This window comes from Ascaphus truei, chromosome 1 (genome assembly GCF_040206685.1).
Source record: "Ascaphus truei isolate aAscTru1 chromosome 1, aAscTru1.hap1, whole genome shotgun sequence".
NCBI classification, from domain to species: Eukaryota; Metazoa; Chordata; class Amphibia; order Anura; family Ascaphidae; genus Ascaphus; species Ascaphus truei.
This window is the reverse complement of record NC_134483.1, coordinates 463,408,897-463,553,075: the sequence shown is the minus strand read 5'-3', so window position 1 is coordinate 463,553,075 and position 144,179 is coordinate 463,408,897. Positions and strand designations below refer to the sequence as shown.

Below are 144,179 nucleotides of genomic sequence, written 5' to 3'. Positions count from 1 at the left end.
ATTTAGGCACTGTACCGTGTATAAGTTTCACTGGATGTGCACTGAGCTCTGTCTGTGTTTCATGTTCTGTCTCTGGTTTTAAATATATATTGCCATGCTCAGTATCACTCCTCTGTGACACTTATATGCTTATATATATGTTGTGGTTATTTTGGGGGTTCAATATAGAGCTTGTATGTGTCCTGTATGTTTTACAATTCTTGTTCAGCTGGTCTTAGCTGATTGGAGGGTGGCTCCGCCTACCTGATTGAAGCTCACCCCCTCCCACATTTAAATGTTAAAAGCTCACTCCATTGCATCTCCCACTCTCAAGGGAACTTGCTTGCTTGCAGTTTGATTGTGACAAATCTAATATAGAGTGCTTTTCCTGGTAATGTACAAGTTAATAAGAGCTTCAATGAGACTTAGAACTATGCAAATAATTTTGACAGATTTACTATAAATCATTCTTCCTGGTAATGCACAGGCTATTAAGAATTTATATTAGTGTTAGGTACCTGTAGGAGGACATGTGCAGAGGTACGCAAGGGAGACTGTTTTAAGGTGAAATTAAAATAAGGCTTTATTGTGCCTGTCGCTTTAAACACAGCAAAAAAACAACATATGAGAAATAGTGAGCCAAACAAAACCTGCTCCACTTTGGCATATATGTATCCTTATATTCCAGCCCTTTTTAACTGGGTGGCTACCCAAGCTGTTCATCAACCCAAGTCATATAGATATAGATATATAGACAACAGTCATTGGAAAATAAAGTCTTATCTGTTTGCTGGGTTGCTGCCTTTTCTCTGGATAAATCAGCATCCAGGTTTAGAAGTCTTATTTGTCAGCTCCAGAGATCTGTGTTCTCTTGGTCAGTCTCATCTGGGAGACTCAGGAACCTCTGCTCTGTCTCATAGTTCAGCTCACATGTGAGCTAAGGAGTCTCACTTCCTGTCTCAGAGGCAGGCTTTTTCTAACACCTCCAATCAACCAGGTGCTGGTCAATTAACCAGCACACTGCTGGATTAGAGGCAAGTTTTCTGAACAGGGTAAGTCCCCTGTTACATACCTCCCTGGTTTGTGGGAAGCTCGGGCTTGCCATGGCCAAAGCCCATCCTTCCACTCTCATTCGAGATATCTCTGTGACTTGAATGAGTGTGGATGGAGGAGAACCCTCAGTCCTGCTGGGATTGGAGCCCTTCCTCCAATTAAGTAGTGTCTTCTCCAGAAGGTGCTTGAGATCAGCAGTCCTCAGTCGCTCGAGGAGAACTTTTTCCAAGTACAGTCTTTCTACTGACTACATGGTCTTGAGCTTTCCCCTGTATCAGGCACTCCTCTTTTTGTAGGCAGACTGTATGGTGACAGTCGCAGAGCGCCTATGCAAATCGCTCTCTCTCGCCATCCTTCCCATGTGCTCCACTTTAGCACCAAATGTCAATTTCCTGGTATCACAAGAGCGCCCAAGGACAGCCACTTGAGCCCTCAGTTCTTGAAGCTGTTTCCCTGCACTTTTCCCATTCAATGTAGTCGCCAGTTCAGCTTCTTTGGGATTGAGTTGCGATTCCAGCTCCATTTCCAGAGAATGTCCTATTTTTTCAGCTTCATCAGCTAAGGATTCTTCTGGCTTTGATTCTGCACTCCTACCCCTGTTTGTTGCCTGTTGGGCGGCTGCAGGTTTGGCTAGTGCTTTCTTAGGTGGCTCAAACTTCGTAATCTTGTTTTGAAGGTGAGTGGTATCCCCAGCTCTCACTGTACCCTTGTCCTCACGGCCCTAGTTACTGTGGGATACCGATGCTTGGGCAGAGCCAATACCTTTTCCCGTATTGGAGGCCATTCTCCTTTCAGGGTCTTTATTTCTTCCCTGTGCTTTCTCTGAGCTTGCTTCCACCTATCATTCATTATTTTGTGGAGCACTGTGAACTTCTTCGCTTGGGCCGGAGATACTCGTCTCAGTTTCTGGACCTTTTTGCGCTCCCTCTTGTACCGAGTCACCTGGCCTCTAAGCTTAGCCTCTAGCGATGCTTTGGTGATGGTCAGGGCAGCCTTTAGTTTATCCTGCTGCTTTGCGAGGACGCACTGGGTAACCAGACGTTCCTTCAGCAGTTGTATTTCCTTAGCTGCCTGCAGATTTTCTTCCTGCAGAGTTCGCTGCTTCTCCTCGACATTCTGGAGGTGTGTACGCAGACCTTGCAGTTGGTTCTGCAGTCGGTGCGCTGCTTCAAATTTTTCACCTTCCAAAAGTCTATTTATTTCTTTAAGCTCGTGCAGCTTTTCATTCTTTTCCTTGACGTAGTCTGTCAATGAGAATTTTCTTCTTCCAGTTTTAAGTTTTCTCTTTTTAATCTTACATTTTCTCCTTTTTCAGTCTCTGTACTATTCAGGGCCTCCTTGCAGTCCTCCTTCCATTTATGCACATCTGCTTTGAGAATGACAGTCTCCTGGCGTGAGACTTCCTTCTCTAGGTTGAGGGTCTGAAGCTCCTTCTGAGAGACTTTGAGATCTAAGTTAAGATGGAGGATAGTTTTCTTTGACATGTCTAGCTCCTCAGTGAGACTGTGAAGTTCCTTTCTGGAGACTTCCAGTTCTGTGCGGCAGCTGTTGATCTCATGATGTGAGGCATCCAGTGCTCTGCGGAGTGTATGAACCTCTTTCTGAGATACGTCCACCTCTTTCCGGACACTGTTGACCTCCTGTTTTGAGGCATTCAGCTCTACGCGAAGAATGTGAACCTCTTGCTGAAAGACTGTCATCTGCTTCAGTGCCTCCTCATACTTCCTCTTCAGCTTAGCCATCATTTTATCAGATTGGTTGTGCTTTTCATCCATGGCGGAAATAGTAGCGTTTGCAGTATCTAGCACAGTCTTGAGATCGTCTAATTCTGTCCTGGCCAAAGAGTAAATTGTGAGCACATCTTTCTGTAGCTTCACGTTATTTTTCTGTAGCTCTGTGTAACTATCTTTCTTTTGTTTCAATTGTTCACTGAGCATATCACAGTCAGCCTGGCATTTTTCAGGGCATCTTCAGGGCTTGTCAAGGGATCGACACTCACTGGTTCTGGCTCTGCTTCCCTGGGATGGTTGGTTGAGGGTTCCTCGCTGTTGGCACCGGACAGACACTTCTTTGGGGCACACGACTTCTGCCTTGGGCCCTCTGGATATTCGGTTAACCGCGGGACGAATTCTCCATTTTTTCTAGGCTGCAGGGCAACTCGGTCCCCCTTTTCCTCCACAGGATCTGTGGACGTGTCTGTTCCTTCCACGGTAAGTGAAGAACCGCTTTTCTTTTTATTTTTCCGCCTTTTTGTTTTGGATGACTCCGTCCCATCAGGAATACTGGGGTCTCCTTCTTTATTTGATACTTCAGCAGCTTCATTATATATGCCAGGCTTTTCTTGTAGTTGCTTTAGCTGACAGACATATTGGGTGATCTTCTGCTCCCGCTCTTTCTCTTGTCGACCATATTCGTCATCATAGAGAGCGGTCTTTTCTGTTTGTGCTGAGTTCAGGCACCCCCACCATTCTTGGGGTGTTTTGTGGGTGTGACTCGGTTCGGGTTCCCCGTAAGAGATGTCTTCCTCTTTATTGGACTGGAAGGGCCACTCTTCTGTGGGGTAGGGTTCATTACAGGAACGCTGCATCTTGTCCTCCATTTTGGGGCTCTCAGGTGTAGTTTTCTTCCTGACCTCAGGAGGCGCTATTGCAGCTGTTGCCACTGTATTTGCTAGAAACCCCAATTGTGGTAGTCCTAAAGCTGGGCATATTTTGCTTGTAGAGGTCGTGGCTCTCACATGCATCTCTGTAGACTTTTCTTTTTCTTGGGTAAGTTTTACAATATCAGCAGTGCTGTGCACGCATTCTCTCTCTTTAGGTATACTGGATGTGCAGCTGCTAGGTAAAAACTTCTATTTGCTTTACACCATTTACTTGCTAGGTTTAATCTCTCATTAGGTATACTGAATGTGCAGTTGCTAGGTAAAAACTTCTGTTTGCTTTACACCATTTACTTGCTAGGTACAATACCCTCCGCTTCAGCCAAATAATGTGGTTTTCTGCTTTAATTCAGTCTCAAATTTGGGTATTATGGCATTCACTCTTCACACTTTGGGATACCTTTTACACAGCTCAGCAATTCCTTTTTCCCAAGTAGGGCAATTTTACCCTCAGCACTTGTTTACTGAAAATTCCCCTGCTTCAGCACAGTCTTGCATCAATTTTCACACTTTTCTGCATATACTCCATTCACAACTGGTAGTCCTATGCGGTGTGGCAGTCTTTACTTGCAGAATCAGTACCGCTCGCGTGTCACCATCCGTATTCACTGCTTCAGCGAAACATTTGAAAACAACAAACGCCTATCCCTTTTAAGGGCTAACTTACTTCTTGAACCCTGACTACAGCTGGAAGGAAAAACCCCTATTTCAATGACCATATTACACTTTATTTGTGATAGGCAAATAAGGTTTACCTGCTTCAGCACGGTCTCTCTCTCTCCTCTTGGAATCGGGGAAAAGAGTCCATCTGTGGTTTTGTAAGTTTTAGTGCAGTGTAGATTTCCTGCCTGGGTGTGTCCCTTTACTCTGGTCTCTGCTGCATGAATTTTTGTTTATGTTGCTCAGGCTGTTTGTAGGCAAAAAGCACAAAAAAAATTTCACAGGCAAACTCCGGGCCCCTTTTAACTTCAAGCACCACCTCTCATTCCACGTCTGACACCATATGTAGGAGGACATGTGCAGAGGTACGCAAGGGAGACTGTTTTAAAGTGAAATTAAAATAAGGCTTTATTGTGCCTGTCGCTTTAAACACAGCAAAAAAAAAACAACATATGAGAAATAGTGAGCCAAACAAAACCTGCTCCACTTTGGCATATATGTATCCTTATATTCCAGCCCTTTTTAACTGGGTGGCTACCCAAGCTGTTCATCAACCCAAGTCATATAGATACATATATATATAGACAACAGTCTTTGGAAAATAAAGTCTTATCTGTTTGCTGGGTTGCTGCCTTTTCTCCAGATAAATCAGCATCCAGGTTTAGAAGTCTTATTTGTCAGCTCCAGAGATCTGTGTTCTTTTGGTCAGTCTCACCTGGGAGACTCAGGAACCTCTGCTCTGTCTCCTAGTTCAGCTCACATGTGAGCTAAGGAGTATCACTTCCTGTCTCAGAGGCAGGCTTTTTCTAACACCTCCAATCAACCAGGTGCTGGTCAATTAACCAGCACACTGCTGGATTAGAGGCAAGTTTTCTGAACAGGGTAAGTCCCCTGTTACAGTACCCTTGAGATGTGGTCTGTCGTGTAGTGGCTCAAGGGCTTACAACACTTTGGCCAAAATGTTAAACTAAAAGACCATTTTATTTAATAGATATCTATACATATATATTTAGGCACTGTACCGTGTATAAGTTTCACTGGATGTGCACTGAGCTCTGTCTGTGTTTCATGTTCTGTCTCTGGTTTTAAATATATATTGCCATGCTCAGTATCACTCCTCTGTGACACTTATATGCTTATATATATGTTGTGGTTATTTTGGGGGTTCAATATAGAGCTTGTATGTGTCCTGTATGTTTTACAATTCTTGTTCAGCTGGTCTTAGCTGATTGGAGGGTGGCTCCGCCTACCTGATTGAAGCTCACCCCCTCCCACATTTAAATGTTAAAAGCTCACTCCATTGCATCTCCCACTCTCAAGGGAACTTGCTTGCTTGCAGTTTGATTGTGACAAATCTAATATAGAGTGCTTTTCCTGGTAATGTACAAGTTAATAAGAGCTTCAATGAGACTTAGAACTATGCAAATAATTTTGACAGATTTACTATAAATCATTCTTCCTGGTAATGCACAGGCTATTAAGAATTTATATTAGTGTTAGGTACCTGTAGGAGGACATGTGCAGAGGTACGCAAGGGAGACTGTTTTAAGGTGAAATTAAAATAAGGCTTTATTGTGCCTGTCGCTTTAAACACAGCAAAAAAACAACATATGAGAAATAGTGAGCCAAACAAAACCTGCTCCACTTTGGCATATATGTATCCTTATATTCCAGCCCTTTTTAACTGGGTGGCTACCCAAGCTGTTCATCAACCCAAGTCATATAGATATAGATATATAGACAACAGTCATTGGAAAATAAAGTCTTATCTGTTTGCTGGGTTGCTGCCTTTTCTCTGGATAAATCAGCATCCAGGTTTAGAAGTCTTATTTGTCAGCTCCAGAGATCTGTGTTCTCTTGGTCAGTCTCATCTGGGAGACTCAGGAACCTCTGCTCTGTCTCATAGTTCAGCTCACATGTGAGCTAAGGAGTCTCACTTCCTGTCTCAGAGGCAGGCTTTTTCTAACACCTCCAATCAACCAGGTGCTGGTCAATTAACCAGCACACTGCTGGATTAGAGGCAAGTTTTCTGAACAGGGTAAGTCCCCTGTTACATACCTCCCTGGTTTGTGGGAAGCTCGGGCTTGCCATGGCCAAAGCCCATCCTTCCACTCTCATTCGAGATATCTCTGTGACTTGAATGAGTGTGGATGGAGGAGAACCCTCAGTCCTGCTGGGATTGGAGCCCTTCCTCCAATTAAGTAGTGTCTTCTCCAGAAGGTGCTTGAGATCAGCAGTCCTCAGTCGCTCGAGGAGAACTTTTTCCAAGTACAGTCTTTCTACTGACTACATGGTCTTGAGCTTTCCCCTGTATCAGGCACTCCTCTTTTTGTAGGCAGACTGTATGGTGACAGTCGCAGAGCGCCTATGCAAATCGCTCTCTCTCGCCATCCTTCCCATGTGCTCCACTTTAGCACCAAATGTCAATTTCCTGGTATCACAAGAGCGCCCAAGGACAGCCACTTGAGCCCTCAGTTCTTGAAGCTGTTTCCCTGCACTTTTCCCATTCAATGTAGTCGCCAGTTCAGCTTCTTTGGGATTGAGTTGCGATTCCAGCTCCATTTCCAGAGAATGTCCTATTTTTTCAGCTTCATCAGCTAAGGATTCTTCTGGCTTTGATTCTGCACTCCTACCCCTGTTTGTTGCCTGTTGGGCGGCTGCAGGTTTGGCTAGTGCTTTCTTAGGTGGCTCAAACTTCGTAATCTTGTTTTGAAGGTGAGTGGTATCCCCAGCTCTCACTGTACCCTTGTCCTCACGGCCCTAGTTACTGTGGGATACCGATGCTTGGGCAGAGCCAATACCTTTTCCCGTATTGGAGGCCATTCTCCTTTCAGGGTCTTTATTTCTTCCCTGTGCTTTCTCTGAGCTTGCTTCCACCTATCATTCATTATTTTGTGGAGCACTGTGAACTTCTTCGCTTGGGCCGGAGATACTCGTCTCAGTTTCTGGACCTTTTTGCGCTCCCTCTTGTACCGAGTCACCTGGCCTCTAAGCTTAGCCTCTAGCGATGCTTTGGTGATGGTCAGGGCAGCCTTTAGTTTATCCTGCTGCTTTGCGAGGACGCACTGGGTAACCAGACGTTCCTTCAGCAGTTGTATTTCCTTAGCTGCCTGCAGATTTTCTTCCTGCAGAGTTCGCTGCTTCTCCTCGACATTCTGGAGGTGTGTACGCAGACCTTGCAGTTGGTTCTGCAGTCGGTGCGCTGCTTCAAATTTTTCACCTTCCAAAAGTCTATTTATTTCTTTAAGCTCGTGCAGCTTTTCATTCTTTTCCTTGACGTAGTCTGTCAATGAGAATTTTCTTCTTCCAGTTTTAAGTTTTCTCTTTTTAATCTTACATTTTCTCCTTTTTCAGTCTCTGTACTATTCAGGGCCTCCTTGCAGTCCTCCTTCCATTTATGCACATCTGCTTTGAGAATGACAGTCTCCTGGCGTGAGACTTCCTTCTCTAGGTTGAGGGTCTGAAGCTCCTTCTGAGAGACTTTGAGATCTAAGTTAAGATGGAGGATAGTTTTCTTTGACATGTCTAGCTCCTCAGTGAGACTGTGAAGTTCCTTTCTGGAGACTTCCAGTTCTGTGCGGCAGCTGTTGATCTCATGATGTGAGGCATCCAGTGCTCTGCGGAGTGTATGAACCTCTTTCTGAGATACGTCCACCTCTTTCCGGACACTGTTGACCTCCTGTTTTGAGGCATTCAGCTCTACGCGAAGAATGTGAACCTCTTGCTGAAAGACTGTCATCTGCTTCAGTGCCTCCTCATACTTCCTCTTCAGCTTAGCCATCATTTTATCAGATTGGTTGTGCTTTTCATCCATGGCGGAAATAGTAGCGTTTGCAGTATCTAGCACAGTCTTGAGATCGTCTAATTCTGTCCTGGCCAAAGAGTAAATTGTGAGCACATCTTTCTGTAGCTTCACGTTATTTTTCTGTAGCTCTGTGTAACTATCTTTCTTTTGTTTCAATTGTTCACTGAGCATATCACAGTCAGCCTGGCATTTTTCAGGGCATCTTCAGGGCTTGTCAAGGGATCGACACTCACTGGTTCTGGCTCTGCTTCCCTGGGATGGTTGGTTGAGGGTTCCTCTCTGTTGGCACCGGACAGACACTTCTTTGGGGCACACGACTTCTGCCTTGGGCCCTCTGGATATTCGGTTAACCGCGGGACGAATTCTCCATTTTTTCTAGGCTGCAGGGCAACTCGGTCCCCCTTTTCCTCCACAGGATCTGTGGACGTGTCTGTTCCTTCCACGGTAAGTGAAGAACCGCTTTTCTTTTTATTTTTCCGCCTTTTTGTTTTGGATGACTCCGTCCCATCAGGAATACTGGGGTCTCCTTCTTTATTTGATACTTCAGCAGCTTCATTATATATGCCAGGCTTTTCTTGTAGTTGCTTTAGCTGACAGACATATTGGGTGATCTTCTGCTCCCGCTCTTTCTCTTGTCGACCATATTCGTCATCATAGAGAGCGGTCTTTTCTGTTTGTGCTGAGTTCAGGCACCCCCACCATTCTTGGGGTGTTTTGTGGGTGTGACTCGGTTCGGGTTCCCCGTAAGAGATGTCTTCCTCTTTATTGGACTGGAAGGGCCACTCTTCTGTGGGGTAGGGTTCATTACAGGAACGCTGCATCTTGTCCTCCATTTTGGGGCTCTCAGGTGTAGTTTTCTTCCTGACCTCAGGAGGCGCTATTGCAGCTGTTGCCACTGTATTTGCTAGAAACCCCAATTGTGGTAGTCCTAAAGCTGGGCATATTTTGCTTGTAGAGGTCGTGGCTCTCACAGGCATCTCTGTAGACTTTTCTTTTTCTTGGGTAAGTTTTACAATATCAGCAGTGCTGTGCACGCATTCTCTCTCTTTAGGTATACTGGATGTGCAGCTGCTAGGTAAAAACTTCTATTTGCTTTACACCATTTACTTGCTAGGTTTAATCTCTCATTAGGTATACTGAATGTGCAGTTGCTAGGTAAAAACTTCTGTTTGCTTTACACCATTTACTTGCTAGGTACAATACCCTCCGCTTCAGCCAAATAATGTGGTTTTCTGCTTTAATTCAGTCTCAAATTTGGGTATTATGGCATTCACTCTTCACACTTTGGGATACCTTTTACACAGCTCAGCAATTCCTTTTTCCCAAGTAGGGCAATTTTACCCTCAGCACTTGTTTACTGAAAATTCCCCTGCTTCAGCACAGTCTTGCATCAATTTTCACACTTTTCTGCATATACTCCATTCACAACTGGTAGTCCTATGCGGTGTGGCAGTCTTTACTTGCAGAATCAGTACCGCTCGCGTGTCACCATCTGTATTCACTGCTTCAGCGAAACATTTGAAAACAACAAACGCCTATCCCTTTTAAGGGCTAACTTACTTCTTGAACCCTGACTACAGCTGGAAGGAAAAACCCCTATTTCAATGACCATATTACACTTTATTTGTGATAGGCAAATAAGGTTTACCTGCTTCAGCACGGTCTCTCTCTCTCCTCTTGGAATCGGGGAAAAGAGTCCATCTGTGGTTTTGTAAGTTTTAGTGCAGTGTAGATTTCCTGCCTGGGTGTGTCCCTTTACTCTGGTCTCTGCTGCATGAATTTTTGTTTATGTTGCTCAGGCTGTTTGTAGGCAAAAAGCACAAAAAAAATTTCACAGGCAAACTCCGGGCCCCTTTTAACTTCAAGCACCACCTCTCATCCCACTTCTGACACCATATGTAGGAGGACATGTGCAGAGGTACGCAAGGGAGACTGTTTTAAAGTGAAATTAAAATAAGGCTTTATTGTGCCTGTCGCTTTAAACACAGCAAAAAAAAAACAACATATGAGAAATAGTGAGCCAAACAAAACCTGCTCCACTTTGGCATATATGTATCCTTATATTCCAGCCCTTTTTAACTGGGTGGCTACCCAAGCTGTTCATCAACCCAAGTCATATAGATACATATATATATAGACAACAGTCTTTGGAAAATAAAGTCTTATCTGTTTGCTGGGTTGCTGCCTTTTCTCCAGATAAATCAGCATCCAGGTTTAGAAGTCTTATTTGTCAGCTCCAGAGATCTGTGTTCTTTTGGTCAGTCTCACCTGGGAGACTCAGGAACCTCTGCTCTGTCTCCTAGTTCAGCTCACATGTGAGCTAAGGAGTATCACTTCCTGTCTCAGAGGCAGGCTTTTTCTAACACCTCCAATCAACCAGGTGCTGGTCAATTAACCAGCACACTGCTGGATTAGAGGCAAGTTTTCTGAACAGGGTAAGTCCCCTGTTACAGTACCCTTGAGATGTGGTCTGTCGTGTAGTGGCTCAAGGGCTTACAACACTTTGGCCAAAATGTTAAACTAAAAGACCATTTATTTAAGAGATATCTATACATATATATTTAGGCACTGTACCGTGTATAAGTTTCACTGGATGTGCACTGAGCTCTGTCTGTGTTTCATGTTCTGGAGGGGGAGAGGGAGAGAGAGTGGGAGAGGGAGAGGGAGTGGGAGAGGGAGAGGGAGAGGGAGAAAGAGAGAGAGAGCGGAGAGAGAGATGTCTGTGTTTCATGTTCTGTCTCTGGTTATATATATATATTTAAGAGAGAGAGAGAGAGACACACAGAAACACAGACAGCCCCTATACAGCCAATGACACACCCCCTCCCATAATAGCCACCCCCCCCCCCCACACTCCTGCTCTAAAAATGTTGCAGGACAGCGATCGCTCATGCTTAGAGAGCTGGTGACATCACCGCTCTCCAAGCATGAGCGAGCTCAGCGGCAGCGGGGCCGCAGCCTTAGGAAGGATTTGTTCCTATATAGTACACCTGGTTTGGTATAGGTTTTGGATATCAGGGTATCAATGTGCAACCCAAATGTTAAATGGGAGTCAAACTATAGTCCCAAATATTTGAAACTAGTAACCGAGGCTAGGATATTATTACAGTTGGTTCTGATCTGGAGCTCATTCATAGGAACCTTTAGAAATGTAGCTTTGGTCCCAAATACCATTGTTACAGTCTTGTCAGTGTTTAAAAACAGTTTGTTTTGGGAAATCCAATTCTCAAATCTCAAAAAGTCAGATTGAAGTATGTGTCCAAGGTCAGAGAGGTTAGGGCAGTGTGCATATAGGATTGTTTCATCCTCATCCATATGTATTGAATCTCCCTTACAAGCTGTAGGATGATCATTAATGAACACTGAGAAGAGTAGGGGCCCCAGAACAGAGCCTTGTGGGACACCGCAGGTGATATCCAAGGGTTGGAGTTAGTGCCCCGAGATAGACACATGTTGGGATGAAACCAATTTAAAGCATGCTTCACTATTCCAGAGCACTGGAGTTTGTTTAGCAAGATAAAATGATCAACAGTATCAAAAGCCTCTGCAAAATCTAGGATTATTTCACCAGTAAGTTGTCCCAGTTCCATTCCACACTGGATCTCATTGCAAACTTTTAGCAGGGTAGTTACCGTGGAGTGTTTGGGACGAAAGCCAGATTGGAATTGGCTAGGGAAATTTCAGCCTGAGCTTTAAATCCCTTACCTCCTCTAATAGGAACTGGAAGAAAAGTTTATCAGGACTGGTCTTTCGATACCTATTCCATTATCATAGCTATTTCTCTAGTGGGGCAGTACCTACTATCTGAGAACTCACAGGTCTTTATAATATTGCTATTTTAATCAATCAATTATATGATTTATTTGAAGTTCACCCTCACAGACTTTACCTTAGTTGGTAGATTTGAATAACTTTAGGCTGTTTTTTTTTTTTGTATTACTGACATGATTTCGGATGTCCCTAATTGCTGTGATTACTAACATTTAATAGCCTTTGGCTACTGTACTATTTTGAGTACTATAATACATATCTACTATGATCATTCTGGACGTGCCTTGGACTAATTTTAAATCTATATTGTAAATACAGTACTATCATATGAGTCTACTGTTTTTCCCAATTGACTTACTTATATTTGATTGGAATTACCAATTAAAGATTTAAGTTTTAATCACTCCCTATTTCAGATTACAAGTGCCAAATTGCAGCGCTTGTTCTTCCCTGTTTTGATTGCGATTTTTCCTGCATGCACCGTAATCCTCCACTACCATCTCTATCATTAGCTGAGCAAGAGTTGTCCTTTGTATTTTTTAACTTGGTAAATCTCATCCAAATTCCTGCAAATGATAATCTATGTAAGCACAGATGTTTTCTAATAAAGAACTCATTGCTTTTTGTAACCGACACTGTTTCCACCCTTATCAGATGGTTTAATTTCTATAGTTTTCATATTTTTTAGTTCTTCTAATCCAAGTTTTTCTTCTATTGGTAAATTTTGTTAGGTACTATTGTTATTGATCCTTAAATTCCTTATATCTTTATTAGTCAATTTTAGACATTTCTACTGAAGGACTAATCGCAAATGATGAAAACAATGTGGATTTACATTCATATTTATCCAGCGTCTGTTCTCTACCCATACAGTATAAGTATTTTCCTTTGACGGAAGAGACATATCGTTTCCTCCTGAAAGACACCTGCGAAAAGGGTTTCCTGTATGAGGCATTCATCTCTGCCCATACTGTAGTTCTTCTAATTCTTTTATATGTCTAAAATCTTTTCAGTAGATTTTTTTTAAAGGAAATTCTCATCTCGTCTTGTTTGATCTGCAAATAATTTTGTTGAGTAGTAGTTTATGTGCAACAAATGGATGACTAATTCAAATGTAGCCACATTTTTTTCAAGGACAAAGGATACCTCAATACTTCCAAATGTCTTTTTTTTCATTTCATTTGAGATACATTTATAATGATTAATGATTGTGTATTTGCTATTGTCTCACATTTATTTTTCTTGGGTGCATTTGATGTGTCATGTATCCTTTGTGTTCTTACCTCTTCTTGTTTTTCTATATGACCTCTTTGGGTTGCCTGGGGATTTGATCAAAAATACGCTGTTTTTGACGGTGGAAAATATTCCCACGTTTTTGTCACAACCTGCTCCTCTTTTACTCTCATATTTATTTCCCAAATGTGCAGTACTTCTGTTAGCCTTAGGATACAGCAAGTAAAAAGATCACTTCTCTCAGACAGGTCGCAACCCTGCTTTTTACTATTATCTCCTAGCATACAATGCTTCTACTGCAGCTAGGAATTCTGAGAAATGACATGCAAATGAGCACACGGTGTCTTAGGATACTAATGTTGTATATTATATTGTCGTGGACCAGTGCCTGAACTATCTGATAGACTAGTGTCCTGTGTGTGTGTCTCTGATTTATTTCCTATACATTATAATTATTTTTTTTTTAAATTGGGGCACATACAGCTGCGGCCGCCTTTATCCTAATGCGGCCGTAGCGGCGCAGCTCTGATAACCGCGGGCAGATGCAGTATAATTTTTTTTTCCGGAATATGTTCCGGTATTTTAGCGCTCGTAATATTAGCATATTATTAGCGCTGTCTGCAATACTGCAATACCGTCTAAAAACTCAGGTGGGTGTTCGCGAGCTGTTGTCTTCAAAGTCTAATACTGTAGCAGTTCAACCTACGTCGGTACACAGTCTGTGTGTGCGCGTGCAGTAATTGTAAATTTGCATATTTATACATGCATGTACAGTGCTGTATGTCTCATTTGAACATTGTTGAAACGCATAGGCGTGTACTGTAACAGTATCACATTTCGGCATATACAGCGCTCTCCCCTCACTCGCCCCCGCACACACACAGGCTAATTTACTGCACTGCAGTATTTCAACTTCTTATCTTATCTATAGTACACCTCTCCCACACCATTCCTTTGAATGGGTGTCTTTCTGGTTTCAATCACATTCCTGTCATCACATTCCTGCGTGTGTAACATAGCAGTGCAGAGCCTGGTTTGATTTATTCTGTGTTGACTATTAATGCTCATTGGGGAAAAAAAAGTTCAAGAGTAAGTGACCAAAAAAAAAAATATTTTTTTTCTCGTCATTTTTTATTTTTATTTTCTCCACATGCCTGCCTAAACCATCTTGATATTACGATATTCAATCTGTGCTGTAGGTTTTGACTGCGACACTGTGCGTTTGACTGCACATGATTGATTTGTGTGATTTTTATGTATTTGGGGGTGTGGGGATTAAATTATTATGATGACCTGCCTGTTGAAAATATGTCATGTCTTTGAACTCCAGTACAGTGCTAATCCTTCATGCAGCTTTACCCCCCTCCCCACCCCCCACAGACACACACAAGGCTCGCTCAAGGATTTCAACCTCTTATCGACACCTCTCCAAAACCATTCATTTTCAAAAGCTTGTCTTTGTGCTTTTCAACCTCTCTCAGACCATTCGTTAATTTTCCTTTTTTTGGCTTTCCCTTATGTTAATCTGATTATGTAACCAATTATTAAAAAGTAACCAATTATTAAAACTGTATGTTTTCTTGAAGAATCCCCCCCACACACATTCACAGTGAATTTAAAGTTCAAAGAAATAAAATCTTAATGTAATTAAATATGTATTTTATTTTATCAGGAAAGAAAAATACAAATAATCATTGAGAGAGTGGGGGGGGGGGGGGTTTGAAAATTGAGGGCCGGTGGATAATCATGAATAATGCACATTGATAATAATAAAAACAGTAATACAAATTTTCCGTCTTTATCTTCTTCCTCATTCTGTATAGTTCATTGAGAGAGGGGAGGTTTTGTGTAAATCATGACTGCAGTTTAGATACACTTAACTCTACACACAGTTCACAAAATTTAGACATGATACCCCCCCTCCCGCTGTCCATCCTTTTTTCTGTGAAAAGACAAGAAAATAAAAAATTAGTGCAGTTATGTGCATACTGTATTACGGCATTGGGTATATATATAGCTATTCCATATTGGATTACAATATGCAGATAGTACTGTCAAACTAGTCTATACTGGAACAGTGTATACTGTAACTATTGTTAAATACTTTGTAACCAGATGGCTAGGTGCTGCTCTCTCAGGAAACAAAAAATGTGTGCAGTTAGGTGCATATTATGGCATGGTGTACTTTGTAGCTACTCCATATTGGACTACAGTATGCAGATACACTGTAGTACTGTCAAACTAGTCTATACTGGAACTACTGTATACTGTAACTACTGTTAAATACTTTGTAACCGGATGGCTAGCGCTGCTCTCTCAGGAAAGAACAAATCTGTGCCATACTTACCTGTATCATACTGTACTTACCATACTACAGTACTATACTATACTACCTTCCTGATGCTTGCCCATTACGCTCGATCACAATGGGCAACACAGTCGCAATATGGTCAATATATTTATTGCATCGTTCCACGGTGAGTACATCGTTCCAAAAACTCATTATGCTTTACACCAACTCATCCTTTTTGGAGGGTTTCACGACTTTTCGGATATGATCTTTCAGCTGATGCCAGACCATTCCGATAGGATTGAAGTCTGGCGAACTGTCATTGGAGGGGGAAAAAAGGACAATTAGTTACAGCGATACACAGTAAAAACAGTGGGAAAAAATGAGACACGGTTACCGTACTTACTCCGCTGGCGTCTTCATCCAGTTGATACCGCGCACAAGAATATGCGCTGTTGACGCGGTGTGCTTCGGATCGTTGTCCTGGTAGAAACGGTGACCATCTGGGAACTCACGTGTGATGTATTCCACAATCTGAGGCACAATTTGCTCTCGGAAAAAAGCTTTATTCATGATTCCTATAACAAGAAAAGAAAAGTGCTCAAAAAACTGCACACTAGTACAGTACAGTGCATAAGGCAAAAGTGTGTGACTTATTTTACCTTCAAAGATGACAATGCATCCTGATCCACACCTAGAGATGGCACCCCACACATGCATCTTCACTGGGTGTTTTGGACGCGGCTTCATAGATATGCGACCTTTTTTGTGGAATGCAAAGGTGGCAAATCTCTCCAGCTATACAGTAGACTCGTCAGTGAAGATGCAATCATGGAAAGTTTCTCCACTATCGATCCATGCCTGGGCCTGGACCACTCTCTTGATCTTGTTAACGTCCCTTATCATAGGGTATGCTCTGTAATGACAAGGAATAATTTTATAGGTACAGTACAGTTTCTTAAACAACACTTTAACCTCCTTTACTGTCCAGTACTAACCTCACACGTCCATATTTCCATCCAATTCTGCGTCTCATCTTCTTTATGCTGGTCTCGGATACAGTGAGATTGTGATTTTGCAGCAGAGTGTATTTGACCCTTAATGCACTCTTCTCATCATTCTCTTCACTTATTTTGTCGACCAGAAGAGTTGTCTCCCTACAGGGTAAAGAAAAACAACAATCCTGTAAGTTACTGTGCAGTAGGCTACAAGTACAGCACATCATTTACAGTAAACAATAATAGATAGATATACTGTATTATATAGTTATATAAATATACAGAAATAACTCTGTATAATTAGACTGTAAGTTCCTCGGGGCAGGGACTCCTCTTCCTTAATGTTACTTTTATGTCTAAAGCACTTATTCCCATGATCTGTTATTTATATTATCTGTTATTTATTTGATTACCATGTGTATTACTACTGTGAAGCGCTATGTACATTAATGGCGCTATATAAATAAAGACATACAATACAATAACTATAATATTAGATAGATCTATACTATATAGTTATATTAGTATGCAGCAATATAAACAATAATAGATAGATATACTGTATTATATAGTAATATAAATATACAGGAATAACTATAATATTAGATAGATCTATACTATATACTGTAGTTATATTAATATGCAGCAATATAAACAATAATAGATAGATATACTGTATTATATAGTTATATAAATATACTTACGCGTTAGTTACCGTTGGTGTCCTCGTGCGTTGTTTGGTTTTTCCGTGTGCATGATAGCACACGGTGGTTGATGGCACAACGAGGCCAGAAGCAGCTACCCAGCGTTGGATATCTGCAATTCGTTGTCCGCTCCTGTACATCTCCTTAATTCTAATGCTGAGATCCTTTGAAATCTTTTTAACAGGCATTGCTGCGAGTAGAAATACAAGCACAAGAATGTATATTCGATGTTTAGTCGATGTGTATTCAATGTGCAATGAATCCACAAAATGGATGGTGTATTTATACGTTAATGACTCACATTAGAGTACGCCCACTTTTAACACCTGTACCTCGTCGCCATGCATAAAAGGTTACACACTTTGCATAGCCCACCACTCGATGATCTGTATCTGAACTTTCCCTTGTCCAGATACTGCATTGTGCCATCTGCTTCCATGGATCAACCCCGATTCTACGGACGCAGGAACCCACTCGCCTCTGCCGTGCCTGTCATGCAGAAAAAGCGAAAGGCGGGAGCCATTTCCAAGCCAAGGCCAAAGTGAAAGGCTAAGGCTAATAAAAAAATCCTTCTGACGACCCCAAAGGTAAGGTTTTTAATAAGCCTTATTATATCAAGAAGAAATTTGGTGATGTACACTCAAAGCAAAACTACTGGCAGCCAACCCATCGAACCCGCAGGCCACTTCCTCGATTACGCTTCGACGACTCTGCCGCTGCTCTCCCTGAAATCCACAGCCCATCTTCTCCACTACTCGTCCACAACGCTGCTGCTGCTCTCCCGGAAACCCACAGCCCATCTTCTCCACTACTCTTCGACGATGCTGCCGCTGGTCTCCCGGAAATCCACGGGTCACTTACTCCATTACGCTTAGACGACTCTGCCGCTTCTCTCCTGGAAATCCACAGGTCACTTTCTCCATCCCTCTTCGACGACGCTGCCGCTTCTCTCCCTGAAATCCACAGGTCACCTCCTCCATTCTTCTTCAATGACGCTGCCATTTCTCTCCAGGGAACCCCCATCTCATCCTCCGTAGCACCCATCAACCCAGATGTCCACAGCACCCCATGCACAAGATCCAGCTCGTTAGACCGCATGCTGAATGTGTTAAGTGTCGATATCCCCGGGAACTTTACTATGCTGGTAAAGATAGATCTTCATTTAGAGACCATGCTAAATATGGATCAACGAATGGAGAAGATGGATCAACGGATGGAGAAGATGGATCAGCTCGTTAGACCGCTTGCTGAATGAGTTAAGTGTCGATATCCCCGGGAACTCTACTATGCTGGTAAAGATAGATCTTCTTTTAGAGACCATGCTAAATATGGATCAACGGATGGAGAAGATGGATCAACGGATGGAGAAGATGGATCAACGGATGGAGAAGATAGAGAATGACATAGTGGGGATACATAATTTGCTCGGAGTTCATGCCCCTGTATCTCCGACGCCGGAGCAGGAGGGTGGCATGGATGGGATGAATGGGACCTTCGACCGCCTTTCATCACCAAGTGCACCCCCTCCACCAGAAGAATATGTGTACATGTATGCCGTTGACGAGGATGACATGACAACCCCGTCAAGACCACGCCAGGAGACAACACGGCGACCAAGACAGGAGGAAAGCATCCTCTCAGACAACCTACCCTCGCCCGCCGCCACAAGCACACCCACTCCCAGAAGAACACCCGCTCCCAGAATCCAACCCACATATGCTCGCATCGATACGGTGCCCAACATCATCCTGCGCGAGCTGCCCAATCCAATCAGGGAGAAGTATAGGGTGATAAGTGCTGGTTTACCCCACAAGTATAGCATGTTAATTTTCAAGCACCACGTGTCCTACTTGGTGTACTGCGGGTGGGCCAAAAATGTAAACTACGAAGGAAATCGCGAAAAAAGATCGCTTCCTGGAAATTTAAGAAGGACTATTGTAGAGGAATTGCGGCACTATTTTTAATTACAGATCCTGTAATGAAAATCGTGAGAGACGCCATTAATGGCATTTTGCGTCATAAAAGGCATCTGCCCTGGAAGGCCAATCTGGTGGGGATCGAATTTGCGTGACTGTTCAAATGTCGTTTATTTTTTGACTTGTTGCTTGTTTTAACTTGTATTAATAAAGAAATGTTTTTACTTACACAAGACCTGCACAACTCCAGTCCTCGAGGGCTGCTTTCAGGATATCCTGAAAACCGGGCCTGTTTGCAGCCCTCGAGGACTGGAGTTGTGCAGGCCTGACTTGCTGTTCAGCACACCATCCTTGTTTTAAAATTTATTAATCAATAAATGTTTTTACTAACACCATACTGTGGTGCTGTAAATGTTTTGACTTTCTATATTTTAATAAAGGAGATGTTGCGTGTTTTAAATTTTATTAATAAAGAAATGTTTTTACTTACACTACACCTGCACAACTCCAGTCCTTGGGGGCCGCAAACAGGCCCGGTTTTCAATCCTGAAAACCGGGCCTGTTTGCGGCCCTCGAGGACTGGAGTTGTGCAGGCCTGACTTTCTGTACTGTACACCATCCTACTGTAAATGTTTTGACTTTCTGAACATAAATGTTTTTACTAGCAGTACACCATACCCCTGTAAATGTTTTGACTTTCTGTACATAAATGTTTTTACTAGCAGTACACCATACACCTGTAAATGTTTTGACTTTCTGTACATAAATGTTTTTACTAGCAGTACACCATACACCTGTAAATGTTTTGAATTGCTGTACACTTTAAATGTTTTTAAATTGTATTTGTAAATAAATGTTTTTGTACTTACTCCACCAATAAAAGAAAATGTTGATTTGTTTTAAATTGTTCCATTGTCTCCTTTTATACTGTAACAAAATACAGTGTTTCTAGAACATACAGTACAGTACTGTCCAGGCATACTGTACAGTACTGTACTGTATACTGTAGGCATGCTCAGTACATCACAAGAGTATTAAAACAATACATGCTATACGGGTATAGACTACACATATGTACTGGAATACATGTAGAATAAATGCATACTTTTTATTTTTCGGGCTTATTATACAGTATATATATATAAAAAAGTATTGTATACGGTCTTAAAACAACAGCATACTGTTTCAGATTTTCTATGAAGCTCTCAGTTACAGTATTCTATCCTAATCAATAACAACGGCCACTAAACTGTTGACTCTGGTACGTGGTTTTTTAAAATCCGATTCAGCAATGTGCAAGCATTGTTACACAAAGCGATATTATCCATCAAAATCCCTCCATTTGCCGTTTTCCGCATGAGATGAAAAAGTTTTCTTTTCTGAGGAAAAACAAAAGTACAAGTTTTACTGTAATGGTCAGTCAGTCCCCTAAAGAAGTTCCCACAGTCAGTCCCACCGATAATTTTCTCGGGGGGCATCTCCTGTTCACATGCGCATGCGCCTACTGTCTATGTGATGACACGCATATGCGTTTCAAGAAGGTTCCAATGTGCATGCGCCTAGCTTTCCACCAATTGTTCAGTATCTACTGTAGAAGCTGCTCAGCCAATGATATTGCTTACAGGAGAATCGCTTGACTGTGCATTGATATTGATATTTCAAAAACAGGATAAAATACGGCAAAATTACTTACCATAGACTTTGCCAATCAGCTGGCGCCGAGCCACTGCCAGTCCCGTATTCTTGATTATACACGTAGTTGACAGGTGACAGCGGGACTACTACACCTGTAATCAGCTGATGAGGCTGGAAATCGCTTTGGTACATGCAAGCTTGCTGGAATCTGTATGCGAAATCCGGCTCAGGCTGCAGGTATCCGGGCGGGGACAGACAGCATGGGTTGCCGGTCACCAGGTTTTCACTGACGGTTGGACCGTTATTGGAAGCTGGCGCTGGCGCATTGCTTGCCTGTGACTGATGTTTCTTAGTTGGTTTTAACATGACCTTTTGCCTTTTGAAGTCTCCATGATCAAAGATACGGGAAAAATCTGGTGCTACACACCAATACCCTCCTTTAAGACCGTGTGCGGGATCAATACGAAAAAAACACGGATCGATACATAACTTTTTCCTTATTGCACGCTTCCACACATGAGCATCTGGTGAAAATTTGTAAAAGTCATAGTATTCAATAAAATACTGATAAATTTGACCAACTGTTGCCATCTTATCATCTGTTGCATTAATCGCGGCCCATATTAAATAAGCATACGTTCTGTCGGATTTTTGGAACACGGACTGCAGTTGTGCACTCATGTCGGGACTCTCAGGGCAATAAAACAAGACCAGACACTGTGCATTTATTTTTTAATATGAAAAGCTTAAATTGATACATTATTGTAACTTCTTCAGTACCAAGGTCAATTTACAATGGACCACTGTGGTATTTTTTTAAACACCTGCAAGTCGATACATTACTGAAGCGCATGCGCATTACAATTCATGAATATCTGCCACCTGGCGGATACGCGAAGAATTGCAACCAATTAAATCCGAACCATTATCAATAAACACATCAATAAACACATCAACCGCGGGTGACGCGGTGAAGTGCGTGGTATTCGGAAAAAATCCCCGAAAAAATTCGGAGATGTTGGAGAATAAAATAGGCCACGGCTGTATATACTTTTTCCATCTGACAAACTCTGTTACATTTACTTTTTTTCTCTGCATAATGATGTTACTCAATTTATCCATCTGTTTTTTTTTTTTAAACTCTAGATCTTTTTGTGGGAAACATGATAATTTCTCAAACTTTTTTTATTTTCCAACATTGGATTTAATATATATATTTTAATGTTATTCAGTTTCATAGTATAATGACTAAATATGATGTCCATTAACTTCCAGGACCATCCTGTCAATATTTCCTCCCATTTTTATTTAAATTGGACATCTAGATCATTAAATGCCGGAAATAAATGTATGCTCAAGCCTTTTGGTATCATTCTATGGTGGATGTACTTCTCCATACTCATAATGTTTCACCATAGAGTGATTTTCTTATTTAAGTGTTCTTTCAATAATTAAAATTCCCTCTAAAAATCAGTTTTATCCTGTGGTGGCTACACATAAAGGGGGGGGTGGAGTGGGGGAATGCCCGCACAGCAAAAAAAGTATAGGAGTGAGGTGCTCTCTAGGTAGGGTACAATAGCGTAAACTAAAAGAAAAAAGAAACCTAGTGAAGGAGCACTCAGTCACAGGATGAGTATTGTGATTGTGTTAAAATCAATCTTTATTGTCATCAACGAATATAAAATAAAGGGGTTTAAAATAAAACAGCATTAAACGTAACTGTTATCAGAGTAACATTGCTGTAAAAGTTCTGTTGATAATACATATGGGAGATTAGTGACCATTGGTCAAAATCTCATGCTGTAAATACCAGCCTAATAGGAATTAGAGTAAAGGGGCTGATATTAATCACTGCTGTATCTTAACTGCCTATGTGGCCAGTGGTATATGTTGGAAAAAATACAACTAGCCTACTAATACCCAAAACTGATGGGTATTAGACACGTTCTCCTCCTCATCTTGAAGCTTACATACATACAGTAGCTAGAATCCATAATGAAAAATCACCTCCTCGTGGTGCAGACAGTGAAGCAGAAACAACAACAAACACAGATCCAACTGATTAAATTATAAAAACATAATGAATTATATATTTTGTGCTATCAAAGAGACGAGCTGGAAATGGAAGTGCTTATGCTGCCCTTGCTACAAAAATAATAATATTCTTAATTTTCCACTTTGCCTAGTACAAAATACATATTATATTATTGAATTGAAAAATCCCCACATCAAACTTCCTTAATACAATAACAATAAACATTCCTGTTGATGCATAGAGAGGTGCTAGCTTTACAACTTACCCCTAAATATGTTATTAGAGAAAGGAAACACAAACAAATGCAGGGTTTAAGCTGCACTCTAAGGGGCTTATTCTGTAAAGTGTGAGAGCGCAGATGACGCGTTATCACATGAAAAGACCCATTGCGTTAGCACGTCATCTGTGATTATCACACCTTACAGAATAAGGGCCTGTGTGTGATACATAGCCCCCATATAGTTGTAAATAAAAAAAATTGTGCTCAGTATTCTGTGTAGCCCTGGCTGGTTTGGGCTATAAGTCTGCCCTCCTCCTGGCAGTAATCCCTAATAAGGGTAGGTTTGTCAGGAGTAATCATGGGTTTTCCCCACACATTGCAGCTCAGTGAGTCAGAGAAGGTAGTGCAATCAGGCCTGCTGTCCAATCAGGGACAGGGGGCTTGTGCTTACTGGAACTGACTTAAGGAGCTGCACATCCTCAATTTAGTCAGTTGTGCCTCTACCGTGATAGAGGTGTGGTCTCTCCAACTCAGTAGTGCAGGGCTCTGCTTACTGAGGCCTTCCCTATGGGGACAGGTGGATAACCCCACAAGGGGGTAAGGGAAGAGCAAGGATTGCTCCTGGTGGCTGGTGGCCGGGAGTGAAGGTCCAGGGACATCATAAAGGTGAAGACCTGAGTTATACGAATTGATTCAGTGTAAGCTGTGCAATGCTGTGATTCAGAGAGAGAGACTGAATAAAGATCACCTGTTTCTATGTTTTCCTTGCCTGAGACTGAAATCTATCAGGGAGGAGAAGAGAGAGTTCTCCTGCAGAGATTTCCCCCACACATCTGGGTGCTGCAAGAGATGGAAGCGCTGTCACCGTGAGTATGATTCGGGCAAGACCCCAGAAGCCTGTCCTGACCTCCCCTATAACACCAGGCGGGAGACCCAGGGCCCCCTGTTACCAGCAGGTTTGCACCACACTACCATGAGTAACCAGAGCAGCTTTCCCCAAGATAGACCCTATATGAGATTGGGTGGGGGAAACAGGGTTACATATGTAATGTGCTGTGAAGCTTCTTTCCGATGCTCAAGGAAGAACAAGCTCCCTCCAGGTAAATGGGACTACAATCTCACAGGGAAGCAGCTTCACAGCCTAGTGAATGAGGTGGTCTTCCACTACAACAGAGACCCTTTAGTGTTCATGAAATGTAGATACAACCTGTACACCCATCAGTTCCAGTGAAGCCTGGAGCTCATTACACTGCATAGATGATGACACTTTGACACTGAAGTAGTTGCTCCAAATAATTCTTGAATGAGAATAAGGTGGCACCTATACATGTGTGATGCACCTCCCAAAGAGACTCTGCAGCGTTCATTATTTGAACGATATACATATATAGGCCTGCAATGCAAAGGGGTTTCGGCACTCCAATGCACTTAATACGTTGCCAGAGGGTCACTAAATGGTTAAAATAATCTACTATCCTATTGAGGGTGATTGTGCTGTAAATGCCCCATACAAAGCTCATTATCGGAACAAGAGACAGAAAAAGACAGGCAAGGTCACATGAGCAAGTCCCCCTCCCCCCTCCAGTCACTGGCAGCTCGTGCCTCACTCTATCTGACTGTTGATGCTTATGGGACTAGCAGCAGCACTCTGCTTCCTCCCACATCTGGACCAGCACCGCTTCCATTCCAGGGTGCAGCAGCAACAGCAGCCCTGCCCTGCATGCAATGAGCAGCAGTCACTATTGATTAGCCCATTGCTTTCCTCCACCTCTGGGGCTCACACGGAAGCAGCATGAAGAGATGCAGACATCCATGCAAAGGCTGCTGGTGATCAGCAGCAGCAGCAGCAGCAGGAGGAGGAAGAGGATATGGAGGGGGAACGTGCCCATCCGTGCAGTGTGAGCTTCAATGGGCAAAATGCTGTACCCTGACTATGACAGAGAAGAGCCAGGCTGGCATCGGCAGCAGGTAAATAGAGCCAAGCTACTCTTCACATTACTGCAGCTCCAGCCTTGTCAATGCGAGCAAAGGCTTTAAGGAGACCTCTTACATCTCTTGTATTCACCTCACTCTGCTCATGCCTTAAACCCACCCAGAGTCCCAGAGAGGAACCCTGCTGGACGAGCAGAGGGCAGGCTGTGAACTGTGACCTCTAATGCACAGCAAGTCATGGGGATGGGGATGGGGATGGGAATGGGGGGTGGGGATCTAATCAAGGTAAACAAAGGTTCCCTTGGTCACAGAAAAGAGGGATTCAAATAAGCAGAGCCAAGTAATGACTGCTTGTGTATAGCAGAGAAGCGTTCTACATCTGGCAACTTTTAATGAATTGTATAGACTTTTAACCAGCACACATGAGTGTTATCATGTATGAAACTATGAAATAGTTATCTTATCGCAGGGTAAGAAGGAGAAGATAATTTGATCATGTATATGTGTATGCTAAATATGAATAACAACATCATATCGGTGTCTATATATCTATAGATACACACACACACACACACACACACACACACACACACACACACACACACACACACACACACACACACACACACACACACACACACACACACACACACACACACACACACACACACACACACACACACACACACACACGTATCACTGTCCACCCTTGATTTTTGGAATCCTTTGACTTCACTGTAACATTATACTGTATAGTGTGAATTGGGACCATTTGGGTAATGTGACTTGTGATGTATCCTCCCACATGTCACCAAATATTCAGATTGATATGAGATTGAACATTAAGATTATAACTAAAATTGAAGTTCAACCGGTAACGGTTTACTATCTATCCATACTATGCATATGTCTGTTGATATAGACATGTATATAGGTTTACATGTATACATCAGACATATATGCATAGTACAGTAATCACTTTGTCAGGATACTCTGTTATAAATTCATAACACTTTGCCTGCTTCCTTTGCTTTGACCCATTAAATAAAAAAAATCATGAGGGGTCACTAACTGGCATAATTCTAATAGAGGTTTTTGCTCCATACTCTGTGAATCAATTTAGCATAAAAATATTCCTTGTTTCATGTAAAAGCGAAGTAATATCTTTGAGGAAAATAAAAGGACGAATCAGAGTACAAAAGAGCTCATACAGTAGTTCAAACAATAAGACATCCATAGAAATTGATATAGAGAAGGTAATTTAAAGACCACAGCACATTTGTTGTAACCTTTAACCTCTTTCGGTGATAGGAGCTGCAATTCATTGCTATTTATTAAAACCGCCACTGATAATTTAAGGAATTATTTTATTTCTTATATTTGCCATTATTAAATATAGATATATTGTTAGAGAAGTATATGTAAATATTTTTAGCAGTGTTGCCCCAATTCCTATCTAATTACTTTAATTATTTCAGTGTATTTTAAATTATTTGAACAAAATGTATTTCCTACTTTTAGTTCAAACACCTCCCAACCCTTCACACATACTCACATATACACACACACCTTTCTCTTTGGGGCAAATTAATGAAAGTGCAATAAATGTATCTGGCATGATAATATGTCGTTTAGTCCCCTTTGGTGCTTGAGGGGTTAATGAGCTACACTTGTTTTAACACAATACAAAATGCTGGGTTTCAAACCGATCAGGACTGTTTCCTTGGTCTGCTCTGAACTTCAAAGGGACTTACTTGGGGCGGGAGTCCATCCTGGATATCCCACTGAAGGTGTCAACTGTTTTAATAAAGTTCTATAGACATGGTCTTGGCATAGGCAGCTTCAAAGCATCCTCTAGGAGGGGTGGGCTTATGCCGGTGCCATGAGGAAAGAATGTATTTAAGTCTGGGAAAAGATTTTGAAAATCAGATGTTCACAGAGGTGAATTTGAGACTAGATACGGGATATTTCATTGTCTCTTACCAGTGACCTCTCTGGGGGAAAATCTATGGCATTTGGTAAAGTATAGGTTTTCTTTTATGTTTTCCCCTTTTATTTTAAGAAGCTGTTCTGCCTTTTATTGTAACTGTATGTTTTCTGTAATACCTTTTCTGTAATCTAAGCACTGTATGTATATATATATATATATATATATAAAAATTTTTTTAATAAGTAATGTTTGGGCTCTGAATGAACTGCTGCACACTCTGGAGAGAGTAATTTATGCATTCGTACACATGTTGCTACAACTGATTTTGGTGTGTTAAAGTGCATAGTTTTCCTATAATAAACAGGGACATGGGGCCCTGGCAAATATTAATCTAATATCTCTTATCATATTTGCATATCCCCAGGTGGTGGAAGTGGATAGTTCTGATTTGCAATTGAGTAGGGGTTAATATTCTCACTGGTTCCCTGCGGAGGAGAAAGGTGGGGTGGCTAAGTAGCCCTGTGTATAAACCCTGGTTGCATATCTAAATCACGTGCTCACTTGTGTGCTGTTCGAGGCGGTGGTATATGGGGACGGATTGAGGAGAGATACAACTCATTTGAGGGACCTTTGCAATGGTGGTGCAGTGTGTGAGCTGTGTATTGATTCTTGATCCTGTAGAGGAGATATTGTCCATTTGACGGACCTTTGCGGAGGAGAAAAGTGGAACGCTTGCGGGCATGAGTATTAACTCTTGTCCTGTATGTAGGTCGCATGCTAGCAGAGTGCCGTACGTGACAGTATCCATGCCAAAACATGCATTCAAATGAATGGGGATTTTCACACAATAACACATACAGTATTGTGTTTTCATGAATATACTCGTTTGTAGCTCTATTTTACAAGCCCTCTGTATCCACCATGCTATGTGGCCCCAGAGTAACTCTCTACATATGCCACATCCTTTGTGATTTTTCAATATGGATAAATGTTCCTCTATATCAGCTTGTGTTATTTGTTGGACGTAGTGACACCTTTTAAAGGATCTTTAAAGATACGCGTGGAGCTTGTGTACATCTCTATGTATGAAATAACCTTTTAATGATCCACTAAAAGCTATAACAACCTCCAAGACCATGACGTGTACTAGAACTACCACTATACTGGTACTTCTATTTATTTATAGGTTTAACACAAATGGAAATTGTTTGCACTGGGGGTTCTCAAACATTATTATTATTATTAATAATAATAACAATAATAATAATAACCCCCATGTTTACTTAACACCTTCACTGCAATATCTCCACAGCTCCTTGCCCCACACAAAGGCTAGCCCTCTCAATCATTGTATGCTGGAAACTTAGCCAATGTACTGGCTCAGGCATAGAAAAAGGCACACAGATACAGTTAATACATAGTAAAACACCCAGTCAGAGATACATCATCCCAGTTAAATAAGCATCTTAACCCTTTCAGTGCGTTGCCATCTAGGCTGGTAGAGACAGCAAGCAGGCTTAACCTTTATTTGGGCCTGCAATGCTGCCCTGCTGTCACAATGAGCCACATATTAAAGGAGAGAGCTGCATGAAGGGGTTTGTAGGGCTTGAGGGAGCAGCATTAACAAGCTCAGAAAATCAGAAGAGACAATAATAGAAACGTTAATGAGAAAATAATTGCTTGTGGGAAAATGTTGCAATTGGAATGCAGCCTGTAAGAGACATGTGCAGAGGAACAATCAGGGAGGCATATTTCGGGAAAATAAACCATGGCTTTTATTCAGCCCGTAGCTTTAAGCAATACAGTTTAAGGAAGCACACAAATGAACAAACATCCTATCCCTTTGTAAGGGCTAACTGACTTTCCCAGTGCTTATCTGCAGGGCTGGGAGGATAGGCCTCTCGCCAACCCATGACCCCAAAGTCCAAAGAGGTAACTGTAAGCAGGGGGCCCTTTCTGTCAACCTCTGGGTCAGGGTTGGTATCCATTGGAGGGGCCACCCTCTGGGAAGTTCCAGGGTCCACTGTGCCCTGGAATTGAGGTCTGGTTTTTGGGGATTTTCCTGGCAGCACAGTCCTGTGCTCAAGAGCACTTCCTGGGAATCTCTTCTGGCAACACAGTTACTCTGCTCAAGAGATCTCTCCTGCAGTTCAAGCAGGAGGCTTTTCTACCTGCCCAATGGAGACTAGTTAATTGTCTATAGCTGCAATTAACTAGCTCCCTGCTGGATTCCTAAGACCATTACAGGCTTTCTTTTGAAACCCTTTTAGACAGGGTTCTGCCCTTTCGCACGGTCTCTAAATATGCATTTTAGAGGTGACTAGCTGAGAAAACCTCCCGCTCCTTCCTCTCGCCACCCCCCCCATTCCCCTCGTCTCTCTCCGCCTCCCCCCACCCATGCGCAGCTGTGGTCCTTCCGCCCCCCCTGCGCAGGTCCGGTCCTCCCCCCCCCCCCTGCGCAGGTCTGGTCCCCCCCCCCCCTGCGCAGGTCCGGTCCTCCCCCCCCCCTGCGCAGGTCCGGTCCTCCCCCCCCCCCCTGCGCAGGTTCAGTCTTCCCCCCTCCCAGCGCTGCTCCGGTCCTCCCCCCCCCGCGCAGCACACAGTGCCACACACACCGTGAGAGACACAGTGCCACACACACTGTGAGAGACACGGTGCCACACACACCGTGAGAGACACAGTGCCACACACACAAACCCAGTGAGACACACACACAGTGTCAGACACATACACACACAGTGTCACACACACACACAATGCCACCCACACACAATGCCACACACACACACACACACACACACACACACACACACACACACACACACACACTCCAGAAGGCGCCTCTCCTGTGCGGGCGCTCTGACCGGTCGGTCCCGGGTGTGAGGGCGGAGCTGCCGAGTGCACGGCAACCCGGAAGGGGCGCGAGCCGGCGTCGGAAGGAGGCTGAAGTGCCTGATGAGCGGGAGCAGCCGCAGGCTGGAGCCGCAGCGTGCGCGCACCGCCAGGCCGCTGGAGCACACGTGCAACGTGCATGTGACAGGGGGGCACTGGGGAAAGGGGTGAGGGTAAGGGTCCGGGGTGGACCGACACAGGGGGCAGGGTGACACCCGGGGGGCATGGGGGTGCGCGGCAGGTGGAGGGGATACCCGGGGTAGGGGGTCTCAGCGGGGGACACAGAGTGGTGTGACCGGGGGGAGGTGGGGGAGAGGTGTGGCCGGCGCCGAGGAGCGGCGGGTGGTAGTGGTGTGACCGGGGGGAGGGGGTTTGGTGGTGGGGGAGAGGTGAGGCCGGCGCCGAGGAGCGGCGGGTGGTAGTGGTGTGACCGGGGGGAGGGGGGTTGGTGTTGGGGGAGAGGCGAGGCCGGCGCCGAGGAGCGGCGGGTGGTAGTGGTGTGACCGGGGAGAGGGGGCTTGGTAGTGGGGGAGAGGTGAGGCCGGCGCTGAGGAGTGGCGGGTGGTAGGGGTGTGACCGGGGAGGGGAGTTGGTGGTGGGAGAGAGGTGAGGCCGGCGCCGAGGAGCGGCGGGTGGTAGTGGTGTGACCGGGGGTGGGGGGTTGGTGGTGGGGGAGAGGTGAGGCCAGCGCCGAGGAGCGGCGGGTGGTAGTGGTGTGACTGGGGGGGAGGGGGGTTGGTGGTGGGGGAGAGGTGAGGCCGGTGCCGAGGAGCGGCGGGTAGTAGTGGTGTGACCGGGGGGGAGGGTTGTTGGTGGTGGGGGAGAGGTGAGGCCGGCGCAGAGGAAGTGGTGTGGATGGTCCTGCTAAGTGAGATTCCTAATCCAAGTGAGGGCAAGAGGTGCAATGTGAGGGGTGGGGTGAGGAGGGCGGGGGGTGCGTCCGTGGCCAATGACACAGGGGGAACACAGGGCCAATCACGCAGGGAGAAGACATACACACACAAACATTATTTCAGACTTATAGATATAGATTGCTGTTTTAACATATTCAATGAACAAAAACAAACATTTGAATGGGCAGTCCCACCAAGGACCAAAGTGCAGAAATGTCAGCAACATGTTTAATAAGTTAAATATATGAAATTAACAGATTTTTAAATCAATCAAGTATAAGTTTACATTTTATTTAACTTTTTTTGCTTTAATGTCTCACAGTAACCACATTATCTGATCTTTACCTAATCTCTTGTGATAAGATCTCAATCACTACAGATGCATGCGGAACATGTGCACAAGGCAAACAAGGCATGCAAAAGCACAATATTACTCTGACAATCTCCACCAAAATACAACAAACCCAGCTAACTTCTGGAAGGTTATCAACAATATATTCCAGCCTCCTAACCATCAACAACCAAGTAATATCACTAAGGGGGATATTACTCTGACAAACCCCACTGACATTGCAAATGCATTCAATGATTACTTTGTGGGGTGTGCCACTAACTTATTAGCAAAACGCAGCCAAAACCACAAACCTAAATCTCATCCTGGGAGTACCCCTATAGTCCCACCCCCTCCCAACACTGCCCACAATTTTCAATTTGGCCTAGTATCTGAAGAGGAGATTATACAAGCGCTCCTCAAACTAAAACTAAGCAGCCAATGTGGACCTGACTTACTACAATCTAGGTTCCTACGACTTGGTGCCCCAGCCATTGCCAAACCAATTGCGTCCATAGTCAACTCTATCCTGTCTGCAGGCCATATCCCTAAGACCTGGAAAACTGCCAGAGTTGTCCCAATCTTCAAAAGTGGGGACAAAAACACTGTCTCAAACTACAGGCCAATCTCACTTCTCCCAATTCTATCCAAAGTCATGGAAAAATGTGTCCACTCCCAATTAAGCGATTTCTATACCAAGACAAATTTCCCTAGCCAATTCCAATCTGGGTTTCGTCCCAAACACTCCACCGTAACTACCCTGCTAAAAGTTTGCAATGAAATCCAGTGTGGAATGGAACGGGGACAACTCACTGGTGCAGTATTCCTAGATTTTGTAAAGGCTTTTGACACAGTTGATCATGCTATCCTGCTTAACAAACTCCAGAGCTCTGGAATAGGGGAGCATGCTTTAAACTGGTTTCAGTCCTACCTATCAGGAAGATCGCAACATGTGTCCATCTCAGGCTCTAACTCCAACCCCCTGGATATCACCTGTGGTGTCCCGCAAGGCTCTGTTCTGGGGCTCCTACTCTTCTCAGTGTTCATTAATGATCTTCCCACAGCGTGTAAGGAAGCCTCAATAACATGTATGCAGACGACACAATCCTATATGCACACAGCCATAGCCTCTCTGACCTTCAACACATACTTCAGTCTGACTTTTTGAGATTCGTAAACTGGATTTCCCAAAACAAACTGTTTTTAAACACTGACAAGACTGTAACAATGGTATTTGGGACCAAGACTAAATTTTTAAAGCTTCCAGTGACTGAGCTCCTGATTAGAACCAACGCTAACACCACCCTAACACCTGTCACTAGTTTTAAATACCTGGGCTTATGGTTTGACTCCCACTTAACATTCGGGATGCACATTGATACCCTGACAACCAAGACCTATGCCAAACTAGGGGTACTTTACAGGAACAAATCCTCCCTAAGTCTCCTGGTCAGAAAGCGTATCGCACAGCAGATGCTAATGCCAATTATTGACTATGGAGACATAGTATATGGCTCAGCACCTCAAACCCACCTTGGCAAACTTGACACCCTCTACAATTCAATTTGTCATTTTGTTCTCCAATGCAACTACAACACACATCACTGCGATATGCTCAAAGAACTAGATTGGTCATCACTAGAGTCTAGGCGCAAAGTTCACCTTTCCTGTCGTACCTTTAAATTCTTCATGGGCAAGCTACCCAGCTATCTGAACAAGCTCCTCACCCCTATCACATGCAGCACTTATCATCTGAGATCAGACTCCAAAAGACTGTTCATGGTCCCAAGGTTCAACAAAGTATCTGGACGTTCCTCCTTCTCCTACCATGCACCCCAAAACTGAAACAACCTACCAGAGACTCTCACATCCACCACCAGTTTAAGTTCTTTCAAATCTAAGGCTGTCTCACACTTTAATCTGGTCTGTAACTGTTTCATACGCCCATAATATATATTTTCTTTAACTATGCACGCAATGTCTTGTATATAATGCATACCCTGTTCATTTATGTAACTGTATTTGTAACCATGTATTATTTGTTTTACTCTGTGCCCAGGACATACTTGAAAACGAGAGGTAACTCTCAATGTATTACTTCCTGGTAAAATATTTTATAAATAAATAAATAAGACTACTTGTAAACTGTTGCACATACTGTACATGCTGTTACTTGTCACCTTCTTCGAACATCCCTTTCTCACCTACCTTATCTAAGTCTCTTGTTTTTTCTGCTTTCCAAACCTTTGTTTTAGCCATAGATTCCTTTGTAAACCAGTACTGTTGACCTGGCGAAGAGAGGAGAACCCTCGAAAGCTTGTCCTATGACATAAATTGTTACTAAAAATGGTATCACCTAATACGGAAGAACTCATTTATGTTGTACATACCGATAGATTGTTCACCTATACTTTTTCCCTTTTGTTGTTTTTGTTTAAACAAGTTATGCAGCCATCATTAGGCACATAGATAAACAATAAGCACAATGATTGCCAAATAAGATTATAATTACACAGGGCTAACTAAAATAAAAACCTATTTATTTTTACAAAGTAAGCTTATTAGTTGAAATTATTACTTTAAAGGTAATTGAACCTACCAAAGGAAACCAATAACATTACCCAGTTGTTTATTTATTTTTTCCTGTTTTTTGGACCTCCCCTTTAAGATTATTTCTTTAAGATTAAGGCTATAAAACATCTTTCAGAATCAGAAGACACTTTCCAGCTCATTTAAATTGAGGGGCCATTAGGTGTTCTGAGGCACCGGAAGGTGTCGTGTTAACTTGGCAATACTAGTTTTCTTGGGCGCAGAAAAAGTTCAAATTAACTAATCATTTGAATTAAATGAGAAAGTTCTCGAAGTCATTTTACTAACAGAATTGGGAATTTGACTGACAAACTCAAATAAACAATGGCAACTTTATTCTGTTTTGTTCTAAGAAAGTGTTTCAGCGCACAGTTAGGATGAAGAATGTAGAATTGACTGTCATGTCATTTTCACAAAGTCAGAATAAATGTACGTCTCCGTTTGCTGGGTAACGTGTTTAGTCGTGAAATTTTTTTGTCACGTATTAAGTGTCTTAATCTCAGTTGGTTGTGTCGGAGATGCATAATTGCTTATTAATAATTATTAATAAATTGCTTCCTTGGAAGCCGACGCACCCAACCACTAGGGATTAACAGATATTGTCCAATGCAGTATGAGTAAAGGCTCAGTGATAAAGGACCAAAGCGATAAAACGATAAAAGCACAGAGATTCAAACAGGATGTCAACGCTGTTACTTCTCTTCTACGTTTAAAGTTGTATTTCTGTACTCAAAGCACAGGGTTCACAGCACGATGGAAACTGCTACTACATAGTTACATACTTACATAGTAGATGAGTTTGAAAAAAGACATACTGTATCTCCATAAAGTTCAACCTGTGTTAAATTTAGACGACAGATACTTTATCCTATATCCGTACTTACAGAATGTTGATACAGAGGAAGGCAAACAAAAACCCCAGTGAAATCATTCAAAGATATCTCATAAGGGGAAAAATAAATTCCTTCCTGACTCCAAGAATCGGCAATCAGATTACTCCCTGGATCAACATCCTTCCCATTCTGTATACCTTTCCTTTCTAAAAAGATGTTGTCACAGGAGACCAGACATTTGCACCTTTTTACCAGGATCATTCATTGCGCAAAACAGGTAAGTGAAATAAATTGTAAATTTATTGGCATAAATAGGCATACACACACAATGGAACACAAAATACTGTACAGACGAAAAGACACACTTACTTGGGAACTGGGGTAAAAAAAAGTAGACTTTCCTAGCTGCTGTGCAGTCTTAAACCGAGTTTTCCTTTGACCGGAACTTGGCTCCAAACGTCCTGGAACTAAAATCGTCTTGAAATCACAACCGTGACCGCTACGGTCCCTTCTGAGAACTTGGTCGTGAAAAGCTGGACTTAGAAAATATACCGGGCAGCCTTTTCTGAAGCCGGTGCTCTGCTATTCGCGCAAGTACACTTTAAAAAAGCCAGCCCGGGCTGGCGCTGAGAATCATTCCGGTGATAGCCTAAGGGGTTTCTTATAGTATTTTGGAGTTCATTCACAAAATACTACAGCCAATCTGCACGTGGGAACTATCTCCTCAGCCAATCAGAGCGATGAAGGTCTGGAAACCTGGGTAAGTGGGGAATCTGAATCTGCCAAGGGACATGTGCAAGTTTGCCACCTCAGTTCCTTGCTATTCAGATGCACCCCGCTGGGTCAGGTTCCTCCACGTCTGGTGAGGCAAATGGTAGCCCGGACGACTTCCATTCATCACAGGACGTGGGTACTTGAGCCCTTCCCTGCTAGTCAAATGGTCTTCACACCCCTGGCATCCTCTGGTGGCTTTTATCTCCGATGTCCTGCAGACTCACTGGCACCAAACTTGGTAGCCCTGGTAGCCTGTCGGAACATTGGTTCTGAAAGTCCCAGCTCATTTACCGTGCACAACAGTATATACTCTATTCAACACAATGTTAATAAAAATATACTTTTATGTGTCTTAAGTCTCTGGGTATGGAGAATAGAATAGAAAACTGCACTTTATTTTCTACTAGCCTATATTCCCCACACACTATCTCAAAAACTTGGACTGGACTCTAAGAGTCCCCTCACAACCTCATAATTATGGTTGGAGTGCTCTTGAACCCCAATACAGGTTCTGGGCTACCTGGGCATTACCTGGGTATCTTCCATAACCTAGGGACCCCTCATAGTTACAGGGACACTTTACATCCCTTTGCCCCATTTACCTTTCTGGGCTGTGCTGAAGCAGGGAACCCTAGCGGTGAGTTGCACAAGCGTTTCCAAGGGGGGATATTGCCGGGACAATGTGCCTACATATATCCAAGAACCAATCATGATTCTTGGCTACATTTTTAGGGGAACCGGCAACTCCGGACCCGAACTACCTAGGCACATTCTGACAGCAATTTCTCTGCTACCCCCCCACCCCCATTTGAAACTCATACCCTAGCAATCCCTGCTTGCTGGCATCCTTGGAAAGGCAAAAAAATTAAAATTCTTTATTGTCGCACAATACACTATTATGATCAGAGGCAAGCCGGGGTCGGTAGTCCAGAGAGAAGTCCTAAAGTCAAGCCTGGTCAGTACACAGAAGAGATAAGCAGCAGAGGGTTAAAGCACAACAGGAACAATGCAATGCAGGGATGTGGGAACACAAGGCTACCATGAACTATGCTCAGCCAAAGAATGAAAGGAAAGGCTGAGCATATATAGGAGAGCTGGACAAATAGGACTGAGGGGAGGAGCGGAGGCGCGGCCTCCGCAGAAGCAGGGATAGGCTGCAATGTGCAGGAGACAGGTGGGAGAGAGATTAGTGTTGACACGCAGCTGGGGAGCGGTGCACGTGCTGCACGGGGCGGCCGCGCGGTACCAGCAAAGGGGCAAAGCCAAGCTTCGTGTGATCCTTGAAAGCCCTCCGTGGGCGCGCATGCTCTGTAAGGTGCGCGGGAGGCTGTACAGCAGAAGGCAAGGAGGAAGCGCGCCGCGAGAAACGCGCTCTCTAACCGCAGGGGACGTGTTCCCCGATTCCTTACAAGAAGGACTTTTCCCAAGCACAGTCTTTCCATGATGTGCTTAGCTTCCTCACCTCTGTGGAGGACTCTTTGCTCAAGCTCCTCTTCTTTAACCACTTCTTGTTTATGATTTTTCCCATGCATCGGGTGATCTTTTCTTCCCTGAGTTTAGGGTGAATGCCTGCATCGGGTTCAGTATCCATGATCACGGGTGGTTCAACCTGGGCGGAGTTTTTATCCATTGTGATTGACCCCTGTGGCATCTCAGTTTGGTAGTCGGCAGACTTCTTGTTTTGATGTATTACCTCATTTACACTGACCAACTCTTCAATGTGTGGAGAAATCTCAAATGATGTTTGGCAGGGTATCTCTGCTACAGTAGCACAGTTTTGAAGCACCTTCAATACCAGGGGACCCTTGTCTATAGCTTTCTCATTCATCACATGCCCATCCGTAACAAGCATGACCCCTGCATCCGTAAAGAGGTAATTTGCGTTTGGTACATGATCCTTAGATTCCAGTACATCATCCATTCGGTTGTAGTTTTCACGCCTGACCGTTACACGTGGCCTCTCTTTTTTGCATCTGACAAACCTGTAGTTGTGTTGTGCCTTAAGGGGTGTGATCAGTGAAACAGTTCTGCCTCATTCTAGCCAAACACTGAATCTTTATAGCGGCTATTTTCATCTTGAGGAATCTGGATTGGGCCATGTGGGCACGGTAGCCTGACTGGATTTGTATTGTGTTTCTCAGTTGTAATTCGGTTCTTCTTTCCTGAATTTTGTGGAAAGCCGATTGTAGCACTGAGATGACATTGCGGGTGTGCTCATAGCAATGCACAGCTTGCTTGGTTGTGACGTACAGTAGGACCTATATCTGGATTCAATCACACAAGGCGCTTCCTTCATTTTTTTTGTAGCATCTTTGCTACAGACACTTCCTAAAATTTGCCTGGAGGAAAATGACACATTGCTTCAAGTGTTCATAATTCTCTCTTTGTCATTGCACCCTCCATATTGACTGGAGAAGGCAGGCTGCTTTATTCTGATGACACAGCTGATGAGTTTTCTTTCCTCTGTATGCAGTCTGCATGATGAGCGCTGCAGAGCGTTTGCGCAGATACCTTTCTCGCTCCAACCTTGCTTGGATAAGAGCTTTGTCGTATGTCTGAATTATTCTACTGCTTTTCTCCCCTTTCAATAAGTTTAGTTCATCAGCAAGAGAATCTTGTTTCTGGAGCTTGCTCTGAGTGTGCATTAATGCATCGTTCATTATATTTTGGAGCTCTGAAGAGGTTTTTGCTAGGTTTGTAGCGGCTTGCCTTTTCCAGGTTTCTTTCTTCTGGGCGTACTCTGTTGGGGATGGAGCAGTGTTTCTGCTCCTTTATCTCTTGCTTCAGTTTCTGGACCTTCTCGTGCTCCCTCTTGTAACGAGTCACCTGGCGTGTAAGCTCGGCCTCCAGCATTGCTCTGGTGATGCACAGGGTAGCCTTCAGTTCCTTATGCTGCTCTGTGGGGACACACTGGGTAATCAGACATTCCTGCAGCACTTGTACCTCTTTAGCACCCTGCAGATTTTCTTCCTGCAGAGTTTGTTGCTTCTTTTCGGCATTCTGTAGATGCGTACGCAGGTCTTGCAGTATGTGCTCTGCTTGAGTGCATTTCTCCAATGCTTCTAACTTTTCTTGTTCATATAGTTTCTTCATTTTTTTCTAGCTCGTGAAGCTTTTCATTCCTTTTGCTGATGTAGTCAGTCAAATCAGACTTTTCCTCTTTTAGACTAGTATTTTTTTTTTTTTTTTTACAGTATTTATAATATTCATAGTTCACTATATTCACTATACTCATAGTCCTCCTTCCATTTACGCACTTCTGTGTTGAGACTCCAGGTCTCCTGGAGTAAGACTTCTAACTCTAGGTTGAGGGTGTGAAGCTCCTTCTAAGTGACTTTAAGATCCATACTAAGATTGTGAGGCTAAAGGGTTTATTCTATATCAACTGAAGAGGCCGGTCGTGCCGTATTCAACCAAAATTCCCCATTGACTTTAATGGGGAATTTAAGCTCATAACGGCTTAATTGGCCACTTTGGCTGATATAGAATAAGCCCCTAAGTCATATTTAATACTAATAATAATAATGCTCAGTCCTTTAACTTTATACTACTTAAAGAGGCGAGCAATGCTGTACCACAATAAACGTGCTTGTGGAAGCTTCAGTCAATACTTTACAATGATATATCTAAATAATTTAGTTCATATCTAAATACAAGAAACAATGTTAGTACAGTACTTCATATTAATATGGTTTACTCATGTGGTGATTCCTGAAATGTTTTCGTTTGTACCCAACCCTTCAATAAATTAAAGTAAACATTTCTAAGAAATAGGTCACCAATTTCCCTTTCTACATATGAAACCTAAATAAAATCCCAATATGGCACTACGGAAGTATGCATGCACAAGATGACATCATACATAATATTTCCTCATCCACAATGTTGCCTAAGACAGGGGGGCGCAAACTTTTTTCCCTGCGCCCCCCTGCCGGCTGTCCCCTCACTCCCACGCCCCCTCCCAACCCCAACTTACCCACGCTCCGGCGTAATGACGTCACGTTGCCATAGCAACGTGACGTCACATGACCTCGCAGCGTCATTTTGACGCCGCGTTGCCATGGCGACACAGGGAGGAAGCCGCCGGAGCCACGGTAAGTTAGGTTTACAGAGGCCCTGCAGCTCCCCCGGCACTTAATTTAAGTGCCTTTGGGAAGCGCGCGGGGCCTCTGTAAACCCCGCGCCCCCCGTCGGCAGTGTCGCGCCCCCCTGGGGGTCGCGCCCCACAGTTTGCGCACTGCTGGCCTAAGATATACCCATAGTTGTGCAAAAATTTACAGAATCTGTAGTCACCCCTAGTAGTTGTAGATAGTCGGTGTAGCTGTTGGTACGGATTACCACAAATTGCTCTTAAAGAGGCAATCCAAGCCATCTGATTTTTTTTGCAATTTTTTTTATATAGCATTGAAGCAGGGGGTCTCCGGAGCTGGATCCCATTAATTTCAGCTCCGGGGACCCCTTACTTCCGGAGATACTTTCCTCCGAATTAGGTACCCGTAGCCGCTCCGCTCGGCTGCCAGGGTTCACAATATGTCTGCTGGTGAAAGTTTTTGCATCCTGCGGGCCAATAGGAAGCCACGTCGTCAGTGCAGTTTCCTATTGGCCCATGGGACGCAGGAGCTTTAAACTTTAAAGCCCTGCTTGCTAAGAACCTACTTCAGAGGCAAGAAGGAGCTGAAAATATTGGGGTTTTAATTTTTGTTTGCAGTTTTGCATTGCTCCTTTAACTCCACAGCTACCACTTCATTGGATACCAGATAAACATAATGACATTTAATTAATGGAGATAACCATTGTAGATGTTTACTACATCTTTTGTCCTTTTTTAGTTTATGGTGAATTAAATGTTTCATCTTTTAAAAGATTAATTTAAACAATATGATTCATTCATTTCATTATGCTACTTTATTGATGTGTTCCCGCATGTTACTGAAGTGCTCAGGGAGACAACTGATTTGATTAAAACTAAAAGTCAAAATTATCATAAAAGTACGATGAACAAAAATGTCACTCCGCGCTAAAGCTGTCCGTAAATATAGTCCCTCGTGCTGCTGTCATTCTGAGGGACTCCACACACCCCCTATAAATGTGAGCTCCTGGAAGGGAGCTCACAGACAGAAAAAGAAATGGCAGACAGGCGCACTAAGGGACATTAACTCTTTATTAATAATGATATATCCCAATATAAAAATAGAGGAATACCAAATAAACATAAAAAGCAAAGGTGACAAATTAGGGGTTAAAAGGGGGTACAAATAAGGGGGTTAAAAACAGGGTTTAACCAACATAAGGCGGAGAGATAGTGCAGGACAATACCGCATCCACACTAATACAAGGAAGGGATCCGGAACCGATCAATGTACATACCAGCCAAGCAAGGAGATGCGAAGAGCCCTGCACAGCCTCCGCCTGCAAACTCCACGGGAACAGTCTCACGTGACCTCTACGCGTTTCGCACGTAGTGCTTCGTCAGGAGAAGGCGTAGAGGTCACGTGAGACTGTTCCCGTGGAGTTTGCAGGCGGAGGCTGTGCAGGGCTCTTCGCATCTCCTTGCTTGGCTGGTATGTACATTGATCGGTTCCGGATCCCTTCCTTGTATTAGTGTGGATGCGGTATTGTCCTGCACTATCTCTCCGCCTTATGTTGGTTAAACCCTGTTTTTAACCCACTTATTTTTAACCCCTTTTTAACCCCTAATTTGTCACCTTTGCTTTTTATGTTTATTTGGAATTCCTGTATTTTTATATTGGGATATATTATTATTAATAAAGAGTTAATGTCCCTTACTGCGCCTGTCTGCCATTTCTTTTTTATTATAAAAGTACCTTTCTATTCATGTTAACATTGTCATTTGTTTATAGCTGATGATTCATAAAATCAAACATTTGTACTTTACTTGACCTGCTCGTGACTCATATTTAATTGACCTCAGTTACAATTGGAAGTTTGTTTTAGTGTGTGTATGAAGTTCTTAATAACACATTCAGTGCTACCACCAGATACATGGTGCGAATGGCTTGAGCCATAAGAAGCCATTTATTGCTCTTCACTTGTATGATAATACATTGCAGTAATAGTGGTTGTGCTCACGATATTAGTGTCAGGAAGTGATGTGTGGTATTGCTATATACAGTGTTCGACAAACCTATACATTTGCTCGCCCCGGGCGAGTAGATTTAACCCCCGGGCGAGTAAATATTGGCCCAAGCAGCACACGTTTGGTACTAGGTGGCGAGTAGATTTTTTTTGTGTGGCGAGTAGATTTTTTGGTGATTTGTCAACCACTGGCATATGTATATACAGTACAATGTTAAACTTACCATGCGCACCTTAAAGCAACATTCCACAGTGCTCATTTTATAATGTTCATAGTAAGCGAAAAGTGGCCACAGTGTGTTTTGGTGGCATTAGTTAATAGGAATGGACACAAAAGGCAGAACACTACCCATTTGCAGGCTTAAAAATGATTAGAGAGAAGCGTTCCCATAGGTAAAAAAAATGAGAAAATGTCATGGATCATGATGACATACAAAGGCAAGTAGTTCACACCTATGCATTTCACGCCGAGGCGTTTTATCAAGGTTAAAAAGACAAGCATCTTCCCCTGGTATGAAAAGATCTTAGTCACATTCATTGAATGTAGCTGATCTTTTCTCCAGTAAAAGGATGATGGCTTCACAGCATACTGAATAGGGGACATTGGGCGTCTCTTTCTATAATAATAATAATAATAATATGTTCTTGTATAGTGCTGCTAGTTTTACGCAGCACTCTACAGAGACATTTTGCAGGCACAGGTCCCTGCCCTGTAGAGCCTACAATTTCTGTTTTTGGTGCCTGAGGCACAGAGAGATAAAGTGACTTGCCCAAGGTCACAAGGAGCTGACACTGGGAATTGAACCAGGTTCAAACTCAGTGCCAGTCAGTGTCTTTACTCACTGAGCCACTCCTTCTCCCTTAAGATAAGGGAGGCTATAAGGCTATAACATTAGCCTATATCACAATATGGAAGATGCTCAAATACGGAGCTTGGGAGATGTTGGATAAACCTCTTGCACGCTAAATGGGCCTGAATCAAGTGGTGGCCCCTCCAGCTCATAATAAACAGATGAAAAGATAAAGGTGACAATAAAGGGCACCATATTCATGCCCTCTTATCACGGATTGCACTGCTGGATGCTAGTTAAACAAAGCTAATAATACTAACAGCAAAGAGATTGCTTACCACATCCCGGGAGCCTTAGTGACTTACATAATTGCGTGATATGTTTACAAATCTCTTGAGAATGTTTGTAACCAGGAAACACTGATATTAAAGTACCAAAGCACAGTAAATGCAGAAGCGTTATTTGTTTCATTATAAGTCTATTACATTTTCCGGGATCATATATGATATAAATAGCCCCAAATTGAAAACTAAACTGCTGTGCTAATATAATTATTGTTTATGTGTCAAAAGCAAAATGCAAGTGAGGATATTTCCCCCCTCCAGTGCCAGGCCTGCTTTGTTACAATCCCCTCTGACACTAGACGTGATAAGTTGTATTTTCACACTGTTTTAAGATATTGAATAGCAAAAATAGTTCACAGCCAGACACAATTTAAATGGTTTTATATTCAATCTTTTTATGGAAAAATGTAACCTCCATATGTTCATAAATCTATGTATATAAACATGTTATTTAAAAAAAAATGGATCTAATCCTTTGTAATCTTAAAAAATGTTTTTCTCATCTTTTGAAAGGTCCCTTCATATTCCTTTAGCACAGTTATTCCCAACCAGTGGTTTCTGAACACCTGGGGATTCAGAAAGTGTCTTTAGAGAGTTTGTGCTATTGTAAAACTGGCCAAGTGTTAGGGAATACAGAATAACAAGCACACACAGTAGGGCTGAGGGTACCAGAGAACACAGGAAAATAGGAAGATCAGGTAACCAAATAATCCTTATCCATCAACAATATTATAATCAATTTCTACGTATCTGTATAAAACAAAAACATCAGAAATGTACAGCCCCTATTATTCTTCTGACTTGTAAGCTGAGTCTATATACTTATACCATTTTTGATTTATAGTGCCCCCTATTTACCAAAGACCAAAAGTAGGTGAGATTTTTGCCATGCCGAGGAAAATGTCTTTTTCTATTTTGTTATATCTGGACCTCGTTTAACACTATAGTTTGAATAGCTCACAACCTTCTCGCGCTGTCAGGGATCCCCATCGTTTTATCACGTTAATCATACTCAATTGTTTCAGCTTTCAAAATACACCTGCTTTCTGCAATATTATCCTCTAAAAAGTCAGGATCATCATCACCTACTCACTATTATCACCAGGAGCATGTAGTGCAATACTTAGGAGCGATGGATTTACAGTAGGTTGGAAATGTACACAGAGTTCTGTCCCTTGTAGAAGAAAATTCACAAGTGTGCTTATAGTAAGCGCGACGGCGACAATGCGACGGAGCGACGTCGTGAAAACTGGTAGCCGGTAAAATTTGATTTTTCAAGGGCTGTCGCCTCACGTGAAGGCCCTTGAACCAATCAAATGGCCGGAAACCCGCGACGCCCCCGCCCTGCGAAATATAACTTTCGCCGGTGGCAACGGCGAAGGGTGACGTCACCCATCGTGTCGCCGTCGAGGGTACTATAGGCGCGGCCTAAGGCTGCGCTTAGAGTGCCAGCGACGGCAACAGCGACGCTGACGTCACGCTACGGTCGCTGGAAAAATCTAGTTGAAGTGACTTGCAGCGATCGCGACCAATCCGTCACTCCGTCGCGTCGCTCCTACTATAAGCGCACGCAACGGCTTCAATACATTTGTTTTGAAGTGGCGTTGCGTCGCTGTCACCGGCACTATAAGCGCAGCCTTAGGCCCTTAGACCACAGCTCGCAGACCAGAACAGACCTCCCCTCCACGGCACAGGCAACAGTGAAAGCCAGCAGTCAAGCTGGGCAAATGAGGGCAGATAAGATATAAGCAGCAGGTCCCTTGACACATACGAACAAAAAAAGTTTGTAGTAGGTGTAGTACTTTAATCTGTCTTGCTGGTAATCGCATGTGCATTTTGTACCTTGCGGCGCCGTGGCCGGACTAACCTTTACCCTGCTGCCTTGCAGTCTTATCATCCTCTGCGCCCAAGTGTGCATATGACTTTATCGGGCTTTGGCCATCAGCCTGTTGTAGGACGTGACTTTAAGGTGCCGCCATGCTGAGTCCTGCCGGATACCATGGATGGCAGCACAGTGGCACATAATTTTGACAGCAGACAGCCAGTGATGTCTGCACTTGTGCCTCAGGGCTGGGGCGTTTGGCCGACCCATGCCGATTTAGATAGGACAGGCCTAAGGGGTGATTGCCCCACTGCCCTCTGGATCAGCCTGCTCCTCGGTTTATCATTGAATGTAGTAAAGTTAGAATGAAGTTGAAGATGACCAAGTGCATTGTCAATGTCCCCCCCCCATCCCCAAAACAGATGTTTAAAAAGGATGAGAAAATAAAAAAAAAGTCTCGCTTGCAAATCCATCAGTGATCACTGGAATATGCAGTATGCTTTGAAGGGGAAGTCCCTCCTAGGATGAAAATTAAGATTAGATATATGTTTAATAGGTTAAATGTAGTTGATTGATGAAAAATGGGGAAAGAATCAAGTGTTTTTAAAAAAATTTGAAACCCTACATTTCCATGGCAAGCAAAAGCTCTCATGTGTTTTTAAAATCTTTATCTTTTTCATGATAATACTGTTTGTCAGTCTTAAAACTCCAGGGGAAGCGTTCTTCTTATTTTGTTGATTTTATGCAAAGTAATTATGACGCCATCATTTGTCAAACAGGTGAACATAAGTAGCTGATATGTTTGAATCCAATGTTCCCGGAAAAATCCAAAACACATAACTTTTTAACATGCTACAGTACTATACCAGTAAGTAAAGCTAAGGGTGATTGAAGCTAATGACGCTAATACGTTGTTTAAAACATTCTTCTTGTGACCTGCTACTTTGGACCACCCCTTTTAATAAGTAAAGTGATACTATTTTTTTTTAAAATACTTTACCTAGCTCCTTTTTTCTATACTGATGTTAATCAATATGAATTTTGACTGGGAAGTCTCATGATGTTAAAAAACCTCCCCAAACCTGAGCAAGAATTAGTGCTTTCAAAGAGATATTGTTTATTCAATCGAAGTACATTTTGGTGCAGTAACTATATTGTCAGATATGAAGGTAAAAGCTTTGTGACATAGTGTGGAATATGCAAGTATGATATTTCTTTCTATTAAGGCACAGTAAAATGATTAGCTCTGTGCTGGGAAGTATTATTTTATTCCAAAAGAAAAGCAGAACAGGATTATTGATTTAGTTTGACAGCTCAAATAATTAGCAATGGAGAGCATATAATAAATGTTTCATGCATAGATTTCTAATCTTCCATCCCCCGTGCCCGCTCTCACAGGTCTCATAGGGGGACGGCAGGGTAGGTGTCTGCTGCTAGAGAGCGCGCATATGCGCTTCTTCCCTTGTATGCAGTCTGCCTGCTTTGCTCAGTCTGCTGCCCGCTGCCGCCTCCGCCTCTGCTGCCTCAACCGATGATATGATGATGTGAGATGCAGGGGGGTGGGTGATGTGAGATGCAGGGGGGGAGAGGGTGATGTGAGGTGCAGGGAGGGAGAGGGTGATGTGAGGTGCATGGGGGGAGGGTGATGGGAGATGCAGGGGGTGGGTGATGTGATATGCAAGGGGGGAGAGGGTGATGTGAGATGCAGGGGGGAGAGGGTGATGTGAGGTGCAGGGGGGAGGGAGATGTGAGATGCAAGGGGGAGGGAGATGTGAGATGCAGGTGGGGGAGAGGGTGATGTGAGGTGCAGGGGGGAGATGGTGATGTGAGGTGCAGGTGGGGGAGGGTGATGTGAGATGCAGGGGAGGGTGATGTGAGATGCAGGGGGGTGGGTGATGTGAGATGAGGGGAGGTGGGTGATGTGAGATGCAAGGGGGTGGGTGATGTGAGATGCAGGGGGGAGAGGGTAATGTGAGGTGCAGGGTGGGAGGGTGATGTGAGATGCGGGGGGGAGGTGATGTGAGGTGTAGGGGGGTATTGTGTCTGATGTGTAGGGGGAGTACTATGTGTGAGGGGGAGAGATGGGGGCGTGAGCGATAGAGGGGGAGTCTCGCAAAGGCCGCCGGCAGGGGTGGGTGGGCAGTGGAAACTGTTGTCCTGAGCCCTAGGAAAGCAGTTTATGGCCCTTTCTGGTATGACCATCCACATATCTCCCCCAGCACCCCTCATCATCATCATATATCTCACCCAGCACCCCTTATCATCATATATCTTGGGGGGGTGATATGATGATGATCTGGGGGGGGGGGTGGAGAAGATATGATGAGGGTGGTGATGATGAGGGGTGCTTGGGGAGATATATGATGATGATGAGGGGTGCTGGGGGAGATATATGAGGATGATGAGGGGTGCTGGGGGAGATATATGAGGATGATGATGATAATGATGATTAGGGGTACTGGGGAGATATATGAAGATGATGATGAGGGGTGCTGGGGGATATATGATGATGATAATGATGATGATGATGATTTTACCTGTGCAGCCCGAATCTGTTTTCCTTGGAGCAGTTCGGCCCTTCTCACTTTACAAGTTGTGCAGGCCTGTGCTAAATGATCTTCTGGTGGCGAGAGACAGAAGTTCGTTCTTGGTACTTGTGGCAGGACGGCCTGTAGCCGAGGTCAGGGAACAGTCCACACGTGTAGTTTCAGGATAAATGAAAACGTTCAGTGGCTTTATTTCTCCACAGCAACATAACATGCGGGTACACTGTCCCTTTAAGCAAATAAATCCTGCTCCACGTTGGGAGAAAACTGACTAACACAGCAATCCTAGCTAGCAGGCTGGCTGGCTAAACCATACCCAAACCGTAAGAGTCTTTTTAAGCAGTCGTGCAAACAAATGAAAGAAATCTTACTTTGGCTGCAGTAAGTAGTGTGCTGTATCCTTCTGGCTAGCAGCACATCTATCCATGTGCTCTCATCTGAGACAGGCAGCTACTGCTGGTAACAAGATCCTTATCTACCTTGCTGGCTCTCAGGTGTCAGCTTACATCATGATTAGCTAGCTTCCACCTGAGTTAACCCTTATGAGTGCTGGATGAAGCACTCAGACATATGTTTCCCAGGCATAACTGATAGGGGTTGACTTCACCCTGTCACATACCTCCCCTGTTTGTGTGTGGCTAGTGTCCCACACGGCTGAAGCCCGACCCTCCACTCCTTCTCTTGACAAAAAAATCAGCATTTCCATGGTCTTTTCCAGGTCTATGCTGAATATCAAAAGAGAAGGGTTGGAGGGCCATATACCACCTGGTCAACCTTGGATTTGTGTCCTTCATGGTGTTTAACCACTTCAAGTGTACTCCGGCGACATAATGTCTCAAGGCCTCAATTGCCCATTTTACAGCGAGGCACTCCTTCTCAATAACGGAATACCTCACTTCCCTTGGGAACAGCTTCCGGCTGATGAACAGTTCAACACCATCAAATTGCTGAGACAGCACTGCTCCCAGTCCTACCTCTGAGGCATCCGTCTGGATGATGAAGGGCTCTTTAAAATCTGGGCTCCGAAGAGCGGGGCCCTCTGACAGGCACTTTTTTAGCATGTCAAAGGCGTCTTGGCACTCCCAAGACCATTTAACTTGGGTCGGGGCACTCTTTTTTGTCAGATCTGTTAGGGGTGCAGATATTTCTGAAAAATTGGGGATAAACCGCCGGTAATGTATTATGAATCAAGAATCAAGAAACACCCATCCATGGACCTTGAGGATGAGGTGTTTATTGATAAATGGTATAATCTGCTAGAAGGATGCTCAAGGGATTTAATATCTCTAATTATTGAACAGCAGAAAAGCCATGTTCTGCAGATTGATGTTGAGATCAATGAGATCGAATTAAGGATTGGCAGTTTAAATCAGACCAATCAATTTAAAGAAAAAGATACCAATCTGCAGAACAAACTGGATAAAATAAGAAAAGAAACTATTACTAAAAAGGTCAAAAAATTCCTTAGAGATGAGGAGGATTATAAAAATGGACCTCCAAGAAAATCTGATCCAGATGAGAGAGACAGCTCAAAAGATATTTTAATTATTGAATCTAAATCTCCACAGAACTCCCAAAATAAACCTCAGGGTAAGAAACATATTACTAAGAGGGATAAATCTAGGGAGAAAGGTAAATCTTTTAAAAATAAGAGAGAAATACAAAATAAAAATAAATATAGGAAAAGTCCTGAAAGAGATAATTGGAGAAATAAACAACAAAAAACTCCAAATAACCAGGCGAAAGTACAGATCAGTGTAAAGAAAACACCTAAAAGGACTATTAGTATAGACTTTGACTCTGAGGTAGAGATAGTGACTAATAATAGACAAGAACAGCGAGAAATTCAGAAAGATAAACTGTTTACTAAAAATGGCCCTAAAAATGGTAATAAGAAGGATTTTTTAGGGGAGGGTGCGTCCACCTCCTTTCAAAAAACGAACAAATATGCCCCACTGTTAAAAAGGGATCCTTCATCAGAAAGGAAAAGAGTAAGAACAGAAGAAAAAGGGGAAGAGGAAGAGAAAAAGAAATATCTCAAAAAGAGCAAAAGATAGGAAATAACATCTTTAACCTTAGCTCAAAAATCCTTACAGACCCTGAAAAATCACTAATCTCTAAGGGCTTAAAGTTTGCTCCAACAGTGGGTCCGAGTAACTTCGGCCTTTTTGTAGACGCTCAGAGGTTCCTGAGAAAATTAACTATCAAAAGATTCTTCAGGTCAAAAGAAGTTGAGCAAAGAACAGCTGACAATCTTGAGAAAGATGCAGATGTAATTTGCACAACTAAAACCTCTGAAATGGGACAAACTTTGGTTCATTCAGGCCTTAAATTACCTTCAACTTTTTATCCAAAGCATGTAAAAGGCAATAATCTAGAAGTTTTCTCGCAACTAGTCCAAAATGACTTTGAAAAGTTAGTCAAATCTGAAAAAAGATTTGAGAATAATCTAAGTAACATTGAAAGAAAGGCCTTAAAAACTCTACAGGAAGACACTCAGGTAGTTATAAAACAAGCCGATAAAGGAGGTGGAGTGGCCATCTTAGATAGAAAGGATTATATTGTAGAATCTCAAAGAATTTTAGGTGATAGTCAAACATACCTACCTCTGAAAAAAGATCCTACAGTAGAATTTCAGAGAGAACTAAAAATCCTGTTAGATATGGGAAAAATGAATGAAGTAATAAATACAGAAGAATACAACTTCCTATACAGAGATAATCCTGTAAAGCCCATATTTTACTATCTTCCTAAGTTGCACAAAAATATAGCCAACCCCCCGGGAAGACCAATCATTGCAGGCATAGATTCCTTAACCTCCCATTTATCCGCCTATATAGATGTCTATTTGCAAAAATTTGTAAAAGAACTTCCATCTTACCTAAAAGATACCACTGATATCCTGCGTATTTTGGATAATCAAATTTGGGAAGATGGATGGTTTCTAGTTACCTGTGATATCACCTCGTTATACACATGTATCAATCATAGGGATGGACATGAAGCAGTTGACAGAGCATTAGCCAAAGATCTAAAGATGCCTAATGAACAGGCTAATTTTATTTTAGATGGCATAAAGTTCATTTTAGAACACAACTACTTCATGTTCGAGGGGATCTATTATCTACAAAAACAAGGTACTGCCATGGGCACAAAATTTGCACCTAGCTACGCAAACCTACTCATGGGAGCATGGGAAGAGGACCATATATGGTCTATTGCGGAGCTGGGTGTAAATTTGTGCCTATGGCGTAGATATATAGACGATATCATATTCATATGGAAGGGAGATGAAAAAAGTCTTGTTCAATTCATAGAATACCTCAATGATAATGTACTGAATCTACAATTTAATTGTGAATATAGTCACCAAAAGGTCAATTTTTTAGATTTGGAAATTTACATTGAGGAGGGACAGATAAAAACACAAACATTTTTCAAAGGCGTAGATATTAATAACTATATATCAACTACGAGCTGTCACCATCCGAACTGGTTACATAATATTCCATATGGACAAATAAGGCGGATTAGGAGAAACTGCTCAGATGATAATAATTTCCATCAACAGTCTGCCTTTCTTCAAAATAGGTTTAAAGAAAAAAACTATGATGACAGGATCATTAAGGATGCTCTTGTAAGAGCAGAGAATATAGACAGAAAAGATCTATTGTATAACACAAAACAAAAAGTACCTAATAAAAATTTTGAATTTTCATTTTGTACTAATTACAATAGACAGTCTGAAAAAATATCAAAAATAATCCACAAACATTGGCATATTGTCAAGAATGATCCTGTATTAAGAGACATTGTCCCAGAGAGGCCTACAGTTATTTTTAGGAGAGCTAAATCTCTAAAAGAGAAATTGGCACCTAGTGCATTACCAAAAGTACAATCAAATGGGAATAGGTGGCTTACACAATCGAAAGGTTTCTATGGCTGCACAACATGTTTGGCATGTAAATATAGATGTGATGATAAATTTAGTTTCTCATCAAATATCACTAATGAAAGGTTTCAGATTAAACAAATGTTAACATGCAAATCAGATCATGTAGTGTACCTTATATGTTGCCCATGTGGACTACAGTACGTAGGTCAAACCTCAAGACCAGTAAAAACACGCGTGCTGGAACATGTGGGTAACATAAGGAGAGGTGTAACAACACATAATCTGTCTAACCATTTCATTCAAAAACATAACAGTGATATATCAGGTCTCAGATTCACTGTGTTAGAGCAAGTGCTACCACACTGGAGAGGGGGAAATAGAATAACTACTTTGAAAAAAAGAGAGAGTTTTTGGATCTTTACTCTGAAATCACTGGTACCTTTGGGTTTAAATGTTGATTTCGAGTTAAATGCTTTCCTTTAAAATCTATGATCCCTTGAAAAGTATAAAGTTGGCTATATTATGTGACTGTGAAAAACTGATACTCTGTACTGATAATATTTTCCTTCTTTTGTCTTTGGAGATACAACAATCGCCGCATCCTCTAAGTTCAGTGGGGGTTGTGTATTCATACTATAGTTTTTTCTATAGTTTTATGTATTTTAGTATATGTTTTACTATCACAAATGTTTTGCAAATAATGAAGTCTTTTTAATTGATTATATTAAACATTGTATTTTAATTTCATTGTATAAACTTTGTGTACGATTTAAATTGTATGTAAGGGCAATTAGTGACTTAGTCAATTTAGATCGAATTACATTTAGACCAATGGGAGAAAAGGTCAATGTAATAATGGAGGGTATATAAAGATAGCCTTCTTAGGGTTAAAGCACTCCTGACGAAGCCGTCGACTTGCACGGCGAAACGCGTAGAGCGTAACCCTCAGCGTGAGATCCTAGAGGGAGACAAGCTACAGTCTGCAGCAGCAGCTCCGGTGACGCCAGCTACCAGCGTGCAAACCGGAAGTGACGTGTCGGCGTGGACTAGCAGCAAGGACGGAGCCAGTGAATGAGGCGGTTGTGTGAGGGGGTTTCCCGAGGTCGCGACTCGGCATCAAGATCACTCTAAAACCAACGCCTTATACCATCTGGTATCCTGTAAGCCTTGATTTTTTATCATTGTCGGATAAAGTGTTTTTTGGCATTTTAACATCTTGGCTGTGTGTCTCTCTACTGGGTCTTTTTTCTCCCAACCTCCTGGTTTATGACTGATGTTTGATTTATCATCCATAATCTAGCATATTCCTATGGAGTTCTACCTGCTCAATGTTTTATTGTAACGTTATGCACTATGGTAGTTTATTTACTTTGTTCCGTTGTTAACTGCCCTCCCATGGGAACCTGATGGTCATTGTACGTACTACCCTTTGGAAGCTGCGGACCCAAATCCGTCTCTCCTTCCCGAGGGTGGATGAACAGCGATCTCATCGTTTTCCAGGGTTTCAGGAGGTTCACATGGTAGATTTGTTTACCCTTCCTGGACCCTGGTTGAGAGATCTCATAGTTCACCTCCCCGGTGCGGCGGAGAACTTGGAAAGGACCCTGCCACTTCGCAAGGAGTTTACTCTCTGATGTCGGTAGTAGTAGCATCACTTGGTCCCCAGGTTGGAAGACCCTCAAGCGAGCATTTTGGTTGTACTGCCTCTCTTGACGTTCTTGGGCAGATTCGAGGTTTTCCTTAGCAAACCGACCTATCATGTCTAGGTGGTTTCTAAGGTCTATGACATGAGGCTCCTCCTCCCAGGATTCCTTCAGTAGGTCGAGAATACCCCGAGGTTGGCGTCCATATAGGAGCTCAAACGGGGAGAAGCCTGTGGATGATTGGGGAACTTCTCGTACCGCAAACAACAGGAAAGGGAGAAGTTCATCCCAAGCTCGCTTTTCAGTGTCCACAAACTTCCTAAGCATGGTTTTTAAAGTACGGTTAAACCTCTCTACCAATCCATCAGTCTGAGGATGGTAGACTGAGGTCCGGATGGATTTTACCTCCAATAACTTTAGGACATCCTGCATTAACTTTGCCATGAAATTTGTTCCCTGGTCAGTTAACATTATTTGGGGAAGTCCTACCCTAGAGAACAGTTCTAACAGCCTGTGAGCAACCTGTTTAGCAGTGGCTGATCTCAGAGGGAAGGCCTCAGGATATCTGGTGGCATAATCTACCACAACGAGTATAAATTTATGTACCTTCGCAGAGGGTTCTAAAGGTCCGACCAGATCTACCCCAATTCTCTCGAATGGGACGGCTACCAAGGGCAGAGGAACCAAGGGAGCCGGCTTCTGTCCTTTTTGGCTAGTTAACTGGCATTCAGGACATGTCTCACATAGTTTCATGATGTCACCATGTATGCCTGGCCAGTAAAACCGGGACGAGATGCGGTCCGTGGTTTTATCTCTGCCCAAATGACCACCCCATGGGAGAGTATGGGCTAGAGTGAACACCGTTTTAATCAACCATTTAGGGACTAGCATCTGTCGAATGACCTCCCCTGTTTGTGTAACATTATTCACACGATATAGAATGTCATTCAACAGTTCAAAATGTGGAAACACTTTTACACCCTGTTCATCCATTATCTTGTTGTTGACCTGTACCACCTTCTCATATTGTCTAGCCAGAGCTGGGTCCTCCCTCTGCCTCTGACGGAAGTCAGGAAGATCCAGGTCTGGCAAAATTCCCGTATCTATCTGTTCCCCACCCTGGTCATCCCCGGCCATGACCTGCAGTCCTTTGGGCTGACTGATGTTACCAAGAGTCCCAGCCTTTCTTAACCAGTCCTCTTTTTCCGCACGTCTCTGTTTACGTGTCTTTGGGACATGGTGTCTACGGGGAAAAATCTCTGGGGAAAAAGGGAAGTCTCCGGGCTTCTCCGGTACCAGAGAAGTAGGCTCCGTAGGAGTAGGGGCCAACAATGTTTCGAGGTAGGGTCAGTCTCGGCCAAGTAGAACAGGAGCAGGTAGCCAGGGAGCAACTCCCACTTGTAGGCTAGCCTCTTGATCCTGGATACGCAGTAGAACGTTCGCCGTCGGGTATCTCTTTGTATCCCCATGGATACACTCGATATTCCAAGGAGAGACATAAGATAGTCTATTGCTTGGAATTAGGCCCTCTAGGATCAGGGTTTTTCCAGAGCCCGAGTCCAGCATGGCGTTTACTTTTGTCCCCTCCAGAGATGCTGGGACTAACCACGGATTGTGGTCCCCTCGGAGACAAGCTGTGGCAGTGGTTCTGCCATATGAACAGTCCATCTCATCATCTCCTGAATCCGCAACCTCGGTCGTCAGCGGAAGCTCTCGACGGGGCTCGGTGTTTGGACCTCTCCGCTGTTGGATGGGGTCCTCCCTTCTGGTTGGTGGGGTTATCCTCTCCACCGGGTGGGTGACAGGAGTCCAGGTTCTCGGGGAATACTGTGGATGGCGGCCTCCCTTGAGTGATCCAGTGGCCTCGGACCCAGGATGGGCGTCTCTGCGGGAGTTTGTACCAGGAACCCTCCGAGATGGGAAAGGGTCTTCCGATCGGGTTGACTGGATCTCCCGAGCTGGCGGGTTGTAGCCCCCTCGATTGTCTGCTCTCCTGCCTCTAGCATCACCGGAAGCAACTGGTGTTTGCACCGGCCGTTCCCAGCTATCCTGTTGGGTGTCGTCGCCCAGGAAGTTTTCCACCAAGCGGACCGCTGAATTCAGGGAAAATGCAGCGTGTCTTTTTACCCAGGAGCGGGAGGAGGGGGGCAGTATCTGTATGAACTGCTCGAGCACAAACTGTTCAAGGATCTCTGCCTTGTCATGTTTTTCCGGTTGTATCCACCTGGTACATAAGTCTATTAAGCGGTGGGCTACGACCCGCGGTCTGTCTCTGTTTGTATATTTGACTGTCCGGAACCGCCGTCGGTAGGTCTCTGGAGTGAGGCCTAGGCGATCCAGAATAGCAGCCTTTAGTTGCTGATAGTCCATGGCCTCGTCTGCTGGAAGAGCCTGGTAGGCTGCTTGAGCTTCCCCTATGAGGAGTGGAGCCAGAGTCGTTACCAAGCGATCAACTGTCCAGCCGTAGGCCGTGGCAACCCTTTCAAAAGTGAGGAGAAATGCCTCTGGGTCTTCGTTTGGCTTCATTTTATGCAGCATCACCGGTGGGTTATTTGGAATCCCTGGTCTGCCTGGGGCTGGGCCTTCGGCCAACAATTGAAGTAGCTTTTCCTCTCGCCGGGCCTGTCGCTCATCTTGCTGGGCCTGTCGCTCATCTTGCTGGGCCTGTTGCTCAGCTTGTTTCTCTGCTAGCTGGAGCTGTTGCTCAAGGAACTGAGAAACATCAAATCTTCATTCATCCAACTAAGGAAAATAGCCAGGATTAAGCACCTGTCCAGGCCTTTGTGTCCTCACACCTCAACTGCTACTATGCACTCTACCTTGGTCTTCCGGAAACAGAGCTGTGCTGCCTGCAACTGGTGCAGAATGCTGTGGCCAGGTTGTTAACTAATCAGATTGTTCTTGCCACATGACACCTGTTCTCCATTCTCTGCACCTGCTGACTGTAACGGTCATCCACTAATTTCCGGGCATTGATTCTGTTACCTCCAATCTTACCCACTTGATGCATGTTCTCCAAAGAATGCTAAAGCAATTCCATAATTGATGTGTTCAAAGGGGTTATTAATTAAACTGTGATAGTCTGTCTCACTGAAACTCCTATTGACTACAATAGGAGTTTCCAGGCGATAGTGCCCCAGTCGGCACTATCACAGTTTAATTGAAAACTCCCCCAAGACTAGAGTATAGTATAATTGTAGTTTTAGAAAAATTCTTAATTATATGCAGTTCTAAATGCCCAGTCCCACTTGGGATAAATTTTTTTTAGCCATTGTCTGTACTTTTGCTTTTCCATTCCAATCATACACTTGATTGTAAACTGCTCCTGCAGTTTTTTGGGAGGTCAAAACTAGGGATCTCTCAGAGTAGAACTATGGTGGCTCCCATATTGGGAAAACTCCATATCTAGAGAAGCATTATTGTTTAAGATGAGGGTTTAAAAAGATGGTTACTGCACCGACACACTTTATTCGAGCAAATACCCGGTATGTACCTGGCAGATACCTGGAATGCGCCGCTCCTCACCTCTGACCAGCCCCGTTGCATTTGCCTTCCCAGCCTGGGTTCATGCCTGGCTAACGGGCGGCTGATCTGTTAAATGATAATGATTAGGATTTAATAGGCTGCAATGCTTCGTGTGTCTACCAGATGGCATAAATTCATGAATTGTAATGCAGTATATATATATGTACTGTGCAGTATTGCTGCCAACGGGAATAAAATGCTTCAATCCCTGCCGGAAAATAACTCAATGCACTCGGGCAGAAAACAGTCACAAACCTCAATACACCCGGGTATACCCGAATTCGTGGGACTAGCCGAGCTCGAATAAAGTGTGTCGCCAGTGTATGTTTCCTGTTTGTGAGCCAATCAGTTACAATGAACCCACTCATTGATTGTCTAGCCTTTAGCTCCCTGTTTTATGCTCCAAAAATGCTGGTGCATCTGAGTTAAATATCTTAACCAGACGGTATATTGGTGCTGCAGAAAGAGACTCCCGGTTCTGAAAAAGTATTACATAGTACATAGTAGATGAGGTTGAAAAAAGACATGCGTCCATCAAGTTCAATCTATGTTAAATTTAGATGACAGATACTTTATCCTATGTCCATACTTACAGTATATTGATCCAGAGGAAGGCAAACAAAAAACCCCAGTCAAATATCATCCTATGATATCTCATAAAGGAAAAAATAAATTCCTTACTGTCTCCAAGAATTGGCAATCAGATTACTCTCTGATTCAACATCCTTCCCATGTTTACTTATTTGGTATATCCCTGTATACTTTCCTTTCTAAAAAGATGTCCAACCTTTTTTTGAGCAAATCTATTGTATCTGCCATCACCATCTCCATGGGTAATGAATTCCACATTTGAACTGCTCTTAGGCTTTGGTCCCGCTGCTTCCGGCGGCGCACGCGGCCGCGTGCGCGTTACTCACCTGCAGGGGTTTCCTCCCGAGCCGGTCCCAGTCCCCCCTCGCTGCATTTCTCACTACGCACTGTGACGCGTCAGCCGCCAGGGGATGCAAGAGAATTGCGATCCTGAGCGGTGACGCATCACGTGGTGCGCTGGTGAGCCTATCAGCAGCGGGGGCGGGAGCTGTCAGCCTCCAATAGGTAAGGTGTGTGTGTGTCGGCGGAGGGATCAGCTGTGAGGGCGTGTGTAGGGGGGGGAGCTGCTTACCTTTCAGCCGGCAGCAGCACCCTCCTGCAGCCCGGGAGACTGACCCCCGCTGCAGCCATCCGCTTGGGGGGGGGGGGGTGTATCGGACGGGAGCTGTGGAGGGGGATGTATCGGACGGAAGCTGTGGAGGGGGGGTGTATCGGATGGGAGCTGTGGAGGGGGGTGTATCGGACTGGAGCTGTGAGGGGGGTGTATCGGACGGGAGCTGTGGAGGGGGGTGTATCGGACGGGAGTTGTGGAGGTGGGGAGTAGCACGGAGAGCTGCAGAGGGCATGTGGGGGGTCCCTCCTGCAGCCTGGGAGACCACCGCTGCAGCCCGGGAGACCCCCGCTGCAGCCCTCCGCTCAAACCACGCCCCCCCCCAGCCGCCGCTCCCCCTCCCTACAGATCGCAGATAGCAGTCAAGTGCCTCTCCACACGCCGCCTGTCTGCAGTGCGGGCGCGTGGTCTGAGGCAGTGGGGCCTTAGCCTTACTGTAAAGAATCCTTTTCTTTGTTGCTGGTGAACTCTAATTTCCTCCAACCTCAAGGGATGACCCCATGTCCTTTGTACTGCCCTTGTGACGAATAGTTCTTTTGAAAGCTCCTTGTACTGTGCCCCCAATATATTTGTACTGTATATAGTTATCACATCCCCTCTTAGACGTCTCTTTTCTAATGTAAATAAATCTAATTTAGCTAGCCTCTCCTCATAAATTAGATTGTCCATCCCCTTTATTAATTTGGTGGCTCATCTCTGCACTCTCTCTAGTTCCATAATTTATTTTCTAACGAGTGGTGCCCAAAATTGTATTCCATATTCAAGGTGTGGTCTTACTAATGCTTTTTAAAGGGGCATACTTATGTTTAGTTCCCTTCCATCCATTGCCCGTTTAATGCAAGATATGATTTTGTTTGCCTTTGCAGCTACTGCATGACTTTGGGCACTATTGCTAAGTGTGCTGTCTACAGGCACTCCTAAGTCCTTCTCATCAAGGATTCCCCTAATTTATCCACATTTAATTTGTAAGTTACCTGTTTATTCTTGTTTCCCAACTGCATAACCTTACATTTATCTGTATAAACCTCATCTGCCATTTACCTGCCCAAGTTTCCAGTCTCTCCAAGTCTTTCTGGAGAGAAATTACATCCTGCTCTGATTTCTACTACCTTACACAATTTAGTGTCATCTGTAAAGATGGAGACTTTGCTTTCTATGCCAACCTCAATGTCATTAATAAACAAGTTAAAAAGCAGGGGTCCCTGTACCGATCCCTGTGGTACTCCACTCACATCTTTAGCCCAACCTAAAAAGTTCAATTTATGACAACTCTCAATATTTTTTTACTGCGTCCAATTTGCTTTATTTTGTACACTAACCTATTGTGTGGAACAAAATCAAAAGCCTTTACAAAATCTAAGTAGACCACATCAACTGCATTACCCTAATCTAAATTCCTACTTACCTCCTCAAAGAAACATATAAGGTTAGTTTGGCATGATCTAACCTTCATTAATCCATGATGACTATTACTAATAATTTTGTTTTCCATTAGGTATTCCTGAATATTATCCAGTATTAAACCTTCAAGTAGCTTCCCAACTATTGAAGTCAGGCTTACAGGTCTGTAATTCCCCGGTTGTGATCTAGCTCCCTTTTTAAATATAGGCACCACATCTGTTTTACGCCAATCTTGTGGTACTGACCCTGTGGAAATGGAGTCCTTGAATGTTAAATGTAATGGTTTAGCTATTACTGAACTTAACTCCTTAAGAACTCTTGGATGTATGTCATCGAGGCCAGGTGCCTTATTTACTTTAATTATATCAAGCCACCTATGAACATTTTCCTCAGATAACCAATTGTTCATTAATATAGAGGTTGTGGCTTCCTCCTGTGGCACTATCCATTTTTGCTAATTTGATTGCCCTTTTGCAATTTTTGTTACTTTCCTTATAATTCTGATGGGATCACCTCTTCTCCCTCTACCACTTGCCCTCTTGACCCCATTCCCTCCCATCTCCTAAAACCTCTTGCTCCTACTATAATCCCTATGCTCACACACATTTTTAACTCCTCCCTCTGCTCTGGAACCTTTCCATCCTCCTTCAAACATGCAACAGTCATACCATTACTCAAGAACAGCAAGCTTGACTCTACCTGTCTTTCTAACTATCGATCTGTCTCCCTCCTGCCTTTTGCCTCTAAACTCCTTGAACGTCTTGTAGTCTCTCGCTTGCTCCATTTTCTCAACACCTATTCTCTCCTAGACCCTCTTCAATCTGGCTTCCGCACTGCTCACTCCACGGAAACAGCCCTCACTAAAATAATGGCGACCTCCATGCTGCCAAAGACAGAGGTCATTACACTCTGCTCATATTACTCGACCTCTCTGCAGCATTTGACACCGTGGACCACCCTCTTCTCCTTCACATTCTCCATACTCTTGGTATTCGGAACAAAGCTCTATCCTGGATCTCATCCTACCTCTCCCATCGTACTTTGTGTCTCTTCTGCTAACACCTCCTCCTCTATTGATCTCTTTGTGGGGGTACCCCAGGGCTCTGTCCTGGGACCTCTTCTCTTTTCTCTGTACACACTCTCTCTAGGTGACCTAATAACATATTTTGGGTTTAATTATCACCTCTATGCTGAGGACACACAAATATACTTTTCAACACCTGGCCTTACACCTGCTGTACAAGCCTACTACCTCCTTCCACATTACTGTTGGAACTACGATCATTCACCCAGTAGCCCAAGCACGCTGCCTAGGGGTCACACTCGACTCCTCTCTCACATTCTCCCCTCACATTCAAAACATTTCTAAAACCTGTCGCTTTTTCCTCCGCAATATAACAAAGATACGCCCTTTCCTCTGTTGCTCGACTGCTAAAACTCTGACTCAGGCCCTCATTCTCTCCCGTCTTGATTACTGTAACCTCCTGCTGTCCGGCCTTCCTGCCTCTCACCTGTCTCCCCTACAATCTATCCTAAACGCTGCTGCCAGAATCACTCTACTCTTTCCTAGATCTGTCTCAGCATCTCCCCTCATGAAATCCCTCTCCTGGCTTCTGATCAAATCCCGCATCTCACACTCCATTCTTCTACTCACTTTTAAAGCTTTACACTCTTCTGCCCCTCCTTACATCTCAGCCCTAATTTCTCGTTATGCACCAGCCAGACTCTTGCGTTCTTCTCAAGGAAGTCTTCTTTCTACCCCCTTTGTATCTAAAGCCCTCTCCCGCCTTAAACCTTTTTCACTGACTGCCCCACACCTCTGGAATGCCCTTCCCCTCAGTACCCGACTAGCACCCTCTCTATCCACCTTTAAGACCCACCTTAAGACACACGTGCTTAAAGAAGCATATGAATAGCACTGTGGATATTCTGAACACATGATACATAAAGCTTGGCCCCCTGCAGACGCACTTACCAGAACTCCCTCCTAATGTCTCTGTACGTTCTCCCTACCTAACAATTAGACTGTAAGCTCCTCGGGGCAGGGACTCCTCTTCCTTAATGTTACTTTTATGTCTGAAGCACTTATGCCCATGACCTGTTATTTATATTATCTGTTAATTATTTAATTACCACATGTATTACTACTGTGAAGCGCTATGTACATTAATGGCGCTATATAAATAAAGACATACAATACAATACAATACAATGCTTTCTGACTTCAAGGATCTAAATGTTTATTTAGCCACATTGGTTTTGACTTATTTATTTTATACTTATTACCGAAGGGTATACACTAATAAGTGTGCTTTTATAACAATGTTTAAAGACTGACCATTTATCTTCTACATTTTCCCTGCAAAAATATTATCCCAATGTATTCCTTGTAAATTAGTTCTCAGTTTATTAAAATCTGCCTTTCTAAAGTTTAACGTGTTTGTTGAACCCAAGTAATCTGTTTTTTGATCATTTATTTCAAATGAGACCATGTTATGATCATTGTTACCCAGATGTTCCCGGACTTGAATATTTGTTATTACTTCTACATTGTTTGATATGACCAAATCCAATATTGCCCCCTTCCTGGTTGGTTCCTCAATAATTGGCGTAATGGAATTGTCTTTAAGTACCCCAAAGAAACGGTTTCCTTTTGTTGAAATTCTAATCTTATTACCCCAGTCCATGTCTGGATAATTAAATCACCCATTACGCAAACATGACATAGTTTTGATGCCTTCTCCATTTGCAAAAGTATTTCAGTTTCCTCAATCTCATAGATATTTGGTCGTTTATAGCATATCCCTACAAACATTTTCTTTTTTCTTTTACCTCCACTGCTAATACTTCTATCCACAAGGTCTCTACATTTTTCATAATTCCCTTCGTAAACATCTTCCCTTATAATAGATTTTAGATCCGGTTTAACATATAAACATACTCCACCTCCTCTTCTATTTGCTCGATCCTGCCGAAAAAGGGAATAACCCTCTAAATGAACTGCCCAGTCATGAGTTTCATCCCATCATGTTTAAGTAATGCCTATGATATACTGCTCCATTGCAGCTATTAATTCAAGCTCACCCATTTTATCTGTCAGGCTTCTTGCATTAGCAAGCATGCATTTAACTTTTTTTTTCAGCATGTACTACAGTATTATCTAATCGCTCCTGCCTTTCTGCACCAATTGGGTTTAGTCTTTAGTCTATTAATGATGTATCTCAATATTAGAGAAGATTACTGCTTTAACAAGGCCATGGTGAACAAAAATCTGCATTGTAAAAATTATGGAGAAACTATTCCTGAGGGTTTGAAGTTAGGATTTGGTTCTAAATCTAAACCAGAATGTTTTAGTGACCTGTGGAAGACCTGCTGATACACTCAGTTGTTCTCTGTCTTGGCTGTACACCATAATATAGTATATAATGTATACCCTGTTCACTAATGTAACTATGTATTTGTAACTATGTATTTGTCATCATAACTCTGTGGCCAGGACATACTTGAAAACGAGAGGTAACTCTCAATGTATTACTTCCTGGTAAAACATTTGATAAATAAAATAAATATAGTGGTGTTTTGTTGATCCCTTTTTAACCCACCATAACCTGATTGTGTCTGATACATAAAATATAAATACATTTTAGAATAGCCCTTACATACTGACCCTTGTCAAGATTGATATTTGAATTAGATAGTAATCAATAGGTGTTACATACAATAGAGAAGAAGAAGAATAGAGGCTCCACGGATTTTGCAAAATACAAATTTATTTAGCCAGAATTATCCAAGTTACTGCCAACTAGGCAGCCTTTGTCAAGGAATGTATACATATGTCCAAACGGACCTAGTCTGCATAGTGCGTGAACTTCCAAATATCTCAGGTGAATCCTATTGCACTGTGGTGGTGCGCATGCGCAGTGTGGTTCTCTTCTCAACTCTCGTGCAATTTCAGTGACTTCATCGTCTCGCGCATGCATCCTAACATTCAGACATCTTAGTATGACTCCAATAGCACTGAGAGGATGGGCTTGCCCAGTCCAGTTCTTCTCAATCTCGCGATTACTATGTCGTCATCAGTTTGCGCATGCGTATTGAGTCTTCAAACCACTCATCCAGAAATCCAGCTTACATGCAAACAGGCTCCATGGCTACCTGTAAATAACAGTCTTTTCTGTGAATGGCTATTCGTGCATGCTTCCTTCGTTTCCAGGTATCTTTATAGGAGGAAAGGCATTGTGGACACGTTTCCATAGTAACTCATCACTAACTCCATAATGGGACATATGAAACAGAGCAAAAGGACACCAAAAGATGTATATCCACAGCAAATGGATACATGATCTATTCCCTAAACTGGTTGCTTAAACTGCAGCCTGGAAGAGCTGCACAGAGAGAGCTGCATTTTAAGTGTGCAGTTTTAATGTACATTTTTATAACAGATGATGTAGCAGGGGGTCACCTGAGCTGAACTACATTAATTTCAGCCTCGGTGGCACCCTGCATCCCGAGTTACAGGATGCAACAAATCAGTATCAATGGCGCACACTAGGTGACAACTAATGTGAATAATAACTTGTAACAAGAAAATCGTGACAAATGACGAGAAAGTGGTTATAATCCAGATACATCACTACTCCTCTTCAGGAGTGTGTTCTTCCATATCGTCACAGATGGCAATCACAGTCCATTGTATGGTAAACCTTGTGCAAGGGAAACACATGTAGAAACAAACATAGTACAATATTGTTTACTACAGGTCAACATACAACAACACAGAGGGGAAAGGGAACACTCACACTTTCCCCAATGTTTGAAAATAGTGAGTGACTTGAGGCGCACTCCAACACTTGTTCATGGCTCAGGTCCTCCGTGTACATGACCGCATTCACGGCTTCCCAGTCTGCCTCTCCATTTGCTGCTCGGCTCCAGACGTCAGGGCTGGATGACGTCAGCTGTTGTAGTTTGAGTACAGTGGCCTCAAGGAACCTAAAGACCCTATGTGTTTTGCCGAAATCCTCGGCTTCCTCAATGGTCCTGAGTTACAGGCCCTTATATGGGATGCCGGTATCTCCTGTGCATTTAAATTTTCCCGCGTCACATGACGTGGGACATTTAAAAAATAAAGGGACATACCGCCACCCCTACCGGGGCCTGTAACTCGGGAAGCAGGGGATCCCTGAGGTTGAAATGAATATGGTTCAGCTCAGGAGAGCTCCTGCTATGTTATTAAAATTTGCATTAAAACAGCTTCATTAACAAATGAAGTTGTTAAGCCACAGTACCTGGTTTATTGGGGGTACAGGGGGTGGGTGAATGGGGGTACTTATCCCAGGGTGGGTGGTTAGATCTAACTGTAAGGTTGCGGAAGGAGTTAACCCCTTAATTACCAAAGCTGTGGTAACCACTATGGTAATGGAGTTAACCCCTCCCGCTTCCCTCCCGGTAGGTCTAAACACCCACCCTGGGCCAAGTACCCCCTCCAACCTACTACCCACCCCCTCTACCCCAACAACCACTCTCCCTCAACACATAAATTACAATAATAGGCAAAATTCCTATTATCCAAATCTGGATAATAGCGCATTTGCCCATGAAAAATAAAAAAGTACCCAGCCAGCATAATAATAATAACAATAAAGTAAACTAAAGTTGGACTTACCCCTACAAGGATGAAGGCCTTCCTCGTCTTCCTCCTTGTCCTCCGTGGGCAGCAACATTACAATAAAAAACTAACTACTGGCCACTAACCCCTTAATCACCTTAGCGTCTAGTAACCGCTATAGTAATTAAGGGGTTAACTCCCTTCCCCGCTACCCACCTGGGAGCCTAACCACCTTCCCTGGTGCAACTACCCCCTCACCCATTGATTGTCACAGTGGTAAACCATGCCCCCAATATGGGCATGGATTACCACAATGGCAATGAATGGGCAAGCTAAATAATGTAGTGAGTGAAGGTGCCCAACGATGGTGTTTAGGCCTTGCGGGAGGGTAGCGCGAGGGGTTAACCCCTTAATTACCTTAGTGTTTGTAGCCGCTAAGGTAATGAAAGGGGTGACTTCTACAGCCACCCTCCCACAAAGCCTATGCACCCACCCTGGGGCAACTACAAGCTTCACCCACCCCCTGTACCAACAACAAAGCAGTGCCTGCTATTTAACCCCTTCATTGCCTTAGCGGTAGACGCTAAGGTAATTAAACTGTCTGTCATTTTATTTTTACTGTATAGGATTGAATTTGGGGGCCGCTAGAGCTGAAATAAATATGCGGGACTTCTCCCCCCCTGAGATCCAGGGACCCTTGGGGACACCTCGGTATCAATCCTATGCAGTAAAAATAAAAGAAACTCGTTGTTATGCATTTTTCAATTCTGATAGCACCACCTTTCATGTGGCGAGAAAAGATTGCCATTTTTTATATTACAATATGCATATCGGAGTTTAGTGAATAGCTGTTTCTGGCAAAAAATGCGATTTTGGGCATTTTTCCAGCTACCGCACAGAGAGTAGTATAGCGTAGTAAAAAGCCGTTTTAGCACCATATTGCACTAATCTCGGAGCTATGTAAATAGCTACACATGCAATATTGCACTAAAAGGGCATTTATAGTGCAATAATGCACTTATCGAAGTTTAATGAATAGGCTACTATAAGTAATAACACAAAAAGTGAAATAAAAAAAAGTTTAAATGAAAGGCCTCTCTTATGGAATATTCAGTAGAGATCATTAGAACTAAATAATTATAATATATTACCAGGAATGGGCAAAATACTATAATTGAAGTCTAATAGATATAGAAAGAGAAATGTTTATGCAACATACTTGATAAGGACACAAAAAATATATTCCAGGCGTAATGAGCAGAAGAATATCTAATTACAAATATAAGTTTTGTGTGTATATTGTATTACAGAGAAATATGTTTGTTGTTGTTTGGGATTACTTAAGTGTAATGTAACTGAGCTAATACAATTCTCGTTATTAAAGAATATTTCAATTTTGGAGAATTTTTTTGTACAACTGCATTTTTCCCACAACATGTACATGCGTTATCATTTATTTTTTGAGTAAAAGCAAACCTCCACTTAAGGGGTCATCGCAATACTTTACAGTTAAACCAATTAAAATGGTATACAATTGTTTTGTTAGACAGGAAAAGCCAGAAGGAAGAGGTAAGTCTTACACCGAGCTCGAAACAGTGGTAAAGTAGATATACACTGAGCCCTGGTGGTAGCGAGTTCCAGACCTCTGAAGCTGTACACAAGAAGGCCTGCCCACCCAGCTTAGGGGGCAGTTCCCTTGACAAAGAGAGGCGGGTCAACCTGAGGACCTGAGATAATAGCTAGTATCCCTCCGCGGCTTTAAAAGAGACTGCAGATAGGCAGGCCCTTGACCTTGCACGGTTTTAAAGACCATTCTGGCCAACTTGAACCGATCCCGGAAGATCACTGGAAGCCAGTGCAGATCGTGTAAGATGTGAGTGATCTGCTCAAAGCGAGAAACATCTCTCAGCATCCGTGTTGCAGCATTCTGCACAAGCTGGAGCCTCTACATCAGGCATACCGGTAGTCTTGCATATAAGGCTTTCCCGTAGTTCGACCGGGTAAACACAAAGGCATGGAGCAGTGACTCAAGGTTCATAGATGACAAGAGTGAACAAGGTTACGAACCTGGGACACGGGCTGCAGCTGCGGCTGTACACCATTGGTATGGGGCAGCTTGCAATCCCTCTGTCCCATACTCCGGAGTCTTGCCGAACCCATAATCATTAGTTCCGTCTTGTCATGATAGAGCTTCAGCCAATGAATCTCCATCCATGCCACCACATCTTCTAGACACACCGTCAATGTGGCAACGACCATTACTTGTTTGAAATGGTTATCATGATGGTAATAAGTATTACTATAAACATCCAATCCCCAAAGCAATTTGATTGTAGAGAAAATAGAATTAAAATTGTTTTAAAAATAGCATAATGCTATTTGAAATGCAAAATCAGGCTGCTCCATCTACACACTAACCCATTAATGACAAAGAGAAGAGGCCTTTCTTCAATATCTGGTGTAACTACAACGCTGTTGACTGGGCTTTTCTGTCATTAATCACTGCTTCAGAAGTACAATTGAATATGTTGTTTGATAGCAATGAGTTAAAAAAACAAATTGAGTTTAATAGCACTTTAATTGATTAGATGGATTCGAACTATGTAATGGAAAATCAATTTGGACCTGTTTCTTAGTAATGTTCAAAGAAATAAATGTACTAATGTCATATTTTAAAATGCGTGCTCACTCCGATAAGTCTTTGTACATATTATCAGTTTTAAATCCATGTAGGTACATTCCAAAATACAGCATGACCAAATTCAATTAATGACAGCCACATGTTTAAACATGTTAAAATGAGATATTAACATTGAAAAAATTAACTGTAGGATTAAAGGTCAGGAAATGATTCAAATTCACATTATTTTTGTCAGCCTAAAGTTGAGATTATAGTCCGCGCTGGCGCCATCGCGGGCACCTCTCGCCCGTGCGATGTGTGAATTCTGATGGAAGCGAACGCCATCGTACGGAGTATAATCGCCGCCTAACTTGTTTTTTTCCCATGTTTCATGTGCAAAACAGTTAGCATATGTTACTTGATTAGCATCCATAATAACAATATCTTCATGACCGCGATGGCTATGAAGGGTTCAATGAAATATTTCATTAACAATGATGCCAGGTAAATATTACATATCAACGCATAACTGGTATCTTTGGTAGTAAGAATAGAAAATAGCGAAAAGAACTACTGGTCATTAACCCCTTAATCACCTTAGCGGTGAGCAATTTGCGCAGAATTCCCCCCCCCCCTGTTTTTATTATTTTCTTAGCTGCCTCTTTACCCCCAAATTTGACTGATATGTTTTTTACTGAAGTAGGCAAAGAGATCTGATATTTATCTGAAATATCGAGCATATTGAATAGGGCCATAAGTCTTATTTGGACCCCAACTTACAGGTGCAGCAGGCGTTATTACTCCTGTTAGCACCGGTAAAATAGCGTGTTAGCCCTGCCCCCTTCTCGCGTGATGCTGATTCAAAACAATAGCTGGTTCTCCGACAGGCACATTGTGTATCTGCCGCTGGAATGCACCATAGAGGAATAGCGGATCTATTTATATACAGCCTTCTTCTCTCTTGAAAAAGAACATCCACTACTAATTTATTTCACAAAGTCTTAAATAAATTCTGAGTAACATTTAACAGGTATCACTTGTTGTTATCTCACATTTTAGTTTGTTCTTTGTCGACTTTGCAACTTCATACACTTGGCATGCAGGATTTTTTTGGGGAGTTTAAAAAGAACTGCATTCTTGGAGCTAAATGTAGTTTCAACAGCTTAAAATACCCCCTTTCATTCTGAGAGCGACAAGACTAAGGAAAATCTAAAGGGAAAATAAAGATACTTTCAGGCAAGTAACCAGAACAATATACCATGTTGAAAAGTGAAAGTTCCTTCTAAGGGGTCAATTCTATATCGTCGGAAGTGGCCGTGCAGGCAAAAATCACCATTGACTTCAATATACATGTAGCATCCTCACTATTTCCCCCCTGCCTGACACATAATTCCTGGTAAGAGCAGGCAGTGCTAGGGTTAATAGTTAGTTGGTGTGATTCCCTCCCCTCAGTTGCTGAGTGTAGCAATTTACAGGCACAAGTCTGGGCTTGTGGAGTTGCAAGAAGAGGGGGAGGGATAGTTTGGTCCCTCCTGCTGTATGTCTAAGGCCTCGGGCATAGTCAGCGCTTATGCGCTGACCCGTGCTGAGCCGTGCTGCTGCTCGGCACTGAGCCCCTGCAGCCGCAATGAGAGAGCGGCTTTAGCAGGGCTCGCGCATGCGTCAGCACGCTTGGGGAAGCGTGTGTCTGACGGAGGTTTGAGATTTCCCTGCTTGCCGGAGCGCAGGGCCGGTCACGTGAACGGTTCGCCCAATGAGGGCGAACCAGCTCCGTCACGTCACTGGACCGCCCCCGGCCCGCCCCCTGACGGCGCGCTGTGTAAGGCCAGGGAAAGCACCGCTTTCCCTGAGCCTCAGCGCGCCTCAGCACTGTTAAAGGCACTAGTACCAGGTCTAAGTGGGTTATGCAAAAGGCAGTTAGTTCATCCCTCACCTAGGGGTGTGTGAGCAGGGAATGTGTTGACGACCTGGAAGTCTCAAACTACTGGGGTGAACAGTCAAGGGTCAAAGAAAAGTGCAAGACCTTCCCTAGTAAGCAAGAAGGAGTATTCTGGATACAGGGGATAGTGACTAGGTGTCACGCCTGTATGCCCGCAGACCTGGCAGGATCCCAGTACTGAGGTGGGAACGGTATGACACCACACACCCACAGCAGTGGGAGCAAGCCCGGAGTGTGGTATAGCGTTGCTGGGCCTGTTGGAAGAGAGTTAGTATGATACTTGCAACGCTTGGGGTTGTCCGTAAGAATAGTCGTGTCCGTGTGTCAATGTCCAGGAGTCCATAGGGTAGAATCGTCAGAGTACAAGCCAGGTCCTAGGAAGCCAGAGGTAAGCGAAGTAGTGTACATAGCAAGGTTCAAAGGGGTACCAGAGAGCAGAGTAGTCCAGGACAAGCAAGGGTCAAAAGCCAGGGAAATCCAAGATAACACAGGAGCAGGAAACAGCAGGGACACAGAGGGAGCACAGCATACGTCAGGTAACCACACAGGGAAACAGGAACTATGCAGAGCGAGGAAGAAGTATACAGACAGGGGTTATAAAGGAGGGCATACCAATAGAAAAGAGGGGAGGAGTAGAGAGAGAAGTGGGAGACGATAGGGATAGGTCAGGGAGAGAAGAGGAGGAGACAGAAGGGGCAGTCAGGGGGATGGCCTGCAGGGTTTGGGAGGCGGAGACATGAGGGACAGGATAAGAGAAGCATGTGCGCGCGCCCTCTGTAAGGTGGGGATGCGCGCGCACAGGCTGTAACACAGAGACGGCCCGCAAGGACTGAGGGGAGGACGCAGAAGGGGCACAGAGCCCAGAGGAGGGGTGCGTGCGCACGCGCGCCCTCCGTGGGCTGGGGAGACGCGCACATGGGCTGCAACAGCAAGATGGCTTGCAGGGACCGAGAGGAGGGAGCAGACGGGTCAGGGAGCCCAGAGGAGGAGCGTGTGCGCGCGCCCTCCATGGGTTGAGGGAGCGCACGCACAGGCCAAGTCACCAGGCACGCGGAGCGCCACGGGCACCACGCTGGGAGAAGGTAACGGAGTGGATGTCACAGGTGGGGAAGGTAATGCGGGCACCGCGGGAGAGAGGGAGCGGGGAGCATCATAGCAGGGGCTCAGGGACCGCGTGGGTTTGCGAGACCTGCGGGGCATGCGCTGCGGCAAAAGGAGAGAGGTAGAAGGCAAGGGAGAGGAGTGGGAAGGAGCAGAGGGAGTGATAGGAGATGGGAGAGAGGGACAAGGAGGGGAAGGAATCCCCTGAGTCATCACAGTCCCCCTTGAGGATCAATCTCCGAGTGATCAAACCACGGCTTGAGGGGGAATTTCTGGTGAAACTGAGAAAGTAGTCTTGGGGTGTGGATGTGACGTGCAGGTACCCAGGAACGTTCCTCAGGCCCGTAGCCCTTCCAGTGTACTAAAAACTGAAGCCTATTTTTAGACCAGCGAGAGTCGATGAGGGACTGTATTTCATACTCCTGTTGGCCCAGGGTGGACACTGGATTGGGTCTCCGAGAGGGATCAGGAAAATGAGGACTGGGAATATATATTTTAAGGAGGGAAACGTGGAACACGGATGGAATCTTCATTGTGGGAGGTAGATCGAGACGATAGGCTACCTGATTAACTTTCTCCAAAATTTTAAATGGTCCCAGGAATCTAGGGGTATCATGCAGTAAGCGGCGGAAAAATGCATTAGCCAGTTTAGCAATTAGCCATGTTTTTGGCGTGTTAAACTGGCTGTATGCTGTAAGGGGCGAATCCCTGGGGAATGAATGTGCCACCACCATTTGATGAAATGGCGTGTAACCGGTGGCGGGAAGGCCGCCTGGCGAGAAGCTGCTGAGAAGCCGTCCCCTGCCAAGTTGTGTTTGCAGCAGAGAGAGATCTGCTGCTCTCTCGGCGCAAACATCAGCACAATAAAAATTATTTTTAAAACAACTTTTATTCATAGTGTACATGTGCAGGGGGTCTCCGGAGCTGAACCGCATTGATTTCAATTCGGGGGACCCCCTGTTTCCCGAGATACAGACCCCTTTATGAGGTGCCGGTATCCCTCTGCATTTAAAGGTCCCGATCACGTGACCGCGGAATGTAAACAAAGCAGAGGGATACCGGCACCCCATAAAGGGGCCTGTATCTCGGAAAGCAGGGGGTCCCCAGACCTAAAACCAAAGCGGTTCAGCTCCGGAGACCCCCTGCACATCTACACTATGAGTAAAACACACATATCAATAAAGACTCGTTCCTTACCTTACAGGGTATCTGCTATGGTAGCGAAGCAGCATTAATATTTATTTAATAATACTGTACAGTGAGCAGGGGGTCCCCCGAGCTGAACCGCATCACTTTGTGGACCAGGGGACCCCTTGCTTCCCGAGTTACAGGCCCCGGTATGTGTGATCGGATGGGCAGTGTCGCCGCTATGTTTATAGCGTCCCATACGCTACGTGCCCGCAACAAACATGGCGTCCACACTGTAACCGATGCCCCAAACCGGGGCCTGTAACTCGGGAAGCAGGGGGTCTCTGAGCCACAAATAAATGCGGTTCAGCTCAGGGGGCCCCCTGCTCCCGCACAATATTATTAAAATACATTAATGCTGCTTCATTACCATAGCGGATAGCCGCTAAGGCAATGAAGGGGTTAACGCATAATAGCATGTTTATTGGGGACAAATGCCCCCAATAAACATAGCAGCAATACACAACATACAATACAGTAATGGACAACATTACTATTATCCACAAATGGATAATAGTGCAGTTGTCCATTTAAAATACATACAGAACAATAAAGACATTAAATACATATAGCACTCACACATGTGTGGCTGCCACGATGAAGGCCATCCTCATCTTCATCCTGCCCATGCCCCATCCGCTTCTGCAAAACAGACACAAGAATTAAAACATCCAATGTAATGTCCCCTAACCCCTTAATCACCATAGCAGTTATTAACCGCTACAGTCATTAAGGGGTTACATACCCTTACATACAAGGGGTTAACCCACCCTCACCCACATACCCTCCCCCACTAACCCCCCCACCCCTGAGGCCTAACCACCCTCACCCACTACCTACAGGGGAGGCCTACCAAATACCCTTGGGGCCAATACCCCCTCCCCCAGCACATACAGTACAATAATGTGCCAAATAACTATTATCCACATAGGGATAATACATTATTTGGCCATTATTAAACACATTAAATACCGTAATAAAATAAAGAATTCTACTAACCTCATCAATAAGAAGGCTCCGTCGCCAGCATCATCCTTGGGGTCCGTTGCCAAAATAATAAATAGCCAATACATATCAATGACATTAACATACCAATGAACCCCTTAATCACCTTATCGGGTACTAACCTCAAAGGTAATTAAGGGGTTAAGCCATCCTGCAATGGCAACCCCACTTATGCATAACATCCTCAATGAATTAAAAACCAATTTCCTAAACAAATCTCATGTAATCATTCAATCTAAAGCCTCAAATGTATTGTATTGTATGTCTTTATTTATATAGCGCCATTAATGTACATAGCGCTTCACAGTAGTAATACATGTGGTAATCGAATAAATAACAGATAATATAAATAACAGATCATGGGAATAAGTGCTTTAGACAAACATAACATTAAGGAAGAGGAGTCCCTGCCCCGAGGAGCTTACAATCTAATTGGTAGGTAGGGAGAACGTCCAGAGACAGTAGGAGGGAGTTCTGGTAAGTGCGTCTGCAGGGGGCCAAGCTTTATGTATCATGTGTTCAGAATGTTCACAGTGCTATTCATATGCTTCTTTAAGCAAGTGTGTCTTAAGGTGGGTCTTAAAGGTGGATAGAGAGGGTGCTAGTCGGGTACTGAGGGGAAGGGCATTCCAGAGGTGTGGGGCAGTCAGTGAAAAAGGTTTAAGGCGGGAGAGGGCTTTAGATAAAAAGGGGGTAGAAAGAAGACATCTAAATGCCACTTAAAACATTGCATTTACAGTGTATACATGTAGCATAACATGTAAGCTACATGTACACGCTGCAAATCAATGTTAACAATACAATAATCCAACTCAAATAGCCTGACATCACAAGAAGTATATTATGTAATGCAATAAAGTCACCATCAATGAATTAACAGACATGAATTACATCCCTAAACAATTAAAATACCATCCATACCAATTACACAATTAACTATAGCTATCGTTACAGAGAACATGTTCAAAACATACAAAAAAGGACACCAAAAATTACAATATACAGGCATACCCCGCATTAACGTACACAATGGGACCGGAGCATGTATGTAAAGTAAAAATGTACTTAAAGTGAAGCACTTCCTTTTTCCCACTTTTGATGCATGTACTGTATATGCAATCGTCATATACGTGCATAACTGATGTAAATAACACATGTGTAACAGGCTCTATAGCCTCCCCGCTTGTGCACAGCTTAGGGAGCCAGTATTGCTGTTCAGGACGTGCTGACAGGCGCATGCGTGAGCTGCTGTTTGCCTATTGAGCGAAATGTACTTACTCGCGAGTGTACTTAAAGTGAGTATCCTTAAAGCGGGGTATGCCTGTAATAAAGCAAGCCTCTCCATAACCTACAGTACAGCATAGAAGCCCAAAACTTACATCTCTCTAATAATGAAATACATTTAACACACATCTATGCATAGCAGCATAGCAGCATAGCCACAATCATTTACAATACAGTAAATCAAGCTTTAACAACACTATCATTTCTTACCCTGTATGTATATATCTCTAGACATACATACATGCATACAGTGGTACGGCAGCCAATCAGAGCGTGGGAAGTCTATCCCTACTCTGATTGGCTCTAGTAGACCATGTGACTGAGGCTTGGGGAAGAACGGATATGACGTCATTGAAAGCCTGTCACATGGTACTTGAACCAATCAGAGTAGGGATAGACTTCCCACGCTCTGATTGGCTGCCGTACCATGTGAGGGTGGCCATGTTTCTTTTCATGACGTCATCTTAAAGGCAATTGAAGCAAAGCCATTCTGATTGGCTGTGCTTTCTTTGCCTTTAAGTGACGTCATAATTTTTTTTTACATCGGCCAAAACACATGGTTTTCACGGCCCAATCAGGGCCGTGGGAACCATATGACGAAAATGTGACGTCATAGGCCTTTAAAAGCCTATGTCGTCTCATTTTGAAGCCAGACGCCGAGGAGGAAGGACCTCCTACTGAAGAAAGAAGACCAGGGCGTGGCAGCAGACGGGAAGAAGACCCCGGAAGAAGGTAGAAGAATACAGATGAAGATGGATTACAACTAGAAGACCCCTGGATTGTCGTGTTTTATTATTTTAATGTTTATTATTTTATGGTTTTTTTATTTTATGGGTTCCTGTTCGTGGATTGGTTCGTGAGTAAGCTGATCAACGGGAGTCGGTGGGGTCAAGTAATGGTAAGTTAAATAAAGAAATGTATTTAATGTTAATGTGTTTTTTTTTGCTTTTTCATGTGTTAATTTTTTTTATTGCATATCATTTCTTGCCACTGTATGTATGTATGTATGTCTAGAGAGATATATACATACAGTGTAAGAAATGATAGTGTTGTTAAAGCTTGATTTACTGTATTGTAAATGATTGTGGCTATGCTGCTATGCATAGATGTGTGTTAAATGTATTTTATTATTAGAGAGATGTAAGTTTTGGGCTTCTATGCTGTACTGTAGGTTATGGAGAGGCTTGCTTTAGTATATTGTAATTTTTGGTGTCCTTTTTTTGTATGTTTTGAACTTGTTCTCTGTTACGATAGCTATAGTTAATTGTGTAATTGGTATGGATGGTATTTTAATTGTTTTGGGATGTAATTCATGTGTGTTAATTCATTGATGGTGACTTTATTTGCTTACATAATATACTTCTTGTGATGTCAGGCTATTTGAGTTGGATTATTGTATTGTTAACATTGATTTGCAGCGTGTACATGTAGTTTACATGTTATGCTACATGTATACACTGTAAATGCAATGTTTTAAGTGGCATTTGAGGCTTCAGATTGAATGATTACATGAGATTTGTTTGGAAATTGGTTTTTAATTCATTGAGGATATTATGCATAAGTGGTGTTGCCATTGCAGGATGGCTTCACCCCTTAATTACCTTTGAGGTTAGTACCCGATAAGGTGATTAAGGGGTTCATTGGTATGTTAATGTCATTGATATGTATTGGCTATTTATTATTTTGGCAACGGACCCCAAGGATGATGCTGGCGACGGAGCCTTCTTATTAATGAGGTTAGTAGAATTTTCTTTATTTTACTACAGTATTTACTGTGTTTAATAATGGCCAAATAATGTATTATCCCTATGTGGATAATAGTTATTTGGCACATTATTGTACTGTATGTGTTGGGGGGAGGGGGTATTGGCCCCAAGGGTATGTGGTAGGCCTCCCTTTTGGGTAGTGGGTGAGGGTGGTTAGGTCTCAGGGGTGGGGGGCTTAGTGCGGGAGGGTATGTGGGGGATGGTGGGTTAACCCCTTAATGACTGTAGCGGTTAATAACCGCTATGGTGATTAAGGGGTTATGGGACATTACATTGGATGTTTTTATTCTTGTGTCTGTTTTGCAGAAGTGGATGGGGCATGGGCAGGATGAAAATGAGGATGGCCTTCATCGTGGCAGCCGCACATGGGTGAGTGCTATATGTATTTAATGTCTTTATTGTTCAGTAAATATTTTAAATGGACAACTGCACTATTATCCATTTGTGGATAATAGTCATTGTGCCCATTACTGTTTTGTATGTTAGGGTCATATATATATATATATATATAATATATATATATATATATATATATATATATATATATATATATATATATATATATATATATATATATGTAAGCAAAAATACACACACCAGCCCCACACTTACTAAATAAATAAATATATATATATATATATATATATATATATTTATTTATTTAGTAAGTGTGGGGCTGGTGTGTGTATTTTTTATTATTGTGGGTAGTGGGGGTGGGTGAAGGGGGTATTAGCCCCAACGGTGTTTTTTTAGGGCTTGCGGGTGGGTAGCGGGAGGCCTTAACCCCTTCATGACCGTAGCGGTATTAACCGCTACGGTCGTGAAAGGGTTAAGTGCTATCGCAACCCCCCGCAAGCCCTAAACAAACAACAAGGGCCAAATACCCCCTTCACCCACCCCCGCTACCCACAATAAACCTGGCACGGCTCTTTAACCCCTTCATTGCCTTAGCGGTTAACCACTAAGGTAATGAAGTGGGCTTTAAATGCATTTTTCCTGCCTCGGATGCATGCCGGGGGGGGTCCGGTGCTGATTTTAATGGTATCAGCTCCGGAGACCCCCGGCATCAATCCCAGCCAGGAAAAAGGACTGAATTTTTTCTAAGTGCCGATCTGCACTCATCCGCTGCCTCTGAGCAGCAACTTGCCGTCTTTTTCTTGCGTGGCTGATCCGCCAGCAAAACGGTATTCTAGAGAGGCGAATAGCTCCGCTTAGCTACTCGCCTCTACTAGAATACAGCGTGGCGGAAAAATTTGGATTTTTTAGGCGGAAAGTGCCTTCTCGCCCCGCCACCGGCGGAAAAAAAAAAACCGCCAGCCAAACTGGCGTTTTTTTTTGAATCTCGGCACTTTCTCGCCCGTTACTGAATACGGATAGGCTTTTTAGGCGGGAAAGTGTCGAGAAGTGCCTTTCCGCCGCTTACTGCATGAACCCCTAGGAGACAATTTGGGTGATGGAGTTTTGAGCCTAATATTTTTGGAAGACAGCCACACCAGATCGCCAGGTTTGAAGGAAGGACCCCTTTGACGGTGACGGTCTGCCTTGGTTTTTTGTTTGGCAACCGCAGTCTGTAAGGACTTGAGGATCTTTTTCCAGGATTCTTGTAAGTTGGCGATATGAGAGTCAGCTGCAGGAACACCTGAAGGGGAAGGCGAGAGGGGAAGACTACTGGGTGAAAGCCAAAGTTGATAAAGAAGGGTGACTCCTGAGTTGACTCGATCTTCAGGGAATTTATGGCGAATTCGGCCCATGGTAAAAGATCCACCCAGTTATCTTGTGAGTCTGAAATGAAGTATCTTAGATACTGTTCAAGAGTTTGGTTCATCCTTTCAGTTTGACCATTGGTTTGTGGATGGTATCCAAAGGAAAACAAGAGAGAGATACCCAATCTTTGGGAGAAAGCCCGCCAGAATTTTGAGATGAACTGAGACCCACGGTCCGAGACGATTGAAATGGGAACGCCATGTAACCTGAAAATCTATTTGGAGAAGACGTCAGCCAAAGTGGCAGAGTTGGGAAGACCCTTGAGGGGAATAAAGTGTGCCTGTTTAGAAAACCTGTCTACTACAACCAGAATGGTGTTCATCCCTTTGGAAATGGGCAGTTCAACAATGAAGTCCATCGAAATGTGTTTCCAGGGTTGCTCCGGAATGGGAAGTGGCAAAAGAAGTCCAGAAGGTTTATGATGGAGTGTCTTACTCTGGGCACATACAGGACAGGCGGTGGTAAATTCGAAAATGTGTTGATTCATTTTAGGCCACCAAAAAGTCCGTTTAATGAGATCTGCCGTCCTTTTGAAGCCTGGATGACCAACTGCTCTAGAGGAATGACCCCAAAGTAACACTTTATGGCGAAAGCGTGGAGCTGCGTATAGGCGTCCTTCTGGTACCCTGAACCTGGAATATGGGCTTGGGCCTTGTTGATCTCGTCCAACACATCGAAGTTGTTAGCAGAAATTATGCACTTGGTAGGAAGAATAGGCTGCGTGATTTCCTTAGTTTCAGTCTCAGAGGCGAACTGACGAGAAAGGGCGTCCGCTTTAACAGTTTTGGTACCAGGAATATATGAGATGGTATAGTTGAAGCGGGAAAAGAAGAGTGACCAGCGAGCTTGGCGGGAACCCAGGTGACGAGCCCCCTCAATATATAACAAATTTTTGTGGTCAGTGAGAATAGCGATTGGTTCTTTGGAACCCTCCAAAAGGTATCTCCATTCTTGAAGAGCCAGTTTAATGGCTAAAAGTTCACGATTACCGACATCATAATTCCTTTCGGCTGCTGAGAACTTCCGTGAAAAAAAACCACAAGGGTGGAGTTTCTCTTGGGGAGAAGTCCTCTGGGAAAAGACTGCGCCAGCTCCTACGTCCGAGGCGTCGACCTCCAAAGTGAAGGGGAGGGAGGTATCCGGATGACGAAGGATGGGAGCAGACACGAACGCTTTCTTGAGAATCTCAAAGGCTGAAATCGCCTCAGGTGACCAGGATGAGACGTCGGCGCCCTTCTTGGTCAAGGCAGTGATGGGAAGAGCAATAGAAGAATTTTTTTTGATGAACTTCCTGTAATAATTGGCAAAGCCAAGAAAACGCTGCACAGCCTTGAGCTAATTAGGGAGCGGTCAGTCGAGAACCGCCTTCAGCTTCTCTGGGTCCATGGAAAAACCTTGGAAGGAGATGATATAGCCCAGGAAGGCAGTAGAAGCCTGGTGAAACAGACATGTCTCCATCTTGGAATAAAGGTGATTAGAACGAAGCCTGGAAAGCACAAGTTTGGTATGTTGAATGTGTTCCTCCAGATTTTTAGAAAAAATAAGGATGTTGTCTAGGTAGACTATGACAAAAGTTCCCAATACATCACGGAAGATGTCGTTCATGAACTCCTGAAACATGGCAGGAGCGTTACACAACCCAAAGGGCATAACAAGATATTCATAATGTCCAGAACGTGTGTTAAATGCTGTTTTCCACTTGTCTCCTTCCCTTATACGAATGAGATTATAAGCATCCCTTAAGTCAAGTTTTGAGAAGATAGAGGCCCCTTGGAGACGGTCGAACAGTTCAGAAATGAGCGAGAGAGGATACCGGTTCTTCACCGTGATCTTATTGGGACCGCGGAAGTTAATGCAAGGCCTCAGTGATCCATCCTTCTTCTTCACAAAGAAGAAGCCAGCCCCAGCAGGGGAGGTAGAATTGAGGATGAATCCCTTCTCCAAATTTTCCTGAATGTAGGTAGTCATGGCCTCGGTCTCCGGGATGGAGAGTGGATAAGACTTAGACTTTGGCAGGACAGTCCCAGGGATGAGGTCGACAGGTCAATCGTACGGACGATGGGGAGGAAGAACCTCCGCTTGTACCTTGTTGAACACATCCAAGTACTCATGGTACACAGCAGGCAGGGTAAGTAGATCGGCAGGAACGGTGTCCAGACCGGCAAGCACAGCCACGAGAGACCCTGCTGGAACAGCATCTGCGGACGAGGGCCACTGGAGAGGCAGAGTGCCGGACCAATCAATGCGCGGATTGTGGAGTTGAAGCCAAGGCAATCCTAAAATAATTTGCACAGTAGGAGATTGAAAAACATCGAAGATAATTACCTCCTTATGACCATCAGCCAGGGTCAAGGTAAGAGGAATAGACTCCCAAATGATGAATGCCAGCTGGAGGGGTTGTCCGTCGATGGCCTTGTGGCCAATAGGGCTCTTCCTTCTGACCATGGGAATTTGATTCTCCAATGCGAACTTCTGGTCCAGGAAATGACCAGCCGATCCTGAATCGACGAAAGCTTCAACCTTTACGAAAAGGTTTGGACCCTCCAACGTGGCTGGAAGCAGAAACTTCTTTGGGAGAGCTTCGGAAGGAGAGGGGCAAGGAGAGACAGTACCCAGTAAAAGCCCCTCTACCTTTACTGGGTGCGCCCGTTTCCCGGCTTCAAGGGACAATTCTGGAGACGATGTTCCGAAGAGGCACAGTAGAAACACAGCCTGTTCTGGCGACGCCGCGCTCTCTCGGTTGCCTGGAGTTGTTGAAAGCCGACCTGCATTGGTTCCGGCGCCTCCAGGGCCAGGAGAGGAGTCGTGGACGACCTGTGAGAAACAACAGATGAAGAAGAACGGGAACAGTGTCTTTCGTGCCGTCGTTCCTGCGTACGCTGATCCATGCGTACGCTCAGGGTGATTAACTCCTCCAGAGACGTAGGCCGGGCACGAGTAGCAAGATCGTCTTTTAACGTATCTGAGAGTCCGTGCCAGTACGCAGCGGTGAGAGCCTCATCATTCCATTGTACTTCAGCGGCCAGCGTACGGAACTCGATGGCGTATTTGGCAGCTGATCTTCGGCCCTGAGAAATATGAAAAAGGGAGAAGGCGGCTGTCTCACGCCGTGCGGGAGTATCAAACACAAGTTGAAATTCACGTCTGAACAATGGGTAGTCTTGCGTTATTTCGCATTTGCGCTCCCATAGGGGGGAGGCCCAAGCGAGAGCATCTCCGGTGAGCAGAGCATATATATATGCAATTTTAGCACGGCCAGTAGGAAACAGGGAGGGGGACATCTCAAACTGCACCTCACATTGGTTTAAGAAACCGCGGCAGGCGAGGGGGTCCCCATCATAGCGATTCGGAGAGGGAATCCGTGGGCCAGGGCTGGCATAGGTAGTAGCCACTGGTGCGTAGAAGCCATGGAACCCTCCTGAAGGGAAAAGGTAGCCAATTGCTGGGAGACAGTGGACAGCTGATTGCTAACAAATTGTAAGGCCTCTATGGAAATACTTGTACCCACCTCAGGGGGGTCTGCGTTTGTTGGGCTCTGCATAATGTCACGCCTGTATGCCCGCAGACCTGGCAGGACCCCAGTACTGAGGTGGGAACGGTATGACACCACACACCCACAGCAGTGGGAGCAAGCCCGAAGTGTGGTATAGCATTGCTGGGCCTGTTGGAAGAGAGTTAGTATGATACTTGCAACGCTTGGGGTGTCCGTAAGAATAGTCGTGTCCGTGTGCCAATGTCCAGGAGTCCAGAGGTAGAATCGTCAGAGTACAAGCCAGGTCCTAGGAAGCCAGAGGTAAGCGAAGTGTACATACTGCTGCGGCCGAGTTTATTCGAGCATTTGCCCGTTCTCGGCCGCAGCAGTAACCTGGTGCGCGCCAGAGGGTGCCGGGCGCGCGCCAAAGCAGCGGAAGAGAGCCCTCCGATCGGGGCGCTCTCCCTCCCGCTGCCGGGTCCGCCGGGTCCCCCGGAACCCCCTGCCACCGTCCCCCACATTGCGGGACACCAGGGCTCCCTCGGGGAGCCCTGGACGCGCGTGCAGGGGGCGCAGGCACCCGATGACGCGTGACCGCGCATCGGTGACGCGCGGCACGCCGAGGGGCTGCCACTAGCAAGCCGGGAAATCTCCCGGCTTGCGGATCTGGCCGCAGTGTGATAAAGTGTGTCGGTAGTGTAGCAAGGTTCAAAGAGGTACCAGCGAGCAGAGTAGTCCAGGACAAGCAGGGGTCAAAAGCCAGGGAAATCCAAGATAACACAGGAGCAGGAAACAGCAGGGACACAGAGGGAGCACAGCATAGGTCAGGTAACCACACAGGGAGACAGGAACTATGCAGAGCGAGGAAGAAGTGTACAGACAGGGGTTATAAAGGAGGGCATACCAATAGAAAAGAGGGGAGGAGTAGATAGAGAAGTGGGAGACGATAGGGATAGGTCAGGGAGAGAAGAGGAGGAGACAGAAGGGGCAGTCAGGGGGATGGCCTGCAGGGTTTGGGAGGCGGAGACATGAGGGACAGTATAAGAGAAGCATGTGCGCGCGCCCTTGGTAAGGTGGGGATGTGCGCGCACAGGCTGTAACACAGAGACGGCCCGCAAGGACTGAGGGGAGGACGCAGAAGGGGCACAGAGCCCAGAGGAGGGGTGTGCGCGCACGCGCGCCCTCCGTGGGCTGGGGAGACGCGCACATGGGCTGCAACAGCGAGATGGCTTGCAGGGACCGAGAGGAGGGAGCAGACGGGTCAGGGAGCCCAGAGGAGGAGCGTGTACACGCGCCCTCCATGGGTTGAGGGAGCGCACGCACAGGCCGCATCACCAGGTGAGCGGAGCGCCACGGGCACCACGCTGGGAGAAGGTAACGGAGTGGATGTCACAGGTGGGGAAGGTAATGCGGGCACCGTGGGAGAGAGGGAGCGGGGAGCATCATAGCAGGGGCTCAGGGACCGCGTGGGTATGCGAGACCTGCGGGGCACGCGCTGCAGCAAAGGGAGAGAGGTAGAAGGCAAGGGAGAGGAGTGGGAAGGAGCAGAGGGAGTGACAGGAGATGGGAGAGAGGGACAAGGAGGGGAAGGAATCCCCTGAATCGTCACACTAGGACACCAAAAGGAGACCGGTCTTGCAGAAGAGGTTGGGGGACCCAACTCCTGGATAGGTGTGGAATTGAGGTGGGACTAGAAGCTAAGGCCTGATTAGAAGTATTCACTAGGAAGGGTCTAATATGAAAATGCCCTAAGTAGATTTGTGCAACTGGAAACCCTTTGCACTGATACTGAGGTATGGTGACCTGTGAGAGTAACTGTACCCAGATAGAGTCCGTGATACAGCAGTGAGATTTATGTGGTTGCCTATCCAATAAACATCTTAAGTTACAAAAGAGATCCTGGCACCCTCACCACTGCGGTCACCTCCCTTACCGTCTTGGCCTGAACCTGCGCAGAAAAGACCCTGAGATCACAGGTACTTGATCGGGAAGCTGACACTCTAATCCTACCGGGAGGTGGTTGGACCTCGGTTTCAGACTAAAAGACATTACCTACCCATGTACAACCTACCCCCTGCAGTTGGGGGGGGGGGAGGGTAGAGGTGTTACATTTGGTGCTCAACGTGGGGTGTGGGAGTGGATACTGTCTGCGTGGCTGGGAGTGGATATTGCCAGCGTGAGGTGCAGGAGTGATTTCTCAACTTTGGGGTTCGAGTTTGGATCTTTTGGGACCCCGCAATAGACGGTATGCAACTGTGTTGAACTGTGTCACTCAGGACTGTGATTTTACAATCATGGGTGGAGAAAAAATGGTCAACAGCGGTTCCAGCCAAAACCGGGACGACCGCGTGTTTGCTGTGCAAAATGCAGAGTCTACTGTTGCGAATCTGCTGTTGTGTGGCGCGAAAGCCATGACCGCGCCCTTTCTGTGCTGTCTGGGACTACTGGTTCCACCAGGGGGAAGAGACGTGAGGACATCATGATCATGGGTGTGACGGCGGACAAAGTGACAGCACTCAAGAGGGAGGAGCCTGTGATAAAGGAACAAGTCCAACCTGCGATCAGTGCCAGCTGTTGCTTGTCCAGGACAGGAGTCTGGTACCAATTCGGTGCCCAGAGACTCAACCTGCCTGGAGGGTTTTTGCAGTTGACCATTTATGAAGCTGACTTGCCACCGTCGGTGTGTCCACTGTGCGTCCAGCCTAATGTGGTTACTGTGGAGAACATTAGCTTAGTGTAAGGAATCCGCTCCTGGCTTTGCTTCTAGCCTTGCAGACCTGTGCAGTTTACAAAGCCTCCCTCTGGCAATCAATGGCACATGTGCTGCCTCTCATTGCAGCTTCAGCCCTGTGCTCCGTCATTGGAGGAATGCTCACACACCTCCTCCTGTGATTTGCTCGCCGCCCTTTATATGCTGGGCTTTGGCACTGATTCAGTGCCTAGCATAATCCTTCTCTGGATGTTACTGTGTTCTGCCACAAGCCTCCTGGCTTGCTTCGTGTGTTTACTAACTTCTCTAGTTCTCATTATTAGTTCCTGAGTATCCGGAGACCTGCTGCTACTCTCCACGCAGAGGTCTGTGTTCCTGTGTTCCTGAGGTCTGTTGTTACACTCCACGCAGAGGCCTGTTTCGGACTCCTGTGCTGAAGTGCTGGTTTCCTGTTACCTGCTGCATTCTCCCTTAGCAGAGGTTACCTTCAGTTTCCTGAGGCCTGCTGCTACTCTCCACGCAGAGGCCTGTTTTGGATTCCTGTGCTGAAGCGCTGGTTTTTCCCCGGCGCTGCCCCGTGGTGTTCTTCTGCCAGCCAGCTGTCTCCTTCTACAGAGACCGGCGTCATGGGCCAAGGTCGCTCCTCGCGCAGAGGTCACTCCCGCACTCACGCTCCTACGCTGAAGCGGACAGCTCCTGTCTATCCGTTGCCAAACTCATGCCTGAATAACGACGATGATGCCTTCTCCAATCCGGACCCTGCTATGTACGACTACGAACTGTGCAATCCGGATCCGACTACGTGGTCTCAGGTCGGTGATTATGTAACCCCACCCCAGCCCTGCGGTCCGGTCCTGGTTTGTGCCGAGCACAACCGTGACACTCAGGGGCACTGTTTCCAGGATTTTGGGAGCCGAATATGGTTCTGCCTGAACCAAGTGCTGTTTGCCTGAAAGACTAATGGACTTACATGTCTCCACATCGGCCGGTGTGAGAGGCGCTGAGTCCTTTTCCATCCTGGAGATGGAGCAACAGCACTACTTGGAGCGATCTCGGGGAGCGATGTCCACAGTTTCCAAAGTAACTAGTCCCAACCATGAGGCCTCTGCGGCTGCGGAGGATCCATGTAAGCAAGAAGGAGTATTCTGGATATAGGCGATAGGGACTAGAATACCAAAAGGAGACCGGTCTTGCAGAGGAGGTTGGGGGACCCAACTCCTGGATAGGTGTTGAATTTAGGTGGGACTAGAAGCAAAGGCCTGATCAAATGTATTCACTGGGAAGGGTCCAATATGAAAATGCCCTAAGGAGATTTGTGCAACTGGAAACCCTTTGTACTGATACTGAGGTATGAGAGTAACTATGAGCGTAACTATACCCAGATAGTGTCCATGATACAGTAGTGAGATTTATGTCCATGCCTATCCAATAAACATCTTAAGTTACAAAAGAGATCGTGGCGCCCTATTTCTGTGTTCCTGCACCTGCACATCACCACTACCGTCACCTCCCTTACCGACTTGGCCTGAACATGCGCAGAGAAGACCCTGAGATCATAGGTACTTGACCGGGAAGCTGACACTCTAATCCTACCGGGAGAGGGTTGGACCTCGGTTTTAGACTAAAAGACATTTTCTACCCATGTACAACCTACCCCCTGCAGCCGGGGGTGGGGGGGGGGGCGGGGTGGGAGAAGGGGGAGGGTAAGGGTGTTACATACAATTTTACATTAAATCTAGATTAAAACAGGCAGTCCTAAAGGACGAAGAAATCTATAAAAGGCATTAATATTGCAGCGGACCTGGGAAAACTATATGTAGACAATTTTAAGAGTATTTTTCAGAAGGTAATAAAGGAACTGGAAGGGTGGCAGAAACTCCCTCTGAACCTGTCAGGGAGATGCCAACTGATCAAAATGGTGAGCTTTTCCAGAATTCTCTACCCCTTACAAATGTTACCATTACTAATAAAACATACAGACACCAAAGAATTAAATAGAGCATTTAGTAGGTTCATTTGGAGAGGAGGGCGGCTCAGAATAACATTAAAAAAACTACAACTATGCAGAGAATCGGGGGACTAAATTTCACCGATATCAGAAAGTACAATTTAGCATGTTATAAGGCAAGCGGGCGATTGGGTATTAGAGAAAAGTTTCCACTCAAATTTAGAGAGAGAGCAGCAGGTATGGCATATGAATCTAAGAGATATACTACACTACATACAAAGTGGGGAGCATTGCCACGAGAGATCAAAGATAATATACAGTATTGGTAAGAGACACTTACGTGGCATGGAGGACAATAAGGCTTTGTCCCCGCATGCTACTGCAGCGCCCGCTGCGGCGGACGCTGCAGGGACGAGAGCCCTCCCCTCAATGGCGCCGGGCCCGCTGCGAGGGGGGGCCGCAGCGCTGTGGCGAGAGTTTCTCCTGAGAGCAGGACTCGCGACGAAGCGCTAGGCCACGCCCCCCGGCGGTTCAGCCAATGAGGGTGAACCTGCTGGGTGACATCATGGCCACGCCCCCGTCACTCCCCCGCCACCCCCCCTTCCTGGTCTCTCTTTCTGCAGCTCACTGCAGACCGGGGAATCGGCTGCACGTGCCGCCAGCCTCGCGGGCGCGCGTGCAGCGGAGGCATAGGGACCTTAGCCTAAGATTGAATATGGGATTATCATACACAATCTCTACATTTCTGCCTATTAAGGGAAATGCAAACTTCCTCCCAGGCCAAAATCAGACATCCTTTCAATTTTGGAAGGCAAGGGCTTAAGGTGTATAGGACATTTGATAAAGGAAGACCAGGAAAGGATCCTAACCTTGGAGGAATTGAAGCAAAAATGGGAGATACCTAGTTCACATGGTTATTCATATGCACAGGTGACACATTATTGTAAATTACTGGAAAACTATAAAAAGGAAGTATTGCCAAATAATATAATTGATCACTTTTTTAGTCTTTCCAGAGAGAATAGATACATAGATACACTATATCAGATAGATATATATATATATATATATATATATATATATATATATATATATATATATATATATACCATAATACTGAGTTAAGTTATGGTGAGTAAAAAAAGTGACAAAAACCCTCCACAGGAAAGCAAATATGCAAATACAACTGTATGCTCATCTGCATGTCTTAGGCAGGTCTGCAACCCCGCCTTTCCCCATTATCACCCAGCATACAGCACTTCCACTGCAGCAAGGGATTCTGGGAAATGACATGCAAATGAGCACACAGTGTCACTTTTTGCCTCAAAAACCATTTTTAACATGGTTCCCTATAAGCCTCTTATGCATATCCAGTTAAAATCAACCCCACACTGATGAGACCCATCAAGGTCGAAACAGCTGTCTGTGGGTGATTTTCTGGGTATGCACCTTAACCCTGGCTGTGCTCAAAGCTGTGACCATGCAGCAAGCTTAAGCCTATAGGGAACCATGTTAAAAATGGTTTTTGAGGCAAAAAGTGACACTGTGTGCTCATTTGCATGTCATTTCCCAGAATCCCTTGCTGCAGTGGAAGTGCTGTATGCTGGGTGATAATGGGGAAAGGCGGGGTTGCAGACCTGCCTAAGACATGCAGATGAGCATAAAGTTGTATTTGTATATATATATATATATATATATATATATATATATATATATATATATATATTTATATATATATATATATATATATATATATATATATATATATATATCTGATATAGTGTATCTATTCTCTCTGGAAAGACTAAAAAAGTGATCAATTATATTATCTTACCAAATTATATATATATATTTTTTATTAGTCTTTCCAGAGAGAATAGATACACTATATCAGATATATATATATATCTGATATAGTGTATCTATTCTCTCTGGAAAGACTAATAAAAAAAATATATATATAATTTGGTAAGAGACAAAAATTGAGAGGATTTTTCAAAAGGTTTTTGTGGCCTGGAATAAAGATTTCAAGGAAATAATGGAATTAGATGTAATACTTACTGGTTTAGATAGAACTAGAAAATGTATCATATCAGAAACGTGGAGAGAGATGCAACTAAAACTGACACACAGGGCATATTGTGCGTTTAACATAAGTTACAAGAATACAGACAAATCCAGGAATAGATGTCCAAAGTGCCAACAACCAAAAGCAGACTTAAAAAAACTGCTTATGGGACTGCCCGAAGGTTGCAATTTTTTGGGACCAAGTGCTGGATTATATACAGCAGAATGTTAAAATAACTGTGGTTAAAGAACCAGTTTCTTTGATATTTGGCATCTTGGAGGAATGGAAGATCATGAATAACGGGGTGAGAATACCTAAATTCATAGAAATTACATTATTGGCAGCCAGAAAAAATAATAATGTTACATTGGATAAAGGATACACACCCTAACATGGAGATGCTAAACAAATATTTAACACAATTATTCATGTTAGATAAAAGAGAAGCTGAAACCAATAAAGAGCTAAAGACGGCCATTATTTAAAAAATGGGATCACTTTATTGAAATTTTACCAGACAGGGACAAAGAGGTTGTGATGCGGGCGTTTGACCAAACGTTGTGGTATTTACTAAGACGTCTGGTACGTGAGAGGCCCAGGAGGTGATGAGGGGGGAAAAGAATAAAATATCTAATGCCTGATATCCCTAGATAAGGTTAGGACCTATAGCACAGAAACAACAAAAGGAACAGTGGGTAAGGGGGAAAAGGTACAGAGGGAAATGCAGATAGAACTGACTCATCGATTTAAAATGTAATTTAATTTTTTGTTTGTCACTGTCTAAAGTATATGTAATTTTAATATATGATTTACTGGTTTAGTGCACTGTTAAATGTAAAGGAATATTATAATCACTGTAAACTGGTATTTTGTGGTCTCATTGAAATGTAATATGTTTTGTTTTGGAAAACGCAATAAAAATTTTCAACGATAAAAACCAAACAAACCAGCCAGTCCTGCCAAGGAAAAAAGTGAACTAAGGAGCCTCCGCCATGGGTCACGGAGACCTTTACCCTAAGGTAGAAATTATAGAGTGGAGGGGGAAAGGGAGAGAGTCGCAGACAGTGGGGGATTCTAGTCCTGGGCTCCGGGAAAGCTGTCAGCGAACTTTGACATTGTTTAATAGGTTGATCGACATGCACAAAAATCAAGCAGTATTTTTAAATTGTTTTTTTTTTTAACTTTTGACATTTGCATGGTGAATAAAGTGTTTGGGGCATAAACAAAAACTACCTAATGTGTTTTGGAGATAAGGCTGTTTGTCCTGTGGTGAATTGTTAGCTTTTCTCTGTCTTTTGTTTGCAAAATGTATGGTACTTGTCACTTTTACAAAACATCAGACAGGTATAAGTATTTTTAACAGTTTCCTTTATCTTTTAAGGTCTCCTTAATTTCAAGTTTTACAGTCTTTCCGTAATCTCTTTTGTCATAAAACTGTTTGTAATGTCCTGTATTGCCACAAATTATCAATCAAGTTTTATTTATTTTTATTGTTCTGGGTAATCAGCAGTAGTCATGCTGTCATAATGAGGCAACATGATAAAGGAGAAAACTACATGGGCCTGAAGAAATTAAAATGTATATTTATTTATTTTACCACACAGGGAACAAATGATTGAAGTATACTAGCATTTTTCTACGGAAACAAAATATATTTATTAGTGTCTTCAAAGAAGATGTATTTTGTCTATTGAGTGGCACTGACATTTTACAAATGGATAAGTAACCAAGGTGGATGCTGATGGTAATTATGGGGTTTGTTCATTAAACTGCAGTAGTGGAGATCGGGGCACTATCACACGGAAACTCTCATTGGAAAAATGGTCGTTTAATAAGATTTAGCCGCTGTTATAAGGGTTATAAGGGAAGCTACTTTAAGATAGAACATTTTAAACATCACTTTCAGTGAAAATGCTTGCAATCTGACCACATTTTACCAGTGAGGACCCATAGGATTGAATCTGAATGTTGTGATTATAAGTAAATTATAATAAAATCACATTTATTTAAAAAAAAAAATGTAATGTTATTTTTATACGTTATATGTGTTACATGGTATGCATACTGTAAGTATGGTAGTTACTGTATCGTATGTTTGCAGATGTATGCTATATAAAATATATGCTAATAAAGCAATGCCTTACCATTCTTTTACAGCATGGAATATGAAGCTACCCAGCTGGAAAAGCAACATGTTCACAGTGTGTATGAAAGTACAGCTCCTTACTTTAATGAAGTTCAAAGTAAGGCCTGGCCAAAGGTTCGCCAATTCATTCTGGATCAAAAGCCTGGCAGCCTCATTGTTGATATAGGTAAATGTTCTAAAAATGGTGTCCTGTCTATCTTGAGAGTGTACAAACAGTACTTTGAAATGGCTGTATAGACTTACTGCAGTGGGGTACAGTCCGATGTAGGACTACGTTAAACTAATGGGAGCTACATTTTTGAGAGTTTAAAAGTTATTGATTTATGTTTCTAATGATGCATATCAAACAAATAGTTTTAATCTATGAACTCTTTTGCTATTATTCGCTAGCACTGATCCTGAATGGGACTGCAACTTCAATTTAATTTCTCTGTACTTTTTAGACCTGGGATAGGTTTCCAGATATCATTTAGACCTGGGGCGGCCAACTCCAGTCCTCAAGGGCCACCAACAGGTCCAGTTTTAAGGATATCCCTGCTTCAGCACAAGTAGCTTAGTCAACGAGCCACCTCTTCTGAAGCAGGGATATCCTTAAAACCTGACCTGTTGGTGGCCCTTGACGACCGGAGATGCCCCCCCCCCTTGATTTAGACAGTCAGTAAAAAGATTGCAGTTTATTTGTATAATTATTAACTTTTGATTTAAAATAAGAGAAGAGAAAAACAGAGAATGAACCCTGAGTAGCTGATGCTACAAACTCAGCAGATATATAAGTCCATAGATTCCAGAATTAATCACGCAGCAACAGGATAAACACCACTATGTCCATGAAACAACCTCCATAATAAGACGATTTAAACCTGGATGGGTGGCTATATAGCATAACTGGTAAAGGTACAAAGGAGCCGCATCAGAGAAGAGCCCCAGAGTAAATCAAAAATCCAGAGACTGCTAGCCTCACCTGCATCCGGTGTTTCGGAGGATCGATCAGCTGGCCAATCACACGTCATGACCGATGAAGAAACTGCTGGGTGCTGCTGAAAGAAAACTGTGTGGCGCTCCTGATTGCTGATACCGGTGGCGTGATCCTGCCCGTATGAAGTACAAGAAACATGGGAGAACTCGGCGGTCACTGCTCCTCTGAAAGAACTCCAACCAAGCGCATAAAAATAAAAAACTTTATTTAATCAAAAGAAAATACATCCACAGGGACTGTGAACACTCTGACGCATTTCGTCCTATGGTAAGGACTTTATCGTCCTTTGATAAAGTCCTTACCATAGGACGAAACGCGTCAGAGTGTTCACAGTCCCTGTGGATGTCTTTTCTTTTGATTAAATAAAGTTTTTTATTTTTATGCGCTTGGTTGGAGTTCTTTCAGAGGAGCAGGGACCGCCGAGTTCTCCCATGTTTCTTGATTTAAAATAAGCCTGACCATTAAGTGTCCCGTGACTGCAACCCAGTCTTGAGATGACCTTCCTGCTAATGGTGCGTTAACACTTCTGCGCCATCTCTTCAAAATGCAGCAGTGTAACCCGTACATTGAAAAGCTGGTTGTTGCCATATTTGTTTTAACAATGTCCTTAGTAAGAATAAGAACATTAATTAATTAATGCTTTGATGATTATTATTAGTCCTACGTCTACGATTATGAGGTTCAAAAGTAGCTTCTCCCACTCCTTAATACATAAATGCTTCATTTATTTCGCCACTTTTGCCTTGTTATTCTGTCTTGGATACAACTTTTCCTATACTGCTGCTCTTGCAGTTTCTTTTTTTTCTATACTCTGTTAATAGAAATCAAAAATAAATTTCAGCCAGATCCTTTACATACAGTATAAAAATATACCGGCATACAGAAGTTAATCCATTCCGCAGCTGGTGCTCAACTAAGAGGTCAGCTAAAACTATTTCCCCGAAGTACTAAAATATATATTTTAATAAAAATAGTAAAGAAAAATAAAATAAATAAACAGAAATATCAAATAACCAAATGTAACAAGACAACATAAAACATCATTAGTGGGTCTGTGTATTTGCTATCCCAATACTGTAAAAGCTCCTGTTTTACATTTTAAGCTATTCAGTGGTTTACAGTAAATCTGCAATATTGAGAGAATCTTCCCTGGCCACATACCACTTAGCTAGAATTCTAGGAACCATTTAACCTGATGGAATGATTCATAAACCTCACCTGTACCCAATTAGGTAAAAAAACAAAAATGTTTTAGCTACATTGCCCATTTGCTTAAAAGGTATTTGATCTCTACCCTACATTGGAACAGGCATACCTTCACTCCACTTATAAAACTGTGAAAACCAGTTTATCTACTGGCTAGAATATTATTCACAGAGATTTTATTCAGTTCATCAATATTGCTATTCTTGCTGCCATTAACATAATATTAATAACTGCTGAGATACTGTACATGAGGAACTCTCTTTCCGATCTAGAAAATTACTAAAAATGATAATTGAAACGTACAGGGAATTTTACGTGTGTCTGTGTGTATTTACTGAATAATTTGGTACCAACATTTTCTTTCCAGCAAGTCCAAAATCAATGAATAATAGTAGCATCTTCCTTCCCACATTTAGACCAATTAGGAGGAAAATCTGATCAAAATGTCCTTCTCTGCAAAGGGAAAATGTAAACTCTATGCAGAATCTTAAATTGCCTCTCATGATTTGATGAGGATAGTGAAGATTTGGTGAAGACCCTCTTCTCTATTGAGACTGAGACCTGTGATACAGACTCGTCCCACACAGTAATATACATACACCCACTCACACTGGGACATTTCTCCAGTAATGTGCCGCTAGTCTCAGCCCATAGAAGCTTTCAAATATATTTAGGACTTTAACAAAGTACAGGAGGGAAGCACGTTTTAGAGAAAGAGAAGTACTAGAACAATAACTCATGCTCAGAAACTTGAAGGTGGAAGGCTCGGGAAATGTGATGAAGTACGTTTTCACTGAAATGGTGCTGGGTTCATGGAATAAGTTCCCAACAGAGGTGGTAGAGGCTAATACAGTCAGGAAATTAAAAAATGCTTCGTATAGACCAGTGATTTCCAACCTTTTTTGTTTGGAGGAACCCTTGAAGTATTTCAAAAAATCTCGGGGAACCCCTATCTGGCTGACACATATTAGGTTTGACAGGAGTCAGTCACAACATTTCACACCTCACGGGCCACCTCTATTTCCCACCCTTTACCCATGTATTTCTTTCTCATCCATCTCACTAACTCTCCCCCCCTCCCGTCTCGCATGTATTTATCCCTTGCGTCACTCTTACTCCCTCTTTTCCTCACTCACTCCCTCCTGCCCCCTCTCTTCTCTCACTCGCCCCTACCTTCCGTCAATTACCCCACTCTCTCTCAATCCACCCTACAAAATACATACCAAAAAAACCCCACCCCCAGGGGGGGGGGGGCTGTGGTCCATAGGAGGAACCACTGAGACTGCTTCAAGGTGCCCTGGTTGGGAATCACTGGTATAGACATAAGTCTATCTACTATATATTTTGGAATGTTGCTTGTCTGTTTGCTTTGCAACTGGACACCTCTTACGATATCATAACCAAATTGTGCTTGATGGTTCCTGAGATCAAGAAGCAGGTTTTTGTCTATGTTTGGATACAATTGGATACCATTTTGAATCACGATGGCGGACTGAACCTTTCAAAACGGCACAGATTCTAACCAAATTCGTCAAGCTTGTATTATATATATATATATTTTTCATGGTCTTGGAGCTATGGCTCTGACAGACAGACAGACCCACAGGCACTTTTATTACCATACATATGTGCACTTATACAGACACCATACACACAGACAAATACACATATGTATATTCAATTGATAAAAAACTTAATTAAAATGTAGTTAAGGTTTTTAAGCAAACTCTTCAAAAGTCTGGAAATGTCAAAGTTAAGGTGATACACAACCTTAACTCCCCCCCCATGCTTTGCTGATGTCATCATACATGACGTGTAACGTTGCTGACTGCAAGACAGGCTACGGACCCGCAGGGCAGAGGTAGGGAGTGATACACCGAACTTGGCCTGGGATCAGAAGCCTAGGAGGCAGGGGTAGTCAGGTCCGGTTCCGAGGTTGAGGCGGGCAGCAGACAGCAGGTGGCAGGCAAGAGGTAGTCAGATTCATTTCCAAGGTCAAGGCAAGCAGCAGTCAAAACAAAGACAAGACAGAGCTCAGACAGGACAAGGTAGCAAGTACTTTGCACGAGCAAAGACTAATAGCAACTGCCTTCTATATAAAGGCCAGAGGCAGCTGCTGGCAATGAGAACCAAAGAGAGGCTGATTTACTGTCAGTGGAGTAAGGGCAGGATTTGCCAGCAAGCAAGATGGCCGTGGTAGCTTCGAACCAGAAGATGTTTCTTCCTGTCAGCATTCATCCTGAATATTCAGACAGATCCCTTATAGCATCCCCCCCTTCTGGGTCGAACTCCGGGGCGACAAGGTCCTGGTTTTTCTGGCTGATGATGGTGGAACACCTTGACTAGGGCAGGGGCATGAAGATCTTGAGACTTCACCCAGCTCCTTTCCTCAGGACGATACCCCTTCCAGTCCACCAGATACTGAATTGATCCCCTGGAGATACTAGAGTCAAGTATCTGTTGTACCTAATACTCAATTTGACCCTCAATGATTACCGGATTAGGAGGAGAAGGGTCCTCTGAAAAGCGATTTTTCACCACAGGTTTCAGAAGGGATACTGTACGTGGAACATGGTGGGAATTTTTAATGAAGAGTTGAGCTCCAGTTGAAAAGTGACTTCATTGATCTTCCGGATGATATTGTAGGGACAAATGAATCGTGGTCCGAGTTTATCAGAATGTTGGCATAGACAGATATTCCGCATTGAGAGCCATACTTTATCCCAGATGGAGTGTGGGTATGATGGCTTCCGATGTTTATCTGCAGACTTTGTTTGTCTCTCATTAGCTGAGTGAAGGGTTGCCTGAATCCCTTTCCAAAGGTCCTGCAAGTTCTGTGCCCTGGTATCAGCCGCTGGAACACCTGTTGCTGGAGAATGAATGGGAAGGGTGCGGGGATGATAACCCCATGCTGCAAAAAATGGAGAATAGCCCAGAAGTCATGAGAAAAACTGTTACGTACAAATTCTGCCAGCGGTAGGAGTTATGCCCAATCATTCAGATGTTCATTAATGTAACATCTGAGGTATTGCTCCAATAATTGGTTGGTGTGCTCAGTTTGCCCTTTGGATTGCGGATGGTAGGCAATCGAAAAGTGATGTAAATCCCCAATCGCCTGCAAAATGCCTTCCAAATTTTCAAAATGAACTGGGATCCCCTGTCCAAGACAATCTGTAAAGGCAGTCCATGCAGACGAAATACCTCCTTGGTGATGATGTCCGCCAGTTCAGAAGAAGAGAGAAGCTTTTTAAGGGGTACGAAATTATCATGTTTCGTAAAACTGTCAACAATAACCAGAATTGTCGTCATACCCTGAGAGGGGGAAAGTTCCACAATAAAGTCCATGTATATGTGCATCCCCTCTAAGGGGCTGAGCTCTTTCCTATAATTTGGTCACTTCCTCCCTGAGGCTTAGAAGGGAGGGCACAGGACCTGTACCATGATAGGCTGCACACAGATTCCTGTGTCATCTCCCTCCTGTCACTCAGGATTTTGAGGAGGGGAAAAACCCCATAGGATAGCCTGTCACTGCCTATAGCTACTAGGACTTACGTGACAGGGAGGCAGAAAGATAGCCTTGACCAGCAATGGCTGTACTTGTTTGTTGGTTGGAAAGGAACGTTTGCAATGGCTGTTTGATGTATTGTTGCTAGGTGGGTTGTAATTAAGAACGTGCCAACAACATTCAGTAGGTAGGGCAAAGCTTTAGAATAAGCCTGTGTGTATAATTACACAATCTGTTCACAGGAAAAGAGGATAGGACTCTTTATAGGTAGGCTTCTTTCTCCTGCAGTAGGGCTGCTTCCCAGTCTGGCACTAGCTTTATAGGTCTAAGGCTAGGTCCCCAGTGGCCATGGCTGCGATGGCGTGCGCAGCGCACACGAGGTACGGCCCTCTATGGGGCTGGCCACAGTAGCTGCCTGTGTGCCCCGGCGCGATGCGCAGCCGCCTTTGCCAAAAAGACAAGAATTTTGTCTTTGTGCGCTGCAGCCGAGCATTGGCCACATCACGGCGGAGGTTCAGCCAATGAGGGTGAACCAGCCGTGTGACATCATGGTCATGCCCCTGCCACACCCCCGCTATGCCTCCCCATCGTGAGTACCCAGTAGTCCACCTGGTCGCGCTGATACCGAGAACGAGCGCCACCAGGCAACCCGTCACTGGGACCTTTGCCTATGGTCACTTCATTACAATCAAACTCTGCCCAGACACAGGTCAATTAACACATGAAAGGCACAGAAGACAAATATTATGTTAATTATAATCAGACAGTTCTCATACCTATGTTAGCAGTTGAGTTTGCTAAAATTTGCAGGACAGCAGATGTTAATTGCTGTGACAGGAGTTAACACATTGCATACCCGAGAAGAGAAAGATGAAGCCTGATAGGATCTGAAAAGATGAGTCCTCTAGTATTTCCAATTTAACTCCATATTGATGGCCAATTTAAGGATAGGCCTCATTATAGGTCGGCTGCTTGCCTCTTCAGTAGTCGATCTCTGTTAAAATAACTTAGACATGGATCAAAACTTCTGTGACTGTTTCATGTGTTCTTACTGCTTTCATTCAGTCCTACTTGTTCCTGATGTATATTTGTTTGATCCTCAATTATTGTTTTACTGTATTTGTATTTCCTACCTCAGATGTTCTCTTTCTCCATTTTAGCCACCCATATGGTACGTTATCTTACTGACTGCTGCCATATTTGTATCTTGGCTTGCTATTGTTACTAACTGTGCTTTATTAAGAACCTGCTTCAGCCTACAAATCTAAAAAAAAGGGTCTGTGTATTTGGCAATAGTCTCAAATAACTCTCATTGCCATTATTCTATTCACGCTTTGGCCTTCAGGATGTGATTCAGAAAAAGTCATTTTCTATTTGACTTTTTTCAAGAAGGACTTTCTTCAAGATGTCACTCCTTATTCCATTATGGATACTTTTTCTGTAACAGGCACTGTTTTCATCTAAAAAGTTCACTGCTACAGGTAGGTAGATTTGCGGCAGAAGGTGTACAATATAATGGTATATCACTGGTTAGTAAATATATTCCAAGGTCCCTTCAGCTTAGATGAACATATACAAATATATGTATCTAACCAATAATTGAGTACAGCAATTTTCCAAAATCTGATCACGAACAACAATTTGGGTCGGCATTGGGCCTTCTTGACACATATCATGGGCATATAATGTCTCTATCCATTTGCAAGAAAAGTAAATAAAACTTACACTACAACAATGACCAGTCCTGTGTAACTGATTTGCAATTGCATCTGTGTTTTACTGACTGAAGTAATATTGTCTTAATAAATCACGGTACAGTATTGAATGCGCGCTGGCCGTCAGAAGTTTTCTCTGAAATCCCTCTTCAGTGCTGCTCCCCTTCTCCCATGATCAGTGCGGCTAGAGAAGACTCACACATAAACAGACAAAAGGATGGGGGTGCAGAAAAGAGGGAAAGAATCACTGAGTGTTCAAAAGGCATATAACATTTTATAGTAGCATAAAAAAGTACAAAGACTTACAATAAAATGAGGATCTTATTGATGCAAGTACACCAGGCAGGTATAAACCACAACAGGAGCTCCGTAGTCCATAAACACCCCCTCCTCCGGATCGCAGATGGTGTGTGCCGAGGGAAAGTTCCAGACCGGCACCCGCTTGTAGTCTTCCCTGCAGGGAAGACTACAAGCGGATGCCGGTCTGGAACTTTCCCTTGGCACACACCATCTGTGATCCGGAGGAGGGGGGGTTTAAGAGATGTGTTCAGAGGTACACAATCGAGACTGTTTTAAGGTGAAATTTAAATAAGGATTTATTGCGCCTGTCACTTTAAACACACCAAACATGTAAATCAGCAAACAAAATCCGCTCCACTCTGGAGTATATATTCACTTATAGTCCAGCTCTCTTTAAGTGTGTGGTTATGACTCATCAGCCCAAATCATAGGGATATATATATAACAACATAGACAACAGTCTTATAAGAAAAGCCTTATCTGTTTCTTGCAGGAGAAGGCTTCTTTGTTCTTCTGGTGTCCACACCTTTGGGCGATAAGGCAATGTCAGGATCCAGGTTTAGAAGTACTTTCCCCTGTGTCTTGCTGGCAGCGTGCAGTCCAGTCCCTCTGCAGCTCAAGACACCTGTTCCTATGGTCAGTCCTACAATTTGTGAGACTCAGGAAAAATCTCACTTCCTGTCTCAAAGACAGGCTTTTCTAACAAATCTAATCAGCCAGGTGGTGTTGGTTAATTGACTACCAGCAGTTAACACCACACTGCTGGATTAGAGGCACATTTCCTGAACAGGGATAAATGGACTACGTAGCTCCTGTTGTGGTTTATACCTGCCTGGTGTACTTGGATCAATAAGATCCTCATTTTATTGTAAGTCTTTGTACTTTTTTATGCTACTATAAAATGTTATATGCCTTTTGAACACTCAGTGATTCTTTCCCTCTTTTCTGCGCCCCCATCCTTTTGTCTCTTAATAAATCACTACTGTATTTAATCCTGAATTGTATTGCATACAAACCATGCTCTTCTTAATACATCAAACCTATTACACATGGAGAATATTTAAGTGTGGTTGCTCTCTCCAGTAAATGTGTTGCATCTTAATGAAAACAACCAATGAGCCAGGGAAACAGCACATAGAGTAGATGGATATGGGAGAAAAACAGTCTCCACTGAAATCAGTGTTCCTGTCAAGTGGAATGTTGTACTCTAAAATGTTTGGCTCCTGGTTCAGCTTTTGCTCTTTATCTGTTATGCTACATGTTCAAGTTTAGCACAATGCTATGTAAATATTACCAAAAACCTTGCTCTTTTACATAGACTGCACAATCATTTAGTCTTTGATGTCAGTTATGTTTAAGTTGCCAAATTTGCACATGGAGTAAAGAGAAAATTAGCCATCCAATGGTATCATCACCATCTTCGAAATATTGTAGGTTATTACCAGTGCTAGTTGCCCATGTGGTCGTGTCAGCCCTGCATGACAAGAGACTTGCACCTTGTATATTCAACCTACCACTCTGTGTATGCTGTAGAGCAATCTATGGGGAAAAAAACAATAGATACAGTAAAAGAAATGTTGCTTTTATTTTTGCAGGCTGTGGGACTGGGAAATATCTCAGTGTTAACAGCGATGTGTACAACTTAGGCTCCGATTACTGCGAGTCTTTAGTGGAGATTGCAAGAAATAACAGACACGAAGTCATGGTATGTGACAACCTGAATCTTCCCTTTAGGGACCAGTGCTTTGACACTGTCATCTCCATTGGAGGTAAGACATTTAGCTCTTTCTTATTCGAGTATTGCAGTCGTTTTCCTTCCAATACCCTTTGAAAGATTATTTGTTCTGCTTATTAAAGTCTGCAAATGACTTCAAAGTACACGTATAGCAATATCTATGAGGTGCTTTTATTATACAGGTGTTAACTTTGCTTTTATTCTAGTGTTTCAAATAGGACTTTTGCCCTTTTTAATGGTGCAGAGTTATACTCTACAAATCACTGCAAATACAGCATATGTTTATTGCATGTTTATTTTAATGCATGAGCAGGCACAGAAAGCTGAAGCAAGTTTTCACAACAACACAGACCTATGCATATTTCACTTAATTGCCTTACAACTAGGTTAATTAAATATAATTTTTATTAGTATGTGCACATTCTTTTGCTATTGGCCTGTCCTTGACTTCTAATGCAAATTCAAGTTGGTCATCTGTTTTTTTTTAAGTGAAAAAAGTAATATGGTCTTCAGTCACATCATGTAACCGGGTCAGTTTTAAATAGCATCTTGGCAATTAATTTGTGAATTCTGCTTACTCTTTTCCTAGTGATTCATCATTTTTCCACGAAGCAAAGAAGAATTCAAGCAATAAAAGAAATGGCTAGAATTTTACTTCCAGGAGGTCAGATTATGCTGTATGTTTGGGCAATGGAACAAAAGAATCGTCGGTTTGAAAAGCAAGATGTATTTGTACCCTGGAACAAAGCGTTACTCTCTCGATGCCCCTCTGAAACGAACCAGTCTGAAAGTAAAATGAATCTTTGTTATAATGCTAAGCTACCGGATATAACCCCAAAGCAAGTAAGAGAGACGGAAACGGTTAGCATCAATAATTTCAGGCAGTCTCTTGATTGTAAACAATCGCACAACACAGGCATGCCTGCTGAGACATGCTGCATCAAGTTTCCGCATGAAGAAAACCGGGTTTACAGTGCCATAGGCAGATCTATCCGTTCGTGGTTCTTTTCCCGATCACTCGATGAATCCACCTTAAGAGGGCAAATTGAGAAAATGAAGTCTCTAAGCCCTGTAGGCGGGTGGGCAAGCAGGACCATATCCGCACAGCCTTCTCGACACTGCAGCCTAGATCTTGGACACCAGAGGTTGTTATTTAAGGAACGCAGTTTAGATGATGACGAAGTATTTGTTAAAAATGAATCACACAAAAAAGCCCAGTGGTTCCTAGCCTTTAATTCCACACAAAATGAAAACGGAAGGCTGTGTGAAATTGTGCAAAGTAGCACCGAAAACGCTTCTTATCAGGCGGATGCTACATTCTGCAGTTGTGTATGTAGCAATGACATGGATACGTCTACACATAGTAAAATCTTGAAGAGAACTTCAACTACAGACTCAAATGATTCTATTTTGGATGAAACTATATCTGTTGGTGAACAGGACACTGATATGTTTGACCCCAAAGCATATATGCGATATTATCATGTGTTTCGTGAAGGTGAACTCTGCAGTCTGTTAGAAGCTGATGTGCCTGAACTTCAAATGATAAATTCCTGCTATGATCATGGCAACTGGTGCATAATTGCAGAAAAGAAATAGCAATTATTAGAAGTGATTTTAACCAGTCACATCTCATGTAATGGAAACCACACCAGGCTTGTCTGGTATGGGAATTCAATTCTCTATATTCTGAAGGGTTTTTTATGTATGGTAAAAAATATGTATGTATATATATATGTAGATTAATATATTTTCAACTTGTTTTAGAGAAGTTGTTGAAAATACTTGAAAAAAATAACCTATGAAAATAAGCTGTACATCCTTTAATATTAGAGGTTTTTTTTTTACTAGTCCTGTGTTCTTTAAGATAGATAAATGACTCTAATTTTATATTATTTCACACTATAGAGGTATGTTTATTTTTTTCCAATTGGCAAAAATGTTCTTAATGCTACTAGATGCCGGTTCCTACCTGATAGCATCATAACAGTGATATGGGGTGAAGAAAAATCTGCAAGGGTAGGAGAATTGAGGATGGGGAATAATGGTACAGTATGTATGGGGCTATCCAATAGCAGCAATATGTAACTTGCAAACAAACTGTTCAAGCTCATATAACCTGGTCGTGAGTATTGCAATATATTGTATGTAGTTCCTTTGCTAGGGAGCCTGTGACCATATAGGTCTGGCCCGTCAAACTCAGAATAGCTTGGGCGCCGATTCTTACATCCGACTGCAAGACTCTGGCCGCACCAGAATTTTTGTTTTATAAACAGTCACTATGACCTACGCGTACTTTTTTAAAATCTTGTTTTCCTTATTAAAAATATGTAAACGTCACTGGTATCTCCCTCTCTGCCCAATCCCCTCTTTCTCCTCTATCACACCCATCCTTTCTCTCTCTCTCGTTCCCCATCCATTCTCTCTTCCATCCCTTTTCTCTCTTCCATCCCTTTTCTCTCTCTCCCTCATTCCCTCTCTCTCCCCATGCCCCCTCTCTCTCTCTCTCTTTCTCACCCCCTCTCTCTCTCACCCATCTTTTCTCTCTCCCCATCCCTTGTCTCTCACCCCCAGTTTAGATGATCTCTTTTCTTTCACTCTCTCTCTCCCCCACAACACACACACACACACACACACACACACACACACACACACACACACACACACACACACACACACACACACACACACACACACACACACACACACACACACACACACACACACACACACACACACACACACACACACAATACCCCACTCCCCACAATACACACACAATACCCCCTCTTGCTCCACAATAAACACCCACACCCACAATACTCCCCCTTCCCCACAATACCCCCCACCCCACAACACACACCCAATATCTTTGCCTCACAACAAGCACACACATAATACGTCGCCTGCCCCACCACACACACACAGACAATACCCCTTCCCTACAATGCACACACAATACCCCCCACCCCACAATACACACACAAATAATTATCCCCTCCCCACAATGCACACACACAACCAACCTCCCCACAATACCTCCACCCACATAAAATCACCCTCCCCCACAAAATTCACACAATACCCCACCCCACATAATACCCAACCCCCACAAAACCCACACAATACCACTCTTGCCGCAATACCCATAAAAACACCCTCGCCACAATACCCCCACCCCCAGAAAATACTCCCACCCCCACAAAACTCACAACCCCCCTCACGACAATACCCACAAAAAACATCCTCCCCACAAATCCCACACAATACCCCCAACCCCACACAACACCCCCCTCGCCTACAAAACCTTACCTTGGGGAGAGCCTCCAGTGCCACACAGTCGTGGGAAGTTCAGCCCGGGCCCTACTATATGGCCTGCATCAGGGGTCAGAGGAGGCCTAGATCAGCTGGGGGATCAGTGACCGGGACTAGCAGGGGGGAGCATCGGGATGTCCCAGCTCTCCCTCCTGGTTCGAGCGCAGGGTCTGTGTATTGAGGTGTTTGACAGCCCTAATATAGGGCCACATTGAGTGCTACTCAATAAGACATGTTCCATGCTGGAAGACACCCTGCGGCCCTATTCAAGAGAATGGGCCATAAATGACCCTAAGGCTGTGCTTATACTGACGGCGACGCGACTGATGACGTCACCCGTCGCCATTGCGATAGTTGTAATTTAAGTTTAGGCGACGTCGCTGGCTACAAGGCCAGTGAGGTGAGACAGGGGGAAGGCAGAAGAACGGAGAAGCTCTCTGATTGCCCACAAGGGGAGATTGTCGCTGAAAAAATCAAATAACAGTGACTACCTGATTTTTGGTAGCGCTGTTGCTTGGTCGCGCCGTGGCGTGTATTATAAGCGCCAGCACCAATTCATTTGTTTTGATGCGATGTCGCCGTCGCCGGCACTATAAGCGCAGCCTAAGCCATGTTTAAGATGTCTTAAAGAGTAGCCCTGCTTAGTAATTATAAACCAACATCTGATCGTTTTCAAAAGGCATGTTGTTTAGAGACGTTCTAAGAAAACCGGCACATTTTTATTAAAGTATTAATCCACCTTTTATGACTACATATTAAACTATGCACAGATAACAATATAGTACCAATGGAATCTCTGCATATTTTGACCCATAATACTGTATATAAGGACTGTAGGGGTGGGGGTGGGGGGGGGGGGGTTGGCAGGGAGGAAAATAAGATAAGGCCTAGGTGTAAAGGTATAGAACTGGGGGGCAGGTAGGGCCACCATAGAGGGGGGGAGCCAACTGTGCCTATCTGCATGGAGGGAGCCTGCTAGAGGCTTGTGGACAGGCCTGCAGAGATAGCTGTCAGAGGGCGCCTGCTGGCCCACAGCCTCCATCAGGCCCCCTCTGGCAGACAGTCTCCTCAAAGACAGAGATACAAAGTAGAGCTCTACTCACAAGTTCATAATGAAGTTCTCCATTTAACGTGACAGCCAAGAACATTGGAATAACAACGTTTCAGTTCCCATATGGTCCTTTCATCAGGGTTGTCCTCGCCTGAAGCTGTTTCCCCTCACTTTGGAATCCCCCTCTGGCAAACACTTCTGCGGGCACCCTCCAGCAGGCCCCCTCTGACAGGCACCTCCGCAAGCACCCTCCAGCATGTTACCTCTGACAGGCACCTCTGATAGCCCTCCAGCAGGCCCCTACAGAGATCAGCTATAACTGCTTCCAACTCTTGGCTGCAAATCAGCATCTCAGTTCACATTCATTCAGGTGACCTTTTTTTTCAGGTGTGCCAATAAATGGGCACAATTATTTTGGTGGTCCACTGTCCTAGTCCCCCCTACATCCGGTTTAAACAAAATAACACCAAACATAAACAAGGATAATAAAAAGATTTAAATATTGCAAAGATGTTTTTATTTAAAAAAAAAAAAATACTTGAAATCATAATAATAGAAAAAGAAGAATTAGAATTTAATACGTCTCAATAAGATTTCTGGTCCGGCATTTCAGTTAGCAGTTTCTGAATATTAGGATCGATTTTTGAGGATGATAACAGAAGCAGATGGCGCCCACATCAGCATCTGTCACTACAGATCTGTACTTATTTTTAACAAAGTTGATTCCCGAAAACATCTGCTCACAAAACAAATAGAAGGAATAACTTACATTTCATTTTTATTTAATTATTTAAATGGATTCAATTTCTGTTTTTAATTGTTAAAGAAGTTATTAGAATTGTGTTCCTTTTCAAAATGTGTGTTAATATTCAGACATTTCCCCTATCATGTTTTAACATTTTAAGGATTTCATATTGTATAATATCAATTTCTCAGGTTTGCTCCTTCATCACTAGGTGGCCGCCCCTCACCTAGACCCTATTGCCCCAATAGCTCTGTTTGTTTAGTATGTGTGAATAATTATGGCTATTTTATATTCCCAATGTGAAACATACTTTTTTTTTTATAATGATATGTAGAATTTATAATGGTTTTCAACACTAAAGGCGACATTAGATGAACTCGACAGTAATAAAAAAAGACCCACATATTTATTTTATTCGGCAATTGGAGAGAATTGTCAAATAGATTTTTTTGATCAGTCTTTGTTTTCTTCTTCTTCTTTTTTTTTTTTCAGCGCACCTGAATAGGCTTACTTAAACAAATGCGACAATCCTTAAACAGCAGTCCACCCGCATTTTAATTTGTATTTATTTTTCATAACATGAATGGGGTGTGGGGGGAGAGGGGTTTCAAGATTGAGCTGCGCTATTCTCAGTTCCAGGGACGCCAAGATTCTCAGAAATGTTTATTTTTTCCCCAGTTAACCTGCAAATACAATCAAAATTGCTGCCGGGATCATCCAATAGGAAGCTGCAATGTCATGTCCAGATAGCAACCCATTGGCCTACGAGAGTGAGGCTGATCCCAGGCAGGGCTCATTATTGATTTCCTCAAAGCAAGAAAAATAAGCAGCAGAGAAAGAGGTCGTTTTATTTTTGTAAATGGAACCTGACCTGGGAACAGAGCAGTTCAAAAATTGTGTAGAAGAATTGTTGTTTCAAAAGTGAACATTTCTCTTTGGTATTTTTTGGAAAATGAAGTAAGGCTGGCTTTTCATCAGTTGCTTTTTCCCTTGTCATAATAACTTCACCTCATGTATGCGTGTTCTTGCCTGTCATAAGACCAAAGGTAAGGAAAACACCAACATGTAGATAAGGCTCAACATAGAGTGACGCCGCGTACAAGAAGGTTCCCATCTGAAACCCTCTCCGAGTTCCAGCTTGACATGTTTGACTGAATGAATAAAAATGCTCAGAGTTGCCTGTTTAAAAATAGAAACAATAAACTTGATTTAACCTATTACATAAAGCCCTACCATTCATTCAAGGAGGTGCACCGAAGAGTGATCGTCATTAGTCATTGAGTAGCTAATTCAAGATGTGTTCATATTTTGTTTCTGCCTTCTGGTGCCTGCTAATGAAGACATTGTTGCTTTGCTCATACCTTGTAATTTGCATGGGAATGAATGACTATTTTAAGGTTGTAGCAAATCATCAGCCTGGGATCAGATGGAAATGTTCTTCCCGCACAAAAATAAATAAGTCTGTGGAGTCTTTTTATTTTCACAATCACTGATGCAGCCTCTACCAGGGCCAATATATTCTTTACATTTCTAACCTACACTAATGGCAACTGAGAGGTGTATTAGTCATTAGGAGGATCTAAGGGGCAACCAAGCTATGAATCATACTGTTTATATTTCAGTTTATGTTGTAAGTGTTTAGTTTATACCAGGGGGGGGGGGGGTCAACCTTTTATTCAAGTGGGACAATACATGGACACACATTGTTTGGTGGTCTATTGTTTTACTGTCCCCTCTCCTCTTTCACCTTCCTCACTCAATCCCCCTTCTCTCACTCAATTCCACTACTGTCTCACTCAATTCCCCTACTCTGTCATTCAATTCCCCTCCTCATCTCTCTCAATCCCCCCTCCTCCTTTCACTCAATCCTCCCATCTCTCTCAATATCCCCCTCATCTCCTCAATTCATACCCCTCCTCCTCTCAATTCCCCCGTCCTCTCACTCAAGCCCCTCCTCTCACACAATCCCCCCCTTTCTTCTCTCTCTCAATTCTCCCTCTCATATCGCTCTGTTCCCCCCCCCCCCCCCTCTCGCTCAATCCCTTCTCCTCTCACTCAACCTCGCTCCTATCGCTCTGTTTCCCCCCCCCTCCTCTCACCCAACCTTGGGGGTTGGGTAAAGGCCCCTTATCCCATGATGGAGGGGAGCGGGGGCCCTGTGGGCGGATACGGAAGATGGCTTCACTTACAGACTGTCCCAACTTCCGGCACCAGTGGGGGAAGGAGGGTTGCTGGCGCCGGAATACCAAATACCACATACCACAATGAACTTTCCAAAAGCTGTGATTCTTTGTACTCTTTCTATCCTCCAATACCTGGGAAGTCTCTCCTCCTGCATCTCACTATGCCGTCCCTACTGCTTTTTCTGTTTACTATTTTCTCCTTTGTGAACGTCTCTGTTCTCTCCCACTCCCCACTGCACCATTATTTATACACCTCTTGCCCAAAAATGTATTTACCCGTCAATAAAAAAACACCCACACAAATCCCCTATTCACACCTTCTATCTACTCCTTCCTGCTGCTGGGGAACTCCCCCAAGCCTGAACCCAGACATACAAACCTGATTTCACCCATCCTCCCTGCCATCTCTTCCCATGTAAATTGTGTTACCTCTCTCATTTTAATACTGACTAACCTTAAAACTTGCCCCACAAATCAAGCATCCCAATAGCCTGCACTCATGGTTACTGTCCCACATTCAGTCATTCCTACCACCCATTGTGACCAAGCACTGCCATCTACAGCACTTATTCCCTCACTTACCAGAACTCCCTCCTACTGTCTCTGTACATTCTCCCTACCTACCAATTAGATTGTAAGCTCCTCGGGGCAGGGACTCCTCTTCCTTAATGTTATGTTTATGTCTAAAGCACTTATTCCCATGATCTGTTATTTATATTATCTGTTATTTATTCGATTATCACATGTATTACTACTGTGAAGCGCTATGTACATTAATGGCGCTATATAAATAAAGACATACAATACAATACAATACCTTCTGTCTCTGAAAATTCCCCATCAAACCTCGTAGATTGTAAGCTCTTCGGGGCAGGGATTTCCTTTCCTATTGTCTGATTGTGCTGCACTTATTGTATTATTATAATTCCCTGTACTGTATTCTTTGTGAAGCGCTGAGTACACTTTTGGTGCTATATAAATAAAGACATACAATACCACGGGCCCTGGTTTGGCAACCACTGGTTTATACATTTACTGTATGATAGGCAAGAGGTGAGTAGGGTACTCAGCCTTGCGTTGCTCTACATTTCCTATGTTCCTTTTTTAAATATTTCACATGGAATCAGATCCCTTTTAAAATAAACCCCAACAGTTTCACAGTTGTTTTGAAATTCTAATAAAGGGCATTAAAGCAGCAATCCCTTTTTTTCTTATTTATTTTTTTAATCTTATCTGAAGTCATGGGTCTCCGAAGCTCATTGGTGGTCCCCCGGTGTTCAGGGACCCCCCGTTCTAGAGATATTTGTAGCCCTGACTCTGGCAACCATATTGTTAAAGCAGTTTGCCCACCAAAAACAAAAACATTGTGTTTTGGCAAAACCAAAACGTTTTAGAACCAAAACTATGTCCAAAAATATCTGATGTTCTTTTAATTGAACCTATAATAAAACACCAGTGAAAGTGTCCGTCCTTTCTTTTAGGACCGTGTTGAAAGGTGATAATTACTATTCACTATAGAGCGAAGTAATTATTGGGCCAATTTTGTCTTCCAGAAACCTGCTTGTTAAATGTACATACTATTCAAATTAAGCATACTCCACACAGGGACACTGTAATAGAATGCAACATTTAGCTGGAAATGACTACCAGGAAATACAGTGGAATATTATAATAAGAAAGCATATTTGAAAGTCTGTCATCACAATGTTTCTCATTTAAGATGAAAGACTAACGGGGACCAAAATATTGATATGAAATAATAAAACATTACTCACTAATTAATGCACATGCCTCATTCTGCTTTGTGAGCATGCAGCAGGGAAGAAAGGGAAGGAAGAGCTCATTTGGAAGGTTTATAAATACAGATGCAGCCAATGTGATTGCAACCTGTTGCGCGCTGCATGAGGACATACAGTACACAACGCACCAGCGGGAGGTGGCCATTGTTTTGCGTGAGAACTGGGTGGGGCTATCGCTCTGTTTCATGCCCAGGAGAGCACTATGGGTTGCAATAACATTGGCAATTGTTGTTATATTTGCTTTCTGATGAAGACTGTAAACCATATGAAACATCTACAAAGAAGGCGCTCAATGACTGTAGCACCAGCAAAAAAATATGCAACATATATTACTGTATTAGTGTTATCTTGTAAGAGAGAAAAAATAAATGTGAACAATAATTAATTAATTTGGCTATTCTGAATGACGAGCTGCAAAATGACATCTACTGTATGCACATTGCTGGATGTATTCATAATGAGTTATGTGTCCCCAGAAACCTTCGAATTGTATTAGGTTAGGAACAGACTGAAAATATGACATGCCTGACACACAGAGCAGACCTGGACACCAAGATTTCTGATTAGAAATTCAGTATGCGGCGCTGTAACCCATTCTTTATCCCATGCACACGTGCTTAGCAAGCAAAGTATGCCGCTGGATCATTTTTTTTTACATAGTAACATCTGGATGATATGGGTAATTGGTAGTGAATGTCTTCATTAAGAGGCAATAGCATTTTAAACATTCTTGACAGCTCCACTCCTCACATGGAGTTTGACCTGCTTGCTGCTTGTCACTTTTTACTACCTCATGTTAGTTGAAGGATATTTTTACTACGGTGTATTTTTAGTGTCTTTAGTGTTTCTGTGAATCCAGCTGACATCCTGTCAACTGTTGTAAATGTTTGGGCAACATAGCTGTTTATTGCTGTTAAAATATTACCACAAACAGACATTTTAACATGTGTGGACAGATATATGTGAGAAGTATGAGCTCCAATCATTGGAGAAGCATTCAGAGGTTTGTGAATTTGTCCACACTTGTTTCCCAGGTGGATTTGAAGGCTACTAGTACTGGCCATTGCATGTCTAACATTCATAGACAGGGAGGCAGATGGTATATGTAGGTTTATGATTTTTTGAATAAGTGTGGTAAGATTATTACTTACATTTAGTGTTACTTATAATTAATATTTTCTATGTGCTTTCTCTTTTTATTGCATACAATATGTTTGCATACCTTTTCATTACTTAATATGAGAATTATTCAATGATTTAGGACCTTATTCTATATAAACCAAAGCAGCCGTTTGAGCTGTTTCCGGGCGACAATCCGTAGTGAAGTCAGTGGGAATTTTTGTCCGGAAATGGCCCAAGCAGCTGCTTCGGCGTACAAAGAAAAAGGCCCTTATATTACACCTGAGTTGGGAAGACCTTATAAGTCTACGCTAAAGATGCTATAATAATAAAGATATTAGCTTGTAGACAGAAAGGACTTGCAACTGAGTGAGTTCTATAATAGTAATGTCATTTTCCCCCTTTTATTGTTAGCGGAGTTGGCAATGGCTACTATGCTTGTAGGACACACTGGAGGGTATGTTTTGCATGTAGTGGGGGGCAGAGGGAAATGGGAAGAAGATGGGTGTCTGGGACTGGGATGTTAGTTTTCCCTGGGGAAGTTGTAAGAAGAATGAACTCTTTAGTGGTTAGTACTGGCCTCTTCGGCATGGAAGGGTTGTTGGGCTAGCTCACTAGTAGCCTATGAAGACAAACTTTGTGCGGAAGATCATGATCACTCTGGCTCATGGTTAATAATGTATACATTTAAAATATGATATATGTGAGTGGGTGTGTGGGTGTGTTTACTACCTCTTTCCAGCCAGGTGTTAGGTTGTTCTTGGTTATCTATGCCACAGCTGTGATATAAATAATGAAGTAGGCATTTTTTTGGGGGGGGGGGGGAGGTTGAAATCTGAGATCTAGTTATTGCAGGAATTCAGACTTTAATGAAAATTGTACAAATGAGTAATTTGGGGAAATTTACTAATTTACTTATAATATAAATGAAGATATTTTCACTAATATTAGCAATGCAGCTTTTTCACACCTTATTAAAAAATAGTGATGGATATGTCAAGAAAATATCACCAATTTTTGGCCAAAGGGTTGTATTCAGACTTTAATGAATAGGTCCCTTAGTACTTTGCATTATAAACATGAAAACTATTTGAAATTGAAGAATTTTAAAAGAGTCTCCTTCTGACCTCAGTTTTTCTGCTGGTCTGTACCCTTTTCTGAGGCATTGGTAATTTCTCCTAAGTAGGCATCTATACATATCACACATTATGTATTCACAAGCAATGTGTACTGAGAAGTTGATCTACATTTTAGTTTGCAGTATTCTTTATAATTATATTGCGTTTAGAAAGGCAATATCAGTTATTTTTTCTCCTTGAAGTTGAATTCCTCCTATTTGGGGCAGGGTAGGTGGGTATATTGTTGGGCATCCCAACTATGATGCCGTTCAATTATTATTATAATACTACAATACTAATAATAATGTTATTATTAATAATAATAATAATAATAATAATAATAAGTTATTTTTTATAGAGCTTTTCTCCCAGAGGAACTCAAAGCACTTCACAATTACGAAGTAAACAAAATAATTTCAAACTATAATAGACACCAAGCACAGAATGCAGATATAGGATGGCAGATTCTGTAGTACAAAACAAAGTTGTATCAACAATAGCATATTTGGTCGCATCCCAATTACAGCAGCATTGGTGGCTCGGTATTAGGGCTGCCCAGTGGTGGTAGACGGACAGTGATCCTCAAAATGTTATTATGCAGGACATGAGAAGAAGGTTACCTGCTCTTGATCAGCATAATCATAAATAGGGATAGAGATCGTGAAAACTTAGACAAAATTTGAATATGTGCCGCAGATCGGCTGGTTCGTTTCATCCGCGGAATTCCTCGGATCAGTTAAAAAAGGCAGACTCCGTTTTTTTTCCCTATTACTTAAAATACGTCTGACGGATTCAGAATCCGAACCTGCAAACAGAATCCGAATCCGTTAACCGATAACTTAATTTTTATGGGAGAAGAGGGATATAAATATAAATGTAAAGACATTCTGCGGATTCCGATTTAAGTTGAATTCGGCGACGGATTCTTTCAAATCCATGCGGCTGAGACCCAATGACGGGTTCTGAAGAATCCGGTCCGTCTTAAGATGAAGCAAACCGATGGCGGATTTCATTCCTCATTTGGGTTGGGCCAGGAAAGCGCGGAGAAATCCACGGAACGGAATCAGACAAGTCCGCCCATCTCTCAATAGGATCCACTAGGAAGCGTTCTAACATTCATAACAGGGCTGCATATATTCAGGTTACTGTTGCCTGACAGTTCAAAGACAGCATCAGTGTGCTGAGGATCAGGCTGCTGTAGTTGAGCTGAAAATATTCTGTCTTGCTAATTACTAAGCCAGTAAATACAGTAGCTGTTTCACTTGTCCACATAATTTGTACAACTATTTGAGCTGCCATTGGTAAAGTTGCTGAGCACTGTGTGTAACACAGGAATTGCATTTTACATTTTATTAGGAACTGCAATAGTAAAAGGCCACACTTTGGTGCCTGTCCCTTAAACATAAGTAAGAAATACGTTACCATCCGAGGACTGATACTTTACCATGCTGTGCCTTGTCACCCTTCAATGGCTTCAAACACTTTATCACACTACCTTATCTACAGTACATATCTGTTGTCTTTTGGGTTTTTTTTTTCCTTCCTGCTCTCCCTTACACGATTTTAGCCATATTCCTTTGTTAATCAGTATTGCCGACCTGAGGAAGAGAGGAGAACTCTCGAAAGCTAAATTCAGAAATATTTACAGTGGATATATTACAGACTGATCTAAATAGTTATATGAAAAAGTAAAGTATGTCATTTTACAAAAAACAGGGTTAAAAATATCTCAGACTGGGAAAAGGATATAGGCAGGCCCCTAGAAGATGAAGACTGGGAAGACATACATTATAGGGTAGCCAGAGCCTCTCGATGCTCAGCAGTTAGAAAAGCTAACCTAAAAATACTGCACAGATGGTACTACACACCTGCGCGCCTACATTCTTTTCCCCCACTAGCTTCCCCCATGTGCTGGCGCTACTCTGTGGCCAGTTAGGCACGTACAAGCACATATGGTGTCCTGCCCTAAGACAATCCTTTTCTGGGGAAAGATCAGAAGATTAATAAAAGGGGTACTGGGAAATGACCGGCAATGAAACTGTGCTACTTTTAAAACCAATAGAGGACATGGAGAGGAACATGGACCTTTTAGCAACACAAATCCTGTCGCCAGCTAACACAGTGGTTGCAAAGCACTGGAAGCAGAACGACCCTCCACCCAGTATAGCAGTAAAGCACAAAATGAATCATTTAATGACACTGGAGAGACTCAGTAGCCTAATACATGACAGGTACAATAGATTTCTGACAATATGGGACCCCTGGGAGACTTATATGTGGCAAAACCTAAACTGACCTCTGATGGGAGACCTGATTGTCACCCATACTGGCTGACGCTAATATAGGTACATGTATGTATACAACGGACTGTATGCTCCCTGCGTGGAGACCAAGTGGATGTAATCCCACCCCTCCTCCCTTTTTTTGTTTTCTGTACACCCACTCCCCACCCCTATGATTTGTAAAAACAATAAAATACAAGTTGGAAAAAAAGGCAATAATTTACAGGGTGCAATCTCTTTCACTCTTAGGGCCAGGACAATCCACAAATGTACTGTAGCACCCTTTTGTGGATCTAGAACTTAAAATTAAGAAAACATTTTTCTTCACTTCATTATGCTTCACTAAAGGTAGCCCTTCTTGTTTCTTTAGACCTAAACATCCTTCAAAATTTTGTAAGTGGGGCAATGCCCCTCTAAAATTCCCACCTTCCTAGGACAGAACAACATGGCAGAAATAATTACATGAAGCTTTAATTCCAGTCAGATGATGTCGCTGCCCTCATATGGCAGGGTGTCAATAAGCAACGAGGATAAGAAGAGCAAGGGATTCTGGGAGAAGAACCCCCATGTCTCTGGTTCAGAAGTAATCCTTACAATTAGATTTTTATTTAATTTAATGGAATTGGTGTAAAAAAAAAAAGTACTCAGTTTAGCACAACGTGGATTTTGGCTGGGATTGCACATTGAAAAGCACAATGTAACATACTGTATATTGTGACATTTGCTTCAATACAGTAACAATGTTATTCACATTGTATGCGCTTGTGCTATTTACATTCTTTTTATTTTAGCTACATAGATAACATATTGGAGTATTGCTAATGAGCAGTTATTTTTATAGATCTGTATAAAAGTGTTGTACTTCTCATGGAGTGCTGTCACTTGATTGTATACATATTTTATGTATGGGATGTATTTCCCACTGAGATTGTATACAGTACGTGCAGCTTAATGTATCTGAAATTAAATGTCACAGTACAAATTGTAGTCTCTCCTTCATTGCTGAATACAATTTGCATAACAGATTTACGTATTACTGTATCACATTCTTTAATAGTTGAACAGGTTAGAAAATGTCAGTTCACCAGTTCAAAGTGTAACCCCTCCCTATTGGGCTCACTATTTTGTATGTAAAGGGTTAACTATTGTGGGATGTTGCAAAGTAGTGACTTTTCCATAGTTGTTGCTAACTAGTGTAACAGAAGTTTAGACACGCCCACCTTTTAGAAGGTGTATACACTGTCATCTGAACTGGAAGTTTACTAAGGAACCCAACACCACCCCCTGTAGCTATGGTGACCCTATCATGTCAATATTGAGTATAAATATGAGAATAGAGGATTCTGGTCCCAAACCCCAGGAATACCCCAAAAAGATCATGAGGGTTCCAGGAAGAATAAGAGGAGGGTCTCACACTGGTATATGTTAGTTTTTCATGTGTGCAACTTCATGTTTAATAGTATGATCACCTTTATTATTTTCCTAGTGAGGAAAGAGTGCCCCTTATCTTAGAAGGACCACTGCTGTGTGGAAGAAACACTTCTCATCCTTTGCTACCGGAGGAAAGTGCGTGGTCACTCATGGCCTGGGAGCCCTAGTACAGAGACTCACCCACATTGGAATTGACCCAATGCCAATTCCACACCTAAGCCCATGAGACCACCATACTGTAGTTGGGGCTAGAGGGACCATGCACCGGATGACAGGTAATGGGAGCCTAGATTGAAGGTGCACCCCTGAACCTAATCCAGGTTGGGGTCTGGAATTAACTCCAAAGCATTGACAGTAAATGGAAAGCACATTCTCATCACCTTTGGGCTCTGTAAAGATGTGACAAAGCCATGTGTACCTCCCTGATCAACTGTCCGAGGCCCAGGGAAGAAACGTGTGTGTATGAAACCCTGTTCCGTCAATAAAACCTGTCCTGTTTGTGCAACAAATTTGCTGGTGCCCTTTATTATCATATATAACTTAATGAGATACCGCTCACCACCGTTGAATATAGTATACACATGGAAATTCAGTTACAGCTGGTGCAAGGGGATAGTAATGACAGACAAAACATATAAGGGAAACAGAGAGATATTCCGAGAAAGATCCCCAATCACTGCACAACAAAGCTGAACATAATAAATCAGGGTTCAAATACCCACTAACAATGTAGTGAAATGGGCTGTATGGGGTACCATCAAGTAACCGCTCCCAACACTGTGGGAGAACAGTTACCACCAAATACAGGAATAATAAAAAAAAAAAATATTTATTTTTATTCCTGTATTTGGTGGTAACTGTTCTCCCACAGTGTTGGGAGCGGTTACTTGATGGAACCTGTGGCGGTAGGGAGGGTTTGGCCCGGGGTTAACGGGGTTACCCCCCAAGGGCCCCCCTCTAACCTCGCCAGGGAGACAAGGGGTTAACTGGGCTGAGGCCCAGAAATGTGATTTTACCCTTGTTATAACCTGTAAATGTATTCTCCCCTGTGTCCCTGTCCCATTGTAATGTCTGGGTTAATCAGTATCTGCATAACCCACCCACTGGGACTTAAGGGGTTAATGAGCTACAGTTTAAGAAAATTCCACTGTATTATGTCCTTTAAGGAAATCTGGACTTCAAAGGGTTAATTGAAGTTGAATGTGAAAAGAGAAGGTTTTAGAACCCCACATGATAGATGCAGATGGGGGAATGCAAGCTTTTGCCTAAATATTGGTTCTCTGTGTTTTAAAACTGCCCTGCAGTTGGTTTGTCCTGGGATTTAAACCCAGGTTGGTGACAAAAGGCAGTGCTGAATAAACAGTTACCTGAAAACTGGTATTTTGGTAACGGAGTAAGCCAGGACCCTGAGCCTTGGGGTACAGCCTCCGGGTCACCCCCCGAGTACACACATATTAAAAATATAACTTTGTCATAAGAGGGACATATATTTTTGATAAAGTGACTTTTTGCAGTTTTTGAAATACACAGGCAGAATGCTAATGGTGTGCTAATGTACAGGCAGAATGCCTGTCTTTGTAATGCGTAAGGAACCAAATGGTGCCTCATATGAGTATTCACGTGAGTCTATTCACTGGAAGTGTATATCAACAGAGAGGTGTGATACATCGCCCTGATCAATAGGTAACTGACCTAATTGGTTATGCGAGAAGCAAAAGCCCACTTCAAAAGGTTTTATTGATGGGGCCAGGGGGGGGGGGCTACTCCCAACAGGATATCAAAAGTGAGTAACTTTATTAAATATAAGAATACTATGAGATGTCCTTGGCTGAAAAGGATAAGAATTACATATGTGTATCCGTTGGATGTAGCCCATCGTTTTGAGGCTAAACATTGTACATTTACCTGTTACGAAATGCCAGATATTAATATCTCTATTAATGTTCATATTACAATGTAATTGTTGGTCTTCCTGCGAGCGTCAGGTGCCACAGACCGTATTAATATATCTCACCGGACTGTGTGTATTACGGAACGGAAGTTATGCAATGATTTGCAGTAAATATGAAATTTTGGTTGAAGTTCTGAGAAACTGCAGCCCCCCTGCTATGATAATGAGCAGGGAAGAGGATGCCTTTGTAAACGTGGTAACTCACATTTACACACCAAGGTTTCCTGCAGGAGTGAACATGACAAATGTCCACCCTGCTTCAAAGGGTTTATTGATGGGGGGGCTACCCCAAGCTGGAAGTCCCAAAATGAGCTTCAAAAGCTTCCAAGGGACATTTGCTAGCCGTCTCGGCACCTAAGGTTACAGATAGAGGGACAAACGGTATATAAACTGCTGTCCACCCATATGTCTTGTGTCTTCGTTTGCTGAATGATTTCCTGATTGCTGAGAGAAATGCCATGCAATGTCTTGGGCTGATTGCTGGATGAAACTGCCAGTTCAGATGGGACTGTTTTCATTATTTTCATCTTTTACGTAAGTGTCTATATTTTGCCTGTTATTGTATAATCTGTTGTGTTCACCTTTATCAAGGAATAAATTATATTTATCATATCTTAAGTCTCGTCCCAGTTCAAACCCAGGTATATATATATTTATATATAGTTTTGGTGTAAAATTACAGCCTGTCGCAAGCTCTCGTGACAGAACCCCATACAGCCCATTTCACTACATTGTTAGTGGGTATTTGAGCCCTTTATTATCATCCTCAACGTTTACATCAACCAGCCAGCCGGATGCCACCCCCCTGAGAAGGTATGAGAGTCTATGAACCAACACGTACACTTTCCACACTACCTCACTGCAACAACTCATTTTGAGCTGGGTGAGGAGGGGTTACATAAGTATGGTCACATTTCCTGTTTTTCTTTCGACCTATTAATTATATTTCTCTGTTTCCTGCTGTACTAGGCAACTTTACAGGAATAAGATTAGCTAATTTAAACTTCCCTAAATTAATGACAACATATGATACTTAGGAAGTTATTTACAAAAGTATCACAGCTGCAAAACTTGGATGGAACCAGTGCAAAAACATCACCCTATTTACAAGGAAAGAATGTCCCTCATTGGCCCCGGTGTACTAAACTGAGGCTATTTAACCTTATACGAACCTAAATTAACAATAAGTTAATAATAACACCTACAAACTAATGGGAATAATGTAACGTTAACCTAGTATAACTTTTTTAAATGGCATATGGTTACATTTTTTCCGACTGTTTTCCAACCGCCAATGATATGCCAAAGAGGCATTCCACTAACATCAGATGAGAGAGAGAGAGAGAGAGAGAGAGAGAGAGAGAGAGAGAGAGAGAGAGAGAGAGAGAGAGAGAGAGAGAGAGAGAGAGAGAGAGAGAGAGAGAGAGAGAGAGAGAGAGAGAGAGAGAGAGAGAGAGGGAGAGGGAGAGGGAGAGGGAGAGGGAGAGGGAGAGGGAGAGGGAGAGAGGGAGGGAGGGAGGGAGGGAGAGAGGGAGAGATTGTATAAGGGTGTGTTTGGGGAGTTACACTATGTAATTCATTTGGTACTCTAGTAAAATGCTAGACAGGCATTATTTGATGCTAACACAGGGCAGTGCTAATAAAACCAGCAATTAAGCCTGTGGTAATGAGTTAAAAAGTGGCCATTGATTTTGCATATTTTTACCTTTGTTGATATGTGTGTAACTCAGGGAAAATGTCCATTACTAATTTAAGTAACCAAACATTATTTGCCCTCATTTAATGGAGATTGCTGTATCCTGCAGATTGATAGCAAATAACATTTTTTTTTTTGATAATTCTGATGCAAATATTTTGTAATAGATTTGCCCCAGATTTGAAGCTTGTCGAGCTTTGTAAATAATAATCTTAGTCTCAAAAATACAATTCTGCTAAAGTTACTTTTTTCCCCAGTTCTTTTTAATGCTCTACTGTTTTGGGGGGAAGTAAAATGTCTACCATTTCTTTTGCTATAAAGCAGTGGCATCTTGTATTCTGATATTATAATCTGAATATAAAAATGGGAGTTTTGTGCATTTTACTTCACCTTCTGTGTATTGACATAGAGAATTGTGTGTTGAGACACTGCGCTCTGTTTTTCTTGCGCCCGGGGCGCTCCCCCCCCAATTTGTGCACCGCTGCATTCAATCACAACACCCACACACAATCACAATGCACACAACCAACACTCAATCACAACCAACACACAACACTCAATCACAACACCCACACACACTCAATCACAACACACACAGACAACCAACAGACACAACACACACACACACAACACATACTCAATCACAACCAACACAGACACAACACACACTGAATCACAACACACACACACACACACACACACACACACACACACACACACACACACACACACACACACACACACACACACACACACACACACACACACACACACACACACACACACACACACACACAATCACAACCAACACAACACACACACACTCAATCACAACACACACTCAATCACAACCAACACAGACAACACACACACACACACACACACACACACACACACACACACACACACACACACACACACACACACACACACACACACACACACACACAATCACAACACCCACACACACATCACACATTCAATCTCAACACCCACACACACAGCACACACTCAATCACAACCAACACAACACACACTCAATCACAACACTCACAATCACAGACAAGACACACTCAATCACAACCAACACAGACAACACACACACAGCACACATACTTAATCACAACACACAGACACATCACCTGGGGGGGGGGGAATAACTAAGCCTGCTCCGGTCCCCCCCATATGCTGCTGAAAACAGGCGGGTAACAGACAGGAGGAGGAGGGCTTGTCTGTGTGCAGTACAGCACAGAGAAGCAGCATGGAGCTTGAGTTGCTTGGCCGCCCTAACTACCCTCCCAGGGGCAACTACCCCAACCCTCTCTACCCCCATCACCACACATACAAATAGGCAAAGGCATTAATAGCCAAAAATGGCTAATAGCACGTTGCGTTACCATGGCAATCCCCCCAACCCCCAAATACATACAACACCCACATCCCCCATATACATACAAACCCCCCCCACCACCCCCAAAATAAATACAAACCCCACCCCCAAAATACATCCATAAAATACCACACCCTCAAAATACATACAACCCCCCCCCCAAGTACATGCAACCCCCACTCCCGAAATACATCCAAAAATCCCTTCCCCCCAAATACATACAAAACACACTCTTACCTTGAGGATGGTCTCAGGGCTCTCTGCCTGGCTCTCCCCCAGCTGCTGCTGGCCTCGTGCTGGGATTCCTCATCTCCACACTGTTTGGGTCTGCATCTTTATTATGCCGGTGCATGGGACAGTGCGGGAGGCCCGCAGCTGGGGAGAGCCTGGGCCTGGCAGCTGGACAAAGCAATTGGGCCCGACCTCTGGCTGGGCCCAACTTCTTTGTCCGGTGGCCATTCCTCTTGTTGCTGCTGAGCCCCAGCTCTCCCCCAGCTGTGGGCCTCCCTCGCTGTCCCATGCCAAGCCTCTCTCTCTGATGACAGTGCATTAGAGAAAAGGCCCAATGTGCACCTGGGTCAGAGAGAGGCCTTGCACTTGACAGTGAGGAAGGCCCACAGCTGGGGAGAGCTGGAGCCTGGTGGCAACGAGAGGACCGGCAGCGTGGCAAAAAAGTTGGGCCCGACCTCTGGCCGGGTCCAACTTCCAGCGTCAGACGGCCGGGTCCCCCACAGCTATCAGGCCCTGACACGTGCCCCGGCTTTCCCACCCTGTCGGCAGCCCCGGAAGTCACACCAGATAACGTCAAAGCTTCCTTTTAACCTGTGTGATGAGGGACATTTTAAGCCACCATTAGATTAGACACACCATTTCTACCATTTCTCTGCCTGGAGGGACACTAGCACCACTACAGAGGTAAGTGTCTCTGGAAACAGGAGTCCCCGGAGCTGAAATTAACACAGTTCAGCTCCAGAGACTCCCTGCTTTAAACCTGTAATAAAAAAAGTATATATGTTTTTTAAAGTTAACCCTTATTGCTGCCTTAAAGTCAACATTAGAGATAGGAACACCGGCTTGAAGGTATATATAGGTTTTACTGGGCTCCCTCAAGCAGGTCCTAATTATTTGTGTTATTTCAATGGGCAAATGTCTTAACTAGCACATTGCCTTTTCATGAATCACACGTATATACACTTTTTTGTATCATACATCATGGGCTGTCTTTTCAATTTAAAGCTAAAATAACACAGCGGTAAAATATGGGTAATTTCATTCGATAAAATGTTTCCTTTTTTGAGCTTAGTGAATATAGACCAAGGACCCCATTCTTTTTCTGGACTAGTACGAATATTTAATTGAAATTTTTACAAGATTTTTACTATTTGGGATATTATTTTAGCAAGAAATGTGTTGCTAATTCTGGCAATAAGAGGTAACAAATACGGTATCATGATAGCAAACTTTAGTAAGGTCTGCCATAGATTAATTGGCATCCGTTGTCGTTTTTATGTTATTAATGTGTTTACTGTAGTGTTGTTCCTTTTCGTTGTTGGTGCTGAGGCTGCACCTCTATCCTTTTGACACTATTCATCATTATAGTTTTGTTCATCTTTTATACATGCATCTTTCCTGATGCTAAATCATTTCATTCCCTCTTCTCATTTCAGAATGGATGTCATCAATTTTCATGACAGACTCTTCTGTGATTTCACTAACCTCATAATTTTTTGAAGGCTAAGTTTAACTTCTTTGCCGCCAGATGGCTTCCTACACATTCCAAAGGGGCTAATGTTTTTCATTTGCCTTCAATGTTCCTTGGTATATGCTGTATATGTGATAAACATTTAGATTTGAACATGAAAATATTTTTCAGACTTAAGTAGATCATTTTAGTTTAGGCTATTTTAAATTGTTCTTCTGGGATCACCATGACACTAACATTTTATTTGCTAGTAATGTCTGAAATTGCATTTGTAGAACATTAAAAACCCTTTCAATGCATTCTCCCCCAATAATGACAAAATTTTGCAAATGCTGGGTTACAGGTAGCCTAACTCACAAAACTTCCCCATTTGTTGTCATTGTGAAATCTTGCATTATATCAGAATTAATTCAATAAAATGCATTAAAATTACAGCAGTAGGCTTATGCAACACATTGTTACTAGAGCGACCAACTAAACACGACCAATTGATGCATCACTAACCTCACAGGCTAGCAAGGGACTAAAATAGCACACATTCCAATATCTGCAACATGAATGTGTCCTAACAGCCTGGCCATGTAGAAAGTCATTGCAAAGCAATGTTTTAGAAGCAACTGTGGCATGCAAAGTGTTAACCACAAAAACACAACCATTACAATACATGATAAAATGATTAGAACACATTGTATACTTTGAGAGCATTTTATTATATTATATACAAAATACATGGCTACCCTACCTCAATGAATAATAGTAAACAGCAGGGAACTCACTGGGTTCCTGCACCACATCTCAACTTCTATACTCTAAATTCATTTGAGAGATTGTAGTGGCAAGGTATGCAGCAGAATTCACAGATTTTTAACTATCTGACAGGGTCCTTTATGTAAATGCTTCTGCTATAGCCACTTGGGATGGAATTTCACTGGCTAATCACTAGAACCCTGTCTTGTGTGACATTAGATCGAACACTTTGCTTCAAAGATCATATAAAGTAAACAAGAATGAAAAGCCAGCGTCCAGAACAACATTCTCAAAAGTTGATCATCTCAAAGTGGGGAGTCAACCCAACTACTTTATAAACCATTGATATTGCCTCATGCTACTCCACAGCAGAGTATGCATGTCCAATGTGGGAACAATCCATCTATTCCCAAAAATAAACTATTCTAAACAATAGCTGTCGTAGAATAACATAATGTCTAAAGCCAACACCAAAGGTATTTACTGTTTGGCATTGCACCATCAGATGGAAGGTAGTAACCCAAAGGGAAAGTTCACGGCAGATGGAAGACTCAAGACATTCATTAGATGGTTTCACAGGAGTAATCAAATGCCTTAAATCACTAAATTGTTTTATGACCTGTGTTGCACCTTTTGATATGACAGCTAGGTAGGCATGATTGAGGTTAGGGAATGAAAGACTGCGCAGTCAGATTACTGAAATAGATCTGTACTCCAGGGAGCTTGATTATGTGGTAAGGCAGGTTTGGGGATCTGTCTGAGATGTGAATATGCTCATCAGGGTTTTTTATTATTGCCTTATGAAACTAATATATATTGTCACTGGAAGAAGCTTCTGGAAGGCACACTATGAATGTAATGCAAAGTATATATTATAAAAGGTTGCATGAATCTTAATAAGACACATCTTGGAACTTTAGTATATGCAATATGAAGTGCGGCTATGTGATGGTACAGCCTAGACTGCTGCTTAGGAAATCAGAGTCTCAGTACCTTACTTTTTGTTCCACTTTATGTTAACTAGATTGATTTTGCCAGGAGCTTGAGAACAATAGGAATCCACGGCGCAAACTGGCTAAATATTATAAAATAATAAATAAACAAAACCTGTGTAAAAATTAATAAAGACCAAACATAACACTAATCACACTCAGCAATTTCCTCCATGCTGGTGTAGCCCTGCTTCCTATTCGACACAGGCCACTACCATATGCTGTATAACCTGTAGGCTCACAGGGCCTAAGCCTCTGCCACGGAGAGCCTGGGGTGCTCACAATACTTATGACTTGGTGCAGCGCCTCCACCTGCGACAGCTTCCGCCCTAGGGGAAGTGGGTCTTCGCAGGAACTTATGTACATGAACACACACACAGCGATATACCTTAACCAATATACATTTACTTGCAGCAACCAACAGCTTAATTAACAGGTGTCCCTCCCTAGAGGAGACACTACTACCAGCGTCCGCTGAATGCTCACTCTCCCTTTCCCTTCACCGGGAGATCCCACCCCGTATCCAGTTCCCGTGCGGAATACGTTCCCCCACCCCCAAGTGAGTCAGTGGATGTATAAGTGTGTGACTGCGCAGCCACCATGTCCCGGAGTGAAAATGGTACTGTTGGTGCACTTGGAGTTTACCTGCCGGGCACTCCTGTACCCGGTTCTGCAACTATCTTCACAAAGGATTGGCGTGGGCGTAGATGACGTCACCCGTGAGTGTCCGGGGCGATCCCACCCAGACACGCTGCGGCTTAGTGGCGGGGCCTGGTCCCAGGCCTCCCGCTGATGTAGAACTGTCCCAATAGCGATCGTATCACAGAAGGGGATCCAGAACCTGACTATGGCCACTCCCTAGCTCCGCTGCACTCTACTGGGGCTCAGGGCCTAACTGGATCTGGGGCCTGCGGCCTGCCTCCCTACACCGGAGCTCCTTCTTCTTTCTCCGTCAGCTAGCTCTGACCCTCGTGTGCACCATCACTTCCTTTTCCTCCCTATTCCTGTACCTGATTGGTTCGGTCGTGTCACGGGGGACCGCGGGGGCTGCGGGGACCCGTAGTCCCTTAACTCCCCTCCTCCCCGAGCTCTCCTCCTTCGCGGGCTTTGCAACCTGCTCTGCGCATGCGCAACCTCCTGCCGGACTAGGTCTGCGCCGACGCCACCCTAAACATGGCGGCTCCCTAAACGCGGAAACTCCGTTATTGGAGCGTTCCCTGGGTGCAACATATCCCACCCCACACAACAATTGGGGAAGAAAATGGGGTCACGGCTAAATCCTCCCCCCTGTGGATTCCAACGTCCCCGCTTGGACAATACCTTTAAACTGGTACAACGGTTATATAATGAAAAATTGCATAACAACGACATTTCTCTCTTCTAAATCAGATTGTACATTTCGCTAAACATCACAATCACTGATTTCACGCGGCTGCGGGCCCACTGCTGAGCCTCATAGTGGGGTGCCCCAACCTGATCATAGGCCATCCTCATGGGAGGTTGCCCGTTCCTTTGTCTTCGCCTTAACTGTTGCTCTGTCACTCCCTGGGGAGAGTGACTATCTTGGTCTTGAATTTCAAGTTCTTCCCTTGAGGGGGTTACAGTCTCTAAATTATCCTGACTTGGTACAAAACACGGGCTTAGTGGGTCCAGTGATGAATTTTCCGGAGCCACCCCCTGGGGTGAATGCTCCCCGCGCCCTTTACCCGTAGCTCCGCTGGGAGGTACGCTCTGTTGAGGGTCCCTTTGAGAGGTTCCCTCTTGTGGATCTTCCTGAAAGGTTAAGTTCCCTAGCGTGTCGTTTCCCAATGTCCCCTCCCTGTCCAACGAGGATGCAGGCCTACTGCTTCTCTCATTTTGGGCCAGAAAAATAGATCCCTCACTAGGCCGAAAGTCTTGTCAACCCCCAAATGACCATGTTCATCGTGTAGAGCCCTCAGTACCAAGTACTGTAGTCTTTTGGGCAGTACTAGTTGTCTCCTGTTCGGGTGGTTATGATACTCTACTACTCTGTACAGTAGATTGTCTGTTAGTTCGAACTTGTCGGCTTCCCGCATTAGTATACCTCCTACATCCCCCGGAGCCTGTCTGAGGAGGGCCGGGCGATTTTGCCGGATAGCATAGCGGATGGCCCCTGCGACCGGGTCTTGCTCTTGGTAGCGTACCATATCTTTCCAGGCTATAATCTTGTCTGGAGTAACGTGCATGCCACTGGGGTCCCGATAAGCCTCCAGGATAGTGTTGGATGCGCATCCTAGAGAGTCAGCCACCCTTAATTCGGAGAATGCCACTTGATCATTGACTATGGCAGCGGTACAACATAGCGCTCTTATTCCGAGTCCCGGACTTTCTTCCCATTGGTCTTCATCGGGGGTAGTGGCCAGCCCTGGTCACCTAGACAGGGTGTCAGCTCCAATGTTCAAGGGCCCGGGCTTATATTTCAGGGTGAAATTGTAATTGTTTAAAACCAAAGACATAACATAAAACACAGACAAAGCTCAGTACACATCCAGAAAAACTTATATACGGTACAGTGCCTAAATATACATGTATAAATAACTAATAAATAAAATGGTCTTTTAGTTTAACATTTTGGCCAAATTGTTGTTAGCCCTTCAGCCAACTGCACGGCAGACCACGTTTCAAGGGTCCCTACACTAATATAGATTCTTAATAACCTGTGCATTGCCAGGAAGAATGATTTAGAATAAATCTGTCAATATTAGTTGCAAAAGTTCTAAGTCTGATTGAAGCTTTTATTAACCTGTACAAAAGCTTTCTCAAGGCTGGGCGGGGCATGTGTACTGCCCCCACCTTTTATGGAGGAGCGTAAGCTCTGATAGGTTGCTCAGTTTCCTATTCTTGTACTCAGGTTAAGTACTTAGCGTACGAAAGTATTGGGGTAAGTCTCAGTGCTACGTGTAAGAATACTACAGCCCCTGGTGTCCAATTACCATGATGTAAAAGGTAAGAGTGAATACATAAGTATCAGTGGACTGCTTAATAAGCACAAATGGATGGCATATCACTGACAGTGCATACACAGTAGGGAATGAACAGAAAGTATGGATACTTTCAGAGAGGGATAACAATCTGTAGTGTGGGTAACCACATGAACCTAGCAGGGTCAGCTGGGTGCACAACTAAGGCATATACCTTGGCTACAAAAATGGGCTATATAAATGGACTGAAGACGAAGCCTTCATTCAGACCCCTTGGGCTAGGGTTTGCAATGTGTATATCCACCAGGACTCTATTTTTAGTAATTCTTGGTCCCAGTTACTCTTCCTGGTGCCCATGGAGAGTTGGTCTATGCCCTTGAAGGTAAGTACTGTGTGGTCACCCCGGTGGTGCTCGTTGACATGCCTAGCTACCGGAGTGTCCACACCATTCCTGATGTTGCCCAGGTGTTCAAGGACCCGGACCCTGAAGGGTCGCCTGGTTTTCCCTATATACTTCTTAGTGCAAACACACTCTGCCATATAGATAACTCCTGGGGTTTTGCAGCTAATAAACTTTCGTATGCTGTACTTGCGTGTGTTGTCCCAGTTATTGAACGTTTTGGCGTTCACTATGACAGAGCATGCTTTGCAGTTTTTGCAGCTAAAACTGCCTGATAGTCTGGTGGGAAGGGAGGTTTTATTAATGGGGGCCTCAAAATGGCTCTTAACCAACCGATCTCGTCGGTTCTTAGACTTACGGCTGGTCATTTCAGGATATGGTTTGAGCACTTCTTTGAGGTCCTTATCCGCCCTAAGGATGTGCCAGTATTTGTTAAAAGCACACCTTGCTTGGTTCCATTGCTCATTATATGTGCCTATGAACCTGATGGTGTTAGTGGACGTATTCTCCAATTTATCTTTCAATAGGTCCACCCTGGGTGTATTTTTAGCTCTCTTGTATGCCTTATGGACATATTTTTGGAATACCCACGTTCTAGGAATCTCTCCCTCATCAGTGAGGCTTGTTTCTCGAACTCTACATTGTCTGTGCAGTTCCGTTTAATTCGTAAGAACTGTCCTACAGGGATGCCCTTGATAAGGTTCGGTGGATGGTGAATGGTAGCCTTTAGAATACTGTTTGTCACAGTACTCTTTCTATAAATGGTGCTACTGATCATCCCTGTTGCTCCAATTTGTACAGTGAGGTCGAGAAAATTGATTCTATCTGGACCAATCTCATATGTGAGTTTAAGGTTATTCGAGTTCTGGTTCAGTCCATCGATGAATGTCTTGAGGAGGTCAGTGGATCCCCTCCACATCAAGAACACATCATCGATGAATCTGTACCACATCTCGATATGGTCCGTGAATGCGGAGATCGAGAGGGTACAAACGCTACTAACTCCGACCCATCTGTCTCACACCGCAAGTAGCATGACAGACGGCATGAACCAAGGCCAGATTATTAACCTATCCAATCTCACACTAAATAAAGATCACATTAGTGTACTGTTAAAAGGTCTGTCGTTCTCTCCCACATCAAAATTAGATATCTTCGAATGGGTTAAAGATTTGAACCTAGTAAAACACAGTAAAACACAATAGGTAGCGCTAATAATAAATATATATATATATGTGTATATTAACTACAAAATAAATATAAAATTACAATAAAAGTAAAAATAAAAAGCAGCCTAGATACACCTCTGACCCCTGGTCAGATAATAGCAATGGAACTGTAATGGTATCAATGGCGCTAACAGAAAATATAATAAATGTAAGAAAGGTGTATTTACAACCAGATGGCGTATGGCGAATTTCAAAGATGATCTCAGCAGACGATGATCAAACATGCAATGAAAAAAAGAGAATACATAGTATAATACTCTAATAACACTCAGAACAAACAAACAATAACTAACAATGTTGCTGAACCACACAGATGACTAATTAAAATATTTAATATATCATAAAAAAACATATATATGACAAAATTGACAAAATAAAGGTCCCAATGATATCCTGTAGCTGGCTGAAATGCCCGTTTACCGGAGCCTGGATGGTTTTAGGCAGTGGATAATCTGAGAGTATCCCCTCTCTTAGAGCACTGAAACACCTCCTGCACGTCTCTCTGATGTCTGCCATGTGTAGTCAGCAGAGTTAGTGGATGGAGCGTTCATCCACGCTATCACAGGTGCAGGGGAAGAATTTCCCCTGAGGAAGGAGGCAGAAGCTTCCGAAACGTGTTGGGTGGTCCCTGATATCAGTGTGCGTTCTATCTAGCTGTCCTGAGCCCCGCAAGCCGCGTTGTGCTGCTTTCTCTTTGAAGCAACTTTGAATTTGCTGCCATTAGCCCCCCACGCCACCGCGAGGAGCTGGTGATCTGACGGCTCGTCTCTCCTGAAGCCTGGCGCTTTTGCGCATGTCCGAACCTTGGAAGGAAGTGGCAAGGTGTTCAGACTTCTTCCCCTGCACCTGTGATAGCGTGGACAAACAGGGTTTAGAGGCTGTATCATACTTCCTGAGAGCAAGGGGGGTGTCATTTAAGGACCACAGTACCTTTCCGGTTAAACTCTTAGAGTTTGTTCTCACCAAGAACTATTTCCTATTTAACAACAAACTGTACCACCAGACCCAGGGCACAGCGATGGGGACCAAATGCGCCCCGTCCTATGCCAATCTGTACCTGGGCTGGTGGGAGGTGGAAGTGGTTTTTGGTGAGTCAAATGAGGCATTCACGGGCCATATCGAGATGTGGTACAGATTCATCGATGATGTGTTCTTGATGTGGAGGGGATCCACTGACCTCCTCAAGACATTCATCGATGGACTGAACCAGAACTCGAATAACCTTAAACTCACATATGAGATTGGTCCAGATAGAATCAATTTTCTCGACCTCACTGTACAAATTGGAGCAACAGGGATGATCAGTAGCACCATTTATAGAAAGAGTACTGCGACAAACAGTATTCTAAGGGCTACCAGTCACCATCCACCGAACCTTATCAAGGGCATCCCTGTAGGACAGTTCTTGCGAATTAAACGGAACTGCACAGATCGGTTGGTTAAGAGCCATTTTGAGGCCCCCATTAATAAAACCTGGCTTCCCACCAGACCATCAGGCAGTTTTAGCTGCAAAAACTGCAAAGCATGCTCTGTCATAGTGAACGCCAAAACGTTCAATAACTGGGACAACACACGCAAGTTCAGCATACGAAAGTTTATTAGCTGCAAAACCCCAGGAGTTATCTATATGGCAGAGTGTGTTTGCACTAAGAAGTATATAGGGAAAACCAGGCGACCCTTCAGGGTCCGGGTCAATGAACACCTGGGCAACACCAGGAATGGTGTGGACACTCCGGTAGCTAGGCATGTCAACGAGCACCACCGGGGTGACCACACAGTATTTACCTTCAAGGGCATAGACCAACTCTCCATGGGCACCAGGAAGGGTAACTGGGACCAAGAATTACTAAAAATAGAGTCCCGGTGGATATACACATTGCAAACCCTCAGCCCAAGGGGTCTGAATGAGGGCTTTGTCTTCAGTCCATTTATATAGCCCATTTTTGTACCTAAAGTATATACCTTAGTTGTGCACCCAGCTGACCCTGCTAGGTTCGTGTGGTTACCCACTCTACAGATTGTTATCCCTCTCTGAAAGTATCCATACTTTCTGTTCATTCCCTACTGTGTATGCACTGTCAGTGATATGCCGTCCATTTGTGCTTATTAAGCAGTCCACTGATACTTATGTATTCACTCTTGCCATTTACATCATGGTAATTGGACACCAGGGGCTGTAGTATTCTTACACGTAGCACTGAGACTTTACCCCAGTACTTACGTACGCTAAGTACTTAACCTGAGTACAAGAATAGGAAACTGAGCAACCTATCAGAGCTTACACTCCTCCATAAATGGTTGGGGCAGTACACATGCCCCGCCCAGCCTTGAGAAAGCTTTTGCCTAAGCGAAACGTACGTCGGCAGTGACGTCATCACGTCAAGGGGGCGGGACTAACGCTCGTGATCGGAGCCCATCCTGACCTACACTAGATCCCTTACAGGGAGTTAGATATAAGCATTTAGCTTGTAACTAGTTTTTTGGGCAGAAATCGTGGTGAAACCTGATACACCAAGCACTAGCAAATGTGTGTATAGCTATGCAGCAGTTCCACAGTTCCTGTCATTTTTATTCTACCAGCTCCTCATGTTGTTTTTATTGGTTCGAAGTGTAAGTAGACACTACTTGTGTACTACTATTTTTTCTACCCACTGGAGCAGCTGTCACCTGTATGTCTGCAAAGAGCAGACCCCCCCCCCCAGGGTATCTACTTTAGGGCATAGTATATTGAGTGTGTGTTAGCTTTTTATCACTGATATGGTGCCTCTGTATAGCAGCACCCCCTAGGGAATACAGCAGTGATTTACCAATCTGGATTGCCTTACTACAGGTGATAGATACTGTCCCTATATCAGTACACCACTGCGGATACTTACCTGGTTTACTTACCTCTATATACCTTATAAACTGATATATATAACACCACTCACTATTACCTTTATTTGAGACATCTGACCGTGACATGTGGCTGTACCTGTGACTTGTTATTACCAGACACAGACTGCAGTGGGTGTCTATTACATCTGGCTCTACCCTGCACATATCATCAAGAGGAGTAGCCCACACTCTACACATGATACCTGGTACATTTTACTTTCGCTGCACTTTTTTGGCTCATTTTGAGTCCCAATCACTCTGGTACTTAGCGTCCCACCTATTTTAGTTGAGTTATTACTCTAATAAACTGTTTTTAACCCGTTCACTCCTCATACCACTGCACACACTTCCTCCCCTATCTATTGTATATTGTGCATCTGTTTGAGGGCTCTCCATTGGGGTTCTTTCTCTCTCCTAGTATTAGTTTATTTTTGATGTAACACCGCCCCTAGTCCACTCAGGCTAGCATCCACATATAATATATAGGGTTGATCGGGGTTTGCATAGGCCAACACGGGGGCTGCGGTTAAACTCTGTTTTATGTCCTTGAAGGCTTGTTCACACTCTGTCGTCCATTTGTCCCCGAAGGGTTGTCGGGCAGGCGTAGCCTTCCGGCCGGTGTCTTCCAGATATATTTTGAGGAGGGCGTTGAGGGCTTTGGCCCGTCGGGAATACCCCTCCATAAACGATTGTACTTGTCTGGTACGGTTCGATTGTTGAGGGTCCTGTAGTCTACACATAACCTCACCGTCCCATTCTTCTTTCACACTACCACTATGGGCGAGGCGTAAGGGCTTCGGGATTCTGTGACGATTCCGGCTTCTTCCATCTCATGGGGGGCCGCTCGTACATCTTCTACGTCCCTAGGAGCGAGCCGACGGGAACGTTCCCTGAAGGCTTGGTATCAGTCATCCGAATGGTGTGTTGGGCGTGTCGGCTACACCTATCCATCTCCCCGGTAGAGAATACTGGTCGTCTCTCTTCCAGCTGTACTCGCAACCGCTCCTTCCAAATATCCGACAGCCTGGACGAGCCAAAGTCGAAGTCTAACGGCGATCCGGGATCTTCCACTCGGGCAGCTTTTACTTGTATGGCCTCATCCACCGAGCTGACAGGGTAAATCCTCCCTATCCCCTGTCCCGCGTTGATGGCAATGGGGAATGGTGAAAGATTTTGTACCATCACATAAATTCGCCGGGGAATGGCGGTTGGCCAATCCCGAAATTCCAGTACTAGCCGATATCCTCGGCAGACATCTTCTTCGGGCGTGCTTTCTAGAGAAAAGAGCCACTCCTCGCCTACTCGTTCAGCATATGCACACCAGGCGGGTACCCTCTGCTTTTCTCCTGGTAAGAGCCAAGTTAGCCCTGCCCGGCCGCAGAACAGCAGTCCGTGGTCCTCCGCGGGGGCCGGAGGGGAATCTGGATCCACCTGGACAAGTTGTAGCTGTAGACTGGACATGGGCAGTTCGTTAGTTTCATGTAGATAGGCCCGGATGACAGCTTGCACAATGTCCGCATTCATACCTAAGATGATTGGATACTTAGGTGTCTCTTTGGGTTCTGGACACACCAAGGCGTCCACCTTCATGGGATGAGACTTCCCCGTGTTGAGACTTCCCCGTATCTCCAGGTCCACGGTCACTATGCCATCAATGGGGTAGTCATCATTGCTCAGCCCTCTTACTTTGATATGCCCTGCCGACTTCAGAGGACGCTTCTGGAGGTGTCGATCATAGAATCCGCGATATATGATGGTTACTTGAGATCCCGTGTCCAGCAGGACGGAGGAGTAGATACCGTCTACTAGTACCCGGATCAGCGCTACTGGCCCCACGCGGTTACTCTCCTCTTCGGGCTCATCGCCACTTTGGGTGGAAACAGGGGCTTCGGGGCTGGTCGCGTATACACCGCATGTCATGGCCTGGGGCGTGAGTGAGATTATCGCGAATCATGTTGGCAATAGGGTGAGTAGAATCGACCCCCGTAGGTATTGTTTGCGGAGGTATTCGTCCATCTGGGAGGCGGTCAGGTATTTATGATGCAGCAGGGGTCCCAGGGAGATTTGCACGCGGTGGATATAGGCAGACAAATCTTCTCCCTCCTTTTGGTTAATGGCATAGTACTTAGCCCACAAGGCCCCATCATCCTCGGTCGCGCTATAGGCCTCGACGAGACACTCGATCATCATACAAGCGGTCAGGTCGGGACACTGCTCTCGGTGGATGCTGATCAAGGTGGATGCCGGGGGTCTCAAGCACCCCATGAGCCGTTGGCATTTCACTACATCGATACAAGACCATTCTTCCATTACTCCCCTAGTATGTTCCTTCCAAGGATCTATCCCATCCTCTCCCGTGGGCACAGGTAGAGTTCCCGAGAAGGCCTTTAATTTCCGGTAACTTTGAGAATGCATGGCTAGGGTAAGTGCTTCTACTTACGGCGGTAAGCTTGAGGGAGTGGTTAACTGATCTATCTTGTCATTGAGTTTCTGCAGCATATCACTACGCACCCCCGCTTCTTCGGATGCGCTAGACCCGGGATAGCTACAGTCTGATGGGCAGCTACCAGCCTCGCTCGTGGGGTAATGAGCAAAGGGGAGTGTAGGGGCATCGTCACCTAGTTCCCTCACAGGGGGGTCCCGAAGGGGATAGACCAAGGGGCTGCCGCCGGACGGAGAGTTTGGAAGCGGCAGATATTGAGGGGTGGCCGGCTCGAGGACTACTAGATCTCGCCGACAGTCTACTAGCAAGGTGTTCCACTTAGCATCTTGATCTATGAGTACGTCTACCAGGCGGGCTTTGGCAAAACCCGGTAGTTGTCGTAGGGCCGTTTGCAATGTCTCTAAGGGTAGGGCAATGGGTACTCGGGTCACAGCCACTGCGCGGCGGGTGGGTGTGTGCATTTGTCGTGCCCAGTCGCGTATTTCCTGATGCAAGGGAAGTGCCATGGCGGTATTTTTGGCTCGGCGGGGGCACCTCAGGTCTAAGATCTCAGCAGCGCCTCCAAATGTAGCCCTGCTTCCTATCGGACACAGGCCACTACAATATGCTGTATAACCTGTAGGCTCACAGGGCCTTATCCTCTGCCATGGAGAGCCTGGGGTGCTCACAATACTTATGACTTGGTGCAGCGCCTCCACCTGCGACAGGGGAAGTGGGTCTTCGCAGGAACTTATGTACATGAACACACACACAGCGATATACCTTAACCAATATACGTTTACTTGCAACAACCAACAGCTTAATTAACAGGTGTCCCTCCCTAGAGGTGACACTACTACCAGCGTCCGCTGAATGCTCACTCTCCCTTTCCCTTCATCGGGTGATCCCACCCCATGTCCAGTTCCCGTGCGGAATACGTTCCCCCGCCCCCAAGTGAGTCAGTGGATGTATAAGTGTGTGACTGCACAGCCACCATGTCCCGGAGTGAAAATGGTACCGTTGGTGCACTTGGAGTTTACCTGCCGAGCACTCCTGTACCCGGTTCTGCAACTATCTTCACAAAGGATCAGCGTGGGCGTAGATGACGTCACCCGTGAGTGTCCAGGGCGATCCTTCCCAGACACGCTGCGGCTTAGTGGCGGGGCCTGGTCCCAGGCATCCCGCTGATGTAGAACTGTCCCAATAGCGATCGTATCACAGAAGGGGATTCGGAACCTGACTATGGCCAGTCCCTAGCTCCGCTGCACTCTACTGGGGCTCAGGGCCTAACTGGGTCTGGGGCCTGCGGCCTAGGTAGGGGCGGCCTGCCTCCCTACACCGGAGCTCCTTCTCCTTCCTCCGTCAGCTAGCTCTGACCCTCGTGCGCGCCATCACTTCCTTTTCCTCCCTATTCCTGTACCTGATTGGTTTGGCCGTGTCACGGGGGGCCCGCGGGGGCTGCGGGGACCAGTAGTCCCCTAACTCCCCTCCTCCCTGAGCTCTCCTCCTTTGTGGGCTTTGTAACCTGCCCTGCGCAACCTCCTGCCGGACTAGGTCTGCGCCGGTGCGACATAACCCACCCCACACAACAATTGAGGAAGAAAATGGGGTCCCGGCTACACTGGCATAGTATGGATGACGTGCTCTTGTCCGTAGCAAAACCTTTTATAGAGAGAAATAGGAACGCAATAGTGTATTAAAGTTTTACTTATAAATAACACACAACACAGAGGGGAAAGGACAACACTCACACTTTCCCCACTGTTAAATCACAGTGAGCGACTTGAGGTGCCTCCGACTTAGCTCCGGTCACGTATCCGATACACGTCCTCTGTGCACACGCCTTCCCCGATCTGCGTTTCTGTATCCAGAACTGCGGGGCTCCAGTATGTCTGCTTGCTGAGCTCAGGGGTGAGCAAAAGGGTCTTTTGGAACCTTGAGGCCACCGTATCCTGAGCTCAGTAAGCAGACATCCTGGAGCCCCGCAGTTCTGGATACAGAAACGCAGACCGGGGAAGGCGTGCGGACGGAGGACGCGTATCTGATACGTGACTGGAGCTAGGTCGGAGTGCGCCTCAAGTCACTCTCTGTGATTTAACAGTGGGGAAAGTGTAAGTGTTGTCCTTTCCTCTATGTGTTATGTTTTATTTATAAGTAAAACTTTAATACACTATTGCGTTCCTATTTCTCTCTATACGAGGTTTTGCTACGGACAAGAGTACGTCAATAAATAAGCAGATGGTTTTATTTATTTATCTGAAAATTATGTTCAGTACAAAGGTTGTACTTAAAGCCAGTGGTGGGATTCAGCCGGTTCGCACCGGTTCGTGCGAACCTGTTACTAAAATTTCCAAAGTTCGCCAAACCGGCGCTTTATTCTCTCATCTGTCCGGGCGGTGGGTGGCGGGTGGCGGGTGGCGGGTGGCGTCTAACAGCATCTCCCGACATCTTTTCCCTGCATATCTTCTCAATTTGGCCGTGTGGTGTCAAATGGTGCCACATTGCCATGCCAATAGGAATGCCACGTGACGTAACCGCATCACGTGATGCCCCGTTGCTATGGCAATGGGATGCTATGTAACGTCATGATGTTACGCGGCGTCGCATTTTCATACAATGCGGCGCCATGTGACCCCACACAGTCATATTGAGAAGATTTGCAGGGAACATGCGATGCCGGAGCATGCAGTGAGATGCCACCCGCCGCCCACCGCCCGGACAGGTGAGGGGAAGATGTGAGGTGGAGATCTGGGGGATGTCTGAGGGGAAGATCAGCTGGAGATGTGAGGGGGAGATCTGGGGGTGATGTGAGGGAGAGATCTGGAGGAGATGTGGATGCTGAGGGGGATTGGGGGAGATGTGAGGATGTTGAGGGGGACTGGCGGAGATCTGATGATGATGATGAAGGGGAGAAGCAGATGATGATGATGGGGAGAAGCTGATGATGGTAATTTTTCACTATGAAAGGGTGGTAAGGTGAGAGAGAATCAGTTGCTAACAATTTTGAATCCCACCACTGCTTAAAGCGCTGCACTGTACAACGTTTTTTTCCCATGTACAAGAGTGTACCTGATCTGCTGGCAAAGAGACGTGATCGCATGGTTGCTACTAACCCCCTGACATTGTGAACAGAAGAGGACACCAACTACTCTCATTCTCAGAAGCAAGCATGACAACAATTGATGATGTCCACCGCACTTCATTGGGGCCACAAGTTTACCAGTTCTTGTGAAGTGCAGTTTGTATTATTAGGACCCTCTAATTTGGTTTACCCAGTTCGGTTTGCCTTTTTCAACAGGCCACATGTTTTCGAATACAATTATGAAATCACTACTCAAGTGATTTTTTTAAAACAATAATCAGTTGCTTTATTGTTCCATTAGATGGGAAAGTAGATAGTGATTAAAAAAAAAATATTCATGGGAAGCTACCGGTTTTTATTGTATTTATAAGGTATACTCTGTGAATGAAACTGTTGACTCCAGTTCACACTTAAATTGACAAAAGTTACCTTTCAATGTAATGCTTTATTTTTGGAAAGTAGATTTTTCAGTTTTTAATTTAAACTCCATGTTGAGGAGAAGGACACAAATTAAGCAAATGTTGTCCCAGTGCATATAGTTTATAATTTACGATGTTTTATTTCCATGAGACCTTTGACAACTTGTCAATTTATTATCCTGTGCTTAATTTAGCAAGAAATAGATTGTAAACTGTCTGGGGCAGAGAATCATATATCTACATTGAGCGTTCTGTAGCAACTAACATATTTCCAACTAGTGTATGTAGTATGAGATGTATAACTAGTAATTTATACATGTTATGACAATACAGTAGGACCAGAGCCAAAGTACTAACAATTTCCCTGCTATTTATTTTTGTTCAGTAATTTTAGACCCTTCAAGAATTAGTTAAATATATATTTAGTTATTTTCTTTTGCCATTTATTTTATTATTGTTGCATGCTATTAACAAACGAAATGATGCATAATTACTGTTAAATATAATCATAAAAAGCCAGAGATCCCTCATGACTGTCATTTTGAGCAATTCAAATATTGATTCTCTTATTCTCCCATAATAATAGAGTAGTTATCTTTGAATTATATGGTGTGCTATTGCATTATGATTTTTTATCATCCAAATTCTGCAACGTTGATAAAACTTTAAGTTGCAGTTCATAAAAATGAAATATAATATATAAAAAAGTGTTAGTTTTTAAGTAAAAAAAATCTTAAGACATCTTTTAATCCTTTTTGGCGCCCCAAGATGTAGTTGCTCCGCCATGCCCTTAGAGAGCTCCATTTCCAATGGAGATCACTTCCTGTATTGCTATCGAGCCCAGGACGTGATCTGTTGTGCAGGGAAATAGAGGAGGACTTCTCCTGTTCGGTTTCTGGGTCATGGGATGGCGCGGTCACATGATCGCTGTATGCTGGGTGGGTGGGGCAGTGGGACACTGGAGTAGCAGTCACTCCAGCAGTCAAGGAGTTAAAAGAGCAGTCCCATTTAGTTGATAAAAGATTATAAGCAATGTTTTGCTTCCAAAACCCTTGATTAGCCAGACAATAAATATTTTTGATAGATTTATCATTGTGATTTAATTCCTTAAACATACATAAAACTCCATAATGTGAAGATTGTATTTTTTTCTGTCTGAACAATAAGTCAGACCCTGCAATGTTCAATGTAGTCATCTTTTGATCCATTTGGACCCTCCACCCATAATATAATAATAGTTATGTATTTATAATAATAATAATAATAATAATAATAATAATAATAATAATAATAATAATAATAGCATGGTCTTGTATAGCAATGCTAGTTTTATGTAGCACTTTACAGAGACATTTTGCAGGCACAGGTCCCTGCCCCATGGAGTTTACAAGGAGACGACACCAGGAATTGAACCAGGTTACTCTGCTGCAAACTCAGTGCTATTTAAAACCAGAGACATAACATAAAACACAGACAAAGCTCAGTGCACATCCAGAAAAACTTATATACGGTACAGTGCCTAAATATACATGTATAAATAACTAATAAATAAAATGGTCTTTTAGTTTAACATTTTGGCCAAATTGTTGTAAGCCCTTGAGCCAAACTTCACGGCAGACCACGTTTCAAGGGTCCCTACACTAATATAAATTCTTAATAACCTGTGCATTGCCAGGAAGAATGATTTATAATAAATCTGTCAATATAAGTTGCAAAAGTTCTAAGTCTGATTGAAGCTTTTAATAACCTGTACATTATTATAAATCATTCTTCCTGGCAATGCACAGGTTATTAAGAATTTATATTAGTGTAGGGACCCTTGAAACGTGGTCTGCCGTGAAGTTTGGCTCAAGGGCTTACAACAATTTGGCCAAAATGTTAAACTAAAAGACCATTTTATTTATTAGTTATTTATACATGTATATTTAGGCACTGTACCGTATATAAGTTTTTCTGGATGTGCACTGAGCTTTGTCTGTGTTTTATGTTATGTCTCTGGTTTTAAATATATATTGCCATGCTCAGTAGCACTCCTCTGTGAAACTTATATGCTTATATATATGTTGTGGGTATTTTGGGGGTTCAATTTGAGCTTGTAGGTGTTCTGTATGTTTTAAAACTCAGTGCTAGTCAGTGTCGTTACTCACGGAGCCACTCCTTCTCCAATTTAATCTTGTTAGAAAACCACCCAAGGGAAGGGAAGAAGAAGGGCAATCCACTTCTCCTTTGGTAGAGGACCGTATTCATACATGATACATGCCGGATATTGCATGTTGATACTCTGACATCCAAAACCTATGCAAACTAGGTATACTTTATAGGAAAAATCCTCCCTAAACCCACTGGTCAGGAAGCTAAGATACTAATGACAATATAGACTATGTGGACATAGTATATGGTACAGTTCCCCAAACGCACGTTAGCAAACTAGACACCCGCTACAACATAATATGCTCCTTTGTACTGTAACATAGCCTCCCGGCAGTTACTTCTGTTTCTGGGCCTTTCCTGTGCCAGTCCTGTTAGTGCAGGCAGTGGAAAGGTTAAATCCATTATTAGGCATGTGTGTGTGTATTCCAGCCTTGAATAATGTATCAGTATTCAAGGGAAGGCTTAGCAACTCTGAGGATGTCAATGTAAGGGGTGGATATTGGTTGGAACGCCCCTGATGTGTGTGTGGGCCAATCTGTATCCGGCTCTGGCTTGCTATGAGTCAGAGTTAAAGACACTCCCCAAGGATGTTCAATTTGGGACATGCCTCCTAAATTAGTTAGGTCAGTTAGTGAGTTGAGATCTGGAGAAAAAGAAGACAGACAGGCAAAGAAAGTCTCTCCCTTCTCTTCTCATACTGGGATGGGGAAGGGAGGGGAAACCTACCATCTAGACAGGGATCTGTTCTAAAGAGCACATATATGCAGTTATGAAAATATATGACTGTCTATTCTCTGAGCTGGAGCTGATGGCTGAATAAATGATGAAAAGACATTGCTGTGTGAGTCCCTGTCTCTGGTATGAAGGAGTGTCAGTGGGGGTCCATCCCCTGAAGATCTACAGGGGATCCTCACTGGCTGGAGGCACTGCACCATCAGGAGAGAGAACAAGGTAATCTGTCCCCCCCTGTTCCCTGTCCTGGCTCTCCCCACACCACCGCGGAGCTCTCAGCCCTCCTGTTGCGAGCAGGTCACAGCACCAAGACCACATGAAGGTAGCCAAGGAGGAGTGTACCCCCAATCTCACTTAGGGGGGGTACCCAAAAAGGGTTACAGTACTATGATGTAATTACAACACACATCACTGCTAAATTCTCCAATAAATAGATTGGCTATCTTTTGAGTCCAGGCGCAAAGTACATTTTTCCTGTCTTGCCTTCAAATACTTTCTGAGCACACTACCTGCCTATCTGAACCAGCTCCTCACCTCTACTAGACAAAGCACTTATCACCTGAGATCTGACTCCAGAAGACTGTTCACGGTCCCAACGTTCAAAAAGGACCTCACGTCTGGAACAACCTACCAGAGCCGCCTCCAGAATAATTTAACCCTGGTCCCCAGCAGCTCCTGGAGACCCCCCTCCCCTGGCGCAGCTCGATCGCGGGTACTGAACAACCCGATGGCTGCTTCCAAGGGTGGGGGCTGGAGCAGGGAGCAGCGCGGCTTCTCCTGCCTGTGGCCGGTTGCCGGGGACGCGATCGGGCCGTTGCTAAGGCCGCGATCGCGTCTCTAAGGTCCCGGCGGCCGCAGAGCAGGGCGCCGCCATTGCGCTTCAAGTCGCGCATGCGCAGTGATCGCGCGAGGGCAGGAGAGCCCCAGATAGGTCGCGCATGCGCAGATAGGGGTAGGGAGCTAAGGCAGCTCTTAGGAGGTCGCGCGAGAGTAGGGAAGCATAGGGAGAGCTTGAGGCGGCCATTAGGAGTTACTGTAGGCAGAGGGGAGGAACGCACGCGGCCCCAATGTTATTGTAGGGGTCTCGGGACTACAATTCCCATGAGGCATAGCGAGGCAGGCACCAGGTGCTTGATAGGAGCCAATAGGGCTGTAGGACTGCCCTGGAGGGAGAATAGATACATTTCCCGGGCTTTGAGTCACGTCAGTTGGAGCAGCGGAGCTGAAGGGGAAGGAAGGATGCAGGGAGTGAGTGCAGCTCCTGCATCCTGATAGGTACCCACACCCTCCAGATAGGCCCCAACTCCCCACCAGGTTAGTGGGTAACTGATAAGGGACGGCCCTAGATAGGGAGGTCGCCCTTAGTGTATGTAAGGTGCAGGTTTGGCAGTGCCACAGCGGGTAGTGCTGGGCGCACTGGCAAATAGGCACAGTGTGTGCAGTGTGTTTGCTGCGGGTTCCAGGTTGCTGTGTTGAGTGTTGTATGTGACGCTGCGTGTACTGAGTGCAGTGTGTGTGCAGCGTGTGTTACTGTCTGCAGGCTGACTGTGAGAACTGTGTCGGCTGCAGGCGTGTTAGTGTTAGGATTAGTGAGTTAGGAGCTAGAGGTTAGGGAGGTTTCTGGACTTGGGGTAGTAGGGGAGGGGGGTAGGTTATTAACCCCGCAGGCCCTAGGAGTTTCCCCCAAGTCACCTCAGGTTGCGGTACATCAGGGACAGTCCCTAGGTTAGGGACCCTGTCATGTAGTGCCAAGGTTAGATAGGGATCAGCGGATGCTGCAGTTCCCATAAGGCGACTTGGGCTCAAGTCGGTGTTCAAAGACAAAGACTATCTCCCGGGTGGGATCACCCCTGGCGGACCCCAAGCAAAGATTCACAGCACCGGATCAGACGGGATCCAGGTCGACAGATCCTTTGAGAAGTAGTTGCAGGCCCGAGTGCAGGAGCACTCGGCAGGTACTCTACAAGTGCACCAACAGATCATAACATTCTATTAACACATAGTGGCAGCGCTGACCACGGGACAAGGGTTGGGCTGTGGGCACCGTGTGGGGATGTTATACTGTTGTGATGGTACTAGAGATGATGTAATAGTTGTCCTTATTCGTGTTTGTTCATTCAGTAAACCTGTTATCCCTAATACTGGTGTATCTGGTTTCTGAGTGGGTTCCTATGTTAGGGTCATTCTACATTTCCCTAGAATCCTACATAGGTGGAGGCGCTGAAAGAAGATTCGTTCCAGAGGATTCACCCCAGGCTCTCATTAGCGGAGGCTCAGACCTCCTGTGAGCCTGACAGGTATACGCACCACACCGGTAACACCGCATGTTCTACTCACCCACACTACATATGAGATTGGGTGGGGTGGAATACCCGTTACATTTGGAGGCGAGCTGCTGAGATCAGATCTGTCATCAGGACAGGCTCTAGCTAGGCACACTGGGAAACAGGGAGAGTGTCTGCTGCCACTTTGTGCTGCGTAGGGACGGACCTAGGGGTGGTCAGGGGGCTGACGGGATATTGTCAGTTCGCAGGGACAACCTAGGGGCCTGAAAGGAGTGAGGGGTTTGGAGCGGGGCTATAGCTGACCGAGTCACCTTGAGGCAGTGCTAGTTGGTAGGATGCCAGAAGGGATAGCCTGTTAACTTGGTCAGGAGTCCTGGAGAGGGTCTGCGCTAGGCTGACCAAGACAGGTAGACGCCCCAAGTACTGCATGGCAGAGCCAGAGTACCTAGCCCATTCCAGACACTCACCGTAGGAAGCACAGACTGGGAGGAAGGAGTCACAGCAGACACTGAGAGAGTGAGCCTAGCCTGAGGTAGTGCAACACTGGGTTACACCTAGATAAGGTACATATGTGGTGGTGCATCTGAAGCTAATCTTTATTGTACCGGTGTGGTGGCTGCCCCGCAGAGTGGAGCCCCATGTACAGTAACAGCAGCGAGAAAATGGCGACCGCAAGAATGGAGGATCCGCGTGGTGCGGATAGTCCAAAATGGCGGACGGAGGCTAATAGAGAGAGCGCACATGGTGTGTGTGCGTGTAAAGAGGACATGGGACAATTGATGAAGCGGTACTTCAGTCTTTATCAGGATGACGGAGAGGATCTACCTGGGTTCCTCCTGCGGATTGGAGCCGTCTTACAGGAGATGCGAAAGGGGGATCATATTAAGGCCACTGAGGTGGAGGTGTACTTTTGTGATCAAATCCTGAGAGGAGCGATACCTGACCATCCTGTCGTGGCTAAGATGCGGTGCTCCTGGATGCGGGGTGTCCCCCTGTCCTTCGGGAGGCTACTGGGTGAGATAGAGGAATATGAGGTTGCAGCTGCTGCGAATATGGATTGCAGAGCGATCCAAAATGGCGGTTCCCGCTACCCGGGGAGACCGCGTGGGCCAGTTGCAGAAAATTCTGCAAATGCTAAAATTGCAGAAAGTTGGCCGGGATTGGCGCCAAAGAGAAAACCACACCCTGCGGGGAGGTATGGCGCGAAAGCTGTAGCCGCGCCCTCAGAGACTGTGACGGACTTAGAGCCAATTAGGGGCCATAACGTGAAAGAGTGTGCCGCCCCTCCTTTAAATTCCACCAGGGGGAGCGAGAGTTTTGAGCAGTCATCAGCCATTTCTGTTCACCAGGAGGAGGAGCCGGGACTCTATATCAATATGAGTACTGCTGAAGTTCAGGCTGTCTTCAGGGAGAAGTTACTTAGTGCCTCCCATGACCAACACCCAGCTGTGGTGATGCCCCAGCCGGCGGACCACACCAGTGAAGCTGGAGATAAGGAATCACCTGCCCCGTTATCTGTGGAACCGGAGAGACCACTGTGCAAAGTGTCTCCCGTAACCAGCACAACAAAGAGCGAGATGGACATTGGGGTATATCCCTACTCATTGCCAGGATGCTCCCTGGTAGTCAAGGCGGGGGCGGACACAGCCATGCTGACGGCTGAAGCCCCGCGTGCGGCCTGCACCGAACCAGTTGATCCCGGAGAATGGGGATCGCTCCTAACGAGCAGAACGGAGCCTGAAGAGAGAGGGGTCTACAACCGTGGTGAGAACCCGGAACCTCACCGTCGGTCCCCTGCGGCAGTGCCACTCCCCGAGTCGGAGTTCGGTTCCTCGAAAGAGGAACAAGCGATCCTAACGACGGTGGTGATGCGCCTACCGGCGGACCACTTCAGCGGTGCTGGAAAAGAACCGGCACTTACCTGTGTCGCGGCGGAGCGGAGTCTCGTGTCGCCGGTGCAGAACCAACCCGAGAGGCGGAGTCCCACGGCCGTGGTGACTTACAGTGCGGAAGGAGGAGAGGATTCCATCCCGAGCCGACGGAGCGGTGAGATACATCCTTACCCTCCCCAGGCGCCGGTGGTGGCAACGGCGGAGGAAGGCCTAGCCCAGGCCCGAGCGGAGCGGAGAGCAGACCCATCACTTCCGGCGGCGGATGTCGTTGTGGAGGAAGAGATCCCGCTTGGGGATCCATCGCAAGATGGCGGAGTATCCGGTTCCGGTGATGACGTCACTTCCGGCGGAGGTAGCGGAACGACCAGAGAGAGAACCACAACGCCTCGGCGATCGGGCAGTGCTTCCCGATCACCTGTGTCAACACAGAGCTGGCAGGCTGCGAGGAGAGCTGAGACGGGTGAGGCCCAACCAGCGGCACGTTCGCACAATGATACGGGACTATCCGAAGGCAGAGAGCGGGTCGGAACCCCGCGGGTGCCCATTCCCTGTCCCTATGCCCAACCCCACGCCCTAGCTAATGCCCCTGTCCCAGTCACCTGTTCCCGGGGATCATCATCCAGTTTGGGGGTGTCGGAAGGATCTTTGGGGGTTGGTGAGAACCGGACTGGGGAAAGACTGAGCAGTTTTGATTCTGGGGAGGGCTCAAGGGAAGGAGGACAATTGGGACAGGTATCTAAGTCCCGGTGGGTGCCGGAAGAGGAGGATATACCTTCTGGTGAGGCCCCGAAACACGAGAGGTGGTCCAGGCCCCGTTCTGCAGGGACTTCCGGGGTATGCTCCTGGGGGAATACAGAGGAGGGGGACTCACTAGAGCGGGGGCCTGGGATATTATCTGACCCCGTGGACACAGACGAGCCCCTGTCATGGGTGTTGCCAGGGAGGGCAGGGAACGCAGAGCTGACTAGGAGCAGCCGGGCCGAGAGGGCTATTATAGCTAAGTACAAAGCGCCCCACAGGTTGGAGTACCTGTATGTCCCTGAACCCCTCATGGAAGGAGAAATTGAGTTTAAAATGGGTTCCACTGGTGAGGATAGGGGATATGGCACTGATGAGGAGGAAGGATCAGGGGAAGAAGATTGGGATCCTGGCGGGTTATATGAGAAGTGTCACCCAGAGGGTTACAGCATTGCTGCTTTAAGCCCAGTGGACCATGCTGTGCGCAAGCCACCGTAAGAGGGTATGGTAGTACCACTAATGGATACTCCATAAGGGAGTAACCCTGGTTGTTATACATCTATGTTAGGATGTATCTGTTATGTTATGATGAAGAGATGTACTGTAATGTTGTGACTAATTATGTGTGTTCCATTTTACAGTGCTTCCTGGAAAGAGGTATACAAATTTAGGTCCCAGCGAGGACGATGGGATTCACCAGGGGGAGAATGTAGCGGTCGTGTAAAATGCCTACAGTCATCTCTCCTGTTGGCAGTAAGGCCTGGTAAGTGTGGGCATGCCAGCAGTAATTATGGAGGTTTCCCCTCACACCCTGGTGGGGTGCCCTGTGTATGGCTGGGACTGGTCACATGCTCTGACTCCATGGTTAGTGATGTCAGAGGTGTGTCAGCCTCAGGAGCTTACATAAGGCACAGCACTGTGTCTAATAGTGTTAGTGTTGCTAGAAGGTTCTGCTGAGAGGAGGAAGAGTTCAGCTCTTGTCAGAGCTGAGGCAGGAGTTCAGTTTCTATCAGAGTGTCAGTTATGTTATAGTAACTCCA

At 44.1% G+C, this 144,179-nt stretch overlaps 1 protein-coding gene across 2 annotated transcripts; it reads left to right on the top strand.

Annotated features, from left to right (window-relative positions):
• The first annotated feature begins 24,581 nt into the window (after positions 1–24,581).
• On the top strand, positions 24,582–108,695 carry TRMT9B (tRNA methyltransferase 9B (putative)). Of its 2 annotated transcripts, XR_012787424.1 has the most exons (5): positions 24,582–24,926; positions 89,024–89,178; positions 98,310–98,483; positions 99,039–100,113; positions 104,239–108,695. XR_012787424.1 is itself a non-coding variant. In XM_075566014.1 (4 exons), the coding sequence occupies exons 1-4, from the start codon at positions 24,892–24,894 to the stop codon at positions 100,046–100,048; spliced, it is 1,374 nt and encodes a 457-aa protein (XP_075422129.1). In that variant the 5' UTR covers positions 24,582–24,891; the 3' UTR covers positions 100,049–102,592. The 2 variants fall into 2 exon arrangements, 1 of the variants encoding a protein (XP_075422129.1); XM_075566014.1 differs by lacking the exon at positions 104,239–108,695 and having other exon boundaries at positions 99,039–102,592.
• The last annotated feature ends 35,484 nt before the right edge of the window (positions 108,696–144,179 follow it).

Bases quoted from the DNA above. Each gene is read 5' to 3' on its own strand.
- TRMT9B (XM_075566014.1), top strand. From the start codon at position 24,892: ATGACAGAGAAGAGCCAGGCTGGCATCGGCAGCAG. The intron at 24,927-89,023 runs GTAAATAGAGCC...ATTCTTTTACAG, and splicing joins CAGGCTGGCATCGGCAGCAG to CATGGAATATGAAGCTACCC. The intron at 89,179-98,309 runs GTAAATGTTCTA...TTATTTTTGCAG, and splicing joins CAGCCTCATTGTTGATATAG to GCTGTGGGACTGGGAAATAT.